The sequence below is a fragment of the Rhinoderma darwinii genome, chromosome 3 (genome assembly GCF_050947455.1).
Source record: "Rhinoderma darwinii isolate aRhiDar2 chromosome 3, aRhiDar2.hap1, whole genome shotgun sequence".
Lineage (NCBI taxonomy): Eukaryota > Metazoa > Chordata > Amphibia > Anura > Rhinodermatidae > Rhinoderma > Rhinoderma darwinii.
In genome coordinates, this window is record NC_134689.1 from 206,247,027 (window position 1) to 206,391,205 (window position 144,179).

Here is a 144,179-nt window from a genome sequence, read left to right on the forward strand (position 1 = left end):
TAGCAGTAGTCATATGGGGTGAATTTTTTGCGAATAAAATAATAATTTTGAATACCGATAATACTGGTGTTGTCTTTGCTATTAACTACTTATCTTCTAAGTGTGATATGGGTGTAAAATTAGTTCTTTTGTGCTTACATTTTAATATTTGGTTGAAAGCTAGACACTTGAAAGGTACTAAGAATGAAATTGCTGACGCATTATCACGTTGTCAGTTATCCAGGATCCGAGACCTAGCCCCTTCAGCGGATGCAGAAGGAATTCCATGCCCGGAATTGATTATTGATTTGGGAATAATTCGTTTTCTCGTGGCATGATCTGGGGCCCCTAAAACATGGCAGGATTAGTGTTCTGCTTGAAAGATGTTGATGGACTTCTGTGTGTCCCTGGGTAAGGATAGGTTAAAGGCTCTGTCACCAGATTATAAGTGCCCTATCCCCCAACTAATCTGATAGGCGCTGTAATGTAGATAACAACAGTGGTTTTTATTTTGAAAAACGATCATTTTTTTAGCAAGTTATGAACAATTTTAGATTTATGCTAATTAGTTTCTTAATGCCCAACTTGGCGTTTTTTAACTTTTGACCAAGTGGGCGTTGTAAAGAGTAGTGTATGACGATGACTAATCTCGTGAGATCACGCTGTGCTGTGAGTAAGTCCCACAGAAACTTTACCGAAGTGTTGGGAGTGTGAATAGACATCGCATCCTGGCTGGAGGCAATGTCTATTCACTCTCAAGACACTTCAGTAAAGTTACTGTGTGTGTATGTGACAGCACAGCGTGATCTCGCGAGATCACGCTGTGCTGTGAGTATAGATGGACATCTATGGAGATAAGTGTATGAGCAGTGGCGGAACTACCGCTATAGCAGCCGTAACGGCCGCTACGGGGCCCGCGGCATAAGGCCGGAGGGCCGCTATGGCTGCTACAGCGGGACGCCACTGAACACTACGGCAGAGCAGGGAGGTATCTCCCCGCTCTGCCATTAAACAAAACACATGTATCCCCTATCCACAGGATAGGGGATACATGTGTGATCGCTGGCACTGATAGGGAGAACGGGGGACTGAAAGTCCCCTGAAGTTCTCCATCACAAACCTCAGACTTCCGGGGTCTGTGTCGGCAGCTCCGTAGAAATTAATGGAGCGCCGGTCGCGCTTGTGCGCATGCGTGACCAGCGCTCCTTTCATTTTTATTGAGCTGCGCAGACGCCGGAAGTCAGAGGTTAGTCATGGAGAACTTGGGGGACTTTCGGTTCCCCGTTCTCCCTATCGCTGCCAGCGATCACACATGTATCCCTTATCCTGTGGATAGGGGATACATGTCTTTTGTCTTCTCACACTGTAGGTCGCATTTTTTTGGGGGGTTTGGGACACTGTATAGCGTTCCCTACAGGGGGGGGCTGTATGGCGTTCCCTACAGGGGGGCTGTATGGCGTTCCCTACAGGGGGGGCTGTATGGCGCTATCCACAGGGGGGGCTGTATGGCATTCCCTACAGGGGGGGCTGTAAGTTGTTCCCTAAAGGGGCCTGTATGGCGTTCCCTACAGGGGGGGGCTGTATGGCGTTCCCTACAGACCCCCCCCCGTAGGGAACGCCATACAGACCCCCTGTAGATAATGCCATACAGCCCCCTCTGTAGAGAACGCCATACAGCCCCCCTGTGGATAGCGCCATACAGCCCCCCTGTAGATAGCGCCATACAGCTACCTCTGTAGATAGCGCCATACAGCCCCCTCTGTAGATAGCGCCATACAGCCCCCCTGTAGATAGCGCCATACAGCCCCCTCTGTAGATAGCGCCATACAGCCCCCTCTGTAGATAGCGCCATACAGCCCCCTCTGTAGATAGCGCCATACAGCACCCCCTGTAGATAACGCCATACAGCCCCCTTTGTAGATATCTACATATCGGCCATATTAACTACTGGTAAAGTATAGAAAGATAATACCACTCAAAAGATAATATATAGAAATAGCGATGTCGCCACTTAAAAGACATAAAGTGTCTATGGTGCAGGAAATACAGCCCAAAGACTTCTAAATATGTCCTCGTCTTTTATGTACTTCATGTCATTCACACATAAGTACAAAATTCATTTATTTGCCAACCTTCGCATACTTCTACCCCTATGAGGGGCAGACCGTCGTAAAGGAAATGACCATACAGCCTCACCCTCTACACTTTCATGCAAGGGGAGTACTACTAGGTCCAAATCGGGCATTGTATTTGGGTTGCATACCAGCCACATACATTACAGAGAACGGAGCCATACCATATAGACAGGACCCTTGCGTCTAGGCCGTAATTTTGTATAAAGAATGAGGAAAAAAACACGATAATATGGCCAACAATTCTAGTATATTTATATATTTATCTTAGCTCCACCACAAAGCTGAAACCATACAAAATACTTCCATTTAGCAAAATGAGAACTCTTAACAAATAATGTCACTGGCTTCGTGTGAAGTGGCTGGTATTTCATTCCCTGTTAGATAAAAAATATATTTAGTATACAATATTTAAATATTGCAAATCCCAACCTTACTGATACGTACATTATCAGAAATCACCCGATTAGGGGGCAAAATCCATTCCCATCTCATCCTAACCTTTTTTTTTTAACTTAACACCTTCCCAACATCCACCGTATATATACAGCACTGTCGGGAAGGGGTTCCCGCAAATGTTGCAGTCGCGTCGCAGTGATAGTGCGGGCTCAAAAGTGGAACCCACACCATCACTACCGGGTGTCAGCTGTATATTACAGCTGACACTCTCCTGTAACGGCCAGGACCGGAGCTAGTCTCCGATCTGGCCGATTAACCCCTCAAATGCTGCGCTCAACAGAGAGCGCAGCATCTGAGGGTTTCTTACCCGACCGGCACCAAGCAATCGCTGGGATGACGATGGTTGGTATGGCAACTGGAGGTCTAAGAAAGGCCTCCGTGTCTGCCTTGTGCGGGTCCTCATAGGCTTGCTGTCAGTGAATAACTAAGTATAATCAGGAAGGGGGAAAGAGGGTAGATGTGGTCTAAAGTAAATTAATAAGTAACTTTTATTGATTTGCATAAAATTTAGATTAAAAGTCCATTGGTGTAAACTGGTATGTGTGAGTGACCCCCAAACTCACATACCCTTGGCCTGGAAAATTGAGAATTTGATGTTATAATGAGTGATTCACTAAGAGCAATATTTGAGTGTATCTACTAACGCCAATGTTCCATTGTGGTACACGTGTTACTGCACTGTGAATGAGAAATGTATCTCCAGATAAGACAAAATGGAGTCAAATTGTAAGTTTGACCACAGTGTCAGCTAGAGTAACTAGCTTGTGCTAGAAGGATGCACTTATAACAACAGACAACTGAATGAACTTGAGATGGCCCTACACACACTGTGTGAGCAATTATAGTATTGGCCACATGCACACCCAGCGTTTTGGCTGCATTAATAGTAGGCAGTAAACATAGCTCAAGATTGGAAATGTAATAACGCAGTAAGAACGCTAGATGTGCATGTTTTTTGTTGCTCATCTAGTTAATGTATGGCAAAAAATAAAAAAATAATTTTTTTTAGTTCAATCAGCTGCTTGCTGTTCTAACAGCGCAGCAACAACTGCAACAACCACCTCTCAGCACAGCAACATTTATAGTCCCTCTAACTGACACACTGCTGAAATTGGTATTGATATAAATGATAATTTAATACAAATACTTTGCTCATTCAATTTTCAGCCATGTGCGCAGCATAATGGATTAGCAGTGACAGTGAAATCATCTAACACTACCACAAGTGCAATTACTCAATACTACATTTCCAAATTAGACGGAAAAATAAAGTTATGGCGCTTGGAAAGCGGTGATGCAAAATCCAAATTTAGTTCAAAAGTGTTTTATTCTGCAAAAGTAGTAAAACATAAAAAACTATACATATTTGGTATAGTCTAAATCGTACCGACCCACGTAATAAAGGTAGCAAGATATTTACGCCGCATGGTAAAAAAAAAGTTAATAAAAAAATTCTATATACCCCAAAACGGTGCCATCGAAAAATACAACTCATCCCGCAAAAAAGTCCTCATACAGCCATGTTTAAAGAAAATGAATAAAAAAGTTATAGCTCTTTAAATGTGACGATGGAAAAACTAAAAAAAAAATTGCCCAGAATGCATGCAGGGGGAAGGGGTTAAAGTCCACATTGAGACTGTTAGGTATATACATTCCAATTTCCTTTTTTAAAAAAGAGTAAGCCTATCCCCCCTCATCTTGTCATCATCTTGTGCCCCCTGTAGATAGTGCCACACCCCTTGTAGATAGTGGCACAAAACCCTGTAGATAGTCACACATTTCCCTGTAGATAGTGTCCCACCCCACCTGCAGATAAAGTTACACCCCCTGCAGATATTGTCATCGTCTTGTGCCCCTGTAGATAGTGCCACATCCCCCTGTAGATAGTGCCACAAAACCCTGTAGATAGTCACACATTTCTCTGTAGATAGTGTCCCACCCCGCCTGAAGATAAAGCTACGCCCCCTGCAGATATTGTCATCGTCTTGTGCCCCCTGTAGATAGTGCCACACCCCCCTGTAGATAGTGCCACAAAACCCTGTAGATAGTCACACATTTCCCTGTAGGTGGTGTCCCACCCCACCTGTAGATAAAGCTATACCCCCTGCAGATATTGTCATCGTCTTGTGCCCCCCCCCTGTAGATAGTGCCACACCCCCCTGTAGATGGTGCCACAAAACCCTGTAGATAGTCACACATTTCAATGTAGGTGGTGTCCCACCCCACCTGTAGATAAAGCTATACCCCCTGCAGATATTGTCATCGTCTTGTGCCCCCCCTGTAGATAGTGCCACACCCCCTGTAGATAGTGCCAAAAAACCCTGTAGATAGTCACACATTTCCCTGTAGATAGTGTCCCACCCACTGGCGTAGCTATAGGGGTCGCAGCGGCCCCGAAGCCAGGGGGGCCCACAGCCCCCCGCACCACATCAATAAAAAGTTACTATAGTAACTCGGGCCGCGGGCCCCTGTTACTATAGTAACAGACTTTACTTACCTTCCTGGTTCCGGATGGCAGCGGAGGTCCTGACGTCAAGCGCTGTGCGCAGCGCATGACGTCACAGCGCTATGCGCCGCGCACAGCATCGAGACGACAGAGCTACCGCCGCGGCTGAAGAGGAAGGTAAGATTAGCCCTGACTGGCGGGGTCCGACTCCCGGGACCCGCCAATCAGCTGTTTTGAAGGGGCCGCAGCACTCGTACGAGAGCTGCTCCCCTTCATTCCAGTCACTTAATTCCGGTCACACTGTGAATCGGTGTCGGCGATTCACAGTGTGAGCGAGTAGTGAAATGAAGGGGAAGCAGCTCTCGTACGAGTGCTGCTGCCCCTTCAAAACAGCTGATTTGCGGGTCCCGGGAGACACATCAGCTATTGATGGCCTATCCTGTGGATAGGCCATCAATGTTTAGGGACTGCACAACCCCTAAGCCTACGATGTAGCAGGCTTAGGGGGCCCATGAGACAGGATCACAGATTGTGTGATGCTGTCTGCTGGGCCCTGTATCTAAGCCAATCACATGGTAGGCTTAGATACATGGCCCATGCGTGATCCTGTCTGCTGGACCCTGTATATAAGCCTACCACACTGTAGGTTTAGATACAGGGCCCCAGCACACAGTAATCTTATACTGTATAAGATTACTGTCTGCTGGACCCTGTATCTAAGCCTACGTTGTGGTAGGCTTAGATACAGGGTCCCACAGACAGTATCACACATGGGCCCTGTATCTAAGCCTAACACATGTGTTACTAATCGTTTTTCTTGTGTGTTTTCTTACAGGTTCGGTCGTTGGACTACGGCGGATTCCAGGACTACTTCGATGACGGCTTTTTTTTTATTATCAATAAAATGGTTAATGAGGGTTGTGTGGGTTTTTTTTTATTTCAATAAAATATTTTTGCTATGTCTTTGTGTTTTTTTAAAAACTATATTACTACCGCCTTAGTAATGGCCGCCCGCTGATTGACAGTATCCATTGCTAAGGCGGGGCTTAGTGTTAGCCGGTGCAGAGGCTAACACTAACCCCCTTTATTACCCCGGTACCCACCGCCACCAGGGGTGCTGGGAAGAGCCGGGTACGATCCAGTACCTGACCATCTGTAGTGATGGTCGGCCACTGGGGTGGCCGCAGGCTGGTATTATCAGGAGGGGAAAGGCCAAAAACAGTGGCCCTTCCCACCCTGGTAATGCTAGGCTGCTGCTGCTTTATTGTATCTGGCTGGTTATGAAAAATGGGGGGATCCCACATCATTTAAAAAAAAAAAAAATACAAAATAATTGGAAAGAACGATGTCGGGTCCCCCCCAATTTTCATAACCAGCCAGATACAACACAGCAGCAGCAGGCAGCATTACTAGGATGGTAGGGGCCACTGTTTTTGGCCTTCCCCAGCCTAATACTACCAGCCTGTGGCCACCCCGGTGCCTGCCCGTCACTACAGATGGACGGGTACTGGTTCGTACCCGGCCCTTCCCAGCACCCCTGGTGGCGGTGGGTACTGGGGTAATAATGGGGGTTAGTGTTGGCCTCTGCACCTGCTAACATTAAGCCCCGCCTTAGTAATGGAGGTTGTCAATCAGCCAGCGGCCATTACTAAGGCGGTGATAATAAAGTTTAAAAAGATACAAGCACATAGAAAAAATATTTTATTGAAATAAAAAAACACAACCCTCATTAACCATTTTATTGAGAATAAAAAAAACGCCGTCATTGAAGTCCTCGAATCCGAAGTCCAATAACCGAACCTGTAAAAAAAAACACAAACACACAAAAATAATCAGTAACACATAAATAAGCAAAATTATTATTCTTACCTTTCCTGGGTCCAGCGCTGGAGCCGCAATGTCAGCGAGATGAGCCCTGTATCTAATCCAATCATGTGTGATACTGTCTGCTGGGCCCTGTATCTAATCGTATCATGTGTGATACTGTCTGCTGGACCCTATATCTAATCCAATCATGTGTGATACTGTCTGCTGGGCCCTGTATCTAATCCTATCATGTGTGATACTGCCTTCTGAGCCACTGTATCTAATCCTATCATGTGTGATACTGTCTGCTGAGCCACTGTATCTAATCCTATCATGTGTGATACTGCCTTCTGAGCCACTGTATCTAATCCTATCATGTGTGATACTGTCTGCTGAGCCACTGTATCTAATCCTATCATGTGTGATACTGTCTGATGGGCCACTGCATCGAATCCTATCATGTGTGATACTCTCTGCTCAGCCACTGTATCTAATCCTATCATGTGTGATACTGTCTGCTCAGCCACTGTATCTAATCCTATCATGTGTGATACTGTCTGCTGAACCAATGTATCTAATCCTATCCATAGTTTATAGGGTCGTAGTGCTATAGATATGCTATGCTGTCTCCTATACACACATTTATTTTTGGGCGGTCACATATGTATTGTGGCTATTTCCCCTGACATTTTAAGCCCTGAGGGTATGTTCACACGGCAGCGTCCGTTACGGCTGAAATTACGGTGCTGTTTTCAGGAGAAAACAGCTCCAGAATTTCAGACGTAATTGCATGTGCAGGCGTTTTTCGCTGCGTCCATTACGGACGTAATTGGAGCTGTTTTTCCATGGAAAACTGCTCCATTTACGTCTGAAGAAGTGACAGGCACTTCTTTGACGCGGGCGTCTTTTTTACGCGCCGCCTTTTCACAGCGGCGCGTAAAAAAAATGACCGTCGGCACAGAACATCGTAAGACCCATTCAAATGAATGGGCAGATGTTTGCCAACGCTTTTGAGCCGCATTTTCGGACGGAATTCAATGCTAAAACGCCAGAATTACGTCCGTAAATAGGGTGTGTGAAGCCTTAGTGACGCCCCTGGCTGCTAGTGCTGCATTGTTGGGTCACTTAGGAGACCCAGCGATGCAGCTGAAAGCTGCGGACCGTCGGCCATGAGGAGTTTGCGGGGGGTGGCCCAATAAGAACTTTTGCATCGGGGCCCATGAGCCTTTAGCTACGCCCCTGGTCCCACCCCACCTGTAGATAAAGCTACACCCCCTGCAGATATTGTCATCGTCTTGTGCCCCCTGTAGATAGTGCCACACCCCCCTGTAGATAGTGCCACAAAACCCTGTAGTCACACATTTCCCTGTAGTGTCCCACCCCACCTGCAGATAAAGCTATACCCCCTGCAGATATTGTCATCATCTTGTGCCCCCCTTGTAGATAGTGCCACACCCCCTATAGTGTCACACAAAACCCTGTAGATAGTCACACATTTCCCTGTAGATAGTGTCCCACTCCACCTGCAGATAAAGCTACACCCCCTGCAGAAGTTGTCATCGTCTTGTGCCCCCCCTGTAGATAGTGCCACACCCCCTGTAGATAGTGCCACAAAACCCTGTAGATAGTCACACATTTCCCTGTAGATAGTGTCCCACCCCACCTGTAGATAAAGCTACACCCCCTGCAGATATTGTCATCGTCTTGTGCCCCCTGTAGATAGTGCCACAAAACCCTGTAGATAGTCACACATTTTCCTGTAGATAGTGTCCCACCCCACCTGTAGATAAAGCTACACCCCCTGCAGATATTGTCATCGTCTTGTGCCCCCTGTAGATAGTGCCACAAAACCCTGTATATAGTCACACATTTTCCTGTAGTGTCCCACCCCACCTGTAGATAAAGCTACACCCCCTATAGTGTCACACACCTCCTGTAGATAGTGCCACACATACCACTGTAGATAATGCCACGCAACCCTCTGTAGATGTTACACATTTCCCTGTAGCCAGTGTCTCATCCCGCCTGTAAGATAAAGCCACACCCCCTGCAGATATTGCCACACCCCATATAGTGTCACACACCTCCTGTAGATAGTGCCACACATCACCCTGTAGATAGTGCCACGCACCCCTCTGTAGATGTCACACATTTCCCTGTAGATAGTGTCCCGTCCCACCTGTAGATAAAGCCACACCCCCTGCAGATATTGCCACACCCCATATAGTGTCACCCCCCCTTGTAGTGTCACACACCCCTTGTAGAAAGTGCCACCATTAGCTTACAGCTCCCTGCTCCAACATAGCATTCAACTGTATGCTGAGGATGCAGATACAATTGAATGTGGCAGTCGCCTGGGGATCCTGGGCACTGGGCCAAAAATCCAGGGCTTATACCCTGGTTGCCCAGTGCTAATGACACAACTGGTTGAAGTGCAGCAAAACCAGGGGGAAAAAAAACCAAGGAGGGGGGGGGGTGAATACGGCTGATATCTGACTTTTCTCCTATCAAGCCTCATAACAACACTACTGGGACACCTAATCGAGGAGATAAGTGCCATACATCTTAGGGTATGTTCACACGGCCTATTTACGGACGTAATTCGGGCGTTTTTGCCCCGAATTACGTCTGAAAATAGCGCCTCAATAGCGCTGACAAACATCTGCCCATTGAAAGCAATGGGCAGACGTTTGTCTGTTCACACGAGGCGTATATTTACGCGCCGCTGTCAAATGACGGCGCGTAAATAGACGCCCGCGTAGAAGAAGTGACCTGTCACTTCTTTGGCCGTAATTGGAGCCGCTATTCATTGACTCCAATGAATAGCAGCGCTAATTACGGCCGTAATTGACGCGGCGTTCAAGCGCCTGCACATGCCGGTACGGCTGAAATTACGGGGATGTTTTCAGGCTGAAACATCCCCGTAATTTCAGCCGTTACGGACCCCCGCCGTGTGAACATACCCTTAGGGTATGTGCACACACACTAATTACGTCCGTAATATACGGACGTATTTCGGCAGCAAGTTCCGGACCAAACTCAGTGCAGGGAGCCGGGCTCCTAGCATCATACTTATGTACGATGCTAGGAGTCCCTGCCTCGCTGCAGGACCACTGTCACGTACTGAAAACATGATTACAGTACGGGACAGTTGTCCTGCAGCGAGGCAGGGACTCCTAGCGTCGTACATAAGTATGATGCTAGGAGCCCGGCTCCCTGCACTGAGTTCGGTCCGGAACTTGCGGCCGAAATACGTCCGTAAATTACGGACGTAATTAGTGTGTGTGCACATACCCTTAGGGTGTATTGAGACACTTGGGTGCAGTTCTAACTGCATTAAAACAGAAATTGCATAGGAAAACCGCATGAATTTCTGCCACGATTTGATACCTTTTTGTGTTTTTCAAGGTAACACATTAAAAAACACATCAAATCGCAGAAAAAACACATCAGGCTTTTGGATGTTTTTTTTTTATGCTGGTTGATCTGCATCTCAACCGCAGTGTCTGAATACACCCTTACTGTAACTGCACTCATTACATTTTCCCTCTGTGTTTTTGATGTCGCAAATTTGGTTTCCTTTCAATAGTGTTACTACTGGAAATTCCGTTGGCTATTGTGAGTTCCTCAAGGATTTGTGGACTGCTACTTTTGACAGTTTAGCACCACTATATTGGAATTTGCCGTTTGTATAATCTGTAAAATGTATTCATAAAGAATGTTATTGGCGACATGGATGTCGCCTGATAGTCATGTGCTGCGCTGCCGGCTGACAGGAAGAGACAGCTGTTACCGTATCGGAGCATGTGACAGTGGGCGTGGTCTAACGGCTAGGATTCCGCCTGCCATTGTTTCTAGGCCACGCCCCGTAGCTTCGGCTTCTCTTGCATGTTTTATGAGGCTGTTGCTGTCAGTCTGCTCCTTGAGTACGGAAACAGTGGCGCTCAGAGTAGACCGTCTAGGACCGGTAATAACGGGCACAGTAATATTGACAGTGCTGTCACCCACGCCGGCGCGGTGACGCACCAGGGCGGAGGATCTGTGCGTCGTTCTAGGTGGCGCCTTGACTTCTCGGCTTAGGAGGCTCTCTGTGCTTTTCCCTCCCCGGGGAGGTGTTGACCTGACGTAGCAAATGAACCGGCTGACTCAGGTAGGAAAGGAGGCCGCCAAACTCGTCCCTGTTCCGGTGTAAGCACTACTTGTATCGCGCTCTCATTATCTCCCTGCTCTCTGCCGTTACAGAAAATGTCCGGCCTGCAGCTTAACTTTAGCCCGTTAACGGAGCCTCTGGGTTTCATCAAAGTTCTGGAGTGGGTGAGTATGAGGGGAGATGCCCCTGACTGACTTGCTTTGCACGCTATGTAACTTGAGATGCAATGTGCACGTACATATACGGGGGGGTGAGCTGAGCTTGTTATAGGCACCCCACTCCGCGGTCTACACTGACATATGGGCCTGGTATGCCAGCCAGCCGAGCCTGGAGTTCTGCACACGACTGTATACCCAGCAGGCATGGTGTGCGGCCGGGTCTTTATGGGCGCTGGCTCGTCTTCCTTGCCAAGTGTAGGTGGAGCCGCTGTCACAGGGTCAGGAGGCGGCATTGTTGTGTAGATGTTAGTCACAGCGCTGCTAGAACGGAGCCGGCTCCTGCATTACCTCCAACCCAATTTCAAGTGCCGCAAAGCGTTTATAACTCTTTAACGACGTGGGCATATTGTACCTGGGCTCAGCTGGGAACCGTTCACACTTGTATAGGATTGTATCGTAGCGCTTCAGACAAGGTTTTTTTTTTTTTATTTTTTTTTTTACATTTCTATTGCTGCTGGCTGTAGTTTATGGCGGCCTGTCGTCTGCTGTTGCAGCCTTAAATCTGCAGCTACTAGTTCAAGACAGACCGATGGCTTCTCTACTGTAATGGGGCATCTCTGCTTATACAGAGTATCGCACTTCTTCAACTATTTGCTGATATTGATTGGTATCTAGGGAATGTTCTAGCTCAATCCGCATGTTGTGGTTGCTCATTTGAAGTAGTACATACATTTCCCACACAGAGAAAACCGTGATCCAGTTAGCTGTGTCCATAACTTCCTTTGATGTCAGTAGTGTGTGAGCATGCGTGTGCGGAGGTTGGTAAATGGACCTCCGCCTTTCACACTAGCGTGACAAATTATTTGCTGGAAATCACCACATTTTTCATCTTAAAATAAGTTGCCGTAAATATTTCCTTCAGCTGCAGAGGCGTGCACAGAAACCTTAGGACCCATGGCAACATTTAGGAGTGGCCCCTACCGCTCTGAGAGCTCCAACTAACGGAGGTTAACATGGTGCGGGGGAGGTTTCGTAACTGAGTCGCTCTATGTATGACTGGAGCCCAGCCGGCTTATTCTGCCACAGTTGCAAAGTTGAAAATGTTTACCAATGAGCACCAATTACCTTCCTTTTACACTGTAGACAATAAAACTCTGCCTAAAGCCACCACTAGGGGGAGCCCAGCGCATATGGATTGATTTTAATGGTGGCTCTCCGATTAGTGGCTGCCGGCAAATGCTGAGACTGTGGTAAAGCAGAGGAAACCTCAGTGCCGGGCCCTGTAGCGGTGGCATGGTCTGCCTCCATTGAAGATACTCCACTTTTCAGCTGTATTCCTCTACTCAGCCGTACTGGGTTGTTGAGAATGTTCAGCCATTTCCTTAGTTATAGATGTTCCAAAATGTTTGGTGGTTGTCCAACTTTCTAGACTCCTGTACACACAATCTACCTACTATGCATAGCTAGTGTTTTTCTACAAACTCCTAAATATAAACTGGATGTGCATCTGATTGTAGACCTTGCTCGTGTTACTAGTCCTCATCTTTAGGCCCCCTGCACGTGACTCTGCCCGTAATCACGGTCTGCGATTACGGGCACGGCTGGCCGCGGACAGCCATCTGCATTTGCTGGCCGTACTCCCATATAAAGTATGGGGGCACCGTCCGTAAAAAGACAAAAAATAGGGCATGTCCTATCTTTTTCGGAACATTTCTACGGCCGACACCTTCCCGTAAATATATGGGAAGGTCTCTGTTGGCCATAGAAATGAATGGGTGTGTAATTACGGATGAATTCTACAGTCATGTTCATGGGGTCTTATGTGGTAGATAGTGTGTGTCTTAGGCTACATTCACACGAGCGTGTCAAGTCTGTGTGTGTTGCATTATGCATCTGTTCTTTGCGAGTGGCATTCGTTTTTCATGCACTCGCAAAGCACTTTTTTTTTTTTTAATGGCATTGATGCGCAAATCACACAGGTGTACAGTGCGTGGTTTTCACGCACCCATTGACTTCAATGGGCGCGTGAAGACGCACCAATATAGGACATACAATGAGTTTCACACCTCGGACTCTCGCCACGTGAAAACTCACGCATGTGTGAACGAACCCATTAAAATCAATGGGTCCGTGTGCTGCGTGTGATTTCTATGCGCAGCACACGGACGTTATTCACGCTCGTGTGGATGGGCCCTTACAGTTTTATTAGAAACGTTACAAACTGGTATGCTAAAAAAAAACACAATATGTAATATATAATACAATCTGTTTTTATTTTTTTTATTCTCTGTAGTTTTTTTCGATTTTCTCATTTGCTACATGTGGTGGTTACAGTGGAAAAACCAGTATAAATGTGTCCTGTGCTAATAAGACGGAAAACAAAACTATTGAAGCCTCGTTTATGTATCCATTTAGGTAAGTAGCAAGTTGTTTGCCATCTGTGCAGTATAGTAAGTATAATCGATAAAGCAGAACTCAGAAGTCCCAAGCTAAGGCTGTGTAGAGCGTGTACGGCTCCTTAGTACTTAGCCGTGCAGACTCCGTTGGACTCTATTTGTGGGAAGGGATTCTCCGCTAGAAGCAATGCTCCAGGGCATGCCATGAGTTATTTATTTTTGTTTTGATTTATGCTCAATCCAGCAGAAAAAAACCTGATGTACCTCTATGGCAGCTCTATTACCTCTCCATATGTTAATAGATCCGTCTTTGTTTTCTGTTTTGCATGTAGGAAGTAATGTCGATGCTCAGTAGGTATAAACAGAACTAGGCCACAGTTGCCATTGATCAGGCTTCAAACTACGGATCCTAGAGAAATAAAATGACACAAGTAACGTGCAACACACTGAATTTTTGCGGACCCATAGACTTGAAATGCAGCACGGGTCCGTAAAAACGGACAGGGATATGACATGTTCTATAATTTGCGGAACGGAACAACGGATCCAAACTACACTGATGGGTGCATTGGCCCATAGAAATGCGTGTGCTGTCTGCAAAAAATGTAGAGCGCACACTGAAGAAAAAGTCATGTGCATCTAAGGCCTTCATGACATATAGAAAAGGAAGACCGTTCCATCTGTATTCATCATCTGTTGACTTTAATGTAATAAAACGGAATAATGGAGGCTAGGGCCAGATAAAGACTTTTTTTTTTTTTTTTGTAGTGCGCGATGAATCATTGTCCATAGGAACGCATTGGTCTAGGCTATTTATTTGATTTAAAAAAACAAATCCGTGAGATAAATTGCTGTACTTAGGAATGCATTCAGTAGATGGAAAATCTCTTCAAAATTGCTCCATTCAAGAGATTTCCTAGTGCCGTTTTTTTTTTTTAAACTTTTTTTTTTTTATTTAATCGCTAGGAGCTGAGATTTCAGAGCTGCACACTTGACTGGAGCGATTTTCAAGCTACTGAATGCATCCCTATGGACAGCGATTTTATTAGTGATTTTTTTTAAAATTATTTATTTTCTTTGTAGTGAGATACATAGCTCTAGCTTAATGCATTCCAATGGATTTATCGCTCACTACAAAACAAAAGTCAAGGTCTGGTCCTGGCCCTATAGGTTTGTCCCGAATGTCCTTATTTAATGACCCATTTTTTTCAGACTGTCAATGAGCAACTCAGTTTGCATCTCTGGTGCTGTATTAAGATTTTCACTATATGATTAATTTTACTTGTTCTACTGTTATTAACTGTGCAAACATGATTTTTGTGTGTGTATGTACATATGTTTGTGTTGTTGGTATCAGTCAATTAACTCCTTAATGGCCAGCCTATATTAAACCTTAATGACAAGCTATTTAAGTTTTTCCAGTCTCATTCAAAGAGCTATAACTTTTTTTCTTTTTTTTTGCGTCGACATAGCTATATAAGGTCTTTTTTTTTGCGGGACAAGTTGTAATTTTTAATAGCACCATTTTTGGGGTATATATAATTTATTAGTTAAAGGGAATGTGTCGCTAGACAAATTTTTTTTTTTTTAGTTAAACAGTTATTATATACATGATTAGACATTGTGTTAATTTTTTCACAAGTCAGGAAATATTATAAATTAGATTCTAATTTATAACATTTCCCTGTGCTGGTCACTAGAGGGAGCAATTCCCAAAATTGCAGCATTGGCATGTAGTAAAGCAACCACATTGCTTTATGCTGCAAATTTGGTGTAAACACACACGCTCTAGTGAGCTCACACAATCCCCCCTCCCTTATCCTGGCTCGTGCCAGGAGAAAGGAGGGGATTGAATGTTCAAATCTCCTACACTGTGTGTGGCCATTTTTTTGAGCAAATATAGTGTAGTAGGTTTACATACAGTGGTAATCACACAGTAAAACACGAACAAACACAGACATAACTTACCTGCTCCTGCCGCCGCTCTGTCCGCTCCTGCTTGCTTCTAATCACATGTCCGGAAGCCGCGACCGGAAGTAGTCATCTTACTGTCCGGCCGCGGCTTCCGGTCCTCAAGAAAATGGCGCCGGCCGAAAACCTTCCATTTGGACTGTGTGGGAGAGGCGCATGCGCCGTTCCCACACAGACGGCATACACCATAGTGAATGCGAACGGCTCCTGTTCGCATTCTCTATGGGGATGTATGTGCCGTATTCCATCTCTGTATGTGTCGTTAATCGACACATACAGAGATGAAAAAAAAATGGCAGCCCCCATAGAGAAGAAAAAGTTAGAAAAAAAAAGTCAAACACATACACATTTTTTTAATAAAACACTAAAAGCAAATTGATATAAAAAATTTTTTTTTCACAACACCCTTCCTTTAACTGAGAGAAAAGGAGTTGGTGGGATTACCTAATCCTATAAAGGTTACAGACCTTTTATTTCTAGGTCATTTAAAAGAAGGCTTCAGAAACCGCATAGGTTGTTTTTTGTTTTTTTTTTTGTTTTTTTTAACCCCCGACCCCTATACTGAACAAGGTTATAAAACCATCTCTTTATGATGTGATAGTTAGTCACTCATTTAAAGGAGGTTTGGTTGTTCATATGACAAACCTATTACTATTTAATTGCTACATTTCTACTAATCCTTTGATATTCTGATTACTGTATTTGTCAGACCTTTCTTACCTCTTAACAATCGCTAGACTTAAGTGGCATTCCTAGCGCTGCTGCCACTTCGTTCTAGTCATCGAGGGTCACAGTGGTCAAACCTTGTCACATCATATTAGACATTGGTGGCATATACTAGCGACGTGCCACCAATGTCTGTGTGACAAGCCTTTATAAAGGTGTTTTTCTATCTCATAAAGTGATGCCATCACTTTCTGATCTGTGGACACCCATGGATCCTGAGAATGAGGCTGCAGAGCTTGTTTAACGGTGTCCCCTTTAAAGTTTTCCCTTTGCAGCGGCGCTCCCAGCCACTGACTGTGCAGGTAACTGAACAGTGCTGAACCACTGTGCAGGGAAAAACATTCTAAAAAACAATTTTAGTTAAATTAAACAAATTGGCATGTTCCTGAAACTCATTTAGAGATACTTCAAGGTATCTAATGTCTCCAGAACTCACCCAATAGTATAGTTGTCAGTGACAGATGTAACCGCTTTCATGCTGAATGCGTAGATTGCAGACAATAAAATAAACCATATTTATAACTGTATGCACGTCTTTGTATTTTAATTGAAATGCTTTAATATTTTTATTTTATTTTTTTTTGGGGTCCCTTTAGGTTAAATAATGTCATATTCCAAGGAATTAGTAGTCCATACTGTGGAGAAACATGGAAAGAATGGCACCTTACTGGTGATTATTCATCTCCAGCCCAATTCTATGTTACAATTGCAGTTTTTGCCTTTCTTTACTGCATTGGTGCACTTGTCGTGTATCTTGGATTTAGACATCTTTATCAGGGCTCTCCGAAACTGCCATTAATTGTAAGTATTTTTTTGTATAAATGTGCTACTAATATTCCAACTACAATTGTAATAACATGGAGGTAATGTAAACTGCAATATTTATAGAAGTTATTGTACGTGACTAAAGAGGTCCGTAACCTTTCATGTGATTCTTGAATAACTTGCTTGTGGGATAAGCTCAATGTGGTGCATACAATCTGCACTGTAGTACCATTTTAAAGGGGTTGTCCCAATATTAATGTTATCCTAACCACAGGAAAGGTGATAACATGCTGGTCGGTGGGGGTCCAACCGCTGGGACCCCCACCTTTTACAAGAATTGAGGTCCCGCTCCTACGAATGCATGGGAACGGCAGGTCGCGCAAGTACATTGCTTCCCCATTCACAATGGGACTTCTGGAGATAGCCAAGCGCTGCTGTATCCAGCTATCTCCAGCAGTGCCATAAAGCATGAATGGAGCAGCAGGCGCATGTGCGACCTGCCGCTCCATTCACTTGGAGGAACTGGACCCCTGTTCTCTCATGATTGGTGGGGGTCCCAGCGGTAGGACCCCCACAGATCGGCATGTTATCACCTATCCTGTGCTTATGGGATAGCATTTAATCTTGGGACAACCCCTTTAATTTACAAAGTAAATTTCCTATCTTTAGCCTTAGTGTTCACTCATCTGTATCAATATAATACATATTGACCAATTTAAGGCCCAGTTTACACTTTCCGTTTGATGCGTTTTTTTACAGGCATGTGTTTTAGTTTTTGTTTTGTTTTTTTAAAGCCAGACCTGAAAAAAATATGTAAAAAAGAGAATTTTAGCATTTAAATTATACTTCTTCCTTTAGCTCTACTTTTGTTTGGCTAAAAACCTGCATCCGAATTGAAAATGTTAGCTGGTGGTTCTTACAGAGGTAAGTAGCATAAACGCAGAATCAGGATAGGCCATCAATGTGTGATCGGTGGGGGGTCAAAACCCCTGGAATCCAACAGTCAGCAGAATGAAGGGACCAATCACATATTGTCTATCCTAAGAATAGGTCTTCAATGTGCTTTCCCAGGAAAACCCCTTTTAATTCCTGTAGCCAAAACCCTTTGGAAGAGTGTGATTAAAAATATTTTCCTTTGTAAAATCCACTAAATGCCTATAGGTCTTTTGGGAGTTCTTATTTAAAGACTGTTTTCTACTTTTGAAGCCAAAGTTTTGATTGCTCCAATGTATCGAACTTTGCAATAAACATTTCCAATAGTTTGGTTTGTACAGCTCCTATGTAGACCTACGTATCTTCATTGTAACTGCCAACAGCCAAACCTGTTATAGCCGGATTCTGTAAAATTTTCTTACAATATATTCTCCTTGTCGCTAACCTACGTTTGTAAGATTGGCAGGAAGCAGAAGACAGATGGAAGAGAGTTTGGGAACCCACACGTGTTGTGGATATATTTGCAGTATTGCAGTATCTCTGCAGCATAATCCACACGTTACGTGGAATTTTCTGGGGATTTCACCGCTTTTACATGGAAGAGTGGAATCCTCAGTGAACATCCTGAACAGAATGAGCATGCTGCACATATAAAATCTGCAGCATGCTTTGATCTTCATGCGGAAAATGTTCAGCAGCATGTAAAATTTGTTCAAATATCATCCACTTTGCAACTATTCAGACGAAGAATCTGCAGCAATTCTGCTGTGTAAACGCAGGATCAGACTACAAAAGGCTTGTTTGTTGTCTGTTACCATGATGATGCATAGGAACTGTAGAAACCAAACCATAAAACCTTTTTAATAAAGACACATTGCAAAGCTGCTTCATTTCTAAATGCAGTCCTTTAATATTTTTGTTTCAAAGGTATTTAAAGCCTTTAAAGAGGACCTAACACCTGGTTAAGGTTATTTTAATAGAAAATCATTAGTTCCCATAAAAATAAAATTAAGTATAACGCCCTTGAAGAAAAAAAAATATTATTTATGGGCCTGTGTGCATGATATATGACCCAATTGAGTGCCAGAACCACAAGTTCAGATTCTCTTGGCACCTTCCCATAATCCCCGGCAGCATACAGTGTCAGAGCGTGAGATCTTGTGATAACTAGTGAGATTTCACATTCTGATACTGTATGCTGCCAGGGATTATGGGGAAGTGCCAGGGGCATGAGAGAGCAACTAGCTCAGACACAGCTCCTGTGGGGAGTCGCATCTTAGTATTTTTTTTTTGTTATATTTACATAGTTACTACTTCAATATTTATTTATTTTTAACCCCTTAATGACAGGCGATTTTGTGCGTTAATGACCAAGGATTATTTTTTGTTTTTTTTCACGGTCGCATTCCAAGAGTCGTAACTTTTTTTTTTTTTATTCCGTGGACATAGCCGTATAAGGGCTTGTTTTTTGCGGGACGAGTTGTATTTTGTAATTGTACCATTTTTAGATGCTTCTAATCGATTAACTTTCTTTTAGGAGAAAATTGAAAATAAGCAGCTATTCCAGCATTTATTTTCACGTTCTAAATTTACGCCGTTTACTATGCAGCGTAAATAACATGTTAACTTTATTCTATGGGTCGGCACGATTACGGTGATATCAAATATGTAAAGGTTTTATGTTTTCCTACGTTTGCACAATAAAAACCCTTTTAGAAAAAAATTACTTTGTTTTTGCATCGCCGCATTCCAAGAGACGTAATTTTTTTATTTTTCCGTCTGGCTGTATGTGGGCTTGATTTTTGCGGGCCAATGTGTAGTTTTCATTAGTATTATTTTGGGGTACATAGGACTTATAGATTAACTTTTATTTAATTTTTTTTATGGAGGGAATGGGAGAAAATAATTTAGCTTTTTTTTTTTTTTTTTTTTTTTTTGGGCTGCTGTTCATCTGGCTGTTTAATTAATTTATTCATTTTATTGTTCAAGTTGTTACGATCGCGGGAATACCATATATGTGTATTTGTTTTGTCACTTTTACTAAATAAAACCACTTTTTGCGCCAAAAAAGTAGTTTTATTTGATTTTGACTGTAAATTTTTTTTCACAATCTTTATTTAAAGAGACTCTGTCACCACATTATAAGTGCCCTATCTCCTACATAAGAAGATGGGCGCTGTAATGTAGGTGACAGTAATGCTTTTTACTTAGAAAAACGATCTATTTTAAACCACTTTATGAGCGTTTTTTTTTGCTTTATGCCAATGAGTTTCTGAATGCCCAAGTGGGAGTTTTTACTTTAGAACAAATGGGCGTTGTACAAAGGAGTGTATGACGCTGACCAATCGGCATCATGCACTTCTCTCCATTCATTTACACTGCACTAGCGATATAGTTATATCGCTATGTGCAGCTACATACACAAACACTAACATTACTACAGTGTCCTGATAATGAATATACATCCCTACCAGGCTGGACGTGATGTGCATTAAGAAACTCATTAGCATAAAGCTAAAAATCGCTCATAAAGTGGTTTAAAATAGCTAGTAATGCTTTTTACTTAAAAAAATGTCACCTACATTATAGCGCCCATCTCCTTATGTAGGAGATGGGGCACTTATAATGTGGTGACAGTCTCTAACTGCTTTAAAAAAAAAAATTTTTATTTTTTAGTCCCACCATATATAATGCTTTGGTATACTTAGGCAATAATGCTTTGATATACTGTCAGTCTACAACTGACAGGCAATCCATTAGGCCATCCCTAACAGGCATTTGCTGAAGACAGACCTGGGGGTCTTTGTTAGGCCCCCGGCTGCCATGGAAACCCAAGGGCGAGCCGCAATTTCTTTGCGGGGGCGACAGAGGGAGCTCCCTCCCCCTGTCAAACACATTAGATGTTGCTGTCGCTAGTGACGGCAGCATTTAATGGGTTAAACTGCCGGAATCGGAGCTGTGTATAACAGCCTTGCTCCTGCCGCTGATCGCGTGTGTACACGGTCAGTACCCGCGCGATCACAGGACGGATATATCCATCGTCCTGCGCGAACTAGCAGCTGCAGAGGACTGATATATCCGTCCTTCGGCGTTAACAGGTTAATTTTATGGTGACTGTTTTTCTATTTAAACACACAACCTTATCCAGGTGATAGGTCCTCTTTAAGCACATATCAATCAGTATTTTGTTTTACCTGTTAATTATATTGCGTTAGCAGCAACTAAAATGAGTGCATAATGAGCAGTCCTACACGTACTCCCAACCATGCTTGTAATTTTTCACCGTAGCAAACCAGTCACCTGTATAACCCTTATAGCCTCTGAATGTGTAGGCTGCCAAAGGTTGGAGTTAGGCTGGGTTCACACGAGCATGTTACGTCCGTAATGGACGCAACGTATTTCGGCCGCAAGTCCTGGACCGAACACAGTGCAGGGAGCTGGGCTCCTAGCATCATAGTTATGTACGACGCTAGGAGGACAACTGTCCCGTACTGTAATCATGTTTTCAGTACGGGACAGTAGTTCCACGCAGAGGCAGGGACTCCTAGCATCGTACATAACTATGATGCTAGGAGCCCGGCTCCCTGCAGTGTGTTAGGTCCTTTACTTGCGGCCGAAATATTTTGAGTCTATTACGGACGTAACATGCTCGTGTTAACGCAGCCTTAAACTTAACTCGCACACAATAAGAGAACTAATATTTTGCATTCTTCTTATTGCTGCATGGATTGTATAACGAATATCAGTGGTAAGTAGGCATTGAGTTCAGAATTATGTTTTATTAACCATTTCTCATATGCCAACGTCTAAGGCATCATTTACACGAGCGTAATATACGCGCATGCTTTTCACACGTGTCGTACACACCTATATTAGGCTATGGGGCAGTGCAGACAGTCCGTGAGTCCGCTGCGTAAAACTCACGACACGTTCTATATTTCCCCGTTTTTCGCGCATCACGCACCCATTGAAGTCAATGGGTGCGTGAAAACCACGCATGCCGCACGGAATTACTTCCGTGTGAACTGCGTGATTCGCGCAACAGCTGTCAAACTCTGAATGTAAACAGAAAAGCACCACGTGCTTTTCTGTTTACAAACATCCAAACGGAGTGTCCTAATGATGGCTGCGTGGAAATCACGCAGCCGCGCATCATACACTGATGACACACGCAGCTGTTAAGTGCCTTTTGCTCACGCAAAACGCTGCGTTTTTTGCGTGCGCAAAACGCACACGCTCGTGTAAATGAGGCCTAAAACAGCAAATTGGAATGTGTATTTTTTTATTTTTTTTAACTGGTTACTACTAAATGATAAAAATAAACCTTAAGTCAGTGGTTCCTAAACTTAACTGGGTGAGAGCCCTTGACTGTTTCTGTTAATCTCCTAGAGTTGCATGGAGCTGCAGCTTGCACGCTCAATGGCTGCGTCATATAAACACCTCCTCACCTCGGTTATGCTGGGGACTCGGGATCTCCATACTAGTGATCAGTGGTGGGGCTGCGAGCAGGGGTACTCAAGTATTTTTAGTGAAGGTCCATTTACCTGGGTCAGTTGAAGATCCGAGCTGAGCACCAACCGTAAGGGTATATTCATACGGGTCGGATTTTCCATAGGCAATTCCGACCAGTGGATCTGTGGCAGAAAACCGAGGCTTACCTTCCCCCTGTAGATAGTGCCCACGTTGGGCCTGTAACCTGAGATGCCGAGATGGACCCATGCGCAGGTCGGCGCGATAAAGGGACTTAATAATTTCGGCTTGCGCAGGGATCCTGTCCCAGCCTGTTTTAGGCTTCAGGCCTCACATCTGAAGCCTACTGAATGGTGGAGCAGGGAGCTGATGGCTCCCAGCACCGCCATAGTATTCACTTGCATCTGCATCCTTAGGCCGTAGACACAATTGAATGTGGCACCGGGCAAAAAAAAAAATCTGAGTTTCTGCTAGCAACGTCACCGGTACAGACAACTGGCTTCAGGGTTCATACTGCAGTATGCCAGTTGAGGACCACTGGTATAGACGACAGCGTAGGTTGCCCTGTATCGACAGTGCTTAAACTTTACTTACTCAACTGTGTACTTAGTAAGCGTCGCATAATGACGGTCTCTAAACAATGTCTCCTGTAGTTATATGCAGCCATTTGGTAGTGGTCTAAAGCTGGCTAAACACATTAAATGTCAGTCTTCTGGCCAGCCGGCAGTCTGTGTAGGGGGCAGCCTGACGTTCTCAACATATTGTGTTGTAATGAACAATAACGTTGAATTTCAGAATACCTGATCCTTTGTTCTTCTGGGAGATTAGCAACACTATAGGTGTCTGGCTGTGGCTTATACCCCTCTTGATTGTGCACACTTGGATGATCCAGGTGTCCATTTTAGAATTCTAATGTTGATTGACACAAACTGATCCACAGAACTTTCTCACTTGATTTTAGGCTACATTCCGTGGTCACGTGTCTAATTTCCATACAGGGAAGCTCCAATCGTTAATGGGCAGGTGTCTAATAAAGTGGAGTTTTCAGTATATATGTGCCAAAAAAGTCAAACTTAAAAAAAAAAGGCTGGGTTCACACAGTACGATCAAAATGCGTTTTTTATTTTGTTTTTTTTGCCATAACCGTGTCCTTTTTTGTGAGAAACCTAATTTTGACTGCACCGTGTGAACCCAGCCTAAGGCTGGATTCACACGAGCGTGGCGGTTTTGCGTGCGCAAAAACCATTTAACAGCTCCGTGGGGCATCAGCATATGATGCGTGGCTGTGTGCTTTTCGCGCAGCCGCCATCACTTATGACGCTCCATTTGGATGTTTGTAAACAAAAGCACGTGGTGCTTTTCTGTTTACATTCATCCTTTTGACAGCTGTTGCGCGAATTACGCAGTTCGCACGGAAGTGCTTCCGTGCGACCTGCGTGGTTTTCAAGCACCCATTGACTTCGATGGGTGCGTGATTCGCGCGAAAGACCGGACGTGTCGTGACTTTTCCAGCGGACTCACGCTGAGTAAAAATCACGCACATGTCCGCACGGCCCCATAGACTAATATAGGTCCGTGCAAAGCGCGTGCAAATCACGTGCGTTGCACGGACGTTTTTCCCGTTCGTCTGAATAAAGCCTAAGTAAAACAAATTCAAAGGTTATTAGCACTAGACTTACGTAAAACAAATGTATATACCCGAAAATTACTACCTTAGAAACTACAACTCCCCCTTCCACCAAAAAAAGCATTCTTTAGACAGAAAGGGTATGTGCACACACACTAATTACGTCCGTAATTGACGGACATATTTCGGCCGCACGTACCGGACCGAACACAGTGCAGGGAGCCGGGCTCCTAGCATCATACTTATGTACGATGCTAGGAGTCCCTGCCTCTCCGTGGAACTACTGTCCCGTACTGAAAACATGATTACAGTACGGGACAGTTGTCCTGCAGAGAGGCAGGGACTCCTAGCATCGTACATAAGTATGATGCTAGGAGCCCGGCTCCCTGCACTGTGTTCGGTCCGGTACTTGCAGCCGAAATACGTCCGTCAATTACGGACGTAATTAGTGTGTGTGCACATACCCAAAAATAGAAGAAGCAGTGAATTGAGTGCTAAAATCGGTGAAAGCCAGAATTGGCCTTTTTAGTTTTGACCTTAAGGGGTTAACAGAATCCTGTTTGGCAGGCGTATGTGGGAAAGAACAGGTACCGATGCGAGGACCCACCTGGGATTGTAGTACTGATGCAGTAGGGTGGCAGCATTGGGACTTTACTTGCTTGTGGCCCTTTTTAGCTGGTCTGAGGTCAGCATGAGCCGTCATAAGTAGTGATGGGTATTCTTGTGCAGCACCACCAGGAGGACTTCAGCATTCTGCCTCCTTAGTCCAACATTACTCATTTTTCATTCCAGAGACCCCTTGACAGACCTTTGTTTAAGGTTTTCCTAAGATTTAAGTGGTTAATCTAAATTTAGTGTGTCTCTTCATGAACATATCAATGAAAAAATGTGTTGCTTTAAAGAGGCTCTGTCACCAGATTTTGCAACCTCTATCTGCTATTGCAGCAGATAGGCGCTGCAATGTAGATTACAGTAACGTTTTTATTTTTAAAAAAACGAGCATTTTTGGCCAAGTTATGACCATTTTCGTATTTATGCAAATGAGGCTTGCAAAAGTACAACTGGGCGTGTTGAAAAGTAAAAGTCCAAGTGGGCGTGTATTATGTGCGTACATCGGGGCGTGTTTACTACTTTTACTAGCTGGGCGTTGTGTATAGAAGTGTCATCCACTTCTCTTCAGAACGCCCAGCTTCTGGCAGTGCAGACACAGCGTGTTCTCCAGAGATCACGCTGTGTCGTCACTCACAGGTCCTGCATCGTGTCAGACGAGCGAGGACACACCGGCACCAGAGGCTACAGATGATTCTGCAGCAGCATCGGCGTTTGCAGGTAAATCGATGTAGCTACTTACCTGCAAATGCTGATGCTGCTGCAGAATCAACTGTAGCCTCTGGTGCCGACACGATGCAGGACCTGTGAGTGACGTCACAGATCTGCACTGCCAGAAGCTGGGCGTTCTGAAGAGAAGTGGATGATACTTCTCATCAGAGCGCCCAGCTAGTAAAAGTAGTAAAAACGCCCCGATGTACACACACAATACACGCCCAGTTGTACTTTTACTTTTCAACACGCCCAGTTGTACTTTTGCAAGCCTCATTTGCATAAATACGAAAATGGTCATAACTTGGCCAAAAATGCTCGTTTTTTAAAAATAAAAACGTTACTGTAATCTATATTGCAGCGCCGATCTGCTGCAATAGCAGATAGGGGCTGCAAAATCTGGTGACAGAGCCTCTTTAAGTGTATTGTGCTGTCAAAATAGAAAATTAATTTCACTTCTGGAACATTTAATTTCTAGGACTTCATCTTCACCCTCATTTTTGCCTTTATGTGGCTAGTGAGTTCCTCTGCATGGGCTAAAGGCTTGACTGATATTAAATATGTGACCAGCCCAGCTAACATTGTGACAAATTACTGCAAGACGCCATACTCATGTACTCCAGGTTCTGAATCGCGCATGGGAAGTCTAAACATTTCTGTGGTATGTATATTTTACATATATATTAAGTTGTCTGGAAATTTGTATGAAAGTAACAAATGACAAGCCGCTTGGCTAGATTTTTAGATCAGACCGAAATAAAGAAATTACTACTAGCATAGCGTGCTGAAACCGAAATTCCAGAAACCCCATTGCTTGTCTTTCTCACTGGTGCTTTAGTTGCTATTACTGTATAATTCTGCTATCCCTACTATGATTGTTATCAGAACTCATGACTGAGGCTTGTGGATGGTGTTGGGCAGTAGTGAGACTGGACTTTATTCAAAGGCACGAAAAAAAAATGCATTTAGTAAGTTTAGTGCTTTAGGTGTTTCATAGGATATAAAGCAAAGTGGAGGTGAAATGTGAGGTGAGATTTTGTTTTTTTTGTTTTTTTAATTTTTTTTCTTTTAATTCAGTTTGAATTCATTTGTGTTCTGTAACAAACACAACTATTGTCGTGGTTTTGTCGTTTTTAAAAATATCCCATATGTGATCCTAGTGACTAAAATACAGGCCTCAGATGCACCTTGTGGATTTTGCGGCCTTCTTTTTAGTAGGATGTTTTTCAGGCACCATTTCAGGTTTGCAGGAGCCTTGAGGTGCCAAAGCATCAGACACACCACACCAAAAAGACCCCATTTTGGAAAATGCACCTTTTTAAGGTATCCTTGTAGTGTAGTAAGCATTCTGACCCTAGCAGGTGTTTCATAGAATTTATTAGAATTGGGTTGTGCAAATAAAAATTACATTGCTAAAAAAATTGTTTTAGCACGAAATCTTTAGTTTTCACAAAGACTATAGGATAGAATGCACCCCACCGTTTTGTTACCATTTTTTCTCCTTAGTATGGCAGTAACCCCATATGTGGTTGTAAACTGCTGTTTGTGTACATGGCGGGGCTCAGTATGGAAGGACCGCCATTTGGCTTTTAGAGCATGAATTTTGACAGATTTTTTTTTCCAGCACCATGTCACATTTGCAGTGCCTCTTAGGTCCTTGTACAGTGGAAACCTCTAAAGTGTCCCCATTTTGTAAACTATACCCCTTGAGGAATTAATCTAAGGGCTTAGTGTGCTTTTTGACCCCACAGATGTTATCTAGTGGTGCAGGGTGACATTTTCAACAATTTTGGCATTTCGTTGCCCAATATGTTTTTTGCCTGGACACACAGCAGGACTCGGAAGGGATGGAGCGACAATGTGGCTTCAATAGCGTTAAACCCTGGAGATATATATGTAAAAACTTTGCTAAGTCAATCAGGATGAACTGGGGTTCATCTACATAATAAATTTTAAAATTTCAGCGATTGTATGGTCCATTTTAAAACTCTTGCACACAGTCCTGTTTTTAAGGGGCAGGTGTCACGCGGAGTGTCCTTTCTTATCCCTTTTTGGAGCACGAGTGGCATAGTTTTTAGCTCTTTTTTCCAGTCTGGGGAACTTTGCTGGGAAAGTTTTGCCCTGGTACAGTTCGGATGGTCTCGTTTAGGAAGGGGAAGGCCCAAGTAAATCTTCTGTAATCGCTAAATTTTAGGGACGTTATAACCACCTCTTGGTATTCCAGGAAAGTTCCGATATGCAAGTCAGAGGGGAATAGCACATAAGCTTTCTACAATTCTATCTCTCTGATGTGTACCACACCCTTTATTTCCACATGACTCTGTACAGCTGTTTCACTTGATCTGAGAGATCAACACCTCCCATGTACTTGTTGCAATCCAGAATCAATACTGGTTTGGGGCTTTCTGTACTCTTACTGTGGCAGCGGTGCTTTATTGCTGTGCATTGTACTAAATATAAGAACATCACTCTTCGCCCTATATTTAACAAACCATACGTTGTCGCTGCATAATGCTCTGCTGTTTCGGTTTTTGCAAACGGTGGCCAATCCGTTCCACTCTACTTCTGGAAGTGAGGCACTTAAATAGTGGTACGCTAGTATAATAATTATCCACGTAGAGGTGGTGGTCCAGAAGTGGGTGGACAAAGTCCCACACTTCCCACTAACTCCCAGGAAGTGGTGGTTGTACCCTGATGCACTCTCTCTCCGCTTGTAGATCTTCATGCCTTACCTTGCCCTCTTGGCGTGCACTGACAAAAACCGAAGCCTCTCTAAAATATACCAGGACCTCATCAATAGAAATGCTCTTAGGAGTGTATGCCTTGACAAACTTAAAGAGGCTCTGTCACTAGATTATAAGTGCCCTATCTCCTACATAATGTGAATGCCAGTTGTGAGACAGGGTGTCTACTCCTAAATTGGAATCTCTTGGATTTAGTGAAATTTTTTTTTACTTTGGAGTTTTGTTGATTTGCAAATAGATCTTTTTCTGGCCTGCCCCACAACTGTGTGATGTGATAGAATATCTCTTTGTTTAGGCACCGTTCTTGTGGACTGAGATCTTTCCGACTGAGTCTGCCTCTACGCTTAGAGACCCTTTTAGATGGAGGGCAGAGATGGATTTTACATGTTCTGCCCAGTTGAAGATTTGGGCTGATAGGAAAGACTTCCAGATTCTCCTTGATTCAAGTAGTCCCCTGCAGTTATGTTGTCGGAATACATTTTTATATTTGAGCCGCTTGTAAGATGTTCTGATACCCTCAATAATTCCAGAACTGCTGAGTTCCAGAAAGTTGGATGAGTGTCTCCGGTTTTTAGGCCAGACTCCCTGAAATGAGACAACTGCTCCCAAGCCTCTCCTGCTGTCGTCTGTGGTGATGGCAGTCGGGAAGGATGCCAGGCTACCCCTTGATTTAAATTTCCTCAGTGCGTCCACCAATTTAGTGAATGTTTCACTCCTGTGGGCAATCTGATTTTCTTGTCTAAAGATAAGGGGGATCTGTCCCATTCTGGAAAGGACTAATGCCTGCAACATCCTTGAGTGAGCTTGCGCCCATGGAATTGCCTGAATGCGTGCGGTCGTGGACCCCAGTATAGACATCGCTTGTCTTATAGATATTTTCGATTTTTTTTTTTTTCTGAAATAAGGATATATTTTGGATTAGCAGATTTCTTCTCTGGAGGGAGAAATTACATCTGCTGATGTGAATTCAGGAGAAAACCTAGAAATATTCTTCTGTGAGAGAGAGATTGGATTTCTTGGTTTCTAATCCATCCTAAATTCAAGAGGGTTTGAGAAATCTGATGAAGCTGTATGGAAAGTAGTGATGGCGTTGGAGCAACTACTAACAGGTCATCTAAGGTATTCTATTCCTACCCGGTTTCCTGAGGAACGCTATTACCTCCACCTTTTTTCTTCGTGAATATACGGGGTGCCAAAGATATTCTGAATGGAAGGGTTCTGCACTGATGTAGTATCTTTTTGATTTTGTAGAATGGAAAATCTGTGGAATTTTTGATACTGTGGATGTACTGGGATATGGTAATAGGCATCCTGTAGATCGATGGTTGCCATGAAGCTGTTCTGACCTATTAGTGGGATGGATGATCTGATTGCTTCCATCTTGAAACGGAGATATACTATGAAGTGATTTAGTGGCTTCAGATTTATTATAATTCGATAATCCCCACTGTTTTTTTTGTTTTTTTTTACTAGGAATAGTTGAATAGTGACCCTCTCCTATTTCCTCTATTGAGACTGGAGAAACTACATCCATCTCTCATTTCTGGATTCCCTTTATCAGGGCTTGTTGCAAAGTGCTGGAGGGGAGAGAAGTGATCAATAATTTTATGGGGGGATAGGCCGAAATCTCGATCCTGTAACCGTCTGAAATAGTGTTCAGGATCTATTGGTTTGTGGTGATCTGTTTCCACTGGGGAAGAAATTCTGGCAGTCTGCCCCCCACAGTCCTAGCGTCATTGCCTATCCTGTTTGTCTATTTTGATTGAAGAAAATATTTCTTCCTCTACCCCCTTTTGCATAACTCCAGCGTCCCGCCTTTCCCTTACCTCTAAAGTCCTGACAGTAGCTACGAAAGGGACAAAACTCCCCTCCCCCGGTCCCTGGAGTTGCCTGTCCGGAGGATGCCCATAAAATTTCTACCCTGCGCGCAGTCCTGTCGGCTCTCCCTCCTACAAACCAGCTTCTACGCTGGTCACTGAACTTTGCAGGTCAGAGTAAGGCTGAGTTCACTACACTGCAGAAAAGCACGCAGCGTATCAGTCCTGTGCGCCGCAGGGAATTCCGGACGAAAAACATTCGATGGTGCAGTTTTTCAAATAGTAGTAGGCCAAGTAGAAGTCCATTTCTGTCAGAGCTAAATTATATGTATTTGCCTTAAATTAGGTGTAAATATTGACCTTACATTGCTGGGATTTTTGTTTTGTTTTTTAATATTTGCATATGAAGTTTTTAATTGATGTATTTGTTTTTCAGGCTTTTGGGTTCTTGAATTTGATTTTGTGGGCAGGAAACGCATGGTTTGTCTATAAGGAAACAAACCTACATGCGCCACCACAACCACCTCCCAATCCTGAGCAGGGCCCACCACCTTCATCGATGTAATGGAAATTCAAATGTCCATCAAACAATTTTCCAATTTTGTCATGTCCAGGTAGCCAAGAAGACGTTGATATATAAATGGTTATAATTAGGAATTTTCTACAGGGCTTCTATACATATATATATTTTCTTATTGTATAAATGCCTTATAATGTGATTATATGGTATGTTTTTTTCATGTTAAAGGTCATCGGAGGTGAAGCTTACCTCCAGTAAAATGTCAAAATATGTATACTTGCAGGTTGTCAAAACTACTAACCCGAACTCTGCACCTGAAATGTTACCTTTATAAAGAATATCATTATCTGACTTCAGACTCTGATAATGCTGCAATTCATATGTGCAGAAAGGCTGAAAAAACTGTTCTTTTAGATGAATGGAAATAGTAATCTTATATTATAAATCTCTTGGCATTAGTTTTAATTGAAACAAAAATATACATTATCTCCTCAATCTTGAGTCTTTGCATTAAGAGTTGCGGTTTTTCAAAGAAAAATAAACCATAAAGAGGACCTGCCAGTTCTCATGGACTTGTCTGTTTTAGTAGATACATGTAATCCCCATGAAATAATTGTGGAGAATCTTTTCTTAGAACTCTGCATTGTTCCTCCTGAAATTGTATAAATAGACAACTGGGTGTTGTCCCTTTTGTCAAAAGGGTTTCACACTGCAGTCTGACACGGTCAGCACTGATTGGACTGGGCAGAGTATGTAGACACGCCCCACAAGGGGAATGGTAATACCCAGTTGTCAATTTATTTATACATTGCCAGGAGGAGTAATAGAGGAACAGCACAATAGAGTTCTAAACAACCCCTGGTGGTTTCATGTGGAATATACATATTTACTAAAACCGACATGTTAGGAAAGCTAATCGGTCGTCTTTAAGTTGGCATTGGAGAGTGCACATAAACCAAGTTCTTAACTGTGTAGAAAAATGTTATTCTCTATCTTGTACCAACTTGATGTGGAATATAAGTTGTTTGAAACTGGCTGTAGAGATTCTATAGTAATGCTATTTTGGATCCAGTTGATCTCCATAAAGCATCCCAAGAACGCATATGTATGATTTACTAGTCCTATTCTAGACTAGTGAATCCGGATTCTATGTTCGTTACATATAGTGATGGGGAGACTCCAGAAGATTCTGTGCAGTCGCAGACCAGCTGGAATGTCATCTACCGAGCAGGTTTTTTTGAAACCTATTTCAACCCAGCCCTTCACCACGTGTGTAGAAGGACTCTGACCCTCCGGCAGGGTGTCAGGGGACAAGTTCAGGTTTTGAGAAGTTTGTGCCGCATGTTACCTGCCGTCTTCTCTGACCAGTCGCACAGGTCTATGTATAGCTGATTCTAATGAGTGATAATAGTGCTATGTGATGTGTTATTTTAATGTTCTCTTCTAACACCTGTTAGTGTACAATTTTCAGGAATTTTCAGTTACACGCCCCTGGTATATGCTTATGGTGTAAAGTGTATTTTGATGGATCAGTGAATGTCAGTGGATTAGTCCCCCTGGCCAACTGTTTTTTGTAATTTTTTTTGTTTGAAACACGGCTATTCTAAAACCTTAGCCCATTTCCAAAGAGTTAAGTATAATGTTCTTAAAACACTAAGAATTTTTACAGCCTTAATGTAAATAGTTGACTTTGTGAAGCTTGCAATGATGTACTGTACTAAGATTACCAAACTGCTGTAATATTTCTGTCACGAGAAAATGGTCTGCAATAACTCTGATCACATGCTTTTTATTCTGCACATTTTGGAAAATATTTTTTTTTCTTTTACAACCAACTATGCATCCTTTTTTTTTTTTTTTTTTTTTCTTTGTACTTTAAAACCTGTTTATTGGACTGAAGGGGTATTCCAGTTTAAGCAAATAAAATGTTGTTCACTGTATAATAGTTATAGAATTTTCCAATATGCTTTCTTTATAAATTACTTACGGTTTTAAGATCCCTGCTTACTGTCATTCAAAAGGAAACAGTCCTTGTTTACTTCCAGTGGATACAAATCTTTCCATAGTCACGTGATGGGTACATGGCTCTGTTACAGTACAGTTATCAGAGCTGTGTCTTGTAATGAACCATGCACCTATGTGTCCATCACGTGACCAGGACAATTATTTGCTTCCGGTGGAGAAAAACCAAAGTTCTCTATGATTGACAGCAAGCAGAGATCTTAAAAACCCCAAAGAATTGATACAGAAAGTATATTGGGGGGAAAAATGCATAACTTTTTATTATACAATGTACAACTTTTATTTGCTTAAATAGTAACACTTCTTTGATGTTGGTGCATTAAGTATTTTGTTACCACAAATTTAGCATCTGCTTTCCCTATTGTTTTATCTGTTTCAACAAAAGTTAAACTGTTTGGGTATTTCCTATGCTACATTTCTTGTTATCCACACCATGAAGTGCTATAATAAAAAAGTTGAATTCTTGTTGTGTTCATGTCATTTATTGATATATTATGCATGATATATCAGATAATTATTTATTTTTTTAGATTACTTTAAATTGGCATTTTTAACCCTTTGCAAAATAAAGTAGATCATTTTAAATGATTATGCATTGGAGTAAGGCCCTGTTGACAGTTTTTTGACACGAAAACCGCGCCGAAAATCCCTCCCATTGCTTTCAATGGGAGGTGTTTTTTTCCACTAGTGGAAACGCTTGCCGGAAAAAAGCGACATGCCATATCTTCTGGCATTTACGTCTCTGACCTCCCATTGACATCAATGGGAGGCAGAGAAAGCGTATTTTGTGGCGTTTTTGCCCGTGGCGCTCAATAGGCGCGAGCGAAAGGTGCAGCAAATGGCGTGCATGCAGATCAAAATCTGCCTGCAACAAAACTCCGTGTGAACAGGGTCTAAGCTTGACAATATTGGCATGTTTAGACTATGTGGTGGCTATATATCCAGTTCTGTGGTACTCAAAAGTGAAAAATCATTTTGAGGTTGGAAGTCATTATAGATGTCACATAATCAAGGTTTTAAAAGTTAAAAACCACTGATTTTTTGTTTACCAATAATTGGTGCTTCTTCATGTAGATTTATTTACTTTATTTTTCCACAGGAGACATTCACCCAGATTTTTTCCATAGCATGTGAACGGGGTTACAAAAACCCCGTTCACATGCATTAGAGGCGGAATGTTAGCAGATTTGAGTATTTCATTGCAGAATCAACACATTCTCATCAAATCTGCAACATGTGAATGGCGTCAAGGTAAATATAGGGTTGCTTACACACTATGAGCACTGTATGTAAATTAGAGGTGCCACTCAATCTGACATGGTCACTTTAAAGTTAATGCATCTATTAGATAATCTAAAGTGCTATCCCATGAAGAATATTATGTTTATTTAAATAAAGCACCAAATTGTAGACTTCATTCTCCTCACATCCATTTCTCTGCGTAGTGATCCTCTATTCACTACAGAGCAGCCAAAATAAATAACTTTCTGCTTGTGGGAAGGAGTGCAGCCTGTGCGGTAGCATGGCGGTCTTCTCAGCTTGTTAGGATTAGAATGTAAGAAGGGACTATATGGTCAGCTGCCAGAGGGTGAAGATGCATTTTGATCAAATCCCTGTATTTTGTTTTTCATGGAAAAACAATGCAAATTACTTTCATACCAAAAGTCCTGAAATTCTGTTAATAGCGGTTTTAAAGTGATTCATGGGATTACCCCTTGGTTGTCTCTTGTACACAGCAGCTTTAATAGAACCTGGCCCAACGATTAGTGGATTGCCCCAGCTGGTCATTTAGTATCTAAGGTAGAAATACAGAGGGGAAAATGTGTTTGTCATAAATGAAAAACTGGTGTATGCCAAAGCTAGTTGCGATGGATATTTCCCATCTTGCTGCAAATCGAAGATAGATATTTATCTATCTCCCATACGATATGAGGTTGCATCTGCATAGCCATAATACAGTTCTGTGCATGTGTCGTATAATTAAAGCCAAAAATGGGATTGAATCTAGTCCTGAATAATCAGGAAAGCCTTATTTTTTTTATTATCTGCTTTGCTCTAAATGTACATCTATGTTAATGCAGCCTTAATGGTAGCTCTTATATGGTGCCAGAGCGATCCTAGGTACAGTTTTGATAAATGTGCCCCAACATATATTACTCAAGTCAGCGGGTTAAAGGTGCAGTCACACGCGGCAGATTTTCCTGCAGAAATTTTCTGCGATTTTTAAAAATCCATGCACCTGCTGCAGAAACAACCACATTACATAGTACAATTGAAAAAAGACACATGTTCATCCAAGGGAAGGGATGAAACCAAATTCTACACATTGACATAGCAGCTGATGGTTTTTTGTTCTAGGAAATGATCTAAGCAATCTACTGTCCCTGCTGTGACCAGCTCCTGCAGTAGTCTATTCCATAGATTTACAGTAAAGAAGGCTTGTCGCCTCTGCAGGTTGAAACTTTTTTTTTTTTTCTCTCCAGATGGAAGGAGTGTCCCCTTGTTTCGAAAGGGTTTTACATGGTTTTAGATCTCACCATATTGTTTGTATGTGCCATTAATATATTTATATAAGTTAGTTATGTCCCCCCTTAGTCGTCTTTTTTTTCAAGGCTAAATAGGTTGTTATTTTAATCTTTCCTCATAACTTCCCCCCCCCCCCCCCCCCCCTTATTAGCTTCGTTGCTCTTCTTTGTATTTTTTTCCAACTCCACGGCATCCTTTCTATGAACTGGAGCCCAGAACTGAACTGCATATTCTAGATGAGGCCTCACTAATGCTTTGTAAAGTGGTAATATTACATCCCTGTCCCGCGAGTCCATGCTTCTTTTAATACGTGACAATATCTTGCTGGCCTTAGAAGCAGCTGATTGACATTGCATGCTCCTATTTAGTTTATGATCTACATGTACACCCAGATCCTTCTCAACAAGGGACTCTCCCAGTATAGGTCCCCCTAGGACGTATGATGCATGCAGATTGTTGGTACCCAGATGCATAGCTTTACATTTATCTACATTAACCACTTCCTGACCAGAGGATTTACCCCCCCCCCCCCCCCTTGTGACCGGGCCCATTTTCAGTTTTAGGCTATGTGCCAATTTAAAAGCAAACTGTTCTTCTATTGCTCTTCCAAGCTACATGTATTTGGTCTTGTTTTTCTCAGAACCATATTGTATAAAAAAAAATAATCCATATTTTACTTTTTTAAAAATGGGAAATAAATAAAAATAAAAAATGTGCATATGTAATTTTAGGTGATGGTTTGTTTGGTTATTTTTTTTTTACAGCTGGTGCATGCCACTAGGTAAACACACCTAAATACATATTTGGCAACTTCTGCAGTCTTTAACGATACCAAATATGTGTGCATGTCTTACACGCTGGGCGCAAGGCGGAGCTTACAATGTGTGGTGCGCAAACTGGCTTTTGGAGAGCAAATTTTCCAAAGCTGGTTTGCGGACACCATACGACCATTACAGATGTTGTGAAGAGCCAAAACACTGTCGACACCCCCAAAATGACTTTTTTAAAAAAAAAAAAAATTATACTCCTTAAGGTATTCGTTTAGCGACATATAAAAGATTTTATTATCATTGATGGGAAAAATTGAAACTAGTGTTTTGTTTTTTTCCCCCCCAAATATGTAAATTCGTGTGACTCTTTTTTTGCTTACATCTGGTGCATGCCACTGAGAGAATAGACCTGAATACATACTTGGCAACTTCTGCTAACTTCAACGATACCAAATATGTGTGCATTTCATACACGCTGGGTGCAAGGCGAAGCTTACAATGAATGGTGGGGCCGGATGTCGAGAGGGACGCATCACCAAGGCAACGGGCGGGAGACCGGACTGGAGGTAGCAGGAAGTTGTCGGTAAGTATGAACGTTTTTATTTTTTACAGGTTTATACTGATCGGTAGTCACTGTCCAGGGTGCTGAAAGAGTTACTGCCGATCAGTTAACTCTTTCAGCTCCCTGGACAGTGACTATTTACTGACGTCGCTTAGCAATGCTGCCGTAATGACGGGTGCACACATGTAGCCACCCGTCATTACGAGAGCTCCATAGACTTCTATGGACTGTCTGTGCCGTTATTACGGCCTGAAATAGGACATGTTCTATCTTTTTCAACGGCACGGGCACCTTCCCGTGAGAAAACGGGAAGGCACCCGTCGCCAATAGAAGTCTATGAGCCCGTTATTAGGGGTTGTAATTACGACCCGTAATAACGGGAGTTTTTACGGTCGTGTGCATGAGGCCTTACTCTGTACTGCAAAGTTCAGTGACCAGCGTAGAAGCTGGTGTGTGTGTGTGTGTGTGTGTGTGTGTGTGTGTGTGTGTGTGTATTTTTTGCGGGGGAAACCATAGTGATCATTGTGACAGTTGCTACAATGATCCCATGCCCAGAGACCTCACCTATAGTCATTAATTTACCCACTCGAGGTCTGAGGGACCGTGTCAAATGCCTTGGCAAAGTCCAAAAGCTCTATATCCACAGCGGCCCTTCTCTCCGGGCTTCTACTTACCTCTTCATAAAAACAAATCCAGTTGGCTTGACAACTTCTGTCCTTGGTAAAACTGCTGGCTGTCACTTATAATACTATTTTATTTTTTTTGTCACGTATGCCTAGCCACTCAAACATTTTTCCCACGATTGATGTTAAGCTTACTTGTCTATAATTACCCGGGAAGACCTTTTTGAAAATAGGCACCATGGACCATATCTGCATTCAGCCAATTAACCCCTTAAGGACATGGACAAGTTGGCATGTTCAGGACGCAACCCCATTTTTCAAATCTTATGTGTCACTTTATGTGGTAATAACTCTGGAATGCTTATACCTATCCAAGCGATTCTGAGAATTTTTTTTCTCATGACACATTATACTTTAAGTGGTAAAATTTTGTTGTGAAAAAAACTAAATTTTGTGAAAAATATTAGCATTTTTCTAAATTTAAATGTATCTGCTTGTAAGACAGATGGGAATAGCGCACAAAATAAATGCTAATTAAAATCTCCCATATGTCTACTTTAGATTGGCATAATTTTTTTAACATACTTTCATTTTTCTTGGACGTTACAAGGCTTAAAACTTTAGTAAAAAATTTTGGGCGCCGTGTTGCATTTGCAAAACCCTAAGGTACCAGACTACAGTGGAAGCCCCCAAGAAGTGACCCCATTTTGGAACCTACACCCCTCAAGGCATTTAACATTTGCCTGGACATATGACAGAGCTTAGAAGTGAAGATCAACATGCGTATTTGAGGTCTATTTTGGTGATTTTCACAGCATTGGACCACAATTGCAGGGCTCCGAGGTCAAATAGTAAAACAAACCCCCAAGTAGTGACCCCCATTTTGGAATCTACACCCCTTGAGGCATTTTAGGGGGTGTAGTGAGCATTTTGTCCCCACAGGTGTTCTTCCATTAATAATTAATGCGTAGCGGATGGTGCAAAGTGAAAATTGCAATTTTCCACCGATATGCCATTTTAGTGCACAATATGTGGTGTCTAGTATGTGCTACCGAAGACAGGGTATGTTCACACGCCAACGCCAATTACGTCTGAAATTATGGAGCTGTTTTCAGGCAAAAACAGCTCCTGAATTTCAGATGTTTTAAAAAGTGCACGCGTTTTTCGCGGCGTATTTTACGGACGTAATTGGAGTCGGTTTTTATTGGAGTCAATGAAAAACTGCTCCAATTACGTCCCAAAAAGTGACATGCACTTCATTAAAGCGGGCGTTTTTTTTAGACGCCGTCTTTTGACAGCGGCGCGTAAAAAAAAAAAGCCTGTCTGCACAGAACACCGTAAGACCCATTGAATTCAATGGGCAGATGTTTGCAGACGGTTTGGAGCTATTTTTTTATGCGTAATACGAGGCGTAAAATGCCTGAATTATGTCCGTAGATGGGGCGTGTGAACATACCCTAATACCTCGTAAACTGCTGTTTGTGCATGCTGTAGGGTTCAGAAGGGAGGGAGCGCCATTTGGCTTTTGGAGCGCAGATTTAGCTTGGTAGTTGTTCTGTTTGGGGTTTTGCTGGTATTTCAGTTTATAATGTGGGGGTACATGTAATCTGTGCGGAGAACATCATGGTATAATAAGAGGGTATAATAATGCGGTAAATAAATTATATTTCAGAGATATGTGGCCAGTTTCGCAGTGATAAATGGTGTCGGATCTTATCCGCTTTTGGACACTGCACATTTTGTGTCGCCATATTCTGAGAGCCAGAACTTTTTTTTATTTTTCAGTCAATAAAGCTGTGTAAGGGCTTGTTTATTTCGGGACGGGTTGTAGTTTTTATTGGTACTATTTTGGGGTACATGGGACTTTTTATTCCATGTTTTGTGAGTGGTGGTGATAAAAAAATTAGCGATTATGGCATTGTTTTTTTATTTGCGGTGTTCACCATGCGGGAAAAATATTAGTTTTATAGATTGGGTCATTACAGACGCAGTGATACCAATTATGTGTACTTCTTTTTAACGTTTTCATTTTTTTTCCTATAATAAAAGGCTTATAGGAGAAAAGTCAGTATTTGTTTTTATTAACATGAAACTTTTGTTTTTACACTTATATTCAACTTTTTATTTTGTCCCACTAGGGGACTTGTGGGCCTGCACCTCTGATCTTTACGCTAATGTATTGCACTACCCACGTAGTGCAATGCATTAGATCTGTCATTCACTGACAGCAAGCCTATTCGGTCCCGTCGTGTCGATGCCGATCGCTACAAACCAGTAAGATGGCGCGATTGCTTTTGATCACGGCATATAAGTGGTTAATGGCAGGGATTGGATCTAGCTCCGTTCCCTGGCGTTACAGCACGGTCTCAGCTGTAACATACAGCTGACACCAGTGGCTGATGTCGCAGTCTCAGCTTCTGAGGCTGCGCCATCTTGTTACTGTGGCCGGACGTCTTTTAGGCCCCGCCTCTGGGTGGGACCTAGCAGGCATCCGGTCTAGGCAGACAGGAGGCCATTACTAGGCTACCGGTCTGCCGGAGCAGTCATCGGAACCCCGTAATTTCATTGCAGAGTTCCGATCTTCTTGTAAACACCATAGACGCAGCGCTCGGTTTTGAGGGCTGCATCTAAGGGGTTAAATGGCCGGATTGGAGGCTAGCTCCGGTCCTGGCCTTGAAGCAGTGAAGGCGTTAAGCTATCACTGCTTTAAAACTGTCTGCAGACACAGTACCCTGTTAACGCTACAAAGTAATAGTACGTCAGTTCGCGTTAACTGTCCACCGCTCGTGACATAATAGTACGTCACAAGGTGTTAAAGGCATGGTGTTGCCCTAAAAACATGTTTTTTTTTAAAAAATTAAACATTTAGTGTGTGGGTGATTAAACATTGTTCAAATTTTATTTATTTTTTTGCACGAGTCAAGGAAATATTATAAATTATTTCTAATTTATAATACTACCCATTTTTGGTCACTAGATGGAGCTGTTCCCAATGTTGCAGCATTGCAACATTGGGTTAAAAGCCCTCGCTCTAGTGAGCTCTCAGCATCCCCCCCTCCTTTATCCTGGCTAGTGCCGGGATAAACGAGGGGTTTGAAAGGTTTAACCTCCTACACTGTGTGTCGCCATTTTTTGAGGTAACCCACAGTGTAGTAGGTTTACATACAGTAGTAATCACACACAAACACTAACATACATTGAAATGTCTTACCTGCTCCTGCCGCCGCGGCTCCGTCGGGCCCGTCCGCTCCCTTTGCTGCCGCTGTTCCATGTACACAAGTCCGGAAGCCGCGACCGGAAGTAGTAATATTACAGTCCGGCCGCGACTTCCGGTCCACAGGAAAATGGCGCCGGACGGCGCCAATTTCGAATAGGACTGTGTGGGAGCGGCGCATGCGCAGTTCCCACACAGACGCCGTACACGGACGTGAATGGGACGGGAGCCGTTCACAGTCCCTATGGGACTGTGGCTGCCATACTCCATGTCTGTGTGTGTCGTTAATCGACACACACAGAAATGGAACAAAAAATGGCAGCCCCCATAGGGAAGAAAAAGTGTAAAAATAAGAAACAGTAAAACACAAACACACAAATGAATATAAACGTTTTTATTACAGCACTAACATCTTTAACATATAAAAAAATTATTTGCCATGACACTGTTCCTTTAAGGGGTTAACTATATTAATTGCTGTATTAACAGCACTGGCACCGGCTACATCAGCTGCTCTATCTTCTGTTGTATATACAGAGCTGAAGAACCCATTTAGTAACTCTGCCTGCTCTTGATCCCCTGTGATCAACTCCCCATTACCACTATTTAGGAGTCCTACTAGGGCTGGGCGATTTTGCCAAAAATATATATTTTCAATACTTTGGGCAATTTTCGATTTGAATCACTATTTCTTATTTTTTTTTCTGTTTATTTAACAGTAATACCAAGAGATAATTTAAGACATTTTCTTAATATAAATAACTTTTTAACATATATTGCTATAATTATCGTACATAACTTCACAACTTTTAACCCCTGCAAATACTTTTTTTTAATCATAAATACAATTGGAAAAATGTCTAATTGATTGACTTCTGTGTTCCCTGGCAGGGAACAGGTTAACAGAATCTATAATCAATTATATACTGCATGCACTAACATCCCCCTCTGCAAGTCACCCCTCTGCTGGTCTCCGACATTGCAGGTGAGAGCAGTCTAAATTGCAGCAGGGCCAGGCAGATAGCGCCGTGCGGGCACTCTGGGGCGAGATTACATTATAAAGTCTGAGCAGGACCCTGTGCAGTACCGGCCCCACCATGGAGGGTTAAATAAATTACATTAAGGCCCGATTCACACGATTATGAAAAACGATCCGTGTGTCCGCCGGATTTCTCAGCCCGACCACGGTACGTGTGAACGGGACTTCTGGCATCATAGTCATTTAGGCTAAAAACGGATCAATTTTCAGTTTTTCATGTCCATTTTGTATCAGTGTCTCCAAATTCTCATCCATTTCCAGTCCGTTTTTCATGGCCGTTAAAAAAAAAAAAAAAAAAAAAAAAAATATTTTTTTTTATTTGTCAGGGTTTTTTGTCCCAATCTCCTGGAAACACCACGGTGCCCATGTAGATAGAGCCGCACTGTCCATGTAAATAGAGTTGCAATGTCCCTGTAGATAGTGCCCACATATAGTGCCACCCCCCATTTAGTGCCACAATGCCCAAGTAGATAGTGCCACAACCCCTAGCAGTTAGCACCCCCCTTGTAGATTGCAACCATCCTCCCTTGTAGATCGCACCCCCTTTCCCTTGTAGAGCGCAACCCCCCATCCCTTGTAGATCGCACCCCCTTCTAGATAGCAGCACCCCCTTCCTTGTTGTTCGCGCCGCTAGGAGCGGAATCCCCGGCCAGAGGTTGCCAATGCTTTGGCCGGAGATTCAGCTCCTAGTGGGTGCTACAGCAGTGTGATCAACAAGAAGGGGTGGGATATGCAAGTTGAGTGCTATCTACAGCGGGGCGGTGTGGCTATATACTAGGAGTCTCTGCTTCCCCATGGAACCGCTGTTCTGTACTGTATCGTTTTGTTCAGTACAAAACAGCAATTCCATGGGGAAGCAGAGACAGGATGGGGCAGACCAGCCAGTGACGAGGCGGCGGTGCGGAGCTTCCTTCATCAGCTCGGCGCCACTACAGAATCGATTCAATGATTCTGTTAAAAAACAATCTTGAGGGCAAATTAATCTAATTAGTTCGATTAATCGCCCAGCCCGAAGTCCTACCTGTTCAAATCTTGGCTTTTATTTACATACTTGAATAATTTTTTGGGATTTGTTTTACTATCCTTGGCCACCTGCCTTTCATCTTGTATTTTTGCTGATTTTATTACCTTTTTACAGATTTTATTAAAGAGGCTCTGTCACCAGATTTTGCAACTCCTATCTGCTATTGCAGCAGATAGGCGCTGCAATGTAGATTACAGTAACGTTTTTATTTTTAAAAAACGAGCATTTTTGGCCAAGTTATGACTATTTTTGTATTTATGCAAATGAGGCTTGCAAAAGTCCAAGTGGGCGTGTTTAAAGTAAAAGTCCAAGTGGGCGTGTATTATGTGCGTACATCGGGGCGTTTTTACTACTTTTACTAGCTGGGCGTTCTGACGAGAAGTATCATCCACTTCTCTTCACAACGCTCAGCTTCTGGCAGTGCACAGACACACAGCGTGTTCTCGAGAGATCACGCTGTGACGTCACTCACTTCCTGCCCCAGGTCCTGCATCGTGTCGGCCACATCGGCACCAGAGGCTACAGTTGATTCTGCAGCAGCATCAGCGTTTGCAGGTAAGTAGCTACATCGACTTACCTGCAAACGCCGATGCTGCTGCAGAATCAACTGTAGCCTCTGGTGCCGATGTGTCCTCGCTCGTCCGACACGATGCAGGACCTGTGAGTGATGTCACAGCGTGATCTCTCGAGAACACGCAGTGTCTGCACTGCCAGAAGCTGGGCGTTCTGAAGAGAAGTGGATGATACTTCTCGTCAGAACGCCCAGCTAGTAAAAGTAGTAAAAACGCCCCGATGTACGCACATAATACATGCCCACTTGGACTTTTACTTTAAACACGCTCCCACTTGGACTTTTGCAAGCCTCATTTGCATAAATACAAAAATGGTCATAACTTGGCCAAAAATGCTCGTTTTTTAAAAATAAAAACGTTACTGTAATCTACATTGGAGCGCCGATCTGCTGCAATAGCAGATAGGGGTTGCAAAATCTGGTGACGGAGCCTCTTTAAGCTCTTTATATTTTACAAAGGCTACAGCTGTATCCTCAGATTTGTATTTTTCAAATGCCCTTTTTTTGTCATGTATTGCCCTTTTTACAGAAGGTGTAAGCCATGTGGGGTTTAATTTTAGTCGTTCATACTTGTTACCTATAGGAATAAATTTTGCACTATAATTATACAAATTGGATTTTAAGATCTCCCATTTATCATTTGTACCGTTATTTGACATTAGTTCTTCCCAGTCTATATCCTGAATTGCAGCCCTTATCCTGGGGACATTGGCCTTCTTAAAATTAATTGTTTTTGCCCTCCCAACCTGTGTTTGTTTTTTACAGTATAGGTAAAATATAACTATATTGTGATCACTGTTACCGAGGTTTTCACGAACATTGACATTCCCAACAAGCTCTGCATTATTAGGGTATGTGCACACACACTAATTACGTCCGTAATTGACGGACGTATTTCGGCCGCAAGTCCCGGACCGAACACAGTGCAGGGAGCCGGGCTCCTAGCATCATACTTATGTACGATGCTAGGAGTCCCTGCCTCGCTGCAAGACAACTGTCCCGTACTGTAAACATGATTACACTACGGGACAGTTGTCCTGCAGCGAGGCAGGGACTCCTAGCATCGTACATAAGTATGATGCTAGGAGCCCGGCTCCCTGCACTGTGTTCGGTCCGGGACTTGCGGCCGAAATACGTCCGTCAATTACGGACGTAATTAGTGTGTGTGCACATACCCTTAGGAATGACCAGATCCAACAGAGCTTCACCTCTAGTCGGGTCTTCCACAAACTGGCCCATAACATTTTCCTGCAACAGGTTGAGGAAGTTTCTCCCCTTTGCAGTTGAAGCCGAACCATGACACCAATTAATATCCCGGGAATTAAAATCTCCCATTATCACTACTGTACCCGCCTGTGCAACACCAACTATATCTATACTTTCTTCCAGTACCAAGGCCTCCAGCTCCCCAATTTTGCTTGCTAGACTTCTGGCATTTGTGAACATACACTTTAACTTTCATTTACATTTTTCACTTTCAGTATCAGAAATGTGATTACTAGACATTATTTGGGAATTTTTGTTTTCAATGTTTTGTAACAAACGGCTCTCCTTATCCTGTTGTCTAGTCCTCTCCCCACCGTCTATTTCTCCCCCCACCAATATCCATTCATATGAATGGAACTGATTTTCAGTCGCAGAAATTTCTGCAACAAAATCTGCCGCGTGTGACTGCATCCTGAGGGTGTTCACACGTAGAAATAGTGGCTGAAAATTACGAGGGGAAACGCCTCTGATTTCAAGGCATTTTTTAAGCTGAAAATTAAGTGTTTTTTTTTTTTTTTTAATTTGAAGTTTCTTTTGAGACTTTGTTTTTTTAAGCGTAAATGGAAAATCGGCTCCAAAAACGCCTCAAGAAGTGACATGGTACTACTTTTTAAGAGGCTTCTTTTTACAAGTTGTTTTTTAAATTCAGCAGCATAAAAATACCTCAGGTGAACAGTACATTTCGCATTTAAATTAATGGGAAATTGTTTTCAGGCTTATTTCAAGCATATTTTTGACCGTAATACGAGGCTTTTACGCTTCAAAATGAGCCTGAAAATAAGCTGTGTGATTATGCCCTGAGGGATAAAAGGATAAAGATCAACTTTCTCTCTTCCATGTCAATATTTTAGGCCCGGTTCCCAAGTAGCGTAATGCTGCGGAATTTCTGCAACGGAATTCTGTGCGGAAATTCCACAGCATTTACAGTAGCACCAAAGTGAATGAGATTCAGAAACTCTCATGCCCATGCTGCGGAAAAAAAAATGCAGTGTAAACGTTAATAAATTGACCTGCGGTATGGATTTTAATTCCGCAGCATGTAAATTTAGGTGTGTTATTGTTTTTCCATTGCGGGTTTTCCGTATTGAATTCAATGGGGATGCAAAACCCGCAACAGAAAGTCGAGTGTTACGACTTTTGCGGTGTAATCTCAGCGATTACACCGCATAAATCGGAACTGGAAAATAAAATAAAAAAAATCACTTACCCAGAACGCTCCTCTCCTTCCAGCAGTCCGGCCTCCTGGGATGACGTTGCATCCCATGTGACCGCTGCAGCGTCATCTCGGGAGGCCGTACCCGATCGCCATAACAACGAACTACGTAAGGGCTTATTTACACGAGCGTGTTAAACGTCCATGGAATGGCCGTTGAAACAGTGTGAAGGGTCCGTGCGAAAATAGGACATGTCCGTTCTTTTCGCACATCACGCATCCCTCCATAGACTCTAAACTATGGGGGATGCGTGACATCGTGTCCTGCAGTCTTGAGCACGAATGCACCTCGGACGTGAAAAAACAGCAGTTCATGTCCGAGATGCGCAGCGCTCGTGTGAATCAGGCCTTAGTATGAGTGGTTTTTACCGCTGCTTTCCGCAGCAGAAATTCCATCCAAAAAAACCTGCACCATAATGTGGTGCAGTTTTTGGATGGAAAATGTATTGTGGGTTACAGATCGGATACACTGGGTGGTCTTTACGCAGCGTATCCGTACCGTGGGAACCCGGCCTTAGAATTTAGGCCGATGTACTGCTCACTTTACAAAGTTGCATTGACAGTAGTAGTAAACCTTGCAAAACCATGGAGGAATGTAAGTGCAGCTCTCTGCTCAAATAAGCTTAGTGTGCTCAAGTCCAGGTACTGTCTGTATGTCTTTGTTAGTGAATCTGTGTGTGTTTGTATATGGACAAAAGTATTGGGACACGACTTAACCCCTTGTGGACTGAGCCATTTTTTTTATTTTTAGTTTTTCACTCCTGCCTTCCAAGAGCCATAACTTTTTATTTTTTTATTTTTCTATTGATAGAGTGCTGTGAGGGCTTATTTTTTGCGGGAGGAGTTGTGGTTTCTATTGGTACCATTTTGAAGTACCATATAATGTAGTGGTAAACTAGGAAAAAATTATTTGCGGGCTGAATTTGGCAAAAAAAACAGATAACTACATAGTGTTTTGGGTTCTGTTTTAATGGCTTTCACCGTGCGGTAAAAACAGCAACTTCACTTTATTCTGTGGCTCAATAAAATTATGGTGATACCAAGTTTATATAGTTGTTTTTTTTTTTCTATTTTACTACTTTTAAAATAAAATAAAAAATTGTTTTGTTTTCACCACATTCCGAGAGTCATAACTTGATGATTTATTTTTTTTCGGTCGATTGAGCGGTGTGAGGGCTTGTTTTTTGCGGCACGAGCTGTAGTTTTTATCAGTACCATTTTTTAATACATACAACTTTTTGCTCACTTCTGATTAAAAAATTTTTTGAGTGCTAAGTTGACCAAAAAACAGCGATTTTGGCATGTTCAAATCTTTATATTTTTTTCCAGCGTTCACCGTGCGCGTTAAATAATGCTATATTGTAATAGTTCAGGCTTTTATGGACGCAGCGCTGCTAACTTTTGTTTTACGTTTCTTATTTTTTACATTGCTTTGGAGGAAATTGGAAAAAGGGAGGTTTTTAAACTTGTATTATTTTTATTACACTACTAAACTTTTTATTTCACTGTTTGTTTGTTTGTTTTATACTCATTTCATTAGTCCGCCTAGGGGACTTGAACAGCGATCATTAGGTCACTGGTACATCACACTGCCATACTAATGTATTGCCATGTATAGTCATTTTTACAGGCCACAGGCAGGGCTTAACAGAGGCAAAGTGAAGGCAGTTCTGGGGGCCTTTATCGGACTCCTTGGCTACCAGGACAACCATCGTGTTGTGGGGGCGCCGATGAGCTGTCGGAGGGGGCAGCCCCCACTTTTTAGCGTTTCACATGCTGCGATTGACTGCAGCATTTGAGGTGTTATATGGCCAGGAACAGTGCGATCGCTGTTCCTGGCCGTTAGCTGTTTTTTTTTTACAGCTGACACCTAGGACTGACACCCGCTGCATATGGAGTGCGATCCAAACACCACTCCTGCACCAGGACGTAATGGCATGTCCAGGTGCGCAAAGGGGTTAATCATTGAATTCAGCTGTTTCATTCAGTCCCATTGCCACAGGTGAATAAAATCCAGCACCTAGCCATGCAGTCTGCCATTACAAACATTAGTGAAAGAATGGGTCTTTCCAAAGAGCTCTGTAATGGCAGGAAGGAGGTGAAGGGAAAGTGAGCCCTAATCTACCCACCGCCCTGTCCCTGCCTACTTGCAACAACCCGCCCTAGGCGACGGGGTACAACTGGGCGGCGGTCCCTACGCTGTCTAAGTGCACGGGAGAACAAACAGGGAACACGCAAGGGAAGGGGCAGTAGCCCACGGAACGCCGCGAGGAAACAGAGCGGTGAACGAATAGTCAGGACCAGGATGAAGTGGAGTATACCAACGTGAGCACGGAGAAGGAAGCAAGCCAGGGGCAAAGCGAAGCGGGTAAAGCGGAACTGCAGCAAGGCAGAAGCAGGCTGGAGCAAGCAGCAGTGGGGCCAGGAATCCAGAAGAATTACAAGCACTGAGGAAGAGAACACGGCAGGTAATAAAGGACAGGGGGCAGAGTTAACTCCGACTGACCAGGCCGCGATAGGCTCTCCCACTCCTGAGCCTGCCACCCTGGTTGGTGGGAGACAGTGTCAGTCTAACAGGTCTGGCCTCAGGTGTGGATTGATTAATCCCAGGAGTATACCTAGACGTAGTACCTGGCAGATCCCTAACAGTACTCCCCCTTTTATGAGGGGCCACCGGACCCTTACTAAGAGGACCCGGTTTAGTAGGGAAGAGAAGGTGGAACCTCCTGATCAATACCCCAGCGTGAACATCCCGGGCAGGTACCCAAGTCCTCTCCTCCGGCCCGTATCCTCTCGAATGGACCAGGTAATGGAGGGAGCCCTGGACCATCCTACTGTCCATAATCTTGGCCACCTCGAATTCCACCCCCTCAGGGTTGAGAACGGGAACAGGAGGTTTCCTCGAGGGGGAGCAGCGTTTGAGGAGGGAGGCATGGAAGACGTCATGTATGCGAAAGGATGGGGGCAGCTCCAGACGGAAGGATACAGGGTTGAGGACTTCAATGATCTTATAAGGTCCAATAAATCGGGGAGCAAACTTCCTGGACGGGACCTTAAGGCGCAAGTTCCTGGACGACAACCAGACCAAATCCCTGACGACAAACCGGGGGTTAGCAGAACGTCTACTATCAGCCTGAATCTTTTGTGCGCTCTGGGACGCCTCTAGGTTCTTCTGAACCTGGGCCCAGACTGTGCACAGTTCCCGATGAACATCCTCTACCTCAGGATTATTGGAACAACCAGGGGAAACGGAGGAGAACCTTGGGTTAAACCTGAAATTACAGAAAAACGGGGAGACCCCTGACGAGTTACTGACCCGGTTATTCAGGGAAAATTCAGCAAGGGGAAGGAATGAGACCCAATCGAATTGACAGTCAGAGATGAAACACCTTAAATATTGCTCCAGGGATTGGTTAGTCCTTTCCGTTTGGCCATTAGTTTCGGGATGGAAGGCGGAGGAGAAGGACAGATCAATCTCCAACTTTTTACAAAAAGTTCTCCAAAATAAGGAAACAAATTGTACCCCTCTGTCAGAAACGATATTGACTGGGGCCCCATGGAGACGCAGGATGTGTTTCACAAACAAAGAAGCTAACGTCTTGGCGTTAGGTAGCTTCTTAAGGGGCACAAAGTGGCACATCTTGCTGAAGCGGTCTACTACCACCCACACCACCGACTTGCCCTGAGATGGGGGCAAATCGGTGATAAAATCCATGGAGATATGGGTCCAAGGTCTCTGGGGAATGGGCAAGGAACGTAGTAGGCCCGCAGGTCGGGACCTAGGGGTTTTGGACCTAGCGCAAACCTCACAAGCGGCGACGTAAGCCCTAACGTCTTTAGGCAACCCAGGCCACCAATAGTTTCTGGTAATGAGGTGTTTGGTGCCCAAGATGCCAGGATGACCAGATAGAGCGGAGTCATGGTTTTCCCTGAGTACCCTTAGCCGGTATTGCAGGGGAACAAACAGTTTGTCCCCAGGGACGTTCCCGGGAGCTGAACCCTGATCAGCCGCAATATCAGAAGCTAAGTCAGAATCCGTGGCAGAAACGATTATACCAGGGGGTAAAATACAAGCAGGATCCTTCTCGGAAGGAGGATTGGCCATGAAACTACGTGACAGAGCATCATCTAACTCGGTGTTTATAACAATATTATGTCTGGAAACAGCATATATCCAGGGCACATCAGTAGTACAATCCCAAAATAAAGCACAGGCGTCCGAATAGATCGGGTCTCCTAGTGCTGGGTGTAACACGATATGACTATCCCCAATGCAAACATTCCATAAACAGTACAACGACCCGGGTCGTTGTACTGTTTATGGAATGTTTGCATTGGGGATAGTCATATCGTGTTACACCCAGCACTAGGAGACCCGATCTATTCGGACGCCTGTGCTTTATTTTGGGATTGTACTACTGATGTGCCCTGGATATATGCTGTTTCCAGACATAATATTGTTATAAACACCGAGTTAGATGTATCACAATGACTCAGTGTTTTTTGTTTAATACGTTTTTTAACAATCACGGTGGGGCTTATGTCACAGTGGTGTGTTACCCCTGTTTTTAACTAGTTACTAATTAAAAGGTATTTTTTACTTTATTGTTACTTCAGTGAACTATATAATTTACTCATATTGTGGGAGCACAATTAGATTTCTATCAAACTAGACAGTGAAATGACAGAGCATCAGCCTTAATATTCTTGGACCCAGCCCTATAGGTAACCAAGAAATTAAATCTGGTAAAGAATAGTGCCCACCGAGCTTGTCTAGGATTAAGCCTCCGGGCCGATTCTAGGAAAACCAGATTCTTGTGATCCGTAAGGACCGTTACCTGGTGTCTGGCCCCCTCCAGGAAGTGCCGCCACTCTTCAAAAGCCCATTTAATGGCTAGAAGTTCGCGGTTGCCAATATCATAGTTACTCTCCGTGGGCGAAAACTTCCTAGAGAAGTAAGCACAGGGGCGGAGATGGGTGAGGGAGCTGGTACCCTGGGACAAGACGGCCCCCACTCCCACCTCGGATGCGTCAACCTCCACAATAAATGGCTCCTCTTGGTTGGGCTGAATCAGCACGGGGGCCGAGATAAAGCACTTCTTGAGGGTCTCAAAGGCCTGGACGGCCTCAGGGGGCCAATGGAGGACATCAGCACCCTTGCGAGTAAGGTCCGTAAGAGGCTTAGCGACGACCGAGAAGTTGGCAATAAATCTCCTGTAATAGTTGGCGAAACCTAAAAAACACTGTAACGCCTTAAGGGAGGCAGGTTGGACCCATTCCGCCACAGCCTGAACCTTGGCAGGGTCCATGCGGAATTCATGAGGAGTGAGGATTTGCCCTAAAAATGGTATCTCCTGTACCCCAAAGACACATTTTTCAGTCTTAGCAAACAGATTATTCTCCCGAAGGACCTGGAGCACCTTCCTGACATGCTTCACGTGGGAGGACCAGTCCTTGGAAAACACCAGTATGTCATCAAGGTACACAACAAGAAAATTACCCAGGTAATCTCTCAGGATTTCATTAATAAAATTCTGGAAGACAGCAGGGGCATTACACAACCCAAAGGGCATGACCAGGTATTCGAAATGACCCTCGGGTGTGTTGAACGCCGTTTTCCACTCATCCCCCTCTTTGATGCGGATAAGGTTATATGCCCCCCGTAGATCGAACTTAGAAAACCATTGGGCTCCCTGAACCTGATTAAAAAGATCCGGAATCAAAGGAAGTGGGTACTGGTTCCTTACGGTGACCTTATTCAGGTTACGATAATCCATGCACGGCCTAAGACCACCATCCTTCTTCCCCACGAAGAAGAAGCCAGCACCTACAGGAGAAGTCGAGGGGCGAATGAAACCCTTGGCCAGGCATTCTTGGATATACACCCTCATAGCTTCACGTTCAGGACATGAAAGGTTAAATATCCTACCCTTAGGAAGCTTGGCACCAGGCACCAAATCGATGGCGCAATCGTAATCTCTATGGGGGGGCAACACCTCGGAGGCCTCCTTAGAAAACACATCGGCGAAGTCCTGAACAAACTCAGGAATCGTGTTTACCTCCTCCCGGGGAGAAATAGAGTTAACAGAAAGACATGACATACGACATTCATTACCCCATTTGGTAAGCTCCCCAGTATTCCAATCAAACGTGGGATTATGCAACTGCAACCAGGGAAGACCTAATACCAGATCAGACGATAATCCCTGCATCACCAGTACAGAGCACTGCTCCAAATGCATGGAGCCAACCAGGAGTTCAAAAACAGGAGTATGCTGAGTAAAATAACCATTAGCAAGGGGAGTTGAGTCGATACCTACTACAGGGATAGGATAAGGTAAATCAATAAAAGGCATCTTTAGAGACATAGTAAATTCCACAGACATGATATTAGCAGATGAGCCAGAATCCACGAAAGCACTGCCCGTGGCAGACCGGCCAGCAAACGAGACCTGAAAGGGAAGCAAAATTTTATTGCGTTTCACATTAACGGGAAATACCTGTGCGCCCAAGTGACCTCCCCGATGATCACTTAGGCGCAGAAGTTTTCCGGCTTTTTATTCTTGCGCCTGGGACAGGTGTTCAGTAGATGCTTGTCGTCCCCACAGTAGAAGCAGAGACCATTCATTCTGTGAAACTCCCTACGTTGTCGAGGGGACATGGAGGCCCCGAGTTGCATAGGTACCTCCGAGTCCTCCGTGGAGGGGCGAGGGGACGGGACCTCGGGGGGGGGATCGCAGAAAAGTCAGAGGGGAGCACATTGAAACGTTCACGCTGACGTTCCCTGAGACGTCGGTCAAGTCGTACTGCTAGGGCCATAACCTGGTCAAGGGAGTCAGAAGAGGGGTAGCTAACCAGCAGATCCTTCAGGGCGTCAGATAATCCTAACCTAAACTGGCACCTTAGGGCCGGATCGTTCCACCGAGAAGCTACGCACCACTTTCTAAAATCAGAACAGTATTCCTCAACCGGTCTCCTACCCTGACGTAAGGTCACCAGCTGACTCGGCTAAAGCAGTCCTGTCAGTCTCGTCGTAAATGAGTCCGAGGGCAGAGAAAAAACGATCAACAGAGGAAAGTTCAGGGGCGTCAGGAGCCAAGGAGAAGGCCCACTCTTGGGGCCCTTCCTGGAGTCGGGATATGATGATACCCACCCGCTGGTTCTCGGAACCTGAGGAGTGGGGTTTTAGGCGGAAATACAGTCTGCAACTCTCCCGGAAGGAGAGAAACGTCTTACGGTCCCCTGAGAACCGGTCAGGTAACTTGAGGTCCGGTTCTAGAGGTGAGATGAGGGGTACTACTAAGGCAGCGTCACCCTGGTTGACCATCTGGGCCAGGGCCTGGACCTGTAGGGAGAGGCCCTGCATCTGCTGGGTCAGGGTCTCAAGGGGGTCCATGATAGCGTCAGCGTAGGAGAATGGTAGACTAGGTATGGGCTTGTAATTATGTAATGGCAGGAAGGAGGTGAAGAGAAAGTGAGCCCTAATCTACCCACCGCCCTGTCCCTGCCTACTTGCAACGACCCGCCCTAGGCGACTGGGTACAACTGGGCGGCGGTCCCTACGCTGTCTAAGTGCACGGGAGAACAAACAGGGAACACGCAAGGGAAGGGGCAGTAGCCCACGGAACGCCGCGAGGAAACAGAGCGGTGAACGAATAGTCAGGACCAGGATGAAGTGGAGTATACCAACGTGAGCACGGAGAAGGAAGCAAGCCAGGGGCAAAGCGAAGCGGGTAAAGCGGAACTGCAGCAAGGCAGAAGCACGGCAGAAGCAGGCTGGAGCAAGCAGCAGTGGGGCCAGGAATCCAGAAGAATTACAAGCACTGAGGAAGAGAACACGGCAGGTAATAAAGGACAGGGGGCAGAGCTAACTCCGACTGACCAGGCCGCGATAGGCTCTCCCACTCCTGAGCCTGCCACCCTGGTTGGTGGGAGACGGTGTCAGTCTAACAGGTCTGGCCTCAGGTGTGGATTGATTAATCCCAGGAGTATACCTAGACGTAGTACCTGGCAGATCCCTAACAAGCTCACTGAATTTGTTTGTGGTACTGTAATAGGATGCCACGTTTGTAACAAGTCCACGAAAATTCTTCCCCCCTAGATATTTCACGATAAACCATGAGTGTATGTATATATATATATATATATATATATATATATATATATATATACACACGCACACACTAATTACCAGTGCAATTAATGTCCTGCACACTAGGTGTCAGTACAGCCCTGGAATAGTCGCCTCTTTAAAAAAAAAAAAAAAGATCTCTCAGCTTATATCTCGAGTGTTCTCTAATGTATCTATTACTGTCACGTTGGGTTCGTGGACCAACAGGGCGCAGGTTACAGTCTATAGTTCGTATAGGGTACCTGTGGCAGCTCGGACAGTAGCAAGGCAGGCTTGGCTGGGACTAGGCAGCAGTTAGACGTCAGGCGGGGTGTAACAGGACAGGCGTGGGATACAGCACAGCACGACTTCAACTCAGCATGGCACTCGACCAGGATAGCACGGGTAACAGGATACAGGAACTGGGAAACACTAGGAGACCATGTGCTTAGGGTACAACAACAACGCTCAGGCATGGGAGGAAGGGGTTGGTCCCTTCTTATAGTCTAGGGTGCTATGGGCTAATTAAACATAAAAGTCTGGTGCCCGTGCTGCCCCTTCAAGAGCGGGCACGAGTGTGCGAGCGCATCCTACGGGACCCGGCCGAGGTGAGGAAGTGAGCGCTGGCGTCTCCTGAGGAGGAGACTAGGGCCAGTGCTCGCAGATCCATGGCTGCGGGCGTCAGGAGGTGAGTGAGCCTGACCATCGGCATGACAGTATCCCCCCTCTTACACCACCTCTTCTTGGGACCAGAAGAGGGATAGTACTGCATCTGGCAGAGAGAGTCAGGTCAGTAATAAAGGCCATAGCTATATGCTGCCAGGGAGGATCGGGCCCTGGCAATGGCTTTAGCAGGCCAGCAGGTCTGGAGTGAGCGACCTTGTTAGCTGCACACACAGAGCAGGAGGAAACAAAGTCCATAATGTCTTTGGGCAGCGTGGGCCACCAGAAATGACTGGCAATCAGATCCCGGGTCTTACGGGTCCCCGCGTGACCTGCCAGTCTAGAGGAGTGACCCCCAGTGGAGGATTCTCTCTCCGTCAGCCAGGTGCACAAAAGTCCTCCCTGGAGGAATGTTCCCAACTTGCAGTGGATTGACCAAGACAATGAAGGATGGGTCGATAATGTTCTGTGACATTTCCATGGTGTCTTCTGTTTCGAAAGACCTTGACAAGGCATCGGCCCTTACATTCTTGTCAGCCAGGTGATAATGGAGCTCAAACTGGAACCTAGTAAAGAACGGCGACCACCTGGCCTGACGAGGGTTCAGCCGTTGGGCCATCTGGAGGTATGTGAGGTTCTTGTGGTCCGTAAAAATGAGGATGGGATGAGCTGCGCCCTCTAGTAGATGTCTGCACTACTCCAGGGCCAATTTGATGGCCAGTAACTCCCGATCCCCAATCGAGTAGTTGCATTCTGCGAATGAGAAGACTTTAGAGAAACATCCCCATACCATTGACTTGCCCTTGGAACCTCTCTGGAACAGGAGTGCACCAGCACCGACAGAGGATGCGTCCACCTCCAACGAGAACTGTAGAGAAACATCTGGATGATGGAGGATAGAGGCTGACATGAAGGCACTCTTCAGGCTATTGAATGCGGACTCTGCCTCAGGAGTCCACACCTTGGCGTTCATGCCCTTCCTGGTGAGGTTAGAGATAGGAGATGTCAGTAAGGAGAAGTTTGGGATGAACTGTCTGTAAAAATTGGCGAATCCCAGAAAGCGCTGTATGGCCCTCAAGCCTTGAGGGTGTGGCCATTCCAGGATGGACTTTACCTTTTCAGGATCCATCTTCAGACCTCTATTCAAGATGATGTAGCCCAGGAAGGGTAGAGCATCTCTCTCAAACACGCACTTCTCCAACTCGGCGTGCAGATGATTCTCCTTTAACCGCAGCAAGACTTGACGGACATGTCTCTGATGAGTCATAGGATCAAAAAATCAAGATGTCATCAAGATAATCTACTACACAAACATAGATGAGGTCACGGAAGATGTCATTAACAAACTCCTGGAAGACCGCGGGGGCATTTCACAGGCCGAAGGGCATTACTAGATATTCATAGTGTCCGTCACGGGTGTTAAATGCCGTCTTCCATTCATCACCCTGGCGAATCCGGATTAGGTTGTAAGCCCCATGCAGGTCTAGTTTGGGAAAAATCTTGGCACCACGTATACAGTCAAATAATTCTGAGATCAATGGCAACGGATACTTATTTTTCACCGTGATGTGGTTGAGACCCCGGTAGTCGATACAGGGACGTAGAGAACCATCTTTCTTCTTGACGAAGAAGAACCCGGCTCCTGCCGGGGAGGAGGACTTCCGTATGAATCCCCGCTCCAAGTTCTCTTTGACATAGGCGGACATGGACAGAGTCTCTGGCAAAGAGAGAGGATATACCCTACCATGGGGAAGGGCTGCGCCTGGAATCAGCTCGATAGGACAGTCATACGCCCGGTGTGGGGGCTGCATCTCCGCCTCCCTCTTGCTGAAGACATCCGAAAATGCAGCATAATGGCCAGGCAATCCTGCCAATGACTGAGGCAGAGGAGGCTGAGCCGAACTAATCTGTCCCAGGCAATAGTTGTGACATTCGGGACCCCACTGGAGAACCTCTCCAGAGTTCCAGTCCAGGACTGGGGCATGTAGTCAGAGCCAAGGCAGGCCCAGCAGCACGGGGTTAACGGCCTTGGACAAGACAAAAAATTATAGCAACTCGGAGTGGAGAGCTCCCACTTGGAGCCTCAGCGGCTTGGTCAAATCAACAACTGGATCTGGCAGAGGAAGTTCATTTACCAATGCCACCGTCAACGGCCTCTCCAGAGGGGTAGTGGGCAATTGAAGAAGATCCACCAGGTCTCTACAAATGAAATTAGCAGCGGATCCAGAGTCCAGATATGCAGAGACCTGATGCGTTCTCTCGCCGGACACCATGGTCACGGGTAAGGACAATTTGGATGGAAGTCCTTTTTTACCCAAGGTTGTCTCTCCTACCATCCCTAGGCTTTGGGGCTTTTGGGGACACAGGCGCACAAGATGGCCTACGAGGCCACAATATAGACAGAGTCCCGAAGTGCGTCTGCGTTGTTTCTCCTGGGTGGATAGCTTACACCGGTCCATGCTCACAGACTCCATATGAGGATCGGCCATCAGAGGATAACAGAGGTTGCTGCAAGGGTGGGACCGGACTAGGGAGGCCTCCCTCCCGACGAGCTTCTTGGAGCCGTTCTCGGATCCTCATATTAATCCGGGCGGACAGAAGGACGAGGTCATCCAGAGTAGATGGCAGATCTCGGGCGGCAAGCTCGTCCTTAATCTTAGGAGACAGTCCATGCCAGAATTTAGCCACCATCGGAAGTGGATGGCGTACTCGCCCACGGAGGTGTCTTTTTGGCGTGGGTTCATCAAGGAGGCTGATGCAGACGAGACTCGTCCAGGCTCCTCAAACAACATGCGAAAAGTCCGGAGGAAGCCCTGGAAGTCACGGGTCTCTGATTCTTGTCTCTCCCAGATAGGGTTCGCCCATGCAAGGGCCTTGCCAGTGAGGAGAGAGATGATGAATGCGACCCTTGCGCCGTCAGACGAAAGTGCACTTGCATACAGACGGAAGTGGATCTGGCACTGGTTCAAGAATCCACAACAGGTCCTCGCATCTCCATCATAGCGGTCAGGAAGTGGCAAAGAAAAGCGTGGATCAACACTTCCAGGAGGTGTAGTAGCAGGAACGGCAGCTTGTGACATCATCTTGGTCTTGGATCGACCAGCGGGGTCCATGGCCTGAGCGTACTGTCACGTTGGGTTTGTGGACCCACTGGGCCGTACCGCCTTGGTGGTATGGCAGCTGGCCAACAGGGCGCAGGTTACAGTCTATAGTTCGTATAGGGTACTTGTGGCAGCTCGGACAGTAGCAAGGCAGACTAGGCAGCAGGTAGACATCAGGCGTGGTGTAGCAGGACAGGCTTTTGATACAGCATGGCACTCGACCTGGATAGCACGGAATACAGGATACAGGAACAGGGAACACTGGGAACTGGGAAACACTAGGAGACCATTTGCTTATACAAACTTAGGGTACGACAACAACGCTCAGGCGTGGGAGGAAGGGGCTCGTCCCTTCTTATAGTCCAGGGTGCTATGGGCTAATTAAACATAAAAGTCTGGTGCACGCGCTGCCTCTTTAAGAGCGGGCACGAGCGTGCGCGTGCACCCTACAGGACCCGGCTGAGGTGAGCGGAAGTGAGCGCTGGCGTCTCCTGAGGAGGAGACTGGGGCCAGTGCTCGCAGATCCATGGCTGCGGGTGTCAGAAGGTGAGTGAGCCTGACAGCCTGCGGCCATGGGCATGGCAATCACTTTGCACATGGGGTTACGCCTCATGCACATGACCGTGTTTGCCGTCCGAGTCCACTTAGTGATCCGAGGATAGATAGAACATGTTCTATCTTTCCTCAGATCGGAGACTCGGACCATTTTTCGCGGACCCGATCACCCGAATAAAAAGTGAATGGGTCCGTGAAGACTATCGGGTGCCACTCGGATGCCATCAAAAATGAGTGGCACAACGGTCGTGTGCATGAGGCACTAGAGTTTGTTAATTAAACATGATGGAGTAATTCGTCCCCAATATCCGCAACAGTGCCACCATACCTATGCTTGTCATCAGCTAGCAACATGAAGCCAGCCACAGTGCAACCTTTACAGTGTCCACCATAGTTTTCCCTTGATACTTCCAGCTACAGTTTCTGCCATAAAAGCCACATATCACATTTCCTTGCTACTGTACTGTTTTCTCCACTCGCAGTCAGGGAAAGCTCACATATATCTTCTTATGTCAGTGATTGGCACAGGAGGATCCTGCTGAATTCGGGATGCTTGGGAAGTATTGGATTATCCTGTGGTTAGTTTGCTCACTGCTCCTCACATGGGTGTTAAAAGTTAGAGAGACTGCTCTGTTCCCAGTAGCACCATGTAGGCAGTCAATGGTGGACTGAACTGTACCCACTGTCCTCTGGAAACTGCATTTTAAATTTATCCACTAAATCTTTAGGGATTCGACATTTGCCAACAGAGTCATTAAAGACTAAAAACACTGTGAGGGTACTTATAAAATGGTGTTTATCAAGCTCTAAACAAATCATTTTATTGTGAAATGGGTTCACTTATTTAGGAAAGAGTGCATTTTGCTTAGGCCTCGTTCACATCTGCGTTAGAGGCTACGTTAGGGGCCTTCGTCGCAGATCCGGCCAAGATTACCAGAGACATCCAGACGGAACTCATTAAAGTCAGTGGGTTCAGTCAGCCACCGGTGATGTCCGTCGTGGAATGGAGCTGTTGCTTCCAGCATTCCCTTGTTCTGCTCCTCTGATGAAGCAGAACAATGGAATTTAACTGTAATGACGGGGGTGGGGAGACAGACAAGTGAGCCCTAATCTACCCGCCACTCAGTCCCTGCCTACTTGCAACGACCCGCCCTAGGCGACGAGGTACAACTGGGCGACGGTCCCTACGCTCAATAAGTGCACGACAGACAAACAGACAAGGGTACACAGAGCTAGGGGGAGAAAGGGGCAATTGCCCACGGCAACACCGTGAGCAACAAGAGAAGTGAACAAGCCGAGTCAAACCAGGAGAGTACGAGGTGCCAAACGCAGAGCAGGAGAGTAGTGAACAAGCCGAGTCAAACCAGGAGTGTACGAGGTACCAAACGCAGAGCAGGAGAGTAGTCAGCAAGCCGGGGTCAATATGAAGCAAGGACAATAGTACAAGAAGCTGCAGCAGGGCCAGGAAACCAAACGAGAAGAAATCACAAGCAAGGAGGAACAGGAAAGGCAGGTATAAATAGACAGAGGACGGGAGCTAGTTCCGTCTGGCCAGGCTGTGATAGGTTCTCCCACTCCTAAGCCTGCAACCCTGAGTGGTGGAAGATGGAGTCAGTCTCACAGACATAGAAGCAGGTGCAGACTGATTATCTATGGGCGTTAACCCCGAAGCTGTGCCTGGGAGATCCTTTACAGTAACAATGCAGGTGTGAACATAGCCTTTGGTCTGATTTACACGAGCGTGTGCGTTTTGCGCACGCAAAAAATGCGGCGTTTTGCGTGCCCAAAAGCCACTTAACAGCTGCGTGTGTCATCAGTGTATGATGCGCGGCTGCGTGATTTTCGCGCAGCCGCCATCATTATGACACTCCGTTTGGACGTTTGTAAACAGAAAAGCACGTGGTGCTTTTCTGTTTACATTCAGAATTTGACAGCTGTTGCGCGAATCACGCAGTTCGCACGGAAGTGCTTCCGTGCGGCATGCATGGTTTTCACGCACCCATTGACTTCAAAGGGTGCGTGATGCGCGAACAGCGCACAAAGATAGGACATGTCGTGAGTTTTTTCAGCGCACTCACGCTGAGCAAAACTCACGGACTGTCTGCATACCCCCATAGACTAATATAGGTGCGTACAACACGCGTGAAAAGCACGCGTGTCGCACGCACGTATATCACGCACGTGTAAATGATGCCTTACTTATCTTGGGGAACGGTTGTTATGAAAATATTTGCTGCAGCTTGTCTGTCTGGGAGCAGCTTGTTGCCGCAGAAACCCTCCCTACTTCTTTATCAGTAGAGGTCAGGCACATATGAGGTAAGCTTCAGCTAAGCTACACCAAGGCTGGGTTCACACGAGCACATTAACGTCCATAATGGACGGACGTATTTCGGCCGGAAGTCCCGGACCGAACTCAGTGCAGGGAGCCGGGCTCCTAGCATCATAGTTATGTACGATGCTAGGAGTCCCTGCCTCTCTGCAGGACAACTGTCCCGTACTGTAATCATGTTTTCAGTACGGGACAGTAGTTCCACGGAGAGGCAGGGACTCCTAGCGTCGTACATAACTACGATGCTAGGAGCCAGGCTCCCTGCACTGAGTTCGGTCCGGGACTTCCGGCCGAAATACGTCCGTCCATTACGGACGTTAATGTGGTCGTGTGAACCCAGCCTTAGACTAGAGACTACTTCAATAGTTTGCTGAAAGTCTTACAAATTAGCTATGTTTTTTGATTTTTTTAGGTTTAGTGTTTGTTTAAAACAAAAAAAATGTCTCTGCTCATTCAGTCAGTTATATCCAAGAGTTACAGCTGTTACGGTTTCCACAAATAGTCCTCTCTCATAAGCTCCAAAATTTGGACCTTGGTGAAACCAATGTGCTTTCAGGCAATTGGCAATGACTTATTTATTCCTAATGTTTTGTTGCTATGTGCTCTGTTTTATACCTTTTTGAGTATGATACTGAAACATTTATTTGGCTCCATACCATTTGCGGATACATTGCACAAATTTATCCACAAAGAGCTTTCATTAATAAGTAACAACTTTATTGATATCACATTTAAAATAATTTTCAGCAATAAAGTGCATAATGCAAAACCAGCATATACCAGGATATTGGATTACCCGAAACCAAGGCCGAGAGACACTGTAATCATCAAACAAGCGCGCTTCTGTACAGCGCACCCGAACTGGAGCTTGAGGCGCCATTGAACTCTGCATCTTGTAGATGCTCTTTAGGAAAGAGTTACAGATTCCTATTAAGAAGAACACTTTATCCACAATTCCTCAGTCCAATCTTCCTTTTTTAAGAGCCTTAGTATGTGCACTTATGTATGAGCACTTCTATTCAATGTTAGTGACAACACTGGAGCACTGTGTAACCATAGGCGGAATCTCTGTCTTTATTTAGGCCATCTGAATCCCTCTTTGATGGCTAATTACAATGAAACTATTTTTTTAATATCAGGTTTCCCTTTAACAGAGATGTTACTCTTTAGGGTATGTGCACACACACTAATTACGTCCGTAATTGACGGACGTATTTTGGCCGCAAGTCCCGGACCGAACACAGTGCAGGGAGCCGGGCTCCTAGCATCATACTTATGTACGATGCTAGGAGTCCCTGCCTCGCTGCAGGACAACTGTCCCGTACTGAAAACATGATTACAGTACAGGACAGTTGTCCTGCAGCGAGGCAGAGACTCCTAGCATCGTACATAAGTATGATGCTAGGAGCCCGGCTCCCTGCACTGTGTTCGGTCCGGGACTTGCGGCCGAAATACGTCCGTCAATTACGGACGTAATTAGTGTGTGTGCACATACCCTTATATAGCTCCCAGCCTGGTCAGTACTTTCATAGAGAGCACATGCTAGCTCTTCTCTCTGTCTGAGAAAGTGAACTTGGTGCGCCTTTTTCCCCACAATGGTGGGGATCCCAGCATTTGGACCCCCACTAACCTACATTTACAACCTGTCTGATTGACGGGTTCTAAAAATAAAAAAATAGGTTGTCATGGGACAACCACTTTAAGCGATTTTGTAAATACTTTACTTATCTTGACAGGTTCTAACTTTTGTAGTTTGTATTAGGGCAAAGCCCCACGTGGGGGAATTTCTCTAGAATTCCGCTGCGGACACTCCGCAGCGTTAATCCGCAGCGGACCTGTTTCTCCATTGCCTTCCACTTCTTTTTAGTAGGCTTCGTTTAGACGAGGCAGAAAATTCCGCTGCGGAGCATAGGCTGCGGTGCGGAATTTGGTGTCCGCAGCATACAATGGATGTTGCGGAGCTGTGGCGGACTGGTTGCGGACTCATTGCGGAAGTTCTCCATTGACTTCAATGGAGATTCTAAATTCCGCAATGAAGTCCGCAGATGTCATGTACATGTTATGTGTGCTGCGGGTGCGTATTGGTTTTTTAACATGACATTTCTTCATTCTGGCTGGACCTATGTATTTCTAGGTCTACAGCCAGACTGAGGAAGTCAATGGGGCTCCCGTAATTACGGGTGACTACGTGTGTGCACCCATAATTACGGGTGACTACGTGTGTGCACCCATAATTACGGGTGACTACGTGTGTGTGCACCCGTAATTATGGGAGCGTTGCTAGGCGACGTCAGTAAATAGTCACTGTCCAGGGTGCTGAAAGAGTTAAGCGATCGGCAGTAACTGTTTCAGCACCCTGGACAGTGACTACCGATCACAATATACATCAACCTGTAAAAAAAAAAGAAGTTCATACTTACCGAGAGCTCCCTGCTTCTTTCTCCAGTCTGGCTTCCCAGGATGACGTTTCAGTCTAAGTGACGGCTACAGCCAATCACAGGCTGCAGCGGTCACATGGACTGCCGCGTCATCCAGGGAGGTCGGACTGGATGCCGAAAGAGGGATGCGTCACCAAGACAACGGCCGGTAAGTATGAAATTATTTTACTTTCACTAGGGAAAGTGCTGTCCCTTCTCTCTACGTGGGGCCATGCCCTTATAGTTCGGAGCCGCACTCAATTCTGTTGAACTTGTTGACAAACTTGTCATCAGGCACATCCCTAATAGCTTAGTTAAGCTCCTATAATGCAGTGGGATAGTTAGTTCTTCCTATATCAGTTTACTGATGAAAAACACTAGAAACAGAAGGAGTCATGCACTATTGTAATACAGTTTGCCAATGGCATAGAAAAATAATTTTTATTGGACAATACAAGATACATAGAGTTAAAAAAGACTACAAATCTGAAGACTGTACACCTCCCAAGTGGTGAGGATGAACCTAAAGGAACCACTCCTTATATTGGCAGTTGCAGGAAGAAAAAGCTTAACTGACAGATAGCAAATACTAACTAGGACTAAGGCAGAAAATACAATAAAGTAGTACTAGGCATAGAAGTCAGGGTATGTAAATTTAAGTAAGTACCATCATACATACAGCCAGAGTCACAAAGCTAACGAAGGTAAACATTGTGAATGGATTCCAATCTGAGCAAAAAATGCTCACAAAGAATCCCCACAAAATAGACAAAGTCTTCCCAGAGTATTATCGCCACAAGAAAGGAGCAAGTAAATATGTAAAGCACAGCATAAAGTGTTACTAACCCATGTGGTCCCTGCAGTTCAGTATCTTCCCGAGTACGGAGAGACCCCGACGCGCGTTTCGCGTGGATGGCTTTTTCAAAAGGGGTATACCTTTTTGATCCTCACCACTTTTTGATCCCACCACTTATCCTGTCCTCACCACTTGGGAGGTGTACAGTCTTCAGATTTGTAGTCTTTTTTAACTCTATGTATCTTGTATTGTCCAATAAAAATTATTTTTCTATGCCATTGGCAAACTGTATTACAATAGTGCATGACTCCTTCTGTTTCTAGTGTTTTTCATAATTATTTTGGAGTTTCTATTCTGACAAAGGGAGGTTTAAATCCGCACATGCTGGTGACCTAGCCCTCATAACCATTTTCCTGTTGAGACATATGTTTATAACTATATCAGTTTACTGTAGAGTGACTTGTGTGAAGATTACACTTTCCAGAATGGAAATCCCCAATGCAATCTCTGTGCATTTGTAAATATCTGATAGGTTAGGGTCCCAGACGTGGTCCCCCATCCCATCTGCTGAGCAGTGCCCCGTACCCACTCATCCAGGCAGCGAATGAATTGAGAGGTAGATGTGTATGTCCATTCTCCATTCACTTACACTGGAGTGATGAGTGCACGTAGTGCACGCGGTTCACCGTGCGTTCCATCTTGCTTTGGACCACGTCGGCCACCGTAGCATAGGTGGTCTCCTTGACAACCAGTAACAAATCCAACCTGCACACGTAACCTCTTATATCTCAGTTACACAAACGTCCCACGCTTGAAATAAATAAACAAACTAAAAACAAATCATTCACTACTTGTTCACCACTTGTTCCCTTCTGATGTCATCAGTTAACCATTCAATAACAAAATATTGCCGTCCCTCACACACAATGTTTTTATCCAATCCCCCGACATTTTTTATTTAAGAACAAAATAAGAGTTCCCTACAGTGACAACTCGCCTTTTACCTTTCTTATGGTTTTTATTGTGTTTTATTGTTTAAATACTATGAAATGTCATTGCAATGGACTGTACCGCTTGAACTCTGACCTGCTTGAGTTTTTGGCGGTTTTTTTGCCTAATTGCCCAGTCTGAACTGGCTCCAATCAGATGACCTCTTCTGTGTGTATATATACATGTCTCTTTTTTCTGTGTTCACCATGCCTGACGAAAACGCCAGTTCGGCGTTGAAACGCGTTGCATAGCAATAAATACTTTTACGTTCACCCGGCTTCTGGATTTATCCTGTCCTCACCACGCAGCAGCGCCAATATAGATCCGTATTTTTTCTACGTGCACTCATCATACCCAAGCGGTCACCTCGGTAACCGGCCCGGATCTGGCAGCAGCTATTTCGTGGACTCCTTCATTCAACTTTCATAACCTCACGGTGAGCATATATTATTTTTATTTCTCACCTCCACCTTCTTTGATCCACACCAAGTGGCGCCGTGGTTTCTTGCCCTTTCTTACACTGGAGTAAGAGAGGTGCGAGATAGAAGTAAGACCCGCACCTATAAGGGTGGATACACACGAGCGTGTGCGTTTTGCGCACGCAAAAAATGCGGCGTTTTGCGTGCGCAAAAGGCACTTAACAGCTCCGTGTGTCATGATCATATGGTGCGCGGCTGTGTGCTTTTTGCGCAGCTGCCATCATTATGACACTGTTTGTAAACAGAAAAGTACGTGGTGCTTTTCTGTTTCCAAACATACTTTTGACTGCTGTTGCGCGAATCACGCACGTCCCACGGAGGTGCCTCTGTGTGGAATGCGTGATTTTCGCGCACCCATTAACTTCAATGGGTGCGTGATGCGCGAAAAACGCAGAAATATAGGACCTGTCGTGAGTTTTACGCAGCGGACTCACGCTGCACAAAAATCACTGACAGTCTGCACTGCACCATAGACAGCACGCGCGTTGCATGGACGTATTACACGTTCATGTAAATCCGCCCTCAGACATTTATGGTATATGCTGTGGACTTGCCATAATTGTCTGAGATGGGAATGGGAATGCTGGGAGATATAAGCCGTGAAACCTGCAGAGTTGTGAATGCAGCTCTGGACTACAGGCTGTAACTCAGGATCAGATAAAGCAACGTAGTTACATACGAAAAGTATAGAACTTTGAGTTTTATATATATATATATATATATATATATATATATATATATATATATATATATATATGGGGCATAAAGCCATATTTATAAAGATAACAAATTTTATTTAATCACATGAAATAAGACAAACGTTTTAAAAAGGTACAAAATGATAGGAGAAACTCTATAATGTTACAGGGTAAAACAGGAATACAGATCATCCATATAAAAGTACTACAGTCCCTACAATGAGGGTATATGGAATGGGTAATGGATAATCCTATAAGTGTCTAATCCCTCATATAAGTACCCATTAGATAATAGACACAGTAGTCCTGGGAAAAATTTAGGAAAACCTAAATGTCAGAAAATGGAGGAAACCTTACCCATGTCGGTGATCATGGACCCTGGATACCAAGTATGGGGTTTCGGGACCTCCGCCGATCAGCTGTTTCATTTCTTCTTGCTCACTGTGAATCAACACGCATTTAGCGGCGATTCAAAGTATTGCAGCCTTCTTCCCCCATTGAAGTGAATTGGAGAAAAGGCTCCAATACCTGTGAATCGCCACTACATATGTGTCAACAATTCACAGTGAGTAAGAAAAAATGAAGGGGAGGCAGTGCTTATTATACAAGATCTGCGGACCTTCAAAACAGCTGATCAACGGGTGTCCGAAAAGTCCGACCCCGACCCATCAGCTATTGATGGCCTATCCTGAGTGGCTGGAAAACCCCTTTAAGAGAGGACACATCTTATTGTTTATTGTGATCAGTACCAGGACAAAATAGTAGATGTAATATTCCACACAATTGTGCACATTCCATGTACACATAATCGAGTTTATTACTGTTTCTACTATAATACTGAGTAAGGGTATCTTCACACATGCTGAATTACACCGCACTGCTAATTACCACTCCGCAAAACTGCCCATGTTTTGGTCCAAATTGACGAGCTTTTGCGCTCCGAATTCTGGATGCACAGCTTTTACCATGTGAAACAAGTTCTTTATTAGTCATGCAGCAATATGACGGTGCCATTCGGCATGTGTAAAGTTATACTGAGGCGTTCAAAATTTAAACTGCATCAAGAAATGCTTCTAAAAACGCTAGGGTTATTAAAATGTAACATGCATTTTATGGCCTTTTTGGTGGCGTTTGTTTTTTTTTTTGTGTCATTTTGTGCATGTTTTTTTTCTGGCATTTTTGAAGTCCTATAGTGAAGCCCATGGGAAAACTGAAAAAAATGCAATATCCAGAGCTTGCCATGTTTGGAAAAAAAATGCCACTGACCACAAAATTGCCTCAAAAAGGCCACAAACCAAAACGCGGTTGTATGTAGTGCTTTTTATATTTTACTATTGACTTTAATGTTACATCTGACTGCAGTAAAAAAAAAACGCTGTTAAAAACACCATCTAAAACGCAACAAAACGCAATGTGTGAATCCAGCTTAAAGGAGTGTGGACATGGTTAAAATATCTGCGTGCCAAACATTTTTCTTATTTGTGGACATAAACTGTATGCTCCTTGTCAGTCGGAAGTTATTTTACTAAATACAATAGTCTGTGAAAACATATAAACCATAAATCAGAAAGGCTTGTGTCCTTTCTTCTGTGTGGTGTGAGTATGATGGGTTTAGCCGTGCAAACAAAGGTTGGTCAAGGACGTCATGTTGCAAATAGCTGTTACATGGTTACTATCAAAGTATCAGCTCATCCATGGTAACCGGTAGATTTTAGTGAACTGGTAGCATTCACCGTCTAGAAGTACACAATTACTTAATTATCTAGTTGGAACTCTGGAAGTGATAGTAGCTAAGGTCTGATTCAGACGAGCGTATTATACGTCCAAGTGCCGTCTGTTAAAAAAACGGACAGCATACGGACTTATGCAATTCAATGGAGCTATTCACACGTCCGTGGTTTTTCACGCAGCTTGTGTCCATTGCTTAAAACTCACTGTATGTCCTATTTTGGTCAGTTTAAGCGGACCACGTTGCCCATTGAAGTCTATGAGTGCGTTAAAAACATAGACAGCACACGGACGACATCTGTGTGCTGCCCGTATGTGTCATGCACTAGTTGCTAAAGAAATGATGAGAATAAAAATTATGAAAAACAGGAACACCAATGCCACACGGAAAGCACACTGATACCACACACAACGGAAATGCATGAAATATGGTCAGTTTTTTGCGGATGCAAAACGGACACATTTGTCTGAAACAGGCCTAATAGAATTAAATTTTCTCTTCAACCACCTTGAAAAAGGCAGGCAGTTCTTGGGAGGAGGACTTGTTAGTCCTCATGCACACGGAACAAAAATGCTGCACCAAAAAGGGCACGTAACACATGTGGATTTCGCGGCGGATTTGCAAAAAATCTGCAAAAAATAAAATTCATGTGTGTGGGTACACGAAAAGTGCAGTATCCGCAGTGCCCACTTAGATGTATCCATACCCAAATGTGGGGAAAGTAAAATTCTAACATTGCAACATTTTATTTTGCTGCTGATACAAATAGTCTCAAATACTGTTGTAATCCCTCTTGATAATCCAGCACCAGAAACACTGAGACGTGGTGTGATTTCCATTCCCTGGTGTAATTCTTTTTTTAAAATATAAATGTCAAATAATGTATTAATTAATAAACAGCGCTGTATTAAAAATAAATATTTTCCATCTCTTTTCTTAATACAATGAAGTTTAGTTGACTTTATTCTATCGATTTAACACGGTCCACAGGAATACCACTTACAAAAACGAAACATAGTCACAGAACACTTTCCAGTGGTATCATTGGGGATACCAACATTGAGTATCAGTGCGATTCACATATTATAATCAGCTGGATAAGAACATGAACCCACTGGTGACATAGGACCGGCCTTTTTTCTGCTCTCAATGTCTCAGCCTGTCCATACTAAATAGCGGCATTCATTTAGGTACATAGCACTGGAACAATAGCATTAGTGTTGTATCTCAAGTACATCAAATAGACTCGCATGTCTTTCAAGCCAAGAAGAGACGGAACTGGATATGCCTGTCCTCAGAGACACAGTTATGTGCTAGCAACTCGCTGAAAAGGATTTAGTGTTTGGTAACTCGATCCCATTATTACTTGTTGTCTCTTTTCTTCTAGAAGATGCCATCACTCCATTAATTATTGTGCCATGTTGTTCACTGAATATTTCCAAACAGCGAGCTTAGGTTTACAAGATGGCAAGTAAACTAGATACTTAAGATTATAATAGGATGAATAAAAGGTCAGCAGACACTCTTTACTGGCGACGCGCAATCACTAATCTATACCCTATTTATTTATTTATTGATTTATTTATTTGATTATTACAGAGACATGACTTTAAAGTATAGACACAAACAAATAATGCCGCACAGAAAGCATCAACAAACTTGTTTCTTTATTCAAACTACAAAGCAGGGATTTAGGATGGACGAGCGCCGGTCAACAGAGATGTATCAAATGAGCAATCTCACTTATTTACAAGTTTGCCATATTGAATTTATGCAGAACGTGCGCGTACATAACACATGCTATCAATCACGTGTCAATATATTACCAAATAAATGTTCTTACAATGTAAATGACTAAGCGTTCATAACAGTAATTTGCAGATGAAAATGCACAAAATGATCAATGATAAAAAATATTGTTGAATATTTATAAAAATAGATTTTTTATACTTTAGAAGTGTTGTAATAATTTTTACAATATTGTCGACATGCAAATTGTTTTATTTGGGTTGTCCCTTTTTTACTGTATTACTGGTCGATTGAATACACAAACAAAATCGCTTCTAGTACATACATTAGTTTTAATGCGGGAAACATTCATCCTAGGGCTTGTCCACATGTAACGGAAATGCTGCAGAAAATTTATGCAGCAATTCCGCAGAAACTAGCAGAAATTCTGCTGCGGAAAAACCACACCATTTTAATTCAGAAAATGGTGCGTATTTTGCTGCGTTTTCTTAATGTTGGGATGTTCCCCTCTGAAATACGCAGCAATTCAGTCCCCTTTCCGCAGCAGGAATTGACATGCTGCGGTACCAAAACGTACATACCTCAAGTGAATTTCTGCTCGGAAATTTTGCTGCTACTGTATTCTGCTGCGGATTTTCCGTCCGCAATTCCGGACGGAAAATACGCAGCAATTCCGTTACGTGTGTACAAGCCCTTATGATTGTAACAAGTTTGAGTTGGCTATTGCCAATTGTTGGTGTAAGTAAATTGTAAGGGTATGTTCACACGCTTAACCAAAGACGTCTGAAAATACGAAGCTTTCTTCAAGGGAAAACAGCTCCTGATTTTCAGAAGTTTTTTGAGCAACTCGCGTTTTCCGTGGATTTTTTTATGGCCGTTTTTGGAGCTGTTTTTCAATAGAGTCAATGAAAAACGGCTCCAAAAACGCCCCAAAAAATGACATGCACTTCTATCTCGCGGGCGTCTTTTTAAGCGCCATTTTCAGAAACGAGGCGTAAAAAAAATGCCCCATCGGAACAGAACGCCGTATTTCCCATTGAAATCAACGGGCAGATGTTTGTAGTCGTTCTGCTTCCGATTTTTCAGCCGTTTTTCGAGACGTTTATGGCCCGAAAAACAGCTGAAAACACTACGTGTGCACATACCCTAAATGTAATACTTGAATGTCCTAAATGACCAGATACTATTTAGAAACTTTGCGTATGTGGATGTTTAACGGCCCTTTTTTACTTGTTCATCTACTAAAATTATTTTTGCAACGTTTTTTTCCCCATGACACATAGGGCTGTTTTTTTTATTATTATTTTACATTTATAGTTCTTTATTCTGTAAATTAGCAAATTGACACTAAAATAAAGTATTTAAATTGGTTCCCTATTTTGTTTTAGTAGTTTTGATTTATAATATATGTAGTCTGGGGTGAATGGGGCGGCAATGGTGACAGTTTGGGTTGGCATGGACGGTGTGTGTGTTTTTTTTCCTGTATTTGTATTTTTTTTGTGTGTGTTTTTACTTATTTATGTATATATTTTTGTTACATAATATGTCATATTTCACAAAAGACCTCTGGTGAGTCTCACATATTTTTTTACTCTTATTTTGCATGTTTCCACTGTAACTGGGGCATCCATAGCAGATCACCCGATTGCCAGGTCTAATATAGGCATAGGCATTGCCGCTGTCTCTATTCTCTACATTTAGTTTTATGTAGACTTCAATAGAGAAAGACAGGAGAGGGTATAAACTGCTTCTATCTTCTCCTCAAGGTTCACAGCTATCTCTGGCAGCTGGGCACCCGGCCTAATTTTGTTTGATTGCCAGAGCTGGAGCTTTAAAACAGCTACATCAAAAGATGTCGCTGCAAACTCGAGACCTGCGCTGTCCACTTTTAAAAAAAGTGGGCAGTCGCTAAAGGGTTAAATTAGAGCGATTTTTAGGGATTAAAAAGAAGTTGTCCAGGATTAGGAAAAAAAGCTCTGCTTTACTTTAGCTGCAATACCAAACACATCCTGTGGACAAGCGTGGTGCTGTTTCTGTGAAAAAAAAGCAGACCCTCTTTTCTAATCCTGGACAACCCCTTTACTGGCTCATAAATGTATACTAGCTCTGGATTTCCTTTTTTATTGTATCAGAAATGTGTTCGGAACCCAGCATGATGAAGGAGAACCTGCTAGGATCCAATGCTGTTTTTGGTCTAAAAACCAAAACAATGTAATGAAATATTCTTCTCATATTAACAAGTTCTTTAAAAACACTGTCATTTGTTTCAGTGTTTAACATTTCTAAATTGATGTCCTATGTCTTAACTTGGTACCCTACACGCCTTTATATAGCATAGTTTATGGTCTCCATACACTATATATGTAGTCGGTTTGGAATCCTTTATGGAAGTGCATGTGCAGATAAATATACTAGGGTAGATATAACAATCACTGTTCCCTCTAAGCTGTGCGCTCTCGAAATTATAGAATTAAAAAGTCCAAAACCTGGAACGAAGTAGAGGTGCCATTGGGCTTGTTGATCCCCATTAGTATGTTGTTTTCACTCTTTTCTTAACAGGACACACATCTTAGGGGGGGCACTGCTTTATATATGTTGTGGACTATGTTTTTTGTACATAGCTCTTCCACTGGAAGCAATGAATGTTGAGCCAATACTAGGACATGAGTTTCACAGAAGATAATCATGTCATATTAGGTTTAACCCCAAGGGTACCCTACAGAGAGCCGTAAGCGTGCCCTACAGGCAGTAGTGAGTTGTAAGTTTGGACAGATTTTTTCATCTTATACTAATTTGTTTGCTTTATTATCTTTTTGCCAAAATAAAAATGTGATCCTATATATAATAAAATATAATTTGGGCTAATGAGCTGGTCAAATACTTGTAAAAAATAAATAAAATAAAGACACAATAATATCATAAAGTGCTGGATAAAATAGAATTCCATACAAGGTTCAGCACTCCAGATGTCAATGATATGTATTCAGTTCTGTGCCCTACAGCTGAAATGCTTTTCAGTGAGGTATATTGTTCTAAGCTGACAAGATTCAAGGAGTTTTTGGAGATACTTTAGGAGAACGTCTTGGTGACAGTGGAGACTTGTTAGGAGGATTTTTGTTTCCAGACTCCATATTGGGTGTTGTTTGTTTAGGTGTTTGCAGTCTGTTTGGTGTTCCCGGCACTGCAGCATTCGGCACATCTTCTGCTTTAACTGCTCTACTTGGTGTTTTGACCTTTGGGGTACCACCTGACAGTATTGGTGAGGAGGATGTTTGTTCTGTGGGAATGACTGGCAATTGCTGTGAGACTGGCATTATTGGCTGTTTTGTATCCTTCCATCTTCTAGCCCCAGACTTTGAATTGTATTCATAGACATTTCCTGTAACTACAAGCACAATTTACAGATATCAGTCACAATTAGTATTTCAGTCACAAGTAAGATGCAAATGGCTGTAGATACATCACATGAGAATTGCAGCTTTAGCTTAATTTCATTCTAAGATAGAATTACTTATAATGTGATAAATAGTATACTGGATGGAACCACAAAAAGTTATACATCGCCTGTAATTGTTCTACGTACAAATCAAATCACACAACCATCTCCTTTACTGTGCTTTCTCCTGCTCCCACCAGCTCCCAGCTAGTGATATTTTCCAAAACCCAGATCCCCTCTCATACATCATTTTTATGTATGGTAGTGGTTACCTTGAGTTGCACTAAGTTTCAGGCTGCAATCTCCATTACTTGATTTATTTCAGACACCCTGATACAGTTTGCAACCTACTCGTAGTTTCAGACTTTTCTCATGTGGGCTTGCTTCTCCCAGTAAGGCCTGGTTTACATAATGTTTTAGCCCTGCGTTTAGCATGTACGTTAGGAAAGCTCCTGACATACGTACATGCTAAATGTGTCCATAGGGCTCTATTAGCCTGACTGAGACCAAAAGAGTGTCCTTCTGGCCTCTGTCGGGCTAGTATATGTCGGTATTCCATTTTTCTAAAGGATGGAATAGCTTAGTACACTACGCTATTCCATACTCCGGGATACCGCAAAAGAAACGCAGATCCCGCAGTATGTTTTTTTTAACATGGGATTCTATGTGTGACGGATGCCACTGTATGGCATCCATCACAGATATATCTTAAACGTATACCTCGGGGAGCGTAGCGCTCAGCCCAGGGATTCTGGCCTTGGGGAAGCCTCTGACATCACTGTCCATATGTGGACAGTGATGTCAGGGGCTTTCAACTAAGGAGTCCCTGGCCAGAGCATCTGAAGTGGACTCTGGTCCTGGAGAAGCTTCTGACATCACTGTCTATATATTGACAGGGATGTCAGGTTCTTCTTCGGGGATGGAAACCCAAGCAAGATTGTTGCCGATGCTTTGGCTGGAGATTCCAGCATCTTAAAGCTGCTATTGTCAGGGGCTTCTCCAGGCAACAAATCCATAGCCAGAGTGTTCCAACGCTTTGGCTGGGAATTTCGGCATCTTAAAGCTCCTAACGTCACTGCCCATGTATGGACAGTGACGTCAGGGGCTTCCCCAGGACCGCAGTCCCTGGCCAGAGAATCCTGAGCCCACTCCATACTTCTACTCTCCTGCTAGGACGCATATTTATGTCCTATGCGAGAAGGGGTTAAAACAGCTATTAACAGCATTTCTGGACTTTTAGTAAAAAAAAGTGTTTCACTGCATAACCTCTTTAACCATTCCACTATTAAAACACTAATTCACGCCATCATCATTTCTCACTTTGATTTTTACAGCACATCACTAAACAGTTGTTCTTTAACTAAACTGGCTCCTTTACAAACTGTCCCAAATGCAGCAACATGATTGGTAGATCCATCAAATACTAAACTGGCTATACACATTAAAGTCGGTGAATTTCAACATGTCTGAAACTTTGTTCTCAGAGAGATAATAAGTTACTTGACAATATTTATCCCTGCCTCTATGGAGGACAAAGCAAGGTAATACAATATATAATGTAAAAATGAATAGGATTAGCTATAAATATTTTATCTATATCTTACTTGGATCTACTGCCTCTCCATCAAATACAGTGTTTAACTTGGTCATTTCCTGTAGAAAAAATAGGGTTTCTGTAATTATTTTTTATTAAATTAAATTTCGTAACAAAAATGGAGGACAAATAGACCCCCTATGGTCCATTAAAAGCAATTTATTTTATTGGTTAAGATGAATGTTGTATTTTCCTGCAGTACATTCTATACTCCTTTGTACTATTCTGTATTATTGCATTTTAATTGCTGTTGATCAATCCCACGTTTCCTATCATAGAAAGTAAAGCAGTTCTAAAGTTGTTCTTCTGTATTATGCACTACACAATAGTGTTGGGTTCTGCATTAATAAGTGGAATTTGAAACCTTTAATTATCAGCCATTGAGTGGTGGTGCTACTGAAGCATTGTGGGAAAATAAAATAATACATTTTGTATAACTGATTAGTAGAGGTAATATAAAAAAATAAAAAAAAAACTTGCTATGAAAGTTGATGCTATATTTCTATTTATTTAAGAAATAAATCTATTTTTATTACACATTTTTTTGTTCTCTGTACAACATACAATTTGAAATAATAACATTGTCTGAGGCCCATTCACATCACGTTTAGGCCTTCCATCTGAGGTATACATCAGGAAGGGCCCCGACGTATACATCCAAAAAAAGCCCCAAACTTATCCCACTGTATGGTATACAGTGGGATACGTCACCCAGGAACCGGCCCTGAAAAAATTCCTGACGTCACTGTCCATATATGGACAGTGACATCAGGAGGGGTGCTGGAGTCCTGGTGCATGTATGGACAGTGACTTCAGAAGCTTCCATAGCGCTGGAGACCCGGGACAGAGCTTCTACTAACGCTCTGCCTAGGGACTTCAGCGCTGTGAAAGCTCCAGATGTTGCTCTGCCAGGGACTCCAGCGCTATGGAAGCTCCTGAAGTCACTGTCCATACATGCACCAAGACTCCAGCACTCCTCCTGATGTCACTGTACATATATGGACAGTGACATCAGGAGCTTCAACAGTGCTACACAGAGTGCTAGTAGATGCTCTGTCCTGGGACTCCGGCCCTGGTAAAGTTCCTGACGTCACTGTATAGTTTCCAGGAGTTTCCTATCGCCGGAGTCCCCGAGCAGAGCATCAGTTAGCGCTCTGCCCCGAGACTCCAGAACTGCTCCTGATGTCACTGTCCATATTTGGTGATATAAATGGGGCCTAAAGCGGATAAATCAGGAAATTGGTGAAACAAATTTCTAAGATCTGGAGAAAACTGTGAAAAAAGACTTATATTGCTTAAAATTCAAGTGTTAACATTACATACTAAGCAACTTAAGTTTTTTTTATTATTATTTCAACATGCTCTGTCCATAGTAAATCAACGGAGTTCTATATATAGTGAGCAGGTTTATTATATTCACATCTAGGTAGCAACTTTGGACTTAGATCAAAGTTGGTTTGAATGTGTGAAGCTGATCTGAAAAAAAAGTGCTGTTGTGTCTGCAAAAATATCCTCACTGTTTCCTCACTTCATCTCAAATAACTCTTTAAAATTATGCTTTTATGCCACTTTAAGCTCTAGAACAATTTTAATTTAAAAAAAAAATAACTTTACTGTCTACAGACAAAAAATGGAAAGAGTTAGGTAGGAATCTAGTGAATTTGTTATTGAATAATCTGTCAAATGCATAGGAGAATAGTTAGGGAACAATGGGGGGGGGGGGATATATTAATACTGACACACCTTACGAATGGTGCGCCAGTCTCTCTCCCAGGTCAGATCTGATATTGTTTCTGGCAATTTTCTGAGTAGAAACTCACCAGGACACCATATTTTTTAAAGAATTTTCAAAACGAAAAATGCTATAAAAACATCTATAAAAATGCCCTATTATTTAATGTGTAAAGAAGGCATGGAGTAAACATCTTTTCCTAACGGTACACCAGTAGTTTCAACGGGTTCATATCAAGATGCACAAAGGAGCATCACTGTAAAGTAATAAAGGACTATAAAACTTACCCAGAAAACATTCTGCTTAACCTTCTTTTCTATTAAAAGACAAAACAAAACAACAACATAAACAATATACTTGATATATGTCTATTTCTTTCACTGCTACTGCCGGTTTCGCACAACAGTAATGTGGATGTATTTAAGGGTCCGTATTACGGCTGAAATGCCTGGACCTCCACCTGGCACCTTTACAGAACTGAACTTAGCTTTCCATTGACCCATAGTGATGTGAGTTTTTGTTCAGTAGAATTGTGGGTGGTCCTGGTGTTGCAACTCAATACTAAAATGTTGCTGTATTACAGCCATGTGAAATCAGCCCGCCAATCACACGCGGGCGCATGTTTAGGTTTATGTGTTCTAGCACATTTTTGTTTTTACATCTATGTTACATTGTGTTCACTCTAAATTAAAACTCAAACAAATGCAAGTTTAAATATATTTCTTGACATTGTATCTTTTTTGGTTGTATGTGGGTTTCAGCTGTAATATAGTTTAGATTTTAGTTATGAAATTAGTTTCATTAGCTCTACCACTTTAAAAAAAAATATCAACAGATATTGGGCCAAAGGCGTGCAATGGTCCAATTGTAAAAAGACTACTTTTTAAAGAAAAAACAATACAGAAATCCCATTTATGGTGTATATAGCTTTTTAATGTCTTCATGTAGTTTATTGGTATTAAATTCCAAATCTGCAAATTTCAGAAATTGATAGGTTTGTTTAGATTTGTACAAAATATGATTACAATAAGTTCCATTTGTACATACCTGCAGGTTTTATTCTGTAAATGAATAAACAAACATGTTAATACTAGAAAGTCTAATAAACAATCAAGTCATAAAAATATACGACAGATATTTCACACCCAGAAAATATTTTAGTGAAAGATTTATTTTAGTAATCACTGATATATATTTCAATGAACACAGTATGCATTTTTTTTATCTGAATGTAGATTATGTAACCTAAATATTAAATAGTTGTTTTCTTCTGTCAAATTGGGAAATTATATTAACTCCTTAACGACCGCCCACCGTCTTTTGATGGCAGGCGGTGCAGGTGCTTTGTCTACAGCGATGCCTATTGGCGTTGCTATATTTGAGGCTGATGAGCGCTCCTGTGAGCGCTCATCCTCTAGGCAGGAGCTGTAACTTACAGCTCCTGATCTTTGAGCAGCCTGACAAAAATACTGCTGGGGTCGGAAAACATTCTGACTCCAGCTGTTTAACCCTTTGTTCGCCGTGGTCCGGCATAATCAAAGGGAACTCCCCTCTTTGATCGCGTCACCGGAAACCTGGTGACATGATCAAAGACTGGGGAATTCCTCTGCAGTCAGCCCTGGGACCTAGAAAGGACCCCGGGGCTATCTGTTCAATTTGCCTGCTGTTCGGGCACACTATGTGCTGCCCTAACAGCAGCCTGTGTCATAGTGACATAGTATAATGTATTAGCATACAAGCGTATTCTAATACATTATAAGTAAAAGATAAAGTAAGTAAATTGCTCCCTTAATGGGATTTTAAAAAAGTAACAAAAACTCAAAACCCAAAAAAATGTCCCAAAAAAAGTCATTATTTTGCATAAAATATAATTAATTTCCCCTCCATTGCAAAAAAAAACAAAAAAAACTATACATATTAGGTATGTACATGACTGTAATAACCTGAAGAATTAATTTAACAGGTTATTTAGCGTGAAACGTGAACTGGATAAAAAATAAACAAAAAAAACTAGCTTTTTCCTGTATTTGCGCTGTAAACAGAAAAAATGTTCTACCCCCAAACTATGAAAAAAAAATACAATTTCTCCTGCATAAAGGAAAACGTCATACGGCCACGTCAGTGAAAAAATAAAAAAATGTATGGCTGCTGAAAGGCAGAGAGGTAAAACCTAAAAAATGTAGCTGGTTATTAAGGCCTTTTCAGGGCCAGTCATTAAGGGGTTAAGCATTGAAAACCTGCCCATTGCTTGGCAAAATATAAAATCAAGTAAAGAAACAGATCTTTTATTTTAAAAGTTATTGTGCTGTACATTAAATCCATCATAATAAAAAAAAACGAAATTTAATAAATGCAGAGAAAAAATGTGAAAACCAGACACGATTAAAATGCCACTATGGTCCTGCAGGGATACGTCACTATGAAGCGCATCTGACAAATGTCAATTGGCAGTTTAGGAGACATACGGTTGCAAGAAAAAGTTAGTGAACCCTTTGGAATTATAGGGATTTCTGCATTAATTACTAATAAAATGTGGTCTGATTGTTAAAATCAAAATGATAGACAAACATAATCTTACTAAACCAATGAGCACATTGAGTAAACATCCACATGGCAGGCAAAAAAGAAAGTGAACATCTGTGTTAATGACTTCTCCAAGAGTTAATTGGCAAAAGGTGTTTCAATTACGGAGATGAGATTGGAAGGGTGGGTTTTTCACAGGTGATTTGCCCATTAAATAAAGGCACACAAAGCCTGGTTACTGACAAAACTGTTCTTCTCAAGAAAGATTGGTTAGTGTGAACCATGCTTCACGGTAAACAACTTTTAGAAAATGTGTTATAATGACGCATGAAGCTGGAAAATGCTAGAAAAACGATGCTAATGACCTTGGTGTACATTAACCCCTTGGCGACATGCCACGTATTATTACGTTGCTGTCGCCAAGGGGATGTATGGAGTGTGCTCCATACTCAGCGGGTGACGGCTGTGTAAGGGTATGTTCACACGCAGAGTCAAAAACTTCTCAAAATACGGAGCTGTTTTCAAGAGAAAACAGCTCCTGATTTTCAGACTTTTTTGTGCCACTCCGATTTTCGTGGCATTTTTCACTGCGTTTTCTACGGCCGTTTTTGGAGCTTTTTTCACTAGAGTCTATGGAAAATGGATCCAAAAATGTCCCAAGAAGTGTCCTGCAAAAAACGCTCCGTCGGAACAGATTGCCGTTTTTCCCATTGAAATCAATGGGCAGATGTTTTGAGGCGTTGTGCTTCCGTTTTTTCGGCCGTTTTTCGCTGTATACGGCCCGAAAAACGGCCGAAAATAGGTCGTGTGAACATACCCTAACACGTCCGACACCTCACTCCAGCGGGCGAAATCAAAGTTCACTTTATTTCCACCTGTTTAACACCTTAAACCGGCATTTAAATTGTTAGAATCAGGGGGCGCCCGTGAAACACGCCATCACGCCCCCCTTTGGCGGGATCGGCTGTATACCTTGCAAGCGACCCAACGATCACTGGTTCAAGTCTCCTAGGGGGACTAAAAAAAAGTAAACAACTGTTAAATAAAGTTTTTTTAGTTATCAAAAAAATAAGTATTAAAAGGTAAAAAAAAACAAAAACCTTTTGCCATTTTTCCCCTAAAGTAATGTTAAAAAAAATAAAAGTTAACATAACTGGTATCACTACGTCCGTAAAAGTCATAACTATCACAATATAGCGTTGTTTAACCCGTCTGGTGAACGCCGTTAAAAAATTATAAAACACGCAAATTGCTGTTTTTTGGTCACCTTAGCTCTCAAACAAAAAGGAAATAAAAAGTGATCAAAAAGTTGCATATACCCCAAAATGGTATCGGTGAAAACTACAGCTCACCTCGCAAAAATTAAGTCCTCACATTGCTAAATTGACGGGAAAAAAAATATATTTTTTTTTAAATGCTAAAACATAAAACAAAACTTACAAATTTGGAATCACCGTAATCGTATCAACCTGTAGAATAAGTTGCACATGTAGTTTTTACCGCCTGATGGATGCCATAAAAATAAAACCTCCCCAAAAAATGGCATAATCGCTGTTTTTTTCCCATTTCACCCCACAAATAATTTTGTTTTCAGCTTCCCAGTACATTATAGGGTACAATAAATGGTGCCATGACAAACTACAACTTGTCCCGCAAAAAAAAAACCCTCATACTGCTATGTCGACAAAAAAAACAAAGAGGTTCACACGCAGAGTCAAAAACTTCTCAAAATACGGAGCTGTTTTCAAGAGAAAACAGCTCCTGATTTTCAGACTTTTTTGTGGCACTCGCGATTTTCGCGGCGTTTTCGCTGCGTTTTTTACGGCCGTTTTTGGAACTTTCTTCAATAGAGTCAATGGAAAACGGCTCCAAAAACGTTCCAAGAAGGGTCCTGCACTTTCACGGCCGTTTTTTTACGCTGCAAAAAACGCTCTGTCAGAACAGAATGCTGTTTTCCCATTGAAATCAATGGGCAGATGTTTGGAGGCGTTCTGCTTCCGATTTTTCGGGCGTTTACGGACGAAAATAGGTAGTGTGAACACACCCTAAGGGTAACCGCAAAATACCTACGTACTAAAAACTTTATAAACTGCAGCAACTCCCGTTGAAGTGTCCACTATAAGGGTATGTTCACACGGCTTATTTTCTGACATATTTCGGGCCGTAAACGGCCGAAAAATGTCCGGAAAATCGGAAGCAGAACGCCTCCAAACACCTGCCTATTTATTTCAATGGTAAAAATGGCGTTCTGTTCCGATGCGCCGGTTTTTTATGCGCCCGCTTTGAAAAAGAAGTGCAGGTCACTGCTTGGGACGTTTTTGGAGCTGTTTTTCATAGACTCTATTGAAAACAGCTTAAAAAACGTGTGTAAAAAACGCTGCGAAAAACGCAAGTGGCTTAAAAACTTCTGAAAATCAGGAGCTGTTTTCCCTTGAAAACAGCACCGTATTTTCAGACGTTTTTGGTTAAGCGTGTGAACATACCCTTAGAAGCACACTGAAAAAGAATGGTGTTCATGGAAGGACACCACGAAGGTAGCCACTGCTGTCCAAAAAAACATTGTAGTCTGTCTCAATTTTGTCTAAGACCACCTGGATGATCTTCAATGCTTCTGGGAAAATGTACTATGGACAGATAAGACAAAAGTGGAACTTTTCAGCATAAATGCGCAATGGGCTATGTTTGGAGAAAAAAAGAACACTGCACATCAAAACCTCATCCCATCTGTGAAGCCTGGTGGAAGGAGCATCATGGTTTGGGGCTGCTTTGCTGCCTCAGGGCCTGGACACCTTGCGATTATTGAGGGAACAGTGAATTCAAAGGTGTATAAAAACTTTTTACAGGAGAATGCATAGGCAGCAGTCCATGACTTCAAACTGAAGAGACATTGGGTGCAGTGGCATAACTACCGCTGTAGCAGCCATAGCGGCTGCTGCATGGGCCGCGGCATGAGGGCGCCTGTGCCTCCAGCCGGCCTGGGCCCCCACCATGCCTGGAGGCTCCACTAGCAGCCGCTATGGCTGCTACAGTAGCAGCGACACCCCATTCAATAGTGTCTGCGTCCTTCGGACGCAGATGCTATTGAACACTATGACAGAGCAGGGCGGTATCTGCCTGCTCTGCCATAAGCTACTGTACACAGTGGCGTATCTAAGGGGTCGCAATTGCTATGGGGGGCATTACACTGTGGGGGCAGCTATTGGTGGCATTATACTGTGGGAGCAGCTATGGGGGCATTATACTGTGGGGACAGCTATGGGTGGCATTATACTATGGGGCAGCTATGGGGGTATTATGTGCATGGGGCAGCTATGGGGCAATATGCTGTATGGGGGAATTTGTTTGGGCAATGTACTGCATGGGGGCCTCTGTGTGGGCATTATACCGTATGGGGCATCTGTGTGGGCATTCTACTGTATGAGGCATCTGTGTGGGTATTATACTGTATGGGGCATCTGTGTGGGCATTATACTGTATGGGGCATCTGTGTGGGCATTATACTTTATGGGGGCATTATACTGTATGGTGGCAGCTATGGGGGCATTATACTGTGTGGGGAGCACTATGGGAGCATGATACTGTGTGGGCTGAACCGGGTGTGTATGGGCAGGGATTGGGTGGGATTAGAGGCGTGGCTTAAAAGAATAAAATTGCTGCTGTGCGCCGCATCGATTGTCCCTCTTTGTGATACTTGAAAATATAGCACTGTCTACAGGAGGGGGGCTGTATTTACACTGTATGGTGAGGCTGTATAGCCCTGTCTACAGGGGGCGCTGTATAGCACTGTCTACAGGGGGGGGCTTTATAGCACTGTCTACAGCAGGGGGCTGTATCGCACTTACAGGGGGGTACTATCTACAAGGGTGAGCTGTGTGTGGCACCCAGGAGAGGGGAGCCCAGTCAAAAGTTTGCTATGGGGCCCAGTGTTTCCTAGTTACGCCCCTGGTTGGGAGACGCAACAAGACATTGACCCAAAGCATACAAATATATCAACTAAAGAATGGTTGAAAAGAAAAGATTTGTATTTTGGAATGACCAAGTCAGAGTCCTGACCTTAAAGGGGTTGTCTGGTAGTGGGGCGGTTTATCATACTGATGACCTATCCAGAGGATAGGTCATCAGTACATGATCAGTGGGGGTCCGAAACCCAGGCCACAAACCAATCAGCTGTTCTTGCTGCCTCTGGCACCGGAACTTATGCAGTGGTCGATACCGGAAGCAGAAGGCTGTTTAGCGTCCCTGCTGCAGTACTACAGCTCTGTTCCTATTTACTTGAATAGAAGCCGAGCTACAGAGGTGCAGCATAGCTGCTATACAGTGGTTGGAGCTATCTCCTTTCAGCACTGACCACTACATAACGTATGGTGCTGGAGGCAGTTGGAACAGCTGATCGGTGTGGGTCTCGGGTCTCGGACCCCCACCGATCATAAAATGATGACCTATCCTGTGGATGAAAAACCTGTGCATGAAAAACCGCCCAATGACCAGACAACCCCTTTAACCATATTGAGATGCTGTGGCATGACCTGAGGAGTGCTGTACACACAAGACATCCCAGAAATATTGATGACCTGAAACACATTTTCAGGAAGGAATGGTCCTAAATTCCTCCTCAACGTCATGCAAATCATATTTGCAGCTACTGGAAATGTTTGGAGGCTGTGATTGCTGATAAAGGAAGATCTACAGGTTATTAAATTCAAGCGGTCACTTATTTTTTTATTAGTAATCAATTCAGAAATCTCAGGTAATTCCAAAGGGTTCACTTACTTTTTTTTCCGCAACTGTAATTTACTTTAAACCACATAGGCCTATTAAGTGGCTCATTAAACCTGCAGAGAAAATCACAAATGGCATACATGTTTTCCATAATACTCACAATGGATCAGTGTCTGGCTTGGTCCGCGCTTTGCATGGGAAATATTTTGCAAGAAGGTAAATCAGAGATCCAAGGAATCCAAGAAGAAGCAAAGCGCCAATCGTGATCACAAATGGTACATACCAAGCCAATGGGGTATACACATTTTCAGATTTAACCACATACACTACACTAGGCTGTGAAAATACAAACAACAGATTTTAGTTTAGACATCAACAAATATAAACAGGATAAACACTTACAACCGAGTCTCCAGCATGTGACTGAAGCTAAAGGGGTAGTCTGGTTGTAAAGTGTTATCACCTATCCACTGGATAGGTGATAACTGTTACATCAGTGGGGTCTGATCGACGGGACCCCCACGATCACCAAAACAGGGTTCCAGTGTCCCCTATACATCTATTTTATTGTTTTTTATTTAAAAAAAAAAAGTAACTTTTTGAGATACAGCTTCTATGTATCCTGGATACATAGAAGCTGTATCTTGCGCTGAAACCCGAATCCGTCAGGTCAGCGGGACTGGAGGCTTCGGTGACAGTGAGTTCTGCTTGTTTCTGACACACAGGAACCACCTGTTATCAATCACATCTAAGTTCATAACTCAGTTCGTAACTCAGATGTGATCGATAACAGGTTGCATTAAACACTATGATACATTACTTTATTTTAAAAAAAAGTGTTCAAAGGTTTACATAGCCTTTAACACTTGTACTAACCATATAAAAGATAATACAGTATATCACTGCTGTACATGGTCTAATACAAACATTGCATGGTAATAGGTCAGTGGTGGTGAACGTCCGTCCCACATGCCGTATAAGGATCCAAGTATGGCGGTGGTTCGAGAGTTGCCGCATTTGGAACCAAGTATGTGGGCGGTTCGAGATTGGACCAGTAAGGGTCACCTGACCTGAGTGACCTGGCCTCACGTCAGGTGACCGGCATGCACTGACCTTCTCACTCAGACCGCCGCATCCTCATTCACTAGTAGTGAATAACAGTACTTGGCTCCGTCTGCCCTCCTTCTTCTGACCTAAAATTTTGTTTTCTTCTTTATGTTTGGAAATCAGCTGGAACACAGAGAGGTGGAACAGGGTTTAGTGGGCCCCATTCTAGAGATAGGTGCGGGTCTATCTATCTATCTATCTATCTATCTATCTATCTATCTATCTATCTATCTATCTATCTATCTAACATGTATGACATATCCAGTGGATATGTCATAAATGTCCCTGATGGGAAAATCCCTTTAAGTAAGTAAGTCGGAACAACTTACTGCTGCGAACAGTACTTTTCAAAACGTACCATTGCCACGAGTCGACTGCGCTCCAGACTGACCGACACAGTAGTAACATCATCAATACCGGCTAACATCACACGCCTCACCAAAGAGAAGCCATTCCAGCCATCACATTAGGGGTGAGTTAATTAGATGTTTGACAAATTATAGCAGGGTCATTTTTAAGTTGATAATTTTCTATGGCCCGCGAATGATGTTATAAATATCCAAATGGCCCTTGAAGGAAAAATGTTCCCCACCCCTGTATTATTGTTATACATCTTAGCGCTCTGTACATCTTTTTCCATCTTTTCATCAGCTTGCACTACATAACTGCAGTCATTCCTCTACGTAAGTACAGTCTAGAAAACATCAATGCAGTTATGCAGCTCCGCTACCTATATTCACTCTAGTCACGTATTGAACGTTAATTCCATCATTACAATAGTGCCATGTTGTGGACTTGTGGTATGTGGAATAAACATAATTATCTTTGTCACCTAGAGAGCTCAGTAACAAATACAGTGTATCAGGTTTCAATAAAAGCAAGCATTCACACATCCTAAAAGCGTTAATCCAACTTCAGATAAAATGTGATTGTGCTAGGCTGTGAATGTTAATCTACAGGTGACAAATAAACTAAAGGCAAATATAAGCAAGTATTGCTGCCATTAAAAATATCCAGAGGTATCACTGTGCAAAAGAAGCTTTCAGTCAGTTATTTACACTTACTGTGCAAAGAGAAGGACTATGGCTTCACACCTTGTTATTTAAAATGACCTAATTTAAAAGGACAATGCCATAAGAAGTTTAAAGGTTAACTAAATTTTCAAAAAGCTTCTGACATTTCATAGTGACGTGGCAGAAGTTTTCATCGGTGGGGGTCTGAGCACTGAGACCCGCACCGATTGCTAAAACGAAGCAGCAGAAGTGCTCGGGTGAGTGCTGAGACCCTTACTTTCTGATCATCTTTTGGAAAGCAGAGCAATTGATGTACGGGCTCAATAGAAAGTCTGTGAGCCCATACAGCAATTGCTCGGCTAGCCAATCAGAAACGAAGGGGCTCAGCGCTCACACGAGTGCTTCTGCTGCTTCGTTTTAGTGATCGGTGGGGGCCTCAGTGCTCGGACCCCCACCGATCAAAACTTCTGACATGTCACTATAACGTTAGAAGTTTTTAAAAAAGTTTAGTTACCCTTTGAAAATTGAGGATCAACTACAAAGTATCTCAATCTCCTACTCCTACTCTCAGAAGTTTTCTGCTGGGTCCTAATAGGATAGCTGTTTGAGATGTCACATTGAAAGAACAAGTTGGTCACTTCAGCATTTCATTCCCTAACAAAATAGTGAACACTAGATATTTCTACCCTCCACTATTATGTTTAGTTAGAGAAAACCGGTCACCTGTCCCATTCATGTCAGTTGTGCAGAAACAGAGGCAACGGTGACATAAATTGCAGCATAAAAAATGCTCTGTGTAGAAGTAATACTGAAAAACCTGTAATGTTCAAAAATGTCAAATGTGTGGACCCAAAACAGCAAAAGTACAGACTTGACATCTGATAGAAAGTGACACACAGGAATTAAAATCTAGCAAGTGACTTTGCTAGGTAACTATTCCTTAATCTATGTTGTTGTCAGGTGTGTGGCTAGAGGGTGGCGCTGGCAGGGCATGTGCCCAGGTGCTGGGTGCCTACACAACAAGCCAATCTGCCTGGCCAGGGTACTTAGATACAGGGCTGGGGCAGCAAACTGAATATTTGCTCTATGTGAAAGAAAGCTTTGCTACATCTCTGGTTGTTGATACCCATTTCCTAAGAACTTGTAAACGACAACTCGCAAAAATAGAGACTTTTCCTAGAATATCTTTTGAAATATTTATTTGTGTTGTTTGGGGACATACGTCCGTTAGTAAAGTTTTTGAGTATAATCTATTTGTTGACTTTCTTACACCTTAATACTTATTGGTAATGTTTTGTCATGAAGCTTAGCAACAATATCACTGATAAGTAGTCACCTTTGAGCAGGTTTTGGAGAATATACACTGTTGCATGCACATTTAGGCTCCACGGTGACACAGTGTCACCTGTCAGTCAAGGTAAAATTACTGGATTACTGCAACCATGCTGACACTTTAATGTTTTCCTTTGGGTAAAAAAAAATTCCAATGCCAACAATCCAAACTGCTACAATATTAAAAAAAAATACAGACATCTGTGCATGGACATCATGTCATGTGCCCTTCAATTCAGGCTGTCCATGAACAAAAGTGCAAGTGTGCTAATACTAACATGACAAATCAAATACAAAGTTTACATTGCTGTAGCAGTTATAAGATCAGGAGACGTCTATCAGTACGACTTCATTCATATCTGCGTTCAGTGTTTCCATTGTTCTGCTCCTTCTTAGGTGGTGCTGGATGCGTTGCATGACAAACACCAACGGCGCCCGACGAAACCCATTCACTTTAATCTGTTCTGTCGGGTTATTGTCATGATGTTTGTTGTTTTACCGGAAATTCTGCACTATTTTTTTCCAGTATTTTGAACTGGATCTGTGACGGAAACTCGTAACAGAGCCTCCAACATCGATGTGAACAGACACATCATTGCATTATTTTCAATTTAAAATCTTTTGAGTGTTTTTAAATACAGAATCACTTTACGCATAACCTGAAATAGTCGGACCTTGATAGATAACGCACACGTCATTATGGATGGAAAATATCCAATGAACGCTAAAATTCTCACTCATGTCAGTTTTGTCAAATGATCTATATACTTACTGTGGTGGTAGTTGTAGTGGTGGTCAGTCCAGGAGAATAGACATTAATAAATAAAGACACAGTCCCAGTTTGTACGACTCCTTTTGACTGAGGAGAGTCAGACATTAAATTGCCATCAGTAATTAAAACCCTCAGGTTATAATTCCAAGTAGTGTCCCCACCTTTAGAGTAATCAAACGGGAGAGCAAGGATCAGGCTGGTGACATTGGAGCCAGAAGAAGGTGAAAAAGCAAAATGGTTGTTTATATTGCCTAGAAGGGTAAGAACAAACATGGTCAAAGATATATAATATACAAAATCACTGAACAATGCAATAAAACGAACGTCAACATCAGACATCAAGAACGCATACATTACTCAGAGGTTCTGCAGTTTATTTTCTTAAAGAGGTTGTCTGGGCACAGAGCGTTTTTTTACATACTGATAACCTATCCATATAGGATAGGTCATCTTAATATATGATTGGTAGGGGTCCTACACCCAGACCCTGCACTGATCAGCTGTTGAGGCTGCCTCTGGGAGCAGATGGCTCCGGTCACAGTATAGCAGCAGTCCTGCAGCTCTGCTTCTATTCAAGTGAATAGAGTTGCCTTTCTGCAGCAGGGCTGATATGCAGTGTATGGAGCCATCTGCTTCCAACCACTGGCCACTGCATAACATCTGGTGTCCGGAGGCAGCCGGAACAGCTGATTGGTGCCGGGACAACCCCTTTAAATGTCACGTGAAAACATTACTAGAGGTCCTAGAGCAGTGTCCTTAAAGTTATGAATTCATCCCACTTTCATTGGTGTCTAACTCAGTAAGACCTTGCACAGAAACCTTTGATTTCATTAAAAGAAAGGTCATACCTTGAATTTTGAGGGCAATATGTAGACATCTATGAAATATTTTGCCACTATAAGAGCAGTGGAGTCTTCTTAAAGTTAGAAGGAGTGCATGCTGGTAAGGCAGCACTACAGGGTGATCTCCAAAAATTGCCCTCAGACACATTTGTTTGTTCTTATCTTATGTGCAAGAAAGATGTCTGTATTCCTTACCACAAATCTTCTTTGCTCCACCAGCAATAACCCAAATTTGTGACCTTTCTAAAACAATATGAATGGGATGGAAGGAACAGAACACTGAATAGGACCTTCAAAAATTTCTGAAAGCTCTTTTGTGAAATGCCAATATATTGTAATTTCATGTAAACTAAGACGAAAGACAAACACGTATTGCACCATTCCATCTCTATGTTCGTATTGTTTTACCTGAATTAATAAAGTATTGAAAAGACTTGGGCCCAGAATCCCGATCTGTACACGTGAGCTTGAAGTTCTGAATGTTTGTACCTGTTGCTTGATTTACAGGTACCGACAGTGTGTATGAATTTGGTGAACATACTGGTTTTTCATCATTGGCTTCCAATATGTTCACAGTCACCTAAGGAATAAATAAAAATTACATTTAAAAATAGATATGGCTGTAAACCAAGGACTCTCATGGTGGCAACATTGATACATTACCAGAACAATGTGTTATTGGAGTACTGACGAAGGACAGATATCATGAAATGCTATGTGAAGGCCTCTAGGACACAACTGTTTCTTTAGTTTCCTGGTTTTATGTCTTTAGCTGAGCATAGCGGTAACAATTATCGTTAATGATCCAACAGTCATTAACAATAATTTTTACTGTATGTCTAGTTTATGTAGATGAGGCTTAAAGGGAATACATCACAATAAAATTACCAGTGGTTAAATTATATGTGTCTGTACTAAATGAAATAAAGAATAACTAGATTGATAGCTCATTGCCCTTTCTGACTATTTATCTTGTAAGTGCGCTTAATACTGATCCTCATTATGTCGCTATTATAAATCCTACTGTATCTCATCGGTATTGAATCAGCGTCCGCTGTCTTCTAGGGAGGAAATAGAATTACATAAGACAGCCCTTTTAAGTGAAATACTTATATACTGATGCGCAGGACATACGATATACAGTTACATCCGTATTTTGAGCACTTTCAATAGACTTCAATGGGAGTTTCCATCTGCAAAATGGATTAAAGTAGTAATGCTACCGGCTACATCCTGATAGTTTCATTTGAAATTTAGATTGGGAGCCCCAATGGGAACAAGGCCGATGTCAGTGATGAAAATCTCTGTACAGCGCTGAGGAATATGTTGACGCCATGTAAATTAATAACATAAACAAAAAATATATGTCCATGTGAACAGACACTTGGATTACCATTGGCTTCTTAATATAGACAGAAAACCCCCCAGATAATACTAATGAAAGATACACTTAAACAGGCTCGGTCACCACATTATAAGTGGCCTATCTTGTACATGATGTGATTGGCGCTGTAATGTAGATTACAGCAGTGTTTTTTATTTCGAAAAACGATCATTTTTGACGGAGTTATGACCTATATTAGCTTTATGCTAATGAGTTTCTTAATGAACAACTGGCGTGTTTTACTTTTTGGCCAAGTGGGCGTTGTACAGAGGAGTGTATGACGCTGACCAATCAGTGACCAATCAGCGTCATACACTTCTCCCCATTCATTTACACAGCACATAGCGATATAGTTATATCGCTATGTGCAGCCACATAAACACACTATAACGTTACTGCAGTGTTCTGACAATGAATATACATTACCTCCAGCCAGGACGTGATGTGTATTCAGAATCCTGACTCTTAGCTAATACAATCCCGACACTACAGCACAGCAAGTTGCTGTAAACTGTCATTTCAAACGAGATTACGCTTGCTGTGCTGTAGTGTCGGGATTGTGTTAGCGAAGTGTCAGGATTCAGAATAGATATCACGTCCTGGCGGGAGGTAATGTATATTCATTGTCAGGACACTGCAGTAACGTTATAGTGTGTTTATGTGGCTGCACATAGCGATATAGCTATATCACTATCTGCTGTGTAAATGAATGGAGAGAAGTGTATGACGCTGTTTGGTCACTGATTGGTCAGCGTCATACACTCCTCTGTACAACGCCCACTTAGCCAAAAAGTAAAACACGCCCAGTTGTCCATTAAGAAACTCATTAGCATAAAGCTAATATAGGTCATAACTGTCAAAAATGATCGTTTTTCTAAATAAAAAGCACTGCTGTAATCTACATTACAGCGCCGATCACATTATGTACAAGATAGGGCACTTATAATGTGGTGACAGAGCCTCTTTAAGTGAAAGCATCCTTCAGCTTTTTTTGTCAGAGATCTTTTGATAAATCCCCCCTATGCCTTTATTGCCTATGAAGGTACTTAAAATTGAAGGATTCTTACTTGAACTGTAGAAAACTTTGATCCTGAATCTGTAGCTTTCACTGTAAGTATATGCTGTTGCTTAGCTTCATAATCCGCATAATCAGAAAGCTTTAAAACCCCAGTAATTGGATTCATCCAAAAAATGCTAGTGGCACCCAAAGTGCTTCCCCCGCTTTCAAGTGTGTAAGTGATCCCAATAAATGGGTAATCTTTGTCTGTAGCATATATGTAACCAATTTCTGATCCAGCTGTAAAGACAATAGCATATGCATAAATATTTTATATTATAATATTTTATAATATTTTATATGCAACACTGAAATTACATATATCAATAGAAAATCAAAATATGTCATTTAAGTCTGAGTAGCCTTTTATATCTACTCCAAACCTTCTTTGTGGACGCACATTTATGAAAAGTTTCACATGGCTGTCCTCTAATAACGGTAGGTCCTGGTATCATTTCCATCCATTGGGATATAACATTTGTGACTGCTGTTGGACGACATGGTCATGTAAAGTGACATCCCATGGACCCGAGCTCCACAGAGTTTCAGCAAGAGAGACCCGGGGACAGAGGATTATTTGCAAAGGTGAGTATATTGTAAAGTTGTTTGTTTTATTGTTAACAAATGCACCACATTTTTCTTTTCTTTTTTACATGTGTTTTTGGTTAGACAACCTATTTAAATGGACATTTGCTGAACCTTCAGTTTTATATTAAGAAACAACATAAATGACAATCTCCGAATTATATTCTTATACTGCAGTCAATTCTTGTACAAGCTGGTTCCAAGTCCATCAGCAGAATACAGGCAGCTGTGTCTGCTGACAGGGAGGACATGGGAAATTCCACACAGCTTCCATGCTTTTTTGCCACATTACTTTAGGTATTAGAGAGTGCAATGCATTTATTTAACTTTACATTTCATTTAGGAAATATCCAGTGCTCTGCCTTAATAGTGTATGCATCAGTTCATTAAGAATTCCTGACATATATTTATATGTGGGAGAATTCACTTTCACTATATTTTATGTAGTCAAATCCATTTACCAATGTAACAATAGTACTATTCTGCTGCAGTATTTCATAACTTACGTGGAGAGAGCTCAGACACATTGAACACATAGGAAGAACTGTTGAATACTGGAGAATATTCATTGACTGGAGTTGTTTTAATGTATACATAAATATATTCTGGAAAAAAAGAAGAAGAAGAGCATTGATTATGTCGCAGTTTATAAAGGGAATACATACCGCGCAGAAAATCACATTACTTACGCTTGTAATTTGGAACAGCTATGTCCTCCACCGCAATCGTTAAACTATATTCATTACCTACACCTATATTATTGGGATCTTCAAAGTCCAAATTACCTATCAACTAAGGGAAAATATATAGTTATTAATGGGATAGAATATACAGAGGGAAAAACATCAACACCATAAGATAATTATCATTATACATACAGTCATGTCCAGCCCTTATTGCGCTATATAAGGAAATCAACTTAACCATAAAGGGACTCAACTTGTCGGACATTTTTCACTCAACCTATTTTGTCAGGTTGTTAAAATTCTGACATTTCTTAGTTCTATCTGTTTTTGGGAAAGCTGTGGGGCAGCCAATATGTCCAACTTGCTGTAATGCATTCATACAGGAGTGAGGATCAATAGCTATAGGTATATTTTACACTCAGGAGTCTAAGAAATCTGTCTGCCAATGGACTTGTAGGGATTAGTTGTCACACATTTTATTTTGGTACCAGATAAATAAATCCAAAAAAAAGGCCAACCACTATTTTTCCAGATCCTGGCGGAATAAGTTGGAATCGTTCATTGCTCCCAAGCCCAGAAAGTCCAGTAAAGCTGAATGCTTTATTTACGGGGTCCACATCAATGTCCTTGCACTGATCACTAAGATCAATAATGAGAGTGCCGTTCACTGCGGTTTCAGGTACGGCTTTGCTGTAAAACATTGAATTTTTCACTTGTAAATTACGAGGGGATCACAATGGACTAAACACTGCCATACACTGTGGTATGTACAATGGCATATCTTTCAATATAAATTCAATTATCATAGAAAAACATATTTTAAATATCTGGAGAAGCTAACATGATGAAAATGGTTTGTGTTTGGGACGGTTTGATGCACATAATTCCCAGAATGATTATTGAACATTTAATGCGCTTTGATGTGTAAAAAAAACCCACATTTTAAATGATAGGTACACTACATACATGTTGGGCCTGATTTACAGTAAAGACAGTTTCACGTGAGCATAATACAGACGTATTTTTGCACCTGTATTACGGCCGCAAATGCGGGTCTAATGACGCCAATTAACAGAATATCATTTTTAAAAGAACTGCGCCCACATTAAGCTTGTGTGAAAACGGCCTTAGGAATTAGACATGCTTTCTTGAGCAATATAGCAAATATATAGTTCCAAAAGTTTTTTTACAGCAAAAATAGAGGGATTTGGGTCAAAAGTAGGGATTGTCTGTCCAAAGGAGGGACACTTCGGAGCAATGCTAATATGAATAACTATAAAACAGATAAAACAGACTCCAATTGTTGAAGTCACAACTCAGACGTGAGACCCTCAAGTTAGGAGATTCTAACCAAAGTCCTAGATTATATGGGTACAAATGGAAGAATCATGAACCTTGTGGCAAAGCTAAAAAGTGAATGCCATCATCACCATGCCACCATAGCCAGTCCATACCACCATAGCCTGTCCATACCACCATAGCCTGTGCTTAGACGCTGTAGAAGAAGCTCCATTCCTGACATACCACAGAACCAGAATCAGTCTAAAGTTTGTTACTATTTTAGATTATTTGTGCTTTTCATATTTTTTTTTCATTAAGGCTTTGGTTGTATTTCTGCCTGGTTTTGGCTTGATACATGCTTATTTGCTACATATATTAACTACGTCAAATATGTTAGAAATATATAAGAAAATGATAAGTGCTAATAAAGATTTCTTCATACCTGAATGCATATTGGGTGCACACTGGAGGGTTATCATTTATATCCTGAACATTGATGGTGATAGTAGTGTAGTTGGAGAGCCCAGCACTTGGAAGGTCACGAACTTTAATTTCTAGAGATATAGCACTATTAAGCCTGAGGGTTCCAACATCAATATCAATTCTCTTGGCAATCTGAATCAGTCCAGTCACTGAAATGTAAAGCAAGAAAAGTAAAAAGAAAACAATATTTATATAAAAAATACAAAGCCTGAAATATGACAATAAGGCTAGCGCCCCACAGCAACACAGTGTCCCCTGCTAGTTTCAGCAAAATTGTAGCATTACTGCTATGCATTTGTGCCACAATATCAATGTTTTCCTATAGGACAAAAAGCTGAAGCGACCTTGTGACCATCGGAGAAAACATGACCACAAGGAAACATTTAAGTGCGATTCGTTGTAAATTGTTCCTCAGTTTGGATTATTTAGGCTGTGTTCACATCAGAGTTGGGCTTCAACCTATTGCAACGGGAGCATTACCATTGAAATCAATGGTAATGCAAAAGGAAGCTATGGTTTCTGTTTGGCTTTCCGTTCATGGGTTCCTCCGATGGAAAGGTCTAACGGAACCCATGAACGGAAGCCCGACGCTGATGTGAATACACCCTTACTGCTTTCAAACTATGCAAGAAAGACAAATCATTAAGAAAATTTAATTATTAGAATATATAATAGCTGAATCATCAAACGTAGTTACTGTGGATGTATACAATAACTATAAATGTATAGTCAGAGTATTCAATAAAAACTCAAGTCATAAAATATATATATAGTATAAAATGTGACTATACTCATCATACATTCATTTATTGAGAAGTACTGGTTTGGTGTATTGATGCTATAGTACAGTGTGCTTATGAAGCCAACATCATCTGGATCCTCAGCAGTTATTCTGGCAACAGTAGCCCCTGGGTTCTCTTCCTCCGGAATGGTAAATGTTCTGCTTGTCCTAAAATAAAAATAATACATTTCATTTCTTGTTTAAAACACTTGAGTCTTCAATTAATTTGACGTCTGTAATGACCTGAGATATTTATAGATGCTTTAACATGGTATTAATAATGACTGATTATGCTAGGAAGCCATTGTTCTTCACACAAACCCAATATAGCTTATGAACATTTGGACAGCAACTAAAGGTCAAAACACATAAGCTGGCGTATTGAGGTGGATTTTCACTTCTGACTCCAATGAAGTGCTGGTCTATATCCTCTTCTTTCAGCAAAATCTAGAACTTGATGGTGACACCTGTCATGGAGGCCTTACCCCGGAATTATCAGTGTAGCAGCAATTGCAGCTTTGTGACTGTTGCAAATGACAGAACAACTACCCATTGTTTCGAGTTGCCTCAACAATTGCAGGAACTGGCAGCCATTATGCTGATTGGCATCGTCTATGGGCTACTATGCCATACTCCAACACCACTGCCTTTTCATATTAATACTATAGCCCTAGTCTTACCCTTGTGATCTTTTTATTGTGCATTCCAAGCAGAATGTACAGTATAGCTTTTACTGAACTACAGACGTGGAAAATACAGAGCACCAATCTGAGAAGGTCATACTTTACAACTTGTCCATAGCCTGTTCACAGAATCATAAAATCACATGGATAAGTCATATGCAAAGAAAGATGGATGTCCATGTATTTACATTAAAAAAAATCACAAGGTCCCCCTGCTCCTCTTCCCCTTCTTCCTGCCTTCCCTTACCTTCTATTGTCCGCCTTTCGTTCGTCTTGTTACTTGCTTGTTATTATGGCCGACACTTACGCATATTCACTGTTCCGCTTACACTACAGAACATTTTTTTTGTATTTTTATAACATTGATATGGACTTATAATGGCTTTGTCTACGAGTATGTATACTTGGCATAAAAATATGTACATACGTACATTGTAAAGTAAGGTGTTTTATCATTGATGTTAGTTATCATGACTTCCAAACTTCCATTTACAAACAATCCTCCTGAATCCGTTACTTCCACAGTAAGTGAGTAACTAATAAAAGGAAATAAAATCGGCTTATTAGGTCTATTTGTGAATTTTATATAAATATATCATTCATAATTATTCGTATACCAAATTTAGCAATTTGTGATTTTCTGACAAAACTAAGTTATAAATAATTAATATTTTAGTTTCATTTGGCTTTAGCTACACAAACTGACTACTATATATTATGATATAGACACCAGCCTCCAAAACACCAGCTTTTCTATATACTTGGATGTATTACACAGAAGATACTCTTGGATACACCCAGTTACTTGAGAGTTATTGCTAGTTACTCCTAGTTTGATTTTGACTTTTCCAACATAAAAGTGGATACGTGAAGTTGAGTAATACAATCTTTAAACCTCATTAAAAGGAATGCCTATAGTAATTGTCACTTTATAGTCCCTGGACCCCAGGGGAGATTTACAGTAGTGAAGTATTTGTAGCACAAATTGGTATAGTACTGCATGATCTGTATCATCTTAAAGTACAATTCTGATTGGCTTTTTTTTAAAATATAAATACAAGTGGTGCATTTGTTTAAAGAGCGTTAACCCCTTTAGGACACAGCCTGTTTTGGCCTTCAGGACACAGCCTATTTTTTCAAATCTGACATGTGTCACTTTATGTGGTAATAACTCCGGAATGCTTTTACCTATCCAAGCGATTCTGAGATTGTTTTCTCGTGACATATTGTACTTTATGTTAGTGAAAAAATTTGGTCGATAAATTCAATATTTATTTGTGAAAAACTTCAAATTTTAGCAAAAATTTGCAAAAATTTGCATTTTTCTAAACTTAAATGTATTTGCTTGTGAAACAGATAGTAATACCACACAAAATAGTTACTAGTTACCATTTCCTATATGTCTACTTTATGTTTGCATCATTTTTTTTCACGTACTTTTATTTTTCGAGGACGTTACGAGGCTTAGAACTTTAGCAGCAATTTCTCATATTTTCAATAAAATTTCAAAAGGCTATTTTTTCAGGGACCAGTTCAGTTCTGAAGTTGCTTTGAGGGCCTTATATATTAGAAAGTCCCCATAAATCACCCCATTTTGAAAACTGTACCCCTCAAGGTATTCAAAACCACATTCAGAAAATATTTTAACCCTTTAGGCGTTTCACAGGAATTAAGGCAAAGTAGAGGTGAAATTTACAAATTTCATTTTTTTTGCCGAAATTCATTTGTAATAAAAAAAAATCTGTAACACAGAAGGTTTTACCAGAGAAACGCAACTCAATATTTATTGCCCAGATTCTGCAGATTTTAGAAATATCCAACATGTGGCCCTAGTATGGTAATGGACTGAAACACAGGCCTCAGAAGCAAAGGAGCACCTAGTGGATTTCGGGGCCTCCTTTTTTTAGGAATATATTTTAGGCACCATGTCAGGTTTGAGGAGGTCTTGTGGTACCTAAACAGCCGAAACCCCCCCAAAGTGACCCCATTTTGGAAACTACACCCCTCAAGGCATTTTTCTAGGGGTATAGTTAGCATTTTGACCCCACGGTTTTTTTGCAGACTTTAGTGGAATTAGTCTGTGAAGATGAAAATCACCTATTTTTCTGTGGAAACATAGAATTTTTTCATTTTTACAAGGAATAAAGGAGAAAAAGCCGCCCAACATTTGTAAAGCAATTTCTCCCGATTACGCCAATACCCCATATGTGGTCGTAAACTGATGTTTGGACCCACAGCAGGGCTCAGAAGGGAGGGAGCGCCTTTTGGATTTTTTGAAGCAGATTTTGCTGGATTGGTTTTCAGTGCCATGTCGGGTTTGCAACGCCCCGGAGGGACCAAAACAGTGGAAACCCCCCAAAAGTCACCCTATTTTGGAATCTACACCCCTCAAGGAATTTTTCTAGGGGTATAGTGAGCATTTTGGCCCCTCAGGATCTTTTTTAGAGCTAGGGTGACCAAAAAACAGCGATTTTGGCGCTTTAAATTCTTTATTTATTACAGCGTTCACCGTGCGCAATAAATTACGTTTTAATTTATTCTGCCGGTCGGTACGATTACGCCGATACCATATGTGTATAGTTTTTTTTAAGTTTTGCAGCGTTTGCACAATAAAATGAAGTTTCTATAAAATAATTTATTTTCTGGGACACGCTATTCTGAGCCGTAACTTTTTTATTTTTTCGTCAAAAAAGCTGTGGGAGGTCTTGTTTTTTGCGGGACGGGTTGTAGTTTTCATTGGTACCATTTTGGGGTAAATGCAACTTTTTGATCACTTTTTATTCTATATCTTGGGAGGGGTGGTGACCAAAAAATAGCGATGCTGACCGTTTTCAGTTTATTTTGTTTGCGGCGTTCACCGTGCGGAAAAATTAACATTATAGTTTCATAGATTGGGTCGTTACGAACGCGGCGATACCAAATATGTGTACTTTTTTTTAACGTTTTCATTTTTTCCCTATAATAAATGACTTATTATAGGAAAACAAAACCTTTTATTTTTACACTTTTATAAAACATTTTTCTTAACTTTTTTTTACTTTTTACACTTTATATTTTTGTTTATTAACTTTTTTTTTTACTTTTTACACTTTTTTTTTTTTGACCTGCAGCTCTGATCGCTGCTAGAATACATTATACTACCTAGGTAGTGTAATGTATTCCAACTGTCAGTGTGACGTCACAGTCACTCTGACAGTTGGTCTACGAGGATCAGCAGAGGCTAATCCTCATAGGCTGACATACATGGCAGACCTGGGGGCCGTTGTCTGGCCCCCAGGTGCCATCACAAGCATCAGAAGCCCCCACGATTGCATGGGGGCTGCTGATGCGCTACAAACCCGCTACATGCGGAGATCGCAATCGAGCCCCGCATGTAACGGGTTAATTGCCGAAATCAGCGGCGATGAGCCGCTGATCGGCAACACTGGAGAGTGTCAGCTGTCGGGGACAGCTGATCTCCAAGTTCCCGATGCACACTGTCGCCGACAGTGTGCATCGGGAACGGCACAGTGACTTTCTGTCACTCTGACAGGAAGCCTATCAGGACCAGCCGAAGGTTGGTCCTGATGGGCTTCTGTCCATGGCAGACCCGGAAGCCATTGTTTGGCTTCCGTTTGCCATACTAACTATCGGCAGACCCCGCGATTTCGGACGGGGGTCTGCCGATATGTTAGAAACCCCTAAAATTCGGCGATTGCACCCGATCGCCGAATTTAAGGGGTTAATGCGCCGAAATCAGCGGCAAAGGACCGCTGGCCGGCAAGAGGGGAGTGTCAGCTGTCGGCGACAGCTGACCTCCTGGTTCCCGGTGCACACTGTCGCCGACAGTGTGCACCGGGATTAACTCAGTAACTGTACGTCCTCGTGCGGGAAGTAACTTCCTGCAACGACGTACAGTTACGTCCTGGTGCGGATAGGGGTTAAAGAGGAGCAGTCAGCTTTTTAAATGTGTCGGTTTTAGTAAATACTTGTATTCCTCCTAAAATAACAATCATGGAACAACTTTTCTTCTAACTCTGCGTTGTGCAGTTTCTCAGTTATTCCTCCTAGAAATGTATGAATAAATTGACAAATGGGCGTTACCATTCTCCTTGTCAAAGGGGCGTGTCCCTGCATAGTCTGGCACGGGGAGCACTGATTGGACAGTATTAGACTGTGCAGTGACACAACCTTTAACCGAATACGTAGTTGTCAATTTATTTATACCTTTCTTGGAGGGATAACAGAGGAACAGCACAATGCAGAGTTACAAGTAAAGGGGCTCCAGAATAATTTTATCTTATTATTTTCACATCAGGAGAGCTGACAGTTCTGTTTAAAGGGAAACTGTCACTAGATTTTAAATCACTATACTGCTGGGGAATAGAATCCTAAAACGTACCCCTCTCAAAACTGTCCTGTTTAGCATTTTGTCTAAAAAGAAGTTATAATATAGCATGTGCTGTATGTAAATTACCAGAGAATAGTCTTGGAAATAGTCCAACGAAAAGCTGTTGTGCACACTCCAAAACTTTAGCATCTGTACAGTGAGGGACATATGTCTGAGAAAGATACACCTGATGCATCTACTTTCTCAATAGTAATCTCTTAGCAGTAGGCAAACATGGTCATTTGATTGGGGTTTAGCCTTGTGTGGATAGGGCAAACAGTGGTGGCCAAAATAATCCATCATTTCTCAAGGAAATGTTATTTTTTAGGGCCAAAATTAAATAATCAGGAAGCTATTGCATCTCCAGCTATTCTGTTGCTATCTGGTTGCTTTAATGACTTATACATCTTTACCTGTGTGGATCAGTTTCATAATCAAATATTTTTGTAGACTGTATTATTCCAATTGGAGAGACTTCAAATGGGGCTGAAGCGGGTGCCAGTGAGAACTGCAAAATATATTAGTGTTAGCAGCTGTCAGTGTTACATAGACTTGTCATTAATCTGTAGGGTCATTTTCAAATCAAATCACATTTGTATCTTTAACTATATATGTACTATTTAGCTATTAAAAATGCATTAATATATATTTCATATTTATATTTAATATATTTTATTATAAATACTTAATTACACTGTGTTCAAAGTTTAATACAAGAGCAGTATTCACTTAAAAATATCTCTAGACCAGTTTTCACGTGTGTAATCTATAAGGTTCAGAAAACCAACCTTTAGTGCACTTGTTGCATCTTCAGGATCGGATGCTAGAATCGTATAAATTTGTTGTTTTGCTGTTCCTTCTTGGATATAAATCCTCACCACTACAGGACATAACATTTAGAGTCATAAACACTACATTAAAAAGAATATAGATGGTTTTTGATATCTTCACTAATATATAGAAGTGGGAAAATATTTGTTATATGTTGGTGTCAAGCAGGTATGACAAAATTATACTTATCTAATAAAAGCAATTGACGCAGAAATCAATTACCTAAATATACAGATGGCTGGTAATTCTACCTATAATAACAAGCCAAAAATATCTCCGTATGTCTTTTGTAAGAGACAGACTATTTGCAACCAGTGAAAAATTCATTGGAAGCAGAATGGATTGGACATGCCTACATTTCAATAGCGAAAGCATAAAACATATGCTGTATATAGGTGTTTTTAATTATAAAAAAGGATTGTTTTAATAATCTAAAAATAAATAACAGTATCAGACAGAACCAAATATCTTTCTATAGAAATTTTTCTTTGCTGTAATGATTGTCATATGTAATTATATTTATAACATTTGACAACTTGGTGAAAATAGAAGTTTGATCATTATGTCCCTATGGTCACAAATCTGAAAGATCATATTATTTTGTATCTACAGCTTCTTTTGGCCCTATTCATCTCAATGGTAGGACATTTTTAATCAAGACTTATTGCAACATTGCTTCATATGTCATTTTAGGTGAATTAATGCAATAAAAAACATGTGGTTGTGACGGTGTGCATAGCTTTTAAATGAGATGCATTCAGAAAATCTTTCTTCATAGGTCACCCATTTCTATACTAATCAGCTAGACAGACCACTTTCAACCATTGAAACTCAATTCGGGCATGAAGATGTTAAAAATATATTCTTTGATGCATTGGTGAAGGAGAAATTATAATTTTTTCCATAATTTGTTCAATTTCAATAAAGATGTAATCTTCGACTCCGTGTAGTTCAGTATGTTGTCTATATAAGTTTCTGTGTTACTTACATAATGTATATATTAACCATTGAACAGACAATTAATAGATGGAAACCAATAAAACCCAGTAAATGTCCTACTAGGATGTTATATGCGCACAGAGATATCTGCCCCAAGCATAAGATGCATTTGTATGTATGTCATTGGGCTTGGTTAAACAAACATTCCAGGCAAAACTTAGATACTGTTAATACTTAGTTCAGGGCCTGATGAAGTATATACAATCCACTATATAAAGACTTCCTGAGTTATGTACCACCCCTCAACTCCTGTAGCAGGCATAACACAGTGTATCAATTTGTTTTTGCAGAGATGGCTACCATTACCACACTAAAAAATAAAATAAATGGCAATAATAATTTCCGCAAATCTGTGGGTTGGGATAGATGACAGATCGGTACATGCTATGATTATGGCTGATACACACCTTGATTTGCTAGGCTGTCGAGAAACACTGGAGGTTCATTAACATTAGTGAGCTGCACAGTTAAGGTTTGCAAATTGGTGGCCCTTGTGTTATCCTCCATGTAGATTTGTATATCAAAGCTGCTGGGTGTTGTTTCAAAATCAAGTTTAGGACTACCTGTGGTGACCACCTGTAACAAGCACAACACGTACACTTTTAATGCTGATATTACATGAACCTACATAAATTAATCAAGTAAATGTATATAACATACTCACTGTATAGGTGATAAATTTTAGATCAGTGGGGGCCCAAGAAAACAGGCCTTTGATGTTTTGAGATGGTATGAGTGAAAAGGCCCTTTTACATGTTATTCGTACATCCGGGTTTGAGCTCTATATTATATCATTATGGCTTTGAGTGGAATTTTTGCAGACACTGTAACAGGAAATATTTAAAGAAGTTTTGACCAGTGGGCGTCCGGGTGCTGAGACCCCCATCATCGCGAAAATTGTGATGCAGAAGCACTGTCTGAACGCCCTGCACCTTCAGCTGTGATCGTTAGGCTGAAGACGGGTTCATAGACGTTCTATGTGAGTTTGTCTTCAGCCTAACAAAGGGCGTCAATCACAGTCGTTGGTGCAGGGCGCTCAGCTGAGAGCTTCTGAACCTTGGTTTTATCGACTGTGAGGGTTTTATCACTCGGTCCCCCATCAATCTAAACTTCTGATATGTCTCTACAATGCAAAAACTGAAATCTGTGGTAAGTCTGCTGTGTTTTCTGCAACGTCTGAATTACCTGTCAAATATGCAAATGTTGGTGCAGATTCGTTGCGTAATTGCCCCAAATCTGCACCATTTGAGGCAGAAAAACTCTGCTACGTCTGGCCGTGCCCTTATAGTGACTATTGTCACTGATAGGGATGTGCTGGGTCTAGTTAGACCCAGCAGCAGCCTGCCAATAATAGCATCCCCGCGAGGCTGCCGCTGCCTCTATTCTCTACACAGTGCTTGTTGAGCGCTATGTACAAGTGATCAAAGGAGATAGCGAAAGCTGCTTCTATCTTGTGCTCAGGGTCCCCGGTAGTCACTGGTTGCCAGGGATCCAACATTCAGCTGCTCGATCGCTAAAACCTGTGCCGTAAAACCTGCACCGTAAATACACTATGCCGCAGCTTTTAAGGACCCGACCGCCGGACATTTATATACGGTCGGCGATTGGGAACCAGTTGAAGGGTTTATCCGGGGAGTAAATAAAAAACATAACAAAAACAAAAAAGTCTAAAGATATTTATATAACCATCCAACTACTTTCTCTGCAGTAAATCACACTTCAGCCTTGCTCACTCATTTCCGATGTAATGCTGTAGCTGCGGACAGACTTCCAGATAATAAGCTGGAATTGTCATTTCAACTCGCTCAGTAAACTACAGATCCGATCATGCACTTTGTGAGATCTGATGTGTATCCCCGCCCACCCCAAGTACTGTTCCCTACGCTCTGCATTCCTGGTGTTCTGTGACACACAGCACTCCCCTCACACTGGCCACAATTACCCCCAATAATGAAACTTTTTTTCATTGGTGGATTAGTGAGTAGTGTGCACTGTTGACTATAGCTAGCGACATTCTATAATTCTGTGAAATGCAATCCAGGACGCAGCTGTTGAAGAAGAGAGCGGTTCACCCTTCGAAGTGCGCTCTGATTCCAGCAGTTTAACCCATTAGATGCAGCTGTCAATAGCGACAGCGGCATCTAATGTGTTTGACAGAGGGAGGGAGCTCCCTCTGTCACATTATCGGCACCCCCGCAAAGAAATCGCGGGGCGCCGTTCTGTTTCCATGGCAGCCGGGGGCCTAACATAGGTCCCCAGGTCTGCCTTCAGCAGCTGCCTATTAGGCCATTCCAGAGGCATTCAGTTTTAGGGCTTATTCAGATGAACGTGATATACGTCCGTGCAACGCGCGTGATTTTCACGCGCCTCGCACGGACCTATATTAGTCTATGGGTCCATACAGACAGTACAAACTCACGACATGTCCGTTCTTTGGGCGTTTTTCGCGCATCACGCACCCATTGAAGTCAATGGGTGCGTGAAAATTATGCGCACCACACGGAAGCACTTCCGTGGGACGCGCGTGATTCGCGCAACAGCAGTGAAAAGTATGAATGAAAACAGAAAAGCACCACGTGCTTTTCTGTTCACAAACATACAAACGGAGTGTCATAATGATGGCGGCTGTGCGAAAAGCACGCAGCCGCGCACCATATGAACATGACACACGGAGCTGTTAAGTGCCTTTTGCGCGCGCAAAACCACACACTCGTGTGAATCCGGCCTTACACTGACAGGCAATAATGCTTTGGTATACTAAGTATACCAAAGCATTATATAAGCGATCAGAAGATCGCAAAGTGAAGTCCCCTAGAGGGACACAAAAAAAAAAAGTTAAATAAAGTTTATGAAAAAAAAAAAAAGATTACAGTAAAAATAAAATGAAACCAAAAAAGTGGTTTTATTTAGTAAAAGTGTCAAAACAAATAACACATACACATGTATGTTATTGCCGCGATCGTAACGACTCGAAAGATAACACATTAATTAAACCGTCGGGTGAACGGCGTAAAAAAAAAAAAAACAACTGCAAAATTCCTTTTTATCTCCCATTCCCTATGGCTATGTCGACAGAATTACAAAAAAAAATTACGACTCTTGGAATGCAACTGTGAAAAAACAAAAAATAATCCTTGATCATTGACATGCAAAAAGGTCTGGTCATTAAGGGGTTAATGTTACAACTTTGTTTATAATCAACAGGAAATATTTTTAAGGAGTCTCAATTTTAGGTTTTATTGGTTGTTTTTTTTTTTGCAATATAGGGATTTTATAGACTAAAGGCCCTTTTACACAGGCCAATTATTCACAGAACGCTCGTTCCCGATAATTGCCCTGTGTAAACAGGGCAACGATCAGCCGATGATCAGCTGATCGTATCATTTTAAATACTGAAACTATTATCGTTGAGACTATTATCATTGTCGACAGCGCATCTCCCAGGGAGATGCGCTGCCGACATGATAGATCAACGAGCTTTCTCGTTGATCGGCGCTCGTTTACCCGGCCCTCGTCAGGCTGTGTAGTGTCACCTTAAGGCCTTATTCACACGGACGTGTCAGTTTTGCGCTCGCAAAAAAACGCTGCGTTTTGCGCGCGCAAAAGGTCCGTATGTCATCAGCATATGTTGCATGGCTGCGTGATTTTCGCGCAGCCGGCATCATTATGACACTCTGTTTTTATGTTTACAAACAGAAAAGAACGTGGTGCTTTTCTGTTTTCAGTCATTCATTTTACTACTGTTGCGCGAATCACGCGTGGCACCTGGAAGTGCTTCCGTGTGCCGAGCTAAATTTGCACGCACCCATTGACTTCAATGGGTGCGTGCTGCGCGAAACACGGCCAAATATAGGACATGTCGTGCGTTTCACACAGCACACATACGCTGCGTGAAATTCACTAACATAGGTCCGTGCGACGCGCGTGATTTCCACGCGCGTAGCACGGACGTATTATACCTTCGTGTGAATAAGCCCTAAGACTTGGAAGAAGCATCTGTAACTGTAAACAAATAATGTCACTAACATTTATTTTGATAATAATACTTACCAAATAGTTTGGAGGGATGTTATCAATTCTGAAGGCACTGGTAAGGGGATTGCTATTAATTATCCTGGGAGTAACCATTAAAGAGGATGTGAAGTTCACAGAGAATGTGTAGACCACTGTTCCAGCTGGTTGGTTTTCCGCCAATGTAGTTGTATTAGGCAGCCCAATGAACAGCAAAGTGCCTCCTCCTTTTAATAAAAATAAGTTAGTATAATAAAAATATTTTTTCTCAATATAGTAGAATGGGCTAAGATGAACCTATGTCCACCATGTCAGCTTATAATATCACTAGATAAGTAAAGATAGATCTCTTGAATATGGAAAGTTATCCTTTGCACCAGTCAGCCTAAGGCCACTTTTAAAAATGTATAAAAAAAATATTTGGGTCTTGAAGGCCAAAACTGCCCGGGTTAAAGGGCTGGCAAGTGAGAAACAATACACAGGAAATGTCAGCCTTTTGTGACTGTTTTCTTGGCAAGTGTGAAAACAATACTTCAATATTTTTCATGTGAATAGTAACAAAACAAAAAAAAAAAATATGTTTATAATAGAAATAATATGTCATTTTCTGATGATCCGTTCCCTTTATAACTGTCAGGAGGATAACGCTTTTTGTTTTATATTAAGATACTTACATAGTGAAGGAATGACACTTAATATTAGTGTAAATGGAAACGCACTAGCTTTTTCAGTATACATTATAGAGTTATGTACACACCTCAGAGCATTAACTGGTAACAACATGGCTTAAACGAATCCATAAAGAATTACAATGACTTCGGTTTAGATGATCATTTTCAGAAACAGTGAAGAAGTTTCCTTAGTTTCCACCCAGCTGGCAAGTTTTTATTACCATTACTTTTCCATTTACTCGCAAGGAAGCTGCTGGTGTATCAGTATCATTTCAATATTCATAACAAGGATTTCCCATCTGGACCACCCTTGCCCATATGCCACTCTGCACCCCCCTCAATTAGCCAGAATGGAGAGCTGCTCCAAAGAGTGGCTCCCACTCTGACAGCCTTGGCATAATACATGGTCACCCAATCATTTGAGTACGTGTAGTATTAGGGTATGTTCACACGCACTAATTACGGACGTAATTCGGGCGTTTTTGCCCCGAATTACGTCCGAAAATAGCGCCTCAATAGCGCTGACAAACATCTGCCCATTGAAAGCAATGGGCAGATGTTTGTCTGTTCACACGAGGCGTAATTTACGTGCCGCTGTCAAATGACGGCGCGTAAATATACGCCAGCGTCAAAGAAGTGACCTGTCACTTCTTTGGCCGTAATTGGAGCCGTTATTCATTGACTCCAATGAATAGCAGCGCCAATTACGTCCGTAATGGGCGCGGCGTTCAAGCGCCTGCACATGCCGTTACGGCTGAAATTACGGGGATGTTTTCAGGCTGAAACATCCCCGTAATTTCAGCCGTTACGGACGCCCTCGTGTGAACATACCCTTAGGCTGGGTTCACACGACCTATTTTCAGACGTAAACGAGGCGTATTATGCCTCGTTTTACGTCTTAAAATAAGGCTACAATACGTCGGCAAACATCTGCCCATTCATTTGAATGGGTTTGCCGACGTACTGTGCAGACGACCTGTCATTTACGCGTCGTTGTTTGACAGCTGTCAAACGACGACGCGTAAAAATACAGCCTCGTCAAAAGAAGTGCAGGACACTTCTTTGGACGTTTTTGGAGCTGTTTTCTCATAGACTCCAATGAAAACAGCTCCAAAAACGGACGTAAAAAACGCAGCGAAAACGCAGTGAAAAATGCAGCGAAAAACGCGAGTTGCTCAAAAAATGTCTGAAAAGCAGGGGCTGTTTTCCCTTGAAAACAGCTCTGTATTTTCAGACGTTTTTGGTCACTACGTGTGCACATACCCTCACACTACATTTCTTCTGATTGGAATGTGTGGTTCGCATCAGCTGTCCCTGGTAATAACAGCTGATCGCCAGTAGTTTCAGTAGCCAGACCTGCGGTGATCAGCCATCTGTTAACACTGAAAGCAATAAAAACTGAACACCAGATAAACCTAACAAGCAATGAAATATGTTCACTTGGTCCATAAAGTAACTAAGAGGCATTTATTTATCTACTATTACAATTTGTTTAAAGATTACAAACCATTCAGTGTGACACATATGCAATAATGTGTGTGGGAGGGGGGAAACTTTTTCACGCCACAGTTGTTAAATGGACTAAGAACATGTAACAATAGGATATTGTCAAATTACTACAATCAGACACCAGAACTAGTTTTCAGTGTTTACTTACTGCATCTGAAAAAGATCAAGGTCCCCTATACATAAAAGGTTATGGTGACTTTTAGTGCAGAGGATTTACATTGTTTGAAAGTTTATAACAAGTAGTAGCATGTCTGCACTTAACATTTTACATGTGTAATATATTCATGTGTAATGATGTGTAAAAAGTACTTTCCCCATCACAACCGAGAAGTATACATCAAATAACATATAGCTTAGCTGCTTCCTACAAACAAAACTCCTTGTGTGCCAAACAACGTAAACTAGAAAACCAAACAACTACGCCTGTGTCAGTCTTTGCAAACTCGTACAAATGTCTTTTCAATGTTGAAGATTGACCAAAAGAAGAGAATGACAGTGTGACATCAGATCATGAGTCTCTGTGCTGGATTTCCACAATGGTACAGGAGGTTGTGCCTATATGCAGCAGTGGAAAAACAACAAAGGTGGGCGGGCACACTAGATATTTAAGGGGTACATAACATTTGCCCTATAGTTTAATATGACCAAAACATAACACAAAGCAGGGCAAAATCAGAATGCATGCATATCTAACCAATAAAAAAGAATTCCATTTTTTTTCTAACCAAAACACAATTAAGAACACTGTATACTGATATACAGAATAGTGATCCGTGATAAGATCTACCATTGAAGTGTATTCAAGCTCCCAAACAATCTAAACTGCTGGACTATACACAAGATACATACCTCCCAACAGTCCCTGCTTCAGCATTAGTACAGAGGACTCCCGGGCACAGCGCTACTTATATGGACAGTGACATCAGTGGCTCCTCCAGGAGTGAAATCCCCTGTCAAACGCTATGGACAGGGATTAATCTCCTATAGGAATTCCCTGACGTCACTGTGCATATATGGACAGTGACATTAGTGGCTCCTCCCGAAGCAGAATCCCCAGCCAGTGCGTTGCAGACGCTCTGGCCGGGGATTCTGCTCCTAGAGGAAATCCCTGACCTCACTATCCATATATGGACAGTGATGTCAGTAGCTCCTACTGGAGTGGAATCCCCAGCCACAGCGTGGCCGATGCTCTGGCTGGAGATTCCACCTCTAGTGGGAGTCCCAATGGCTACAGGGGCTGGATAGAGCTATCTATAGGGGATGTGGCACTATCCTTAAGGGGGTGGGGTGCTATCTACATGGGAAGTGTTGCACTATCTACAGGGGACACTGTGGCACTATCTACATCGTCACTGTGTGTGGCACTATCTACATGGGCACTGTGGCACAATCTATGTGGGCACTGGCACTTTATATGTGGACACTGGCACTAGGGGCATTATACTGCATGGGGCAGCTAAGGCAGCATTTTAATGTTTGGGGCAGCTATGGAGCATTATACTGTGTGGGAGCAGCTAAGGAGACATTATACTGTATGGGGCAGCTATGTGCCATTATACTGTATGGGGGCAGCTAAGGGGGCATTATACTGTATGGGGCAGCTCTGGGGGCATTATACTGTATGGGGAAGCTATGGGGCATTATACAGTATGGGGCAGCTGTGGGGGCATTATGGTGTATGGTGGCAGCTAAGGGGGCATTATACTGTATAGTGGCAGCTAAAGGGGCATTATACTGTATGGGACAGCTATGGGGGCATTATACTGTATGGGGCAGCTGTGGGGGCATTATACTGTATGGGGCAGATATGGGGGCATTATACTGTATGGGGCAGCTGTGGGGGCATTATAGTGTATGGTGGCGGCTAAGGGAAAATTATACTGTATGGGGGCAGCTATGGGGTCATTATACTGTATGGGGTAATCTATAGGGGCATTATACTGTAGGGGCAGCTGGGGGGCATTATACTGTATGGGGAAAGCTATGGGGGCATCATACGGCATGAGGGCAGCTATGGGGCATTATACTGTATGGGGCAGCTGTAGTGGCATTATACTGTATTGGGGCATGTGTGTGGGCATTATACTGTTTGGGGGCAGCTATGGGGGCATTATGCTGTATGGGGCATTATGCTGTATGGGGAAATTTCTTTGGGTATTATACTGTATGAGGGCATCTGTGTGGGCATCTGTGTGCGTCAGAAACTGTGAGGCACCTGCAATCTAACTGAGATGTCAGCTGTAGTTGTTTGGGCAGTTGACAGGTTCTCTTTAAGTATCCTATAACTTTAAATGGCTACTTTCATACTTTCATAAAGACAACCCATGTACCTGTGCTTTATTAGGGTAAGGCCACACGGTGCAGGTTTTCTTGCGGTTTTGTTGCAGTTGAAAACTGAATGCGGTCAACTGCATGCGTTTTTTGTCTCTGTAATGCTGCAGTACTGTATATTCCTGTATATAGTTCATTACAATGCATTGCAGAACTGTTAGCAAAAACGAAAGCAGTTCAGTAACAACTTTGGCAGCGCGGTCATAAACTGCATGCGGTCGGACATTATGAAGATGCAGTCCACTACACAAAAACACATTGTAATATAATAGCAGCCGTCTGTCCATAACAAACATTTCACCATTGACTTCTATTGAATAATGACTTGCTGCAGTTTAAAAACGCAACATAAACGTTCCGTGACCGCACCGTGTGGCCTTACCCTTAGACCATATGGACGTCAGAGGTGGATCCCGCTCTGGCAGACTCAAGCTGTCTGAATGGCTGCTTTGTACAACTACATTTTCCCTGCTGACACTTTGCTAATTACAACCATATGATGTCCAATTAATAGAGGGTAAAATCCCATATCGTCAGTTTCTGCAAAGTATGGGGTTTCTGTCTTGCTTTAACAGTCAACTGTAAATAAATGATCTGAATGTTATTAGGGGACTTCTGTATTTGTTTAACATGGGTAAGAATGCTGTTATTTGCCTAGAAACATTGAAAAAAAGATAATCGATTTATAAGCATCCCACTGTAATCTTTTTATTATGGAAAATACAATGAAAATGCAAAATGAGTAATTGCAGATATGTTTTAAAGATTAAGATGACAAACAGCACAACATCTCAGTACACACTTCTTTATAAAGATATTCCCATAATAGAAATGTGTGCAGAATTCTTTATACAACTGCCTACCACCATATTAACAATTATCAATAGAACCTTGTGCTCGGTATTGCGCTCAGCCGACATTTCTGTCTGAAATTGATTTCAGTTCTTGGTGCAATATATGATACATCAAGTAATACTGTAGTTTATCAGTATACAATAGCATACAAATATTAAGAATAAATAATATAACAATAAGGTTGCAAAAGAGAGACATACAAATATCAATATTTTCACAGGAAGGTCTATTTCCAACAGGCATATTGTGACTGTCTGCGTTCCAATGTAACACCTAGACCCCCGCAGTTCTACTGAATCAAATTTACAGTACTATAAAGATTTATGGTGCTGAGTTCGATTAAGTACAATTATGGTGATCTGGGTGTTACATCGGCATACAGACAGTTAAACACGAGAACAATATGCATATCTGAATGACGTCTTAGCCATATCTTGTATTTCAATTAGTCATATTAAAGAGGCTGTCCACTAACGGACAACTGATAACCTATCCACCGGAGAGATCATCAGTATATGATCTGTGGGGGTCCGACACCCGGATCCCGCACCGATCTGCTGCTTTGGTGGCCTGCAGGAACCGGATGGTATGGATGCATACAGTATGCAATGTATGAAGCCGGAAGCAGTTGGCTCCGTAAATTGTATAGTGACCGTGCTGCCTAACTGCAGCTCTGCTCCTATTCACTTGAACAGTACTGCAACTCGGACGCTATTCCGTGGCCGGAGCCAACTGCTTCCAGCATGGATGGCCGGTGCCCGAAGGCACCGGACCAGCTGATCAGTGCGGGGTCCGGGTGTCGGACCCCCACAGATCATATATTGATGACCTATCCGGTGGATTAAGCACAAATTGAAAACTTAAAAATGCAGAGGCAAGCATACAACCAACACATGCAATGTCACAATAAAATCAGCAGACACTATATAATGATCGTCACAAAAGTTTAGATAGCATAGGTTTATAATGTTTAACTGGTTCCTGAACGCCCACGGTAATAATACGATGGGTGGTCGCGGTCTTTAAAACCCGCTGCACCATAGTATATCTACGGCACAGGCTTTAGCTGGCTGCCCGAGCAATCTGGAAGCTAAATGTTGGGTGCCCGGCAGTCAGTAACTGCCGGGCACACTGGAGAGAAGATAGAAGCGCTTTCTGTCTTCTCTGTTCTTTTGTACACAGTGCTCAATGAGCGGTCTGTATAGAATAGAGGCAGTGGCAGTGCCGCTGCCTCTATTGGTCCTGGTAATTTTCTGACTGGTTACATGATCGCCGGGATGCAGTTAGTTGAAGACTGGCGCTGGGTCTAACTAGACCCAGCACTGCCCTAAGGGCATAGCCAGATGTAGCGGATTTGCTCTGGAAATTCGCAGCGGACGCGTTTCTCCATTGCCTTCCACAGCTTTGTGGTTGGGTTCGTTTGCACATTGCGGACAATTCCGCTGCGGAGCATAGGCTGCGGAGCGGAATTCGGTGTCCGCAGCATACAATGGTTGTTGCGGACGTGTGGTGGACTGGTTGCGGACTCATTGCGGAATTTCTCCCTTGACTTCAATGGAGATTCAAAATTCCGCAATGAAGTCCGCAGATGTAATGTAGATGTTATGTGTGCTGCGGAGCGTATTGTTTTTTTAACATGACATTTCTTCATTCTGGCTGGACCTATGTGTATTTCTAGGTCTGCAGCCAGACTGAGGAAGTCAATGGGGCTCCCATAATTACGGGTGACTACGTGTGTGCACCCATAATTACGGGTGACTACGTGTGTGCACCCGTAATTACGGGAGTGTTGCTAGGCAAAGTCAGTAAATAGTCACTGTCCAGGGTGCTGAAAGAGTTAAGCGATCGGCAGTAACTGTTTCTGCACCCTGGACAGTGACTACCGATCACAATATACATCAACCTGTAAAAAAAATGAAGTTCATACTTAGCGAGAACTCCCTGCTTCTTCCTCCAGTCCGGCTTCCCAGGATGACATTTCAGTCCAAGTGACGGCTGCAGCGGTCACATGGACTGCCACGTCATCCAGGGAGGTCGGGCTGGATGGCGAAAGAGGGACGCGTCACCAAGACAACGGCCGGTAAGTATGAAATTCTTTTACTTTCACTAGGGAAAGTGCTGTCCTTTCTATCCTGCACTGATAGAGAGAAGGGAAGTACTTTCACCTCAATACGCAGCGGCTAGTCCGCATCAATTTAATGCCCATTTTGGGCAGATCCGCAACAGAATCTGCATCGCAGATTCTGTGCGGCATTGATGCGGACAGTTGCGGAAGAAATCCGCCACGTCTGGGCATGCCCTAACAGTGACAATAGTCACTAGAACAGGGCTGATTTCCCCTGTAACTGGGGCGGCGGTGAAGCTCCAGTTAAGCTGGAAAAACATGGTGTAATAGGGAAAATAAAATAAAAAGTCCTCCAAAGGTCTTTTCTGACCTTTAAAAAATAAAAGTCAAATAAAGTAAAAATAAACTAAATAAAAATGACACAAAATACCCACCCAATAAGGGTATATTCACACGGCAGCGTCCGTAATGGCCGAAATTACGGGGCTGTTTCCAGGAGAAAACAGCCCCGTCATTTCAGCCGTAACGGCATGTGCAGGCGCTTGAACGCCGCGTCCATTACGGACGTAACTGGAGCTGGTTTTCCATGGAGTCCATGGAAAACGGCTCCATTTACGTCTGAAGAAGTGACATGACACTTCTTTGGCACGGGCGTCTATTTACGCGCCGTCTTTTGACAGCGACGCGTAAATATACGCCTCGTGTGAACAGACAAACGTCAGCCCATTGCTTTTTCTATGCGCAGATGTTTGTCAACACTTTCAAACCGTAATTTCGGACGTAATTCGAGGGTTAAAACGCCCAAATTATGTCCGTAAATAGGCCGTGTGAACATACTCTAAAAGTAACCCACTCCAATCACTGTCGTAATGCTAGCCCTGACCCAATTACCCTAAAATAGACATGTAATATATCAAAATTTACAGTAATAACAATCAAAAAGGTCTATTTTAGGGTAAAACTATATTATTACCAGAAAAAATTAGCTGAAAAGCTAAAAAGCATATTGTTTTACTATTATTTTCAAACTATAGGCCTAAAAATTCTAAAATAGTAAAAAGGATGTGTATAAAAATGATGAAAAAAAACCCTGCATTGTCTAGGAAACAAAATCATGTTGCTAGCCCAACAAATAAAAAAGTTATAGCAGTTTAACTAACTAACGCGTGCTAAAAATGGCTAAACGGTATGAGGTGCTGAAAGCTCAAAACAGCCCGGTCCTGAACCAGTTAAAATACCATTAACAAATAACTCTATCAGAGAAAAAGAAAGGATTCTGCTTCTGTAAAAGTTCTATAAAACAGATAAACTAATCAAGTACTACGAATTTGTAAAAAAAAAAAAAATATGTTAATCTTAAAAAGCTTAAAATAGAATAAATCTTAATTACATCGAAAAGGTGTCAAAGGTCTCATTTTCGTGCCACTTTGCACATATTTTCTCAGGACCTTTTTTTTAATTAAACAAAGAACTGAAGATTAAATGCTTACAATTTTCAATTAGTATAGTATTCTGTGATAAAAATAAACACATAGCATAAAAAGTTTTTAATTTAGTTTTTGTTCATAACTTTTTTTAAATAGATTGAAAATTGAATGAAAAAACAGGAAAAGGTGCCCCTTAATAAATGTCCTTAAAGGATAACTAAATGTTCGACAAACTTCTGACATATCATAGTGACATGTCAGAAGTTTTGATTGGTGGGGGCCGGAGCATGGAGAGCTCGTGTGAGCGCTCAGCCGCTATGTTTCTGGTCGGCTTTTTCCGGAAATCAATATAACGGAGTACGGGCTCAATAGAAAGTCTATTGAGCCCGTACTCGGCTACATCGACATTCCGGAAAAAGCCGACCAGAAACAAAGCGGCTGAGCGCTCACACGGGCGCTTGTGCCGCTTCGTTTTAGCGATTGGTGGGGGTCTCAGTGCTCAGACCCCCACCAATCAAAACTTTTGACATGTCACTATGTTTGACAAACATTCAGTTACCCTTTAACGAAAGCTAGTGACATTATTTATTTATTTATGTTGCTTCTATAGCACCAGCATATTCCTCAGCGCTGTACATAAGTTGTTATCACTCACTGTCCCCAGTGGGGCTCACAATCTCAAATCCCTATCTGTATGTTTTTGGAGTGTGGGAGGAATGTGGGGTACCTGAAAGGAAAACCACACATGCACAGGGAAACCATACAAACTCTATGCAGATGTGGCCTTTGATCGGCTTTAACCCCTTGGCGACATGCCACGTACTATTTCGTTGCTGTCGCCAAGGGGAAGTATGGAGCGCGCTCACGGGCTGAGCGCTCTCCGTACTCGGTGGGTGACGGCTGTGTTATACAGAGATACCTCACTAAAGCGTGCGGAATCAAAGTTTAGGGTATGTTCACACGAGGTCATTACGTCCGGACAACTGTCTCGTACTGAAAATATGATTACAGTACGGGACAGTTGTCCGGCACCGAGGCAGGGACTCCTAGCGTCGTACATAAGTATGATGCTAGGAGCCCGGCTCCCTGCACTGTGTTCGGTCCGGTACTTGCGGCCGAAATACGTCCGTCAATTACGGACGTAATGACCTTGTATGAACATACCCTTTCGACCGACAGGGCTTCAAAGGAGACTGTCCGTATTACGATATACTGCACTACATTAGAAGTGCAGTATATCATGCAAGCGATCCAATGATCGCTGGTTCATGTCTCCTAGTGGGACTAAGAAAAAAAGAAAAAAACTGCTAAATAAAGTGTTTTTTTTATGTTTAAAAAAAAAACCCTATTCTCATTTTTCCCCAAAAGCAATGTTAAAAAAATAAATAAAAGTTAACATAACTGGTATCGCTGCGTCTGTAAAATTCCGAACTATCACAATATATCATTGTTTAACCCGCTCAGGGAATGCAGTAAAAATAATATTATAAAACACGCAAATTTCTGTTTTTTGGTCACCTAAGCAAAAAAATTAAAGAAAAAGTTAGCAAAAAGTCGCATATCCCCCAAAATGGTATAGGTAAAAACTACAGCTCGCCCTGCAAAACTTAAGCCCTCACATCGCTAAATTGACAGAAAAATAAACAAGTTATGGCTCTCAGAACACGGCGACACAAGCAAATAGTTTTGTTTTTTAAAAGTGGTAAAACATAAAACAAAACATATACATTTTAATAGTTTCAACCTGTAGAATAAGGTGAATATGTCGTTTTTACCGCCTGATGGATGCCATAAAGAAAACAAACCCAAAAAATGGTGTAATCGCTGTTTTTTTCCCATTTCACCTCACAAATCATTTTTTTCAGCTTCACAGTACATTATGCGGTACAATAAGTGGTGCTATGACAAACTACAACTTTTGCCGCAAAAAACAAGCCCTCATACAGTTATGTCAAAATGAAAACAAAGAAGTTATGGCTTTTGGAAGGTGGGGAGGAAAAAACGAAAATGAAAAAACTGAAATTGGCTGTGTCCCCAAGGGGTTAAGCACTTGGCTCCAGCACATGAGTGTTATTACATCCAAAATATTATCTACAGTTTGATCAGTGTTTATAAAATGAATTTGATACAGCAATGTGACATTAACAGATACATATAATAAGTCAATCAAAAATAGTGACCTTACCAGGGCCTATGACACCAAGCAGGAAAAAGAGGAGTCTTAGTTTCTCCATCTTCAGAGGAAAGCCTGTGTTGTGAGTGACTGTGTGTACAGTGTCACAGGACAGACTAGTGGAATGTCTTGCTTTACCTGCCCTGCTGTTAACTAATCTCCTCCTCTGCGTTGATAGCAAGCTGTCCAGTAAAAAACGAAACAGATAAAAGCGTATCTAAGGGAATACCTAAACACCATTATTGTGCTTGCTTCACATATCTGCTCCATCTGCAGCATTCAGTAATTATCCACCTAATGGTGAGATCTGCATGTCATATTGGGAGACTCTCCTCTGATGCTATGGTATGTTGTAAATAAAAGAGCTAGTGTTCCTTAATAAGCTACCAACCACTTACAAAGGAAACAATGCAATTTATTACCCACATAGCACAAATGATGAGCAATTACATAGTTCCAAACAGTAAACTAGGATATGTTTAGTAGTAACTACTTAAAACAGGACAAAAGGTGGACTGAGACTCACTAGCAGGGCCGAGTCAAGGGGTAGGGGGAGTAGGCGACTGCCTATGGCACCATTGAGGTAGGTGGGTGTATTCCAAAAACCCTGCCTTGGGCAGCAAGACAGTTTGTCCCACCTCTGCTCAAAAGCTATAGGGTATCGCCACAATCGTAATGAACAATAGAATAAATTTAACATATTATTTGTGCCACATAGTGCATGGCATAAAAAAACATAATAAAAGGCGGAATCACTGTTTTTTTCCCCATCACTCTCACGTAAAAATTAATAATAGTTAATCAATAAATGATATGTACCCCAAATGGTGTCAATAAAGAGTACAACTCGTCCCACAAAAAAACAAGCCATCATACGGCTACATTGATGTTAAATTAAAAACTTTACGGTTCTTAGAATGTGGAGATGAAAAAACAAAAAATATCACTCAGCCCTGAAGGCCCAAAATAGGTTGTATCCTTAAAGGGGTTAATGGGCCTAAACAATGAAAAAAAACAACTGTATAGTTCCATTCTACCAAAATGACAGGCGCTACAATTTCAATGGTGAACTGAGGTGAACCTAAAAACAATCCCATCCAAATGTAACAGGTCTCCTGGCCAGACTGGCAGTCAGCTGAGATCAGAAAATTTCTCGACACTTCATAATTCGTACCTTTCCCCTGGGATAGCATCTCATTTTGTAAATTGAAACTGACTAGCTTTCCTGTCGTATGAAAATGTGACTGTAGCGCCATCAAGTGGACTTCTTTTACTATGTTGCATGTTCAGAATCCTGAGGGGTTTCTGAAATAGCTTCTGCATTCATGAAAGTAATCATACAGGGGGAAGCTCCATGAGAAAGGGGAGGAAAGGGAGAAATATAAGGGTATGTTCACACGCAGTGACCAAAAACGTCTGAAAATACAGAGCTGTTTTCAGGCGAAAACGGCTCCTGATTTTCAGACGTTTTTTTAACAACTCGCGTTTTTCGCAGCGTTTTTTACGGCCGTTTTTGGAGCTGTTTTTCAATGGAGTCAATGAAAAACGACTCCAAAAACATCCCAAGAAGTGTCCTGCACTACTTTTGACGAGCCGTCATTTTACGTGCCGTATTTTGACAGCGGCGCGTAAAATAAGGGCTCGTGGGAACAGAACATCGTAAATCCCATTTCAAGCAATGGGAAGGTGTTTGTAGGCATAATGGAGCCGTTTTTTCAGGCATAATTCGAGACGTAAAACGCCCGAATTACGTCTGAAAATAGGCCGTGTGAACATACCCTAACAGTTTCTTCCTCTGCCCTGTCCATTACGTGTGGCGGTGAGCCAGTAGCTGTTACATACTCAACATTTTACTGAACAGTTCCGAGCATAGATCAGCAAGCAGAACAAAACTTTTATCTCCCCTTCACATCTTTATGTGCATAGCTGCTCAAAGAGACAAAACATTTTTTCTATTAAAAATCTTATTAGATTTGTAACATTATATATATATATATATATATATATATATATATACAGTATATATATATATATATATATATATATATATATATATATATATATATATATATATATGTATATATACACACAGTGCCCACCAAAAGTTCTGGAACACCCTCATAACTTTTGAATGGCTCGAGGTAGAGAGTTGAAATTTGGTGGGATTTAATGGGGTCATAAAATCTACCAGTTAACGACAAAAAAAACACCCGAGTGGGGGCTCACCCGAGTGGGGGCTCATTTGAAAGCTCTTTTCAATACGAAAACAATGCCGCAATCGATTTTGAGATAGGATTTTTTCGCTGAGATATTTAACGTTAAAGTTATCATCTTCATTATCGGCTACCGCCGGTGAAAGCATTGCCAAAAATGTACCGCGCGGGTCAAATCCTAAATGTGTGTGGGCACGTGTGTGTGTGTGAGCTTGGGAAAGTCACATCAAGGTGACTTTAAGTTACATATTATTACAATTGGCGATACAAAATGGACCTTGTCTACGATTGTAACATGATTTAATGTGCACACATTTCGGTAGTCGCTTGTGAATTTCAGAGAGCGCTAATTCGGAGAGTAATTTTCATTTTTGTACATTTCTATTGTCATATCACAAAATGCATTTGACCAAAACGGAAAGGATCACTTTATTGATGATGAGAGGGTATGGCGAAGAAAAAATAAGATCCTATCGAGAAGTAGCGGCTTTATTCAATGCCACTTATCCTATCCGTGATCCAATTTCATTGTCAACTCTTAAAAGAACTGTTCATCGTTTCTAAATAACCGGTTCAATTAAAGACGCATCAAGATCCGGAAGACCCAAACATGCTAGTAATGATGAAAAAGCTTTAGATGTTCTGCTCACTGTACATGATAATCCTCATACATCGCTCGAGTGGAGCACAACAAAATGATATCAGCGCCACATCAGTCCATCGAATTATGAAGAGGCATCATTATCATCCTTATAAAATACGTCTAGTTCAGGAGCTATCCAAGGAGGATTATCACAGAAAAATGGAATTTTGCGATACAACGATGACACGATTTGATGATAATCACCAGATTTTCAACTGGACCTGTTTTTCGGATGAAGCTACGTTTGATCTAAACGGTTCTGTAAATCGACAGAACATGAAGTAATGTTCAGACGGAAATCTACATTGGATGAGAGACAGTCATACCCAGTATCCTCAGAAGGTTAACGTTTGGGCCGGAATATTTCTCAATCATATTGTAGGACCGCTTTTCATTGAAGGAAACATAGATGCAGAAAATTACTGCAGTTTGCTAAGAAACCAAGTGATACCGGCTATTCAAAATATTGCTGGAGAAGCTTTCCGCAATGCTTGGTATCAGCAGGATGGAGCTCCAGCTCATTTTTCTCTGCGAGCTTGAAATTTTCTGAACGATCATTTTCCTGATCAATGGATTGGTAGAAGAGGCCCGATAGAATGGCCACCGAGATCACCAGATCTGACCCCATTCGACTTTTTTACTGGGGGTATATAAAAAGTAAAGTCTATGAGACTAGGATCGCAAACTTAGATGAGCTGCTGGAAAGAATAGTGAACATTTTGAATTCAATCACACCAGATGTTATAAATAACGTTATCGACACGTTTTACGTTCGCTTAGGACACTGTCAAGTTGTTGAAGGACATCAGTTCAAACATTTGATTTAATACAGTAATTGTTATGTTTGTACTAATACACATAATACATGTCCTCGGTCTTGCTTTGGTTGGCAGGACAACACACACACACACACAGGCACACTCACACACACCAGAGAGGGTTTGGAGTCGTTAAATACCGGGGGAATGTACACACACACACACACACACACACAAAAAAAAATTAAGAGGCAAGTGGACTCACATTAATCTAGCACCCTGATGAGATGTAAATCCAACCATGTGACCTCAGCGCGGTACATTTTGGGTAATGCTAACACGGGCGGTAGCCGATAATAAAGATGATAACTTTAACGTTAAATATCTCAGCAAAAAAAAATCCTATTTCAAAATCGTTTGCAGCATCGTTTTTGGATTGAAAAGAGCTTTAAAATGAGCCCCCAATCGACCCCCGTGCTATTTAAGATTTTATACAAATTTTATAAAAATAATTAAAACCGAAAACGATATATATATATATATATATATATATATATATACATATGTATATATATATATATATATATATATATATATATATATATATATATATATATATATATATATATATATATATCCTGGATATATTGAGCACTTTATTGTGCTCTCAATGCTTGAAGATTATTGAGACCTCAGGCAGGTTCTAAATGTTTGTCTGTTTCTGAGTAAATTTAGAACCATTAAACGATGTAATGTCTAGAAATGTAGTATCTGCATGGGTTTAGAACTAAGCATTTCCCATAGGAAACATTCTCCCTTCAGTGAGATAATATGGAATGTCTTACATTTAAATCTGCAATTGCAGCCATCTGTGCTTCAGTGGATACAGCAATCTTGTCAGAACTACCTAGCCCTAAGCATTGTTATTTTATTTTTAAATATTTATATTTACTTTCATAGAGTTTTTATTCATACCTCCCAAATTGTGGAGATTGGAAAGATGGACAAGTATGTGCTTTGAAGCATGAAAGAGTATTTAAAAGTAAAACCAAACCCCTAAATACCTTGGATACATTTCCCAAACCAGTCCTCATCACAAACTCTTGTAAGGACTGTTTACCGGTGCCCTGTACATGTAGCGGTAGCGTGCCATATGCTTCACCTGTACGAACTGCGCAGCCAAAAACAACATTGCAAAACTGCAGCAACTCCTGGCTGTGTGGTACATTAACGCTATGCATACTGGCAGTCTTATGGAGGTATGTATGGTATGAAGGTCAGCCACTGGCGTAGCTATAGGTGTCGCAGCGGTCGCAATTGAGACCGGGCCCCGAAGCCAGGGGGGCCCACGGCCCCCCGCACCACATCAATAAAAAGTTACTATAGTAACTCGGGCCGCGGGCCCCTGTTACTATAGTAACATACTTTACTTACCTACCTGGTTCCAGATCGCAGCGGAGGTCCTGACGTCACAGCGCTATGCACCGCGCACAGCATCGAGACGACAGAACTCCCGCCGCGGCCGAAGAGGAAGGTAAGGTTAGCCCTGACTGGCGGGGTCCGACTCCCGGGACCCGCCAATCAGCTGTTTTGAAGGGGCCGCAGCACTCGTACTAGAGCTGCTCCCCTTCATTCCTGTCACTTCATTCCGGTCACACTGTGAATCCGTGTCGGCGATTCACAGTGTGGGCGAGTAGTGAAATGAAGGGAAGCAGCTCTCGTACGAGTGCTGCGGCCCCTTCAAAACAGCTGATTTTCGGGTCCCGGGAGACACATCAACTATTGATGGCCTATCCTGTGGATAGGCCATCAATGTTTAGGGACTGTACAACCCCTAAGCCTACGATGTAGCAGGCTTAGGGGGCCCATAAGACAGGATCACAGATTGTGTGATCCTGTCTGCTGGGCCCTGTATCTAAGCCAATCACATGGTAGGCTTAGATACATGGCCCATGAGTGATCCTGTCTGCTGGGCCCTGTATCTAAGCCAATCACATGGTAGGCTTAGATACATGGCCCATGCGTGATCCTGTCTGCTGGGCCCTGTATCTAAGCCAATCACATGGTAGGCTTAGATACATGGCCCATGTGTGATCCTGTCTGATGGGCCCTGTATATAAGCCTACCACACTGTAGGTTTAGATACAGGGCCCCAGCACACAGTAATCTTATACTGTATAAGATTACTGTCTGCTGGACCCTGTATCTAAGCCTACGTTGTGGTAGGCTTAGATACAGGGTCCCACAGACAGTATCACACATGGGCCCTGTATCTAAGCCTAACACACGTGTTACTAATCATTTTTTGTGTGTTTTCTTACAGGTTCGGTCGTTGGACTACGTCGGATTCCAGGACTACTTCGATGACAGCTTTTTTTTTATTATCAATAAAATGGTTAATGAGGGCTGTGTGGGGGTTTCTTTTATTTCAATAAAATATTTTTTCTATGTCTTTGTGTTTTTTTTTAAACTATATTACTACCGCCTTCGTAATGGCCGCCGGCTGATTGACAGTATCCATTGCTAAGGCGGGGCTTAGTGTTAGCCGATGCAGAGGCTAACACTAACCCCCTTTATTACCCCGGTACCCACCGCCACCAGGGGTGCTGGGAAGAACCGGGTACGATCCAGTACCTGACAATCTGTAGTGATGGTCGGCCACTGGGGTGGCCGCAGGCTGGTATTATCAGAAGGGGAAAGGCCAAAAACAGTGGCCCTTCCCACCCTGGTGATGATAGGCTGCTGCTGCTTTATTGTATCTGGCTGGCTATGAAAAATGGGGGGGACCCCACGTCATTTAAAAAAAAAAAATAATAATAATAATTGGAAAGAACGATGTGGGGTCCCCCCCAATTTTCCTAACCAGCCAGATACAACACAGCAGCAGCAGGCAGCATTACCAGGGTGGGAAGGGCCACTGTTTTTGGCCTTCCCCAGCCTAATACTACCAGCCTGCGGCCGCCCTGGTGCCTGCCCGTCACTAGAAATGGTCGGGTATTGGTTAGTACCCGGCTCTTCCCAGTACCCCTGGTGGCGGTGGGTACCGGGGTAATAATGGGGGTTAGTGTTGGCCTCTGCACCTGCTAACATTAAGCCCCGCCTTAGTAATGGAGGTTGTCAATCAGCCAGCGGCCATTACTAAGGCGGTGATAATAAAGTTTAAAAAGATACAAGCACATAGAAAAAATACTTTATTGAAATAAAAAAACAACCCTCATTAACCATTTTATTGAGAATAAAAAAACGCCGTCATTGAAGTCCTCGAATCCGAAGTCCAAAAACCGAACCTGTAAAAAAAACACAAACACACAAAAATAATCAGTAACACATAAAGAAGCAAAATTATTATTCTTACCTATCCTGGGTCCAGCGCTGGAGCTGCAATGTCAGCGAGCTGAGCCCTGTATCTAACCCAATCATGTGTGATACTGTCTGCTGAGCTGTGTATCTAATCCAATCATGTGTGATACTGTCTGCTGGGCCCTATATCTAATCCAATCATGTGTGATACTGTCTGCTGGGCCCTGTATCTAATCGTATCTTGTGTGATACTGTCTGCTGGGCCCTATATCTAATCCGATCATGTGTGATACTGTCTGCTGAGCCACTGTATCTAATCCTATCATGTGTGATACTGCCTTCTAAGCCACTGTATCTAATCCTATCATGTGTGGTACTGTCTGCTGAGCCACTGTATCTAATCCTATCATGTGTGGTACTGTCTGCTGAGCCACTGTATCTAATCCTATCATGTGTGATACTGTCTGCTGGGCCACTGTATCTAATCCTATCATGTGTGATACTGCCTTCTGAGCCACTGTATCTAATCCTATCATGTGTGATACTGTAAGCCCTGAGGGTATGTTCACACGGCAGCGTCTGTTACGGCTGAAATTACGGTGCTGTTTTCAGGAGAAAACAACACCGTAATTTCAGCCGTAATGGCATGTGCAGGCGTCTTTTGCTGCGTCCATTACGGACGTAATTGGAGCTGTTTTTCTATGGAGTCCATGGAAAACGGCTCCATTTACGTCTGAAGAAGTGACAGGCACTTCTTTGACGCGGGCGTCTTTTTTACGCGCCGCCTTTTGACAGCGGCGCGTAAAAAAAATGACCGTCGGCACAGAACATCGTAAGACCCATTCAAATGAATGGGCAGATGTTTGCCAACGCTTTTGAGCCGCATTTTCGGACATAATTCAATGCTAAAACGCCCGAATTACATCCGTAAATAGGGTGTGTGAACCCAGCCTTAGTGACGCCCCTGGCTGCTAGTGCTGCATTGTTGTGTCACTTAGGAGACCCAGCGATGCAGCTGAAAGCTGCGGACCGTCGGCCATGAGAAGTTTGCGGGGGGGGGGGGCCCAGTAAGAATTTTTGCATCGGGGCCCATGAGCCTTTAGCTACGCCCCTGAGGTCAGCTAACTACTGCAACTTATGTGGCCTCTATTGTTATGTTACTATTTTAAAAAAAGTTACAACTTCTCTCTAGTCAGGCAAAAAAAATAATAATAATGTAAATCTGACATGCAGTAGCTTTTACTGCCCCATGAACATGTACATTTGGCTCGACCAAACATGCGTGTCATTTCAATGCTCTGGCTCTGCTTATATGGAGGAGAGCGATATGATCAGCCAGGTTGTACTCCAACCTGCCAGATCTTTGCTTCCCATGCTACCTATAGACATTAAATTGATGATAGATCGAAAGACATTGAATGCCTGTGGCAGCTTAAAAGGGTTGTTTCATGAAGAATATGCCTACTAGGGCATATGGATTCCATATAGGGGAGTCCTCTGCTCTGGTCCCTTATCTATGAGCCAGAGCTTTAAGCCGATAAGTTAGAGCAGTTTTTGCTTTGATCCGACCCGTCCATGTTTTACTGCAGCGGCATAGGAAATGTAAGGCTAGCTGCATCCCCTGATACAACCCCTCCAGGCTACACAGCAATTAGTGGCCTTGTGACACGAAAATCACTAATGTTGCAGTGCCTGTCAAAAATAATGATACTGAATGTGGTCGTGCAGGTTTGGATTTCTGCCAACTGTTGTTTGTTGTAGTAAAAACTATCTATAACTAGACAATAGCAATAAAGAAGAAAAAAGGCTGCTTAATCCGTACCTAACTTTTCACGGCATAATTTCAGAATAAACTGGTATATATATTTACATGAGGAATAACACGACTTCTGGCCATTATTTGACTTGTATTCTGCCTTATTCAGAAGTTTTCCCCTCTACAGGCTCTATCTCTACTTCTCAGTTGTCTCTGAGCTAGTGGGCGCAGCCTAACGGCTATCATGTCTTCTATATGCTGCACACATAAAGAAAAGAACATCCTGCTGTACTATCTTTATCTATCACAGATATGTATGTAGAAGCTGCAGCAGCATGGATGAGATTATATAGCAGTAATGAGCAGTGTAGCTGAGAATCCAGCACTGGGGTTAGATAAAAGTGGGATGAGATAAAAACTGCAGAATTTGTCTGCCTCTTTTTCTCTCTGCTTTTTTCTTGTGTTACCTCCTCCTGCTTTCCCTTCCATTCTCCATAGACTTTTCTAAGCAACGTGTCTGTCTTTCTCTCTGCTCCCCCTCCCCTCTTCATAGACTTATATGGACAGCATGTCTGTGTCTCTTTCTTTCTCTGCTCCCTCCTCCTGCCCCCCCTCCATAGACTTCTATGGGCAGGCATTGAAACGACACCCCCCCCCCCACTTTCTGCAGTCCGTCTCCTCTGCTTTGTAACTAGGGACGAGATTTTCTTGACAACAGGGGGTAGACAGCAGATTAGAGTAAGGCATCATTTACACGAGCGTAATATACGGGCGTGCGACGCGCGTGCTTTTCACGCGTGTCGTACACACCTATATTAGGCTATGGGGCCGTGCAGACAGTGCGTGAGTTTTGCACAGCGTGAGTGCGTTGCGTAAAACTCACGACATGTCCTTTCTTTGTGCGCTGTTCGCGCATCACGCACCCATTGAAGTCAATGGGTGCGTGAAAACCACGCAGGTCGCACGGAAGAACTTCCGTGCGAACTGCGTGGTTCGCTCAACAGCTGTCAAACTCTGAATGTAAACAGAAAAGCACCACGTGCTTTTCTGTTTACAAACATTCAAACGTAGTGTCATAATGATGGCGGCTGCGCGAAAATCACGCAGCCGCGCCTCATACACTGATGACACACGCAGCTGTTAAGTGCCTTTTGCGCACGCAAAACGCAGCGTTTTTTGCGTGCGCAAAACGCACACGCTCGTGTAAATCAGGCCGAAGGGAAACACCTAGTGGAAGTAACTTCAATAAATGACAAAGTTGATATATATCAGGTATACTATTAGATTAGCACAAGTTGTTTGAAAAGTTAGGGTATGTTCACACGCAAACTCAAAAACGGCTGAAAATACGGACTTGTTTTCAAGGGAAAACAGCTCCTGATTTTCAGACGTTTTTTAGGCCACTCGCGATTTTCACTGCATTTTTTACGGCCATTTTTGGAGCTGTTTTCTTAAGAGTCTATGAAAAACAGCTCCAAAAACGTCTCAAGAAGTGACCTGCACTTCTTTTTCGTGGCTGTTTTTTTTACGGGGCCGTTTTTCTGCGTTTTCATTGGCATATTACACAGCATTTTTTTAAAAGTAGATTTTACTTTAAAGTCTATAGTAACATATAGAGAATACTACATACACAGAGTTTTCGTTTGTGGCCTTTTCTTACCTAAGGCGACATGCTCTGGGTTACAAATTTCACAAAATAAAAGACAGCTCCAAAAACGCTTGTTAAAAAACGTCAAAAAAAATCGTGTGTGTGTGTGTGTGTCTTAAGCTGGAATGGGACATGCAGTTATGCAGCAGTTTTTTAATCAAACAAAGGAGTGGATTGAAAAGATAGGACATATTAGTCTTTCCTATATACTTTTTTTTTTGGATCTACTCCTGTGTTTTGCTCAAAAAATTGCCACAAAAACTACATATGAGCGAGGCCTCCTTCAAACTGTGTTTTTCTGGCAGTTTAAACTGCATCAAAAAACGCTTCGAAAAACGCCAGCGTTATTAAAATGTAACATGCATTTTTATGGCGTTTTTAGTGGCATTTTCATTCAGTGTAATTTTTTTACATGCTTTTTATCTGGCGTTTTTGAAGTCCTATAGTTAAGCTTATGGGGAAAATTCCTGAAAAAACACCAAACCCAGAGCATGCTGCGTTTGGAAAAATGCAGTTGTATGTAAACCAAAATGAAGTTGTATGTAATGCTTTTGGGCCTCCTTCACACACTTTTTTTTCTGCATTTTAAGCAGTGTTTTTTTGCATGCGTTTTTTGTGGTGTGTTTTATTTAGTGTCATTTTGTCCAGGTTTTTTTCTTGTCATTTTGTAAGTCATATATAGTAGCCTATGGAAAGAAAAGTCAGAAAAACGCCATACCTAGTGCATGCTGCGTTTTGAAAAATGCCCCAAAAATCTCAAAAAAAAAACAAAAACGCCACAAACCAAAATGCTGTGTATGTAGGCACTCTCATATTTTATTATAGACGTTAAAGTAACATCTGGTCACAGTGTTTTTTTGGGGGGAGAAAACATTGCAAAAAACACCACCGAAACTACTAAATGCGCGGAGTGAATCTAGCCTAAAGCAAATCTCTAAGGGTATGTGCACACACACTAATTACGTCCGTAATTGACGGACGTATTTCGGCCGCAAGTACCGGACCGAACACAGTGCAGGGAGCCGGGCTCCTAGCATCATACTTATGTACGATGCTAGGAGTCCCTGCCTCGCTGCAGGACAACTGTCCCGTACTGAAAACATGATTACAGTACGGGACAGTTGTCCTGCAGAGAGGCAGGGACTCCTAGCATCGTACATAACTATGATGCTAGGAGCCCGGCTCCCTGCACTGTGTTCGGTCCGGTACTTGCGGCCGAAATACGTCCGTCAATTACGGACGTAATTAGTGTGTGTGCACATACCCTTAATCTTAAATTGATATGGTTTATGTCAATCAGTTCTCATTTTTGGCCACAAGATGTCTCTGTAATCTTAACAAATGCAACAGTAATTTAGCTGTTATAAGAAATTAAAGGGCACAAAAGATAAATTTGCTTTAATAAGCTTCCAAAATGTAGCTGTTTTATATTTGTATAACCGAAAAATCGAAGATTGTCTGAAGTTTTATTATTACAGTAGCCAATCATAGATCTTATATGATCTACTGTATTTGCAGCCAAAACACATCATTGCAGTATGAGGGTATGTTCACACGCAGTGGTTTCAGACGTAATTCGTGCCGTTTACGCTTCGAATTACGCCTGAAAAAACTGCACTATTAGGGTATGTTCACACGGCCTATTTACGGACGTAATTCGGGCGTTTTTGCCCCGAATTACGTCTGAAAATAGCGCCTCAATAGCGCTGACAAACATTTGCCCATTGAAAGCAATGGGCAGACGTTTGTCTGTTCACACGAGGCGTATATTTACGCGCCGCTGTCAAATGACGGCGCGTAAATAGACGCCCGCGTCAAAGAAGTGACCTGTCACTTCTTTGGCCGTAATTGGAGCCGTTATTCATTGACTCCAATGAATAGCAGCGCTAATTACGGCCGTAATGGACGCGGCGTTCAAGCGCCTGCACATACCGGTACGGCTGAAATTACGGGGATGTTTTCAGGCTGAAACATCCCCGTAATTTCAGCCGTAACGGACGCCCTCGTGTGAACATACCCTTACGCCTCCAAACATCTGCCCATTGCTTGCAATGGGATTTACGGTGTTCTGTTCCCACGAGGCGTAATTTTCCGTGTCGTTTTCAAAATACGGCGCGTAAAAAGACACCGCGTCAAAAGAAGTGCAGGTCATTTCTTGGGACGTTTTTGGAGCGATAAAATATGCAGCGATAAACGCAAGTTGCTACAAAAATGTCTGAAAATCAGGAGCTGCTATCTGCTTTTTGTGGGTGCTTTCTGCACATTTATTGGGGCACGTAAATAGGACTCCCATTGATTATGGGAACTAGGCGCATTTTTGTTGCATTTTACGTGTCAAAGAATAGAACTGACGTTTTTCTTTTTACGCAACACGTTTTTTAAATCAGCTCGCATGAAAAAACACATCGTATGATCTAATGGTGCACTTTCCCATTGATGTCAATGGAAACCTTAAATCACGTGTTTCATGACGCATTTACATGCCGTATGAACTAACCCTTCACTTTTCTGGGCAAGTACTTTACATTTTAATCAGAACCACCATGCTTAAAAAACAATTCTAAACTTTATAGTATGTTAGCACCCTTTAGAAAAAATATATTTTTTGCTATGTTGTCATCGATCCAGAAATTGCAAATCGACAAATAAATGTATACCTTCTTTATATAGATGAAAAGATCCTTAGGCCTTATTCACACAAACGTGTGAGTTTTGCGTGCGTAAAAAAACGCAGCATTTTTCCTGCATTGCAGTTCCGTGTGACATCAGTGTATGGTGCTTGTCTGCGTTTTTTACGCACATATGTCATCCGTATGTCGCGCGTTTTTTATGTCAGCAAAATAAACTGAAGGAGGTGTTTTTCTTTTTCTCATCATTTCTTTAGCAACTGTTGCGAGAATCAATCTTCAATGGGTGCGTGATGCGTAAAAAACGCACAAGTATAGGACATGCAGTGAGTTTCACTCTGCGTGAAAAAGACTGAATGTCTGAATGGCCCCATTGAAATGCATAGGTCCGCGTGACGTCCGTTGTTTCAACGCGCGGAACACGGACGTGAAATACACTCGTGTGAATAAGGCCTTAAACGTATTGCCCACTCAGGACAAACCTTTTGATGAGGCAGTTCCCTAAAGTGAGTTGATCCGGTGGATAAGTCATCAGTTGTCCGGTCGTCGACAACCCCTTTATTGTTCATGTAAATAATAGAGCTAGCACTAAGGCCTCATGCACACTTCAGTCTTTTTCTTCAGGGTGCTAGCTGTTTTTCTGACGGCTAGCACCCTGACCCATTCATTTCAATGGGACCATGCACACTTCAGTTTTTTTTACGGTCCCGTTGCTCCGTTCCAACAAAAGTAGAGCATGTCCTACTTTGGTCCGAGATTCGTGACCGTGAGGCCCATGCAAGTCAATGGGGCTGTCAAAAAAACTGAAGGCACACAGAAGGCAACGGCCGGGCGGGCAGAAGTACATTACAGATATATTACACTAATCGGCAACCACTTGTCTCTATCAATCACTGATAGAGAGAAGAGACAGCAGATTAAAAATAAAATAAAAAGCAGTTCATACCTACCCCGGTCATTGTCTTGGTGACGAGTCCCTCTTCTTCCTCCAGTCCGACCTTCCTGTATGACGCGGCAGTCTGTGATTGGCTGCAGAGGCCGCTGCAGCCTGTGACTGGCATCGGATGAAGCGTGATCCCTGGAGGCCGGCCTTCTGATGTCATCCAGACTTGGGTGAGCGCCACTACAGCCTGTGATTGGCTGCAGCGGTGACATGGGATGAAACGTCATCCCAGGAGGCCGGACAGGACGAAAATGCAGGGAGTTCTGGGTAAGTATGAACTGATTTTTTTTTTTTTTATTTCAGAAATTGTATTTTGCGAGCACCGAGCATGGTCATTCTTCAGCGCTAGTCACTGTCCAGGGTGCTGAAAGAGTTACTGCCGATCAATGCAGCCCATTAACTCTTTCAGCACCCTGTATAATGACTAGCGCTGAACAACCCTGCTCTTTCAGCACCCTGGACAGTACCATGCTTGGTGCTCAGAAACGGAAACACGGAGTGCACACGGAAATCACACGTCCGCTAAAACGGGCTCACGGACCCGTCAAAAGTGACCTTAAGAAACTGGCACATGATAATAATATATATAATTTTATGTAATTAGTAGCAGTTGTAATAGAAGAAGTAATATTATACAATTTATTAGTAGTAGTAGTTATAACAATAATATTATTAATAATAAAAGTATTGATATAACACAATTAGGATAGGCTTAGATACGGCCCAATCTGCGGCAAATCTTCAGTGAATCCATAGCAAAATCCACGTTTGGATTGTTACATGTAGATTGTGCTATGAATATTGCCTTAGATTTGACGTGGAATTTACCCTTTGCTCTGCAAAACGGGAAATTAGCGGCAGGAATCTATGGCAAATCCGCAACATAAAGGGCATGCTGCAGATTTTAAAATTCACAACATGCCCTAAAATCCATGCATAAATATTATTATTATTTTTTTTTAAATTATTATTATTATTATTGTTGTTACTATTATTAGTGGGGACAGTAGTAGTAAAAGTGGTAATATTAGTCATACAATTAATGTAATTATTATTTTGACAGCAATTGTGATATCATTTTTTTATTATTATTATTATTATTATTATTATTATTATTATTATTATTATTATTATTATTATTATAAAGAATGTACCTAAAGTTGAATTAAACAGGATTTGAAATTGCTAGTCCTAAAAAGAGGACTATAAGAACTGTATGATCCCTATATAAACAGCCATACTTTGTGGCCTGTATTATACACACTTTTGTAAATGATCTTTATTACCCTGACTTATGCAGAAAGATATTATTTAGAAAGTTCTAAAGAAGTTATCCAGATAGATCGATGCCACCTGCAGGCACTGTTCTATAGAAGAACTGAATTCAGCCATGTAAAATACACACATCTGTTATACAATGTATACGTTGCCATGTGTAATCTCAATGAGAAAGTGAACTGCGTAATTCAAAGAAGCTTTGTTAAAAAAAAATGGTACTAAAGGAACAGATGGTAGAAATGCTGTCTATAATGAAGAGAGCTGGAGAACTCCCTTGAGGCACAGGACATTGAAGCTATAAAGCTAGTGTGTTTCTTTTGCTTGAGCTCAGAAGTAATGTATGCAGACTTCTGACGTCTTTGGAAATTATAATGTACAAGCAAGTCTTATAAAGGGAAAACAACTATTATATAACATATCAAATAACAAAATCACTTTACACTAAATCACCGCAAATTGTGTGGAACTTAATAGGATTTAAATGGAGAGAAAAGAAGAGTCAAGTCTCTAAAACCTGACATGACACACACATTATCCAAGAACACAACAAAAGATATTGACATAAAAAAATATGCCCTTGAAAAAATGAAAAAGCTTTAAAGGGTAGTTCAATCTTTACTAGACTGTATGGTCTATCTATAAACAAGCATCAAAATACTCTGTATATTACGTGAGCCTACATGGGATTCAGGACCAAGGTTCTGTGAATGTGTTTGGGATTTTAAGTACTTTTTTTTATACACCCCTGTAACCTTTTGATCTTGGTGAATACAGATAGTTGGTATTGTGAAATATTTTAAATGCAGCAACATAACCTCTGTATTATGAAAAAGCATACTTTTCTGAATAAGGGGTGAACCCAACTTAAATTGGCTGTGCAGGAAAATAAAAATATGTCTGGTGTCTTCTAGAAACAGCACCGGTACTGCCATGGTTTGTGTCTGGTATTGCAGCTCAGCTCCATTGAAGAAAATGCAATACCACACACATCCTTTGGACAGGTGTGGTGCTGTTTATAGAAAAAAGCAGGCATGTTTTAATAGTCCTAGACAACCATTTTATTTTATTTTCCAAACCATCTTCTTCTTTTGGTGCTAATGTTTTGGATTGTTTTGAAAGCTTACACAAATAATAGTTAAATTGAGTAACAAATTAAAAAATAAAAATTATGAATTTTAAGTTTACACATAATAGGGGATTTAACACCAAGCTACTACTCCCATTTGCTCCATATCAGCCTTTTTACTCCTTGTCCTGGCAAGTATGATGTAAGATATTATTTAGATAAAATTGATACATAGTAACATTATTATTATTTCTTCCAGTAATTTTTTTTGAAAAATATATACACATGAGTTATGGAATACAGGCACATTAGAAATATCAAAGTAGTCAGATAACACTGGAAATGGCAGTCAATCAAGTTAATAAACAAAAATGACAGAATTCTTGTTTTTCACGATTTTAAAACTGTGCAGAACATATTAACCTAAGACCTCCAATACACAACCGTGTGCATTTTAGCGTGTAATACGGTGTGCAATATGGAATATGCCCCATGCAAATAAAGTGCAACACACACATGCTGTGCCCCCTGTAGAAAGTGCCACACGTTGTGCCCCCTGTAGAGTGCCACACCTGTCCCTGTGCCTCCGGTAGAAAGTGCCACACAGTGCCCCTTTAGAAAGTGCTACACAGTGCCCCCTGTAGAAGATGCCATAAAGTACTCCACAATTTCCCCTGTATATAATGTCATGCTGTGCCCCCAGTAATAAAAAAAAAGTGCCACAGTGCCCTCTGTAGATAGTGCCAAACAGCCACAGACATACCTGTCCTACTTCTCACCCTGTCATCCAGTGATTCAGGCCTCTTCTGACCAGGTCTGCTCCAGTGGAACGATGCAGGTGGCGTAATGATATCATCATGCCGCCTGCTTCACAGGAAAAGCACCGATTGGCAGGGAAGGGAACTGATATAGCTGTATCATTCATTGTCTAAAGGCAACAACTTGCTCTAACTTTATCAGACAAGACATTGTTTTTCAGGTTTTGCGCTTATTTTAATGTCTTGGATATATCTTAATGACTGGCTATACATCTATTCGAAACATTTATTCTATTTTTCTGGCTGGGATAAATGTTTTCCCTGGGTTTGCACACTATTGCATTATTATTAGCTTTAGTCATTCTCAAATACACTATGTAGCGCATTCCTGGATGTATCAACATTCGGTCACAGTGTGCTGGTTAAAATGGTTGCTGTTGGTCAATGATACTCTTTAGGCATAAGGCCTCATTCACACGACAGGGTTTCCCGGCCGGGTGCCGGCCGTTCATAAATCGGCCGGCACCCGGCTGCATTAGGAGTAATAGACCCCTAATGGGGCTATTCACACGGCCGATTTTTTTGACGGACGGGAAAACCGGCCGTCAAAAAATGGGACATACTCTATTTTCGGCCGGGTACCCGGCCGCCCGGCTCCCATAGAAGTCTATTGGGCTGGGTAATACACAGCCATCACCGGAATGTGTCCCGAGTGATGGCCGGGTTTTCCGTCGCTTGCGCTCTATCTCCTCCTCCTCACAGCGCAGAGTGCATGTGAGGAGGAGGAGTTTATGCCATTCGCATGAATGGCTGTACGCTGTACACCGTGTGGCAGGGCCGGGGTGTACAGCAGGTGGAGGGAGCACTGCGCTGGCTCCCTTCCCCTGCTTGTTTTAAAAGCGCCCTGGCCCGGCGACACCTTCCATGGCGAAGCTAGCAGCTGCTGCTGCTGCGGCTGCTACTACTGTAGCGACGCCACTATAGCAGAGCAGGGAGGTATCTCCCCGCTCTGCTATGTGCTAGCCCCACTTTAGCTCCTTGAAGGAGCGGAATCCCCGTGTTTTCGGGGATTCCGCTCCTGGACAGAGCGCTTGATGTCTCTGTCCATATCTGGGCAGTGACATCAGGGGAAACTCCTGAAGCGGAATCCCCGAACACATGGGGATTCCCCTTCAGGAGTTGCCGCTGATGTCACTGTCCAGATCTGCCCGGCCCGGAACGGATGCAAAACTTTATGCAAACCGGCCGGGCAAAATGGCCGATTTTACCGGCCGACACTCGGGCTCGGGCGGGACCCTGTCGTGTGAACCCAGCCTAAGGGCATGACCACACGTGGCGGATTTCCTCCGCAACTGTCCGCATCAATGCCGCACAGAATCTGCGTTGCAGATTCTGCTGCGGATCTGCACAAAATGTGCAGTAAATTGATGCGGACTAGCTGCTGCGGACTGCGGTAAAAGTGCTTCCCTTCTCCCTATCAGTGCAGGATAGAGAGAAGGGACAGCACTTTCCCTTGCGAAAGTCAAAGAAATTCATACTTACCGCCCGTTGTCTTGGTGACGCGTCCCTCCTTCGGCATCCAGCCCGACCTCCCTGGATGACGCGGCAGTCCATGTGACCGCTGCAGCCTGTTATTAGCCTGTGATTGGCTGCAGCCATCACTTAGACTGAAACGTCATCCTGGGAGGCCGGACTGGAGACAGAAGCAGGGAGTTCTCGGTAAGTATGAACTTCATTTTTTTTTACAGATACATGTATATTGGGATCGGTAGTCACTGTCCCGGGTGCAGAAACAGTTACTGCCGATCGCTTAACTCTTTCAGCACCCTGGACAGTGACTATTTACTGACGTCTCCTAGCAACGCTCCCGTCATTACGGGAGCCCCATTGACTTCCTCAGTCTGGCTGTAGACCTAGAAATACATAGGTCCAGCCAGAATGAAGAAATGTCAAGTTAAAAAAGCAAGACGGATCCGCAGCACACATAACATGTGCATGACAGCTGCGGACTTCATTGCGGAAATTAGAATCTCCATTGAAGTCAATGGAGAAATTCCGCCATGAGTCCGCCACTGGTCCGCAACAGACAGAGCATGCTGCGGACACCAAATTCCGCTCCGCAGCCTATGCTCCGCAGCGGAATTTTACGCATCGTCTAAACGAACACTGCTAAATTAAAGTGTAAGTCAATGGACAAACGGCTCCGCTGCGGATTAACGCTGCGGAGTGTCCGCAGCGGAATTTAAGTGAAATTCCGCCACGTGTGAACCCAGCCTAATTGTTTTGTACTTTTTGTATTTTGGGACATCTGCTAAATATTTTTCATTAGGTAGTTGTCCTAGACATGTTATATTGTCCTGGTCATTACCCTGCATGCATATACACTGCTATACTCTTTGTTCTCCTATCTGATCTCTGTATCTTTGGGCCTTTTTCAACTCTTGGCCCCATTGTGTTTTTCTATATATTTTTTTAACAGTATATTTTGTGATGTACACAATCTGCGTGCATCATATGTCCTAGAGGGAGCTATACTGGGGGAGTCACTTGTTGAGAAGGATCTGGGTGTACTTGTAGATCATAATCTAAATAACAACATGCAATGTCAATCAGCTGCTTCAAAGGCAAGCAAGATATTGTCGTGTATTAAAAGAGGCATGGACTCGCGGGACAGGGATATAATATTACCACTTTACAAAGCATTAGTGAGGCCTCATCTAGAATATGCAGTTCAGTTCTGGGCTCCAGTTCATAGAAAGGATGCCCTGGAGTTGGAAAAAAATACAAAGAAGAGCAACAAAGCTAATAAGGAGCATGGAGAATCTAAGTTATGAGGAAAGATTAAAATAATTAAACCTATTTAGCCTTGAAAAGAGACGACTAAGTGGGGACATGATTAACTTATATAAATATATTAATGGCACATACAAAAAATATGGTGAAATCCTGTTCCATGTAAAACCCCCTCAAAAAACTAGGGGGCACTCCCTCCGTCTGGAAAAAGAAAGGTTCAACCTGCAGAGGCGACAAGCCTTCTTTACTGTGAGAACTGTGAATCTATGGAATAGTCACCGCAGGAGCTGGTCACAGCAGGGACAGTAGATGGCTTTAAAAAAGGCTTAGATAATTTCCTAGAACAAAAAAATATAAGCTCCTATGTGTAGAAATTTTTACCTCCCCTTTTCCCATCCCTTGGTTGAACTTGATGGACATGTGTCTTTTTTCAACCGTATTAACTATGTAACTATGTAACTATGTATATTTCAATAAACGTGATTTTGTATTTTTGTATATACATTGTTTAGTGGTTATTTCTACTCGCTTTTTGGTGGGTTGTTATATAGGTTTTGTGAATTCCACTCTTACTTATGGAGGTATAATATAGGTTGTATATTGATTGTTTAACAAGGCTATGCTTTGGACAAGGTATCACTTTAGAATACAAACAAACAATGTACATGACGTTGCCAGCTTGTAATTGGCTGAAGGTGATGCTAGAACCAATAAAGAATGCCGGAATCCCGCCCCCAGTAGAAATCAAAGTTTACTTGGCAAAACGTGCATCGGGACAAAGACGCAGTATGTTAGGGACAGAACAACAGCCGCTAGGGTTAGGTTATAGCCCTGTCTGGTAGTTTTTCCATAGCACACAGCGTCGGAGAGCATACATGCTGCCTATGACATGCAGGAGAGGGGGATATTACCGACTACCTCCTCCTGCACGAGTGTGAAGTAGATCTGCGGCAGGTCGTCTATTGATCTGGCGGCATTGTTACAAATGACATGCCACTGAGCAATACTTAAAGGGAATGTGTTGCCTGAAAAACATGTTTTTTTTACTTAAATTAAACAATTAGTGTGTAGGTGATTAAACATTGTTCCAATTTTTTTTATTTTTTTCACGAGTCAGGAAATATTATAAATTGGATTCAATTGGATTCAATTTTATAGTATTTACCATTTCTGGTCACTAGATGGAGCCATTCACAAAATTGCAGCATTGCATGTGGTAAAGCAACCACATAGCTTTTCTGCTGCAAATTTTGGGAAAAGTGACTCGCTCTAGTGAGCTCACAGAATCCCCCCTCCCTTATCCTGGCAAGTGCCAGGAGAGGGAGGGGTTTCAATGTCTTCATACCTCCTTACATTGTGTGCCGCCATTTTCAAAGCGACTACACAGTGGAAGGAGGTTGTACTGCGAGCATACCTGCGAGGAGACGCTCTGAGGAGGACCAGGACCATCGAGGCGGACCAGGACCATCGAGGCGGACCAGGACCATCGAGGCGGACCAGGACCATCGAGGCGGACGAGGACCATCGAGGCGGACCAGGACCAGCGAGGGGACACTTCGAGGACGAGGCGGCCAAGGAAGGACGAGGTGTACCAGTGTGTCGGACGTGGAAGGACGAGCGAGGCGACGGAGGAGGAGCAGCGAGTCGGACGAGGAGGACAAGGAAGGACGAGGTGTACCAGGGAATCGGACGTGGAAGGACGAGCGAGGCGACGGAGGAGGACGAGCGAGGCGACGGAGGAGGACGAGCGAGGCGACGTAGGAGGACGAGCGAGGCGACTTGGGAGGACCACCGTGGGGGAACAGCGAGGCGGTAAGTAACGCCGAAATAGGCATCATGTGTGGCATCATGTGTGGCATCATATAAGGGAGGCCTATGTCGGCATATACTGGAGGCCTGTCAGGGAGGCCTGTGGCATCATATAGGGGAGGCCTGTGGCATCATATAGGGGAGGCCTGTGGCATCATATAGGGGAGGCCTGTGCCATCATACGGGAGGCCTGTGGCATCATATCATGGAGCCATATCAGGGAGGCCTGTGGCATCATATAGGGGAGGCCTGTGGCATCATATAGGGGAGGCCTGTGGCATCATATAGGGGAGGCCTGTGGCATCATATAGGGGAGGTCTGTGGCATCATATCAGGGAGGCCTGTGCCATCATACGGGAGGCCTGTGGCATCATATCATGGAGCCATATCAGGGAGGCCTGTGGCATCATATAGGGGAGGCCTGTGGCATCATATAGGGGAGGTCTGTGGCATCATATCAGGGAGGCCTGTGGCATCATATACGGGAGGCCTGTGTCAGCATATCATGGAGGCCTGTGGCAGCAAAAGCAGTGTGTCATCATTTCCAGTGTTGTAGCGTATACGTTGTTGGAGCGTATACGTTGTGGCAGCGTATACGTTGTGGCTGCGTATACCTTGTGGCAGCGTATACGTTGTGTCAGCGTATACGTTGTGTCAGCGTATACGTTGTGTCAGCGTATACGTTGTGGCAGCGTATACCTTGTGGCAGCGTATACCTTGTGGCAGCGTATACCTTGTGGCAGCGTATACGTTGTGTCAGCGTATACCTTGTGGCAGCGTATAGGTTGTGTCAGCGTATACCTTGTGGCAGCGTATACCTTGTGGCAGCGTATACCTTGTGGCAGCGTATACCTTGTGGCAGCGTATAGGTTGTGTCAGCGTATACCTTGTGGCAGCGTATACCTTGTGGCAGCGTATACCTTGTGGCAGCGTATACCTTGTGGCAGCGTATACCTTGTGGCAGCGTATACCTTGTGGCAGCGTATACCTTGTGGCAGCGTATAGGTTGTGTCAGCGTATAGGTTGTGTCAGCGTATAGGTTGTGTCAGCGTATAGGTTGTGTCAGCGTATAGGTTGTGGCAGCGTATACCTTGTGGCAGCGTATACCTTGTGGCAGCGTATAGGTTGTGTCAGCGTATACCTTGTGGCAGCGTATACCTTGTGGCAGCGTATACCTTGTGGCAGCGTATAGGTTGTGTCAGCGTATAGGTTGTGTCAGCGTATAGGTTGTGGCAGCGTATACCTTGTGGCAGCGTATACCTTGTGGCAGCGTATACCTTGTGGCAGCGTATACCTTGTGGCAGCGTATACCTTGTGGCAGCGTATACATTGTGGCAGCGTATACCTTGTGGCAGCGTATACCTTGTGGCAGCGTATACCTTGTGGCAGCGTATACGTTGTGGCAGCGTATACCTTGTGGCAGCGTATACCTTGTGGCAGCGTATACCTTGTGTCAGCGTATACGTTGTGTCAGCGTATACCTTGTGGCAGCGTATAGGTTGTGTCAGCGTATACCTTGTGGCAGCGTATACCTTGTGGCAGCGTATAGGTTGTGTCAGCGTATACCTTGTGGCAGCGTATACCTTGTGGCAGCGTATACCTTGTGGCAGCGTATACCTTGTGGCAGCGTATAGGTTGTGGCAGCGTATACCTTGTGGCAGCGTATACCTTGTGGCAGCGTATACCTTGTGGCAGCGTATACCTTGTGGCAGCGTATAGGTTGTGTCAGCGTATAGGTTGTGTCAGCGTATAGGTTGTGTCAGCGTATAGGTTGTGTCAGCGTATAGGTTGTGGCAGCGTATACCTTGTGGCAGCGTATACCTTGTGGCAGCGTATACCTTGTGGCAGCGTATACCTTGTGGCAGCGTATACCTTGTGGCAGCGTATAGGTTGTGTCAGCGTATACCTTGTGGCAGCGTATAACTTGTGGCAGCGTATACCTTGTGGCAGCGTATACCTTGTGGCAGCGTATAGGTTGTGTCAGCGTATAGGTTGTGTCAGCGTATAGGTTGTGTCAGCGTATACCTTGTGGCAGCGTATACCTTGTGGCAGCGTATACCTTGTGGCAGCGTATAGGTTGTGTCAGCGTATAGGTTGTGTCAGCGTATAGGTTGTGTCAGCGTATAGGTTGTGTCAGCGTATACCTTGTGGCAGCGTATAGGTTGTGTCAGCGTATAGGTTGTGTCAGCGTATAGGTTGTGTCAGCGTATAGGTTGTGTCAGCGTATAGGTTGTGTCAGCGTATAGGTTGTGTCAGCATGTGTCAGCATTTACAGTGTGGCAGCATTTACAGTGTGGCAGCATTTACAGTGTGGCAGCATTTCCAGTGTGGCAGCATTTAGAGTGTGGCAGCATTTAGAGTGTGGCAGCTATTTGTACATCACTTTATGTAATCCCACAATGTGTGTGACTTTTTGAACAGCAGTTTACCAGAAGGAGAGGGAGCGTGCCAGTGAAAACACAACCGTGAGGAGTGTATTCGAGGAGCATAGATACTTTGAACAGGTGCGGGAGCGAGGGGACTACCCCAAACGTACAATAATTGCAATTTATGGTTTTTTATATATATTATTGTACTTATTTTAACAGGAGGCAAAGCAACGCTATCAGATACAGACGACGACAGCAGCAACCAGAGCGGATTACCACCGTGGAGACGAACAGGCCATTCTGAGCAGCATAAGTTACGAATTATAGAAAGTAAGTAATCCCTAACATAGGGAGTTAATATAAACATACATGACACACAAGTTCACCAGAGGAGCCAAACTATGCAGAGTGATCAGACAGGGATGTCATTCTTCCAAAGCGACCATGTTGCGCATAGTGCAATGCTTGAAGTTGATCAATCCATTCATACATTTTTTATTTTATTCTTCTGTAGGAAATATAACTTTGACATGCCGCATGATTGGCTGAAACGTTCTGTAATACAATGTGAAGGTACGGTGGTAATATGTGACAAAGCAAGGTGTTTTCACCAGCTGCTAAAGGTCCGGTTGGATGATGAGATGAGAAAAAAAAAGTTGTTTTCATCTGCTGATGAAGGTCCAGTTCGATGATGTGACAAAGCAAGGTGTTTGCAACTGCTGCTAAAGGCTCCGGTTTGATGATGAGATGAGGAAAAAAAGTTGTTTTCATCTGCTGTTGAAGGTCCAGAAACATGATGTGACGAAGCAAGGTTTTTTCATCTGCTGATAACTTCTTTGTGATTGTCGTTGACATGTGTGTATTTTCAATGTAAATCGCTTTTACATTTTCGTCTTCCAATTTCTACTTTTATATGTTGGTCCCTATCCGTCAATGTTGACTTTTTAACTGAACTCTTTGTTTGTGACTATGTAACAAAAACTTTTTGTGTTCTGCATGTAAATTTTATATTTGTGTTTATGATGGAACACTTCTTCTGTGTTACTTTGGAAGGCAGTTATGGCTTCATCAATAAAAAAAAATTGGTTTATAAATGCTATTCTCTTTAATTCACTGTCTCTATTACATAAAAAAAAAAAAAAATGGGTTGGTCAGGCAAAAAAAGTATACTCAAACATTGACATGGTGAAACTGTCTGGCACTGAGATCATTGACGGTTTTACAATGATCGTCTAAAACGACACACTATTTTGTGCCTTGGTCAACCGTAAATTCCCAGTGCCAAACAGTTACCTATAAACAATGTAACATGTTGAATACTCACTTCTCCACATGACAATCTACAACACACCATAGGCCACATTTGTGTGATAAATATGGGTGACTTCGCACGGGGTGACCCAAGAACTGCCACAAATGTGATGTTATGTCTTCAAAAACACGCTGTGGTTAATATAATTTTAGACAAACTCTGGAGTTTTACTCTTGCACTTAGAAAAGGTAAACTCACACATCTAAATTGGAATAGTAAGTATGGTAGTACACAAATACAGCTCATTCGGGGTATCAACTATCTTTATGTAATCCCTCGTTATTACCGTAATGATCTTTTCTCATGCCATAATATTTACATTTACTTTCTTGATAGAAATGCCGTTGTGCATTGTCTCTGGTTGTGACAGTCGGTCTAATCGAGCTACTTACTCTCAAGGAGTGACCCTGCATGTTTTTCCAGGGAACATTGACAAGATTAAAGTTTGGCTCCAACAGGCCAGACAATCGTTGGACAATCTAGATGCACTCTCACAAAGAATTTTGGATGGGAAAAAACAAGATTTATTTAGACTATGTTCAAAACACTTTGCAGAAGACTGTTATGTTTTTAAGTCGGAAAAGAAGATACGATGGCTGAAGGAAAGTGCAATTCCCACGATATTCCCTTATCAGGAAACAGAGTGTCCACCATCTAAACGGAAACGTACAGAAGAGGAACACAATTATTCTTGTGCAACACAATGCATGCAATTGCCTTTGCCTACTACATCCACCAACAGAATTACATACGCTTCGACCGGTACCTCAATGCAAAACGATCCACCAACGTCAATGTCCAAAGTCATGGGAGTGAAACATGTAAAAATTGGTGTCAAGAGGAAATTTTTTGAAAGAAATGCAGCAACAAACACCCGACATACGACATTGTCAACGAGAGCCACCAACACACCTTTCAAAAGAATAAGAGATGCAACCACTCAATCACACATCTTCACAGTGGATACAGGATGCCAGTTCCCAGAGGAAGAACTTTCTTTTGATAACCAAATAACAATGAAGTTGGATCATTTTTACCCATCAACGTTCTCAACCCCCCGCTTACAAAGACAAACATCAAGCAAAGTCATATTGGAGGATCCAGAGGAAAGCTTTGTTTCTTCTACTGTCATAAATGATCCAGAGGAAAGCTTTGTTTCTTCTACTGTCATAAATGATCCAAGAGATCTGGACTACGAACCACCAGATTCTAGTTTATCATTTGACAACGTGACAACAAATTTGTTTTCAGAACGAGCAGATGAAGACCTAGTAAAAGAGCGTAAATTTTTGGTTTTTGAATCGGCTTTAGATGTACTGGTTGCTCAGTGCGCGTGTTTCTGTGGCCACAAAATAGAAAACACAGTCAAATTCCTTCAAGGTACCTATCTTTCGCTACAAGGGAAATGTCCCAATGGACATGATTATTTTTGGGAAAGTCAACCTAAGTGTAATCGTATCCCGGTTGGGAATGTTCTGATTGCAGCTTCCATTTTATTTAATGGTGGGAACTATGCCAAGATGTCTGACATTTGTAAATCGATTGGGATGCAATTTATTTCACATTCCACTTACTTTCGTCACCAAAGAAAATTATTATTTCCAGTGGTGGACATTCACTGGAAACAAGAAAAAAATGGAACTTCATAAAGAAATCAAAGAAACACCATTGTGTCTCCTTGGTGACGGACAATGTGATAGCCCTGGGCATAATGCAAAATATTGTGTGTACACATTGATGGATTACAAGAGCGACAAGATTGTTGACTTTGAAATCGTTCAGGTTACACAAACCACATCTTCTGTGGCTATGGAAAGTTTGGCCTTTCAAAACTGTCTTAACCGTGTTATTCAAGATGGGCTCAATGTGTATGTTCTTGCAACAGACCGTCATGTCTCCATACGTAAAAAAATACGTGAACAATACCCAGAGATTGGACATCAATTTGATATATGGCATTATGCTAAGTCCATTCGGAAGAAGCTGAAGGCTGCAAGTAAAAAAAAAAAATGTTCCCAAATTGTTGATTGGATCACGTCAATAACCAATCATTTTTGGTACTGCTGTAGTACTAGTTGCGGTAATGTGGATGTGCTGCGGGAAAAATGGCTCTCTGTACTTCAACATATTTGTAATGTACATGAATTCCCGGGGGACATTGTCACACAATGTGATCACAGATGTTTAGACATTGATGACGATCGCAAACACAATTGGATGTCAACAACATCGGCAGCCTATCAGGAGCTTGAAAAGATTGTCAAAGATAAACAATTATTGAAAGACTTGCCCCACTTGTCATCTTTCTGTCATACAGGAAAAATCGAGGTATTCCACAGCTTTATTCTAAAATACAGACCGAAAAGAATACATTTTGCTTTAGACGGAATGGAAGCACGGACAAAACTTGCTGTTTTGGCCCATAATCATAATACAAAACGGGAACAATCTAGAGTCCACCGACAGACCACAAAGTCGGATCGGCTTGGTAGCATGAGGTATAATGTAGTTTTCTCTAAACTAAGCAAAAAATGGACTGCAAAGAAAGAGTACGTACCAATGTCTTTCTCACACCTCTTTCCTATGTTTGTAAATGTGATCAAATTGCCAAAACAAGAAATTGAACATAGTTGGCAAACACGTACATTCACCCTACCACCAAACATAGCCACAGAACCACGTCCGGATAAAGCATCAACTGTTCTAGCTCACAAGTCACGTTTTTAATGTACTGAACTATGTTGTGTTTGCCCTTCTACAAAAAAAGCGTACAACTATTTCCCACTGTTT

General features: G+C 42.6%; 2 protein-coding genes and 1 long non-coding RNA gene across 3 annotated transcripts; 2 read left to right on the top strand and 1 right to left on the bottom strand.

The window, feature by feature from the left end:
* The first annotated feature begins 10,672 nt into the window (after positions 1–10,672).
* On the top strand, positions 10,673–32,905 carry SYPL1 (synaptophysin like 1). Its single transcript, XM_075857284.1, has 6 exons — positions 10,673–10,972; positions 11,065–11,136; positions 13,424–13,545; positions 16,820–17,024; positions 25,817–25,999; positions 30,336–32,905. The coding sequence occupies exons 1-6, from the start codon at positions 10,955–10,957 to the stop codon at positions 30,462–30,464; spliced, it is 729 nt and encodes a 242-aa protein (XP_075713399.1). The 5' UTR covers positions 10,673–10,954; the 3' UTR covers positions 30,465–32,905.
* Positions 32,906–68,768: 35,863 nt separating this feature from the next.
* On the bottom strand, positions 68,769–110,516 carry CDHR3 (cadherin related family member 3). The gene is made up of 21 exons (XM_075859413.1): positions 110,460–110,516; positions 110,164–110,250; positions 109,979–110,078; positions 105,125–105,312; positions 101,482–101,650; positions 100,033–100,124; positions 99,658–99,752; positions 95,307–95,411; positions 94,212–94,360; positions 93,371–93,560; positions 92,166–92,337; positions 91,651–91,753; positions 91,468–91,566; positions 90,387–90,616; positions 88,344–88,515; positions 87,094–87,344; positions 83,030–83,205; positions 76,675–76,688; positions 75,915–75,943; positions 73,906–73,954; positions 68,769–72,250 (listed from the first exon to the last, which is right to left on the bottom strand). The coding sequence occupies exons 1-21, from the start codon at positions 110,514–110,516 to the stop codon at positions 71,913–71,915; spliced, it is 2,865 nt and encodes a 954-aa protein (XP_075715528.1). The 3' UTR covers positions 68,769–71,912.
* Positions 110,517–137,259: 26,743 nt separating this feature from the next.
* LOC142747963 (uncharacterized) lies at positions 137,260–140,987 on the top strand. The gene is made up of 4 exons (XR_012882107.1): positions 137,260–137,711; positions 140,130–140,212; positions 140,297–140,407; positions 140,592–140,987. It is a non-coding gene; the product is annotated as an uncharacterized LOC142747963 (long non-coding RNA).
* The last annotated feature ends 3,192 nt before the right edge of the window (positions 140,988–144,179 follow it).

What these genes read in the sequence shown, in the direction of transcription:
- SYPL1 (XM_075857284.1), top strand. An exon ending in TCATCAAAGTTCTGGAGTGG is followed by an intron (nt 11,137 to 13,423) that starts GTGAGTATGAGG and finishes TATTCTCTGTAG; the next exon opens with TTTTTTTCGATTTTCTCATT. An exon ending in CTCCGAAACTGCCATTAATT is followed by an intron (nt 17,025 to 25,816) that starts GTAAGTATTTTT and finishes TTTAATTTCTAG; the next exon opens with GACTTCATCTTCACCCTCAT.
- CDHR3 (XM_075859413.1), bottom strand. Translation starts at nt 110,516, where the DNA reads ATGTCGGCTGAGCGCAATACCGAGCACAAGGTTCTATTGATAATTGTT. An exon ending in CCACTACAACTACCACCACA is followed by an intron (nt 83,206 to 87,093) that starts GTAAGTATATAG and finishes GTATTTTCACAG; the next exon opens with CCTAGTGTAGTGTATGTGGT. An exon ending in TGGAGAGGCAGTAGATCCAA is followed by an intron (nt 72,251 to 73,905) that starts GTAAGATATAGA and finishes TTGTGCTTGTAG; the next exon opens with TTACAGGAAATGTCTATGAA.